Genomic DNA, 144179 nt, shown 5'->3' with positions numbered 1-144179 from the left:
GTGGAATACCGGAAAATGGAAAATAATTCCACGCCATTGATGTCGCTAAGTTTTTAATGACAGGTACAAAACATTAGGTACTAAAACGGAACAAAAGTGATAGTTTAGATACTAAACATATAATTTACCCTTAAATAATTGTTAATTTATATATGCATGAATGTTTTGAAGTAGTTAAGATGAAAGTTATACTTTTCCATAGGGGGAAACCAACTTTTGAAGAGTTGTGATTTTGTCACTTAGCTTCTGGCTTCTCCTTACTGGCATATTCAACTAAAACCCCAAAAAGAACCATTTTGATTATATTAATTGTTTAATGTGTTTAATTAAAAACTGGAAATTCCCATACCCTGAAATGTTTGATTTCTGCTAATTCTTGCATGGTTTGATGAGATATCTGTTGTTCAAAGGAGGACAACTTCTTTCTCTTGTTCTTATTCCTCTCATCCATTCCATTAATCGGCTCACCGTTGATCTCGTGTTTCCTTCCATTTTGAAAGTTCTGAGTGTTTCCCTGATCAAAATAAAAATCTTATTTTGTGTTCAATATTTTTGACTTACCTAAATTCAATAATATATTGAATTTTACTTATTCATGTTCGGTTCGATCTGAAATATGAATCTTGAAAGAGCTCACGTACCGATTCAAAATGTGGAATCACTATAGATTGCTGGAAATTGTGGTCAAATTTGGAGCTACCATACTGATAACCTAACACCAAACAAAGCATTTGGGTTCGAAAATTTCTAAAAGTGGTACAGGTGTGACAAATACATGAACCAAACCTGGTAAGAAATTAGAGTTGAAGTGGGATTGGTAAGGAATATCAAAGGCCCCATATCTTATTTGGTTGTCATTGTCCAAGATTTTGGGTTCCATAGAAAAGGCATCTCCATCCCCATTCCTGCAAAAAAAAAAAAGAGTTGAAAAAGAAGCATCAAAATTAGGGTTTTTCTTCAATATACATATAAGTTCTTGACCTGCAAGAAAAAAGTAATTAACTTTGATTTTGTATAACTTGACCTACCATCCTTTTATATTCTTTTTGGCAATTAAAGATAGCCATTCATGATTCATCAATGAACTCCCCGACAAAAGACGAGGTATCTTTCAAGTACTCTTTTTAATGGTTAATTGAATTTTGAGCTAAATTCAGGCCACAGGAAAGCATATAATATATATATCAAATCGAGTTTTCAAGTATTTTGTGAGTTAGTTAGAAATGGACAATTGGTATGTAAATGATTCCTTTTTATAAGGTATTCATATGGAATATATTTGTATTCGACACATTCATATCCAAAACTAATTCTCTAGTTTAAATAACTTTGTATTCTGTAGAATAGATTATTAATACAACTGATTTATTGCATAATATAACTCTGAGTTAGGACAGAACATATACCCTTTGCTTTCCATCTGCAAAAGGACATCCAAATAAGGCATCTGAACTTCATTGTTTCCTGCGACCAAAAAAACCCAGAAAAGTTAACAATGGTATACATATACGTACACATATGCATATAGGGTATAGATTTTAGAATAATGATTATACCAGAGTTGTACAAGCGTGATGAAAATGGCGAAAGATGAGCTTTCCTCATGATCTTCACTGCCCAAAAGACCAGAAGCTGGAAACTCAAAAGCCTTCCCCCCAAAGCCTTCGAGCCTGTACTTCAACTCAGTGAGTCAACTTCATTGAGAAAATCTCATAAATTCACAAACATTATATATACATATAGCATGATCTTTTATGAAGAACACTTCAAATTAAACCAACAAAAAGGCCATAAAATTACAGAAAAGAAAGGAGAAACACCAGAAAACTGAGACAGAACCTCTGACCTCTGTTCTGAGGCGGCCGGCGGCCAAATGAAAAAAAGGGTTAAACCCTTGCTTGGTTTGAGCAAATTTGTGAAAGGGGATTGATTTAAATCAAAGCTATATAGTAAGATTTTCTGAATGGGTTTTTCTAATTCTATTGAGTGTAGGAACTGTTCATTTCCTTTCATAGAGACGAGTGAGGTTGCAGCTTATTTATTGCATGAAAATTATATGAAACGTCTTCTGACTCATCAAAACCCCTTATATTTTATATATTTACAGTAATAGGGTAGCCTTTACTATATGACTTTTGATCCGTTTGATTTCGCTTTCACGTAAAATTTTGACAAATCAGAATTTAATTATCATAATCATGATTAAATTATTTAAAAAAATGTTACAAGTCAAAGTTTAAAGTTTGTGCGATCAGTTTTGGCTAGGGGTGTGCAAAATTACCCGACCCAGGTTATTCGATCCGAATAAAAAAATCGGGTAATTTTTTAAAAAAATATCTGACCGGTCGGGCCGAATCATAAAAATTGATTTTTTTCGGGTACCGGTTACCCATGTACCCGGTTAAGTTTGGTGAAATTTCTATTGGCTTTTGCTTTGAGTTTGGTGAAATTTCATGGCTTGGGTCAAAATGGGTTTCTTTTAATTTGATTGAATTTATAAATATATCCCGTTTTTTTTAGAATTGTATGAGATAGAGCTTTGCTGGTTTAAATTCTTTACAAGTTTGAAGTTTTCCTGTTATCGATTTAACATATCTTGATGGTATTCCTTTATAGGGTTTTGATGTTCCTTTTTGGAAGAAAATCCTGGGGATGAAGCTAACAGGTGGGGTTTCTTTTGTGTTTTTTCCCCCTTGACAATGATCCCATTTGCGTTCAGCCACAGTTAATCCTTACGATTATGATTTTGGGAGCAGGTGGAAAGCTAGATGATATCACTGTGATTCTAGCAATGCTGGGAATTTGGTTATCCCTATTAAGTATGAACTATGTTCCAAAATGCATCTGTTAGGTTTTTGTTTCAATCAGTTTCTGATAAAATTTTAGTGTTGGTTTAATAATTTGTGTCTTTTTTTATTTAATATTTTGAAGAAGAAAAATTCGGGTATTCGGGTGTCCGCAAAATCTGGGTACCCGGAACATCCGGGTCAGGACACGGGCCGAGAAATCACTGACCCAAATGTTTCGGGTATCCAAAAATCCGGGTACCCGAATTTGCACAACCCTAGTTTTGGCCATGGACAGCGTTACTAAAAATTTATGTCGGATTTAGATATATTTTTAAAGTTGACACATATATATATTAATAATATAATTTTTTTTATTGTAAGAAGTAGGCATAAATAAAATTTTAAGATGGATATTATCAATAAAATAAACAACTAATATAAAAAAATTTAGATTATAAGATAGAAAAGTACCTAACCTCAAATCCACATGCATCCATCACTTACATAAAATAATCAAAACTATATGCAATTTTAACTTATTTAGTTTTTTTTTTTTATTATTTACAGAACATTACATAAGAACTATAAAAGGAATATAAAAATTTAGTAAAAATTATGATTTTCATAATAAATAATATGTTTGTGTAAAATTTTAATTAATAATGCAAAGACAAAAGTAGTTGTTTGAAACAATATATATATGATTCAAAAGGAATACTTTAAAGAAAAAGGATTAAAACTCATAAAGGAAACTGGTTTAACTTAGTTTTCAATCCTTATCATTTGCTTAAAATGGAGGAATAATATATAGTTTTATTTTGCTTTAATTGGGAATGTCGTAACCAGTTTTCGCCCGGACACGAATTTTTTATTTGGCGGGGAAAATAATGTGGATACAAAATAATTAAAAAAATGGATTGGGAGTCGCCATCGGCCTTTTGGGTCAGGTAGGTCGAATACCTAAAAATTACCTTTTAAAAGAGTTTTTTAAGAAAACATCAGTTAAAAGATAAACTGATCAACTAATTTGAGTTTAACCAAAAATTCGTTCTTTTTAGAAATAAAAAGGGATTCGTGTTCGATTACGTTTAGGGAATGATTAGCACCCCTACAACGCCCAAAATTGGTGCTTATTAATTATAAATTGTCTCTATTATTGGAAATTTAAAAGTTTAAAAATATATTTATTCCATAATTCTGTTAAGTTTATTAATATAATTTTAAGATAATATATTAATATATATATATTTTATTAAACAAGATATTTATTTATTTAGAAATATCAGAAAATGGCTTCTAGGTGCTTTAAGACAGCTCCTTTCTTAATTTTGAATAAATTTTAATAGAAAAAAAATATAAAAACAGATTTATATATGAAAATATTTATTTTTTTATTTAAAAATATCAGAAAATGGACATCCAGATGTTTTAAGACTGTCCTTTCTTAATATTGATAAATATATATTAAAATATGATTATTTTTCTTAAAAGTAATTTATAAAATTAAATTTATAAATATGATTTTAATAGGAAATAAAATAAAATAAATAAATACTACTTATTATATATTTATATGACTAACTAATAATAACATAATAATTAAAGTAATAATTTAAACTTATTGAAATTGAAATAATAATAATAATATAAATTAAATTGCAATTAAATAGTGACTGAAATAAAAAAAATTAAAACTATAATATCATATTCATAAATAAAATAATAACAGAATTAATTAATGACTAAAATGAAATAAAATATAAATTAGCATGCAAAAAATCGAAATAAAATAAAGAAATAACATTGGTGACCAAAATAAAAAAATGCGTAAAATAGAATGGTTTATGGGTGATTAACCCACTAATTTGTGATTTAAATAAATAAATGGTTAAAGTACATGGATTTTAGCGTGATTTACCCCGCAAATTAAACTAAACTCCTTAGTGACCAAAACGCAGGACGCAGAAAACATAGGAACTTAAACATAATTTAACCTTAAAAACAGTGACCGAAATGTAAAACTCGGTATAAACTAGAGTGACTTAAAAGTAAATAACCCAAAACCTAAGCTACATATATATATATTTTTCTCTATTTGGCTAACCTAGCCACTCTTCTTCATCTTTTCTCTCAGAGAGAGAAGCTCAATCTTCTCCTTCTTCCTCTTTCATAACCGACCGATGGCCATAAAACCCCCACACCTCGCCGCAGGCCACCGTAAATCGGTGGTCAAATACTCTTCCAATCATCCCTTACACAAAACCCGAACCTAAAATTTATCCCTAAAAAATTTTAAATCTCGATTTGGGATTTAAACTACCAAAATCCAGGCCTAACAACTCAAGCTTTATTTCCCAATGCTTTAATCGGCGTTTCTCCGGTAATCTAGACTCCGACGATGAACCCTTGGCACCGGTACAACTCACTCTTCTTTACTATTTTTTTAATTTATTAACCTATTGTTTTTTTATTTCGAAAAAAATAAAATACAAATAAAAGTAAAATACAAATCTGAAAAATAAAAACCTTTGTTGTTTTCTGATTTTTTTCTTTGTATTAATGCTTGATCTCCTGTTTTTTTTACAATCTCTGTGTGTCCTCCCTCCCCTTTACACTGTAATTTTTATGGGTTATATATTAACCCATTTACATGCTTAAAACAAAAGTAATGATTGTTGTTTGTTTGGTGGTAAGCTGTAGGAGGGACAACTGGGTTACTTGCTGAAACGTGGAGGGACAGCTGGTTTAGTGGAAGCTGTTGAAGAGTTGTTCTGGTGGAGGGGATGCTATCGTTGGTTGCTGGAAGGTGCTGGAAATGCACGTGGAGGGGCTGCTGTTGTTGGTTGCTGGATAGGGAAGGTAAAAATGGTGATTACAACTGCCCCTCTTTGCTCGTTGTTGTGGAACATGAATGAAGCAAAGACAAAAAACACCATTTTTAGCTTGAATTGTCCAAACTTTTGAGCTATAAGTTCTTCGTATTATGAAATCTTCTGCTGGGAATGACGATCCACCTCCTTCTGTGATGGATTTGACAAAAGGTTAAACAATATTGATGTTGATATATTTCTCTCTATGACGAGTCGAACAAAAGGTTGAATAAGTTCTTCCCATTATGCACTTCTTCTTCTTCTTCAGATGAGTTCTTCCTATTATGAACTTCTTCTGGAAATGTTGATCCTTAAAAGAGGTGTTGATTCAACTTCATATGTGATGAATTAAGATAAGGTCGAACAAGTTCTTCTCATTATGAACTTCTTCTTCCTCTCAAGATGAGTTCTTCTCATTATGAACTTATTCTTCTTCTTTAGATGAGTTTTTCTCATTATGAATTTCTTCTTCCTTTTTCAGATGAGTTCTTCTCATTATGAACTCTTCCACTGGGGATGACAATTCATCTCCTTCTGTGATGTAATCTAGCAAAAAGTTTGAACAAGTTCTTCTAATTATGAACTTCTTCTTCGTCAGATGAGTTTTTCTCATTATGAACTTCTTCTAGAAATGCTGATCATTGAAGGAGGTGTCATTGATTCAACTTTATATGTGATAAATTAAGGCAAGGTTGAACAAATTCTTCTCATTATGAATTTCTTCTCCTTCTTCTGATGAGTTCTTCTCATTATGAACATTTATGGAAATGTTGATGTTGATCTATCTCATTCTGTGATAAAGTCAAACAAAAGGTTGAACAAGCTCTTCTCATTATGAACTTCTTCTTCCTTCTTCAGATGAGTTCTTCTCATTATGAACTTTCTCTGAAAAAATTGATGCTGATCTATCTCCTTCTGTGATAGAGTCATGCAAAAGGTTGAACAAGCTCTTCTCATTATGAACTTCTTCTTCCTCTCAAGATGAGTTCTTCTCATTATGAACTTTCTCTGGAAAAATTAATAATGATCTATCTCCTTCTGTGATAGAATCATGAAAAAGATTGAACAAGTTCTTCTCATTATGAACTTTTTCTTCATTCTTCAGATGAGTTCTTCTCATTATGAACTCTACCTGGCAATTTTGATCCATCGAGTGATGAATTCAAGCAAAAAGTTGAACAAGTTCTTCTCATTATGAACTTCTTCTTCCTTCTTCAGATGAGTTCTTCTCATTATGAACTCTTCTGGAAATGTTGATCCATCGAGTGATGGATTTGAGCAAAAGGTTGAACAAGCTCTTCTCATTATGAACTTCTTCTTCCTTCTTCAGATGAGTTCTTCTCATTATGAACTTTCTCTGGAAATGTTGATCCATCAAGTGATGGATTTGAATCTTTGCTAAAATCTTTGAAATTCCTGTCAACATTTAACATGGATAAAATGAATGGAAATGCACCTATTTTTGCAAATGCCTAAATATGATACATGAATATTAAGTTCATTTTTATTTGATTTCGAATTGGTGAACTTGGTCTTCCTTCACTTCATCATTTATTGCCAGGATTACCTCTGGAATGTAGCAACTTATGCTATCAAGCTTTCATTTCTGCATAATCATCTGATCAATCTGTATCTTGGTGTCTTCTTTGCTTCATTTAAGTCTCATAAGAAATGTTTCATTTGTGGAACTCTTGCTGTAGTCATAACTATGACTTTGATGCCCCATTTTTGTCTTGGATAAAACCAGCTTTCTTTGTTGGGACTTGTGTAGAAATTCAATAAAGCTTTCATCTTTGAAAAGAAAATCTATCATCTTTAAAAAGAGAATCTATCATCTTTGAAGAGAGAATCTATCATCTTTGAAAAGAGAATATATCATCTTTGAAGAGAGAATCTATCATCTTTGAAGAATGTAGATGTAGATATGTCTGACTCAGCAGGGATTAATTAGGAGAGTAGAGTCTGTTCTAATTTGACTCTTGAAACACATCACAAGGAGGATTTATCCTAATTATTTTCATGTCTTCACATCTAATCAGATCTCGAATAAGGCAACTTGGACCATATCATGTCGAGATGTTTAACAACAACCTGTCGTTCAACATTAGTTGGCTCCACTAGTTTCTTGTTGTTAAAATTTTTGCTTCCCTTCTATGGAAAGAAATCTTCATCATATCTCACTTCTGACCTTGAGGTTGAAGAAGACAAACTTTATCTTGGATCCATAAATGGAAATACTATATGATTGCAACATTGGTTCAGTACCAGAATAACTGGTTCGTAAAACATTTGACAACAGATTCATCATCTCATGTGGTTTCTGCTCAGATGTTTGTAAAGTATTTGACAAACATTCTTCATTTCTTGTGACTTATGCACAAATTTCTGGTCAGTGAAGCTCTTTGCACAGTGTTCAAAGCTTTTGTATGATGTCACAAGACCACTTGAAAACAAAACTCAGTGGGAATACAAATGGAATGCTGGCATGACCAAAAAATTGGTCAAATTCACAAGATATGCTGGTGTCGAGACACTAATTGATCTTGATATCATCTCGGGCAAAGGCAAGTGTAATACTGATCACGTTTTCTTCTGTAATGAGCATTATAGAAAGTAGAAATACTTTAGCTATAGGATCCATGTACAGAAAGATATCTGTGGAATTCTTCTTGCTGGAGATGAAACACACATGATAAAACCCAAAATAGATAAAAATTCAGTTCAGCCTGGCTGGCAATGATAACCCCAGTAACATCGGGAAAGAGCAATATATATGAGATTCTCTCTTCAATGTCATCAAGTAAACAAAACTGATGTGAAAAACAGCTTCGTAACCTCAACAGTATGGTTGAAACTGACTGACAGGAATCTCAGAGAAATATTTTCAATTATCACCGACACACAAAAGGCCAAATTTAGAGTTCGAGGTCTCGAGGAATTGATCCTTGGATCGAATGGTTTACCAGGGGACCATATTTATTCATGCAACCGTGATGTAGCTTAACAAAGAACACACTGTCATGTGAAACATGGTTTAAGAAGATTGGGTATTTGAAACCATACTTGCTGAATAAATATTTATTCAACAACAGGACCCTAATGCAACTGTCTGATGAACGAAGCAATTATGTGTAGTCAGATTGACTGTTATTGTTTCACCATTTTCATTCTTCATATCTTTCTGTCTCATTGGAAATATCTGCTCAAGTCAATGATTTTTAACACATGATGATGTGGGCTTTCAGCATGCCCCAGCATTTGCTTCTACAGATATTCAAAATGCACCAACGTTCCTGATTCTGATTGAAAGAGGCTTTCAGGATGCCCCCAACATTGGTTTCTTGTTAATCTGAGTCTTCAAAATGTCCCACATGGATCTGTCTGAAGTAACCTTCAAAATGCCCCAACATTTGCTGATACAGATATTAAAAGTATGCTCAACATTACTTCTTGCTGAGAAGAGCCTCCAAGAATGCCCAAATATTAATATTGTTGTGAGCCTTCAAAATGCCCCAATATTCTATTTCTGGTTGAAAATGGGCCCTCAAGATGTCCCTCTAGATTTGTCTGATTCACTCTCAATGTCTGCTTGACTGAAATGTCATGATCCCCACGAGGTCCAATTTTGACAATGAACTGTTGTAGGTACTTGTGGCTTTATTCATGCCCCAAATCTGTTTATCTTGAATACTCTCATTCTGGTGTCACTAAACAGTAGTATTGTCAAGTAACTAGAGAAATTCTCTTCATGTTGTCATAAACTTAAGAAGTACTCAATCATTCTGACAAAAACGTCTGAGATATGTGTCTTTTGAATGAGGTGACCATTTTCTGTATCTGGAGGGATTTAGTCAGACAGAGCAATATAAATAGCTTGATAATCTGTTCCAGGCTGACACAGTGGCTTATCATCTTTCAGTGAAGGCCATCTCTGAAATATACTTTTCTGTGGGAGAGAAACCAATTTATGCGAACAGTAATCTGATGAAATAGCAAGACTACATATATAGGCTCTTGAAAATCCACACCCATGCAACATGTTGATTCTGATAACTACTCATCTGATTATGAAGCGATCTTTCAGGATGATTTCATAAATATCGATAGTTCTTCTGATACCGAGGAAATCCTGAATTCTGATTCTGATGAGGAGAATAAACTGTTATACTTGAAAAAAATGGGGTACTCAGAGGCTGAGGCTTCAATAGCCATGGAGAGATGTGGTCCGGATTCATCAATTGCAAAGTTGACAGATTTTATATGTGTTGCTCAAATGGCTAAGGCTGCTGACGCACTTCTTTCAGTAGAAGATAGGAATTCATTATGCAATGACCCCAATTACAAGAAAAGGCTAAACTCGAGCTATGATTTTTGGGAAAGAAATAAGCAGAAGAAGCTTGAAAAGAAGCTTCTTAATGAAGACGATCATGCAGTTCATCTTTCAATTCCAATGATTGGTTCTCGGGTTCCTATCGAACCAGATCAGATAACTCAAAGAACATTTCCAGAAGATGCTATTGGGTCTCCTTATTTCTACTACGAGAACGTGGCGCTTGCTCCAGTTGGTGTTTGGACCAAAATGTCACAGTACTTATACGATGTAGAGCCAGACTTTGTAGATTCAAAGTATTTTTGTACTACTATACGGAAAAGGGCTACATTCATAATCTGCCAATTGAGAACATATTTCCTCTTATTCTGCTTTCTCATTGCACCATACATGATGCTTTTCCATTGACAACAAACTAGTGACCTTTTTGGGATAAAGTTGAACTGTTTACAAACATGTACATGAAGTGCCAAATTGACAGAAAGGATCTATAAGGCTCTTGAAGCTTATGACGATGAGCCACCTTCGAGTGTCCAGAAGTATATTCTTGATGAGTGCTGAAAATGGAATCTGGTATGGTTTGGAAGGAATAAAATTGTTCCACTTGAACCTGATGAGGTGGAAATGCTTCTAGGTTTCCCTAAAAACCATATACGAGGAGCTGCTAGAGACATGTTCTCCGGTGATATCCATGTCCTGTCTTTTTTCTGGGATCAGTGATGCAAAGGTCGCCTTCTACTGTCTTGGCATATATTTGAAAACAGATGTGCAAGAACTGAATGATGATCGGTTGGAGCAATTGATAAGTAGATTTGTCGAATTCGACCTTGTTGTCAGTGGCATCCAGCGTAATAACCTTACTGGAAGAAATAAACATCATCAGGATGAACTAGAAGATTTTTGTTGGTTTATTTTCTTGCAATGACTGCTACGATAGCTGTCTCTTCTGCTGCTCCAATATATCCCACTCTTTTCGAATCATGGAACAGTTTAGTTGACAGTAAAACTGCTCCAATGTCTTATTCTGTGCCATAAGTCCTCAAATTCAAATTCAACAATCTTCTGAAGGACATAATGGATATCATCTTGACAAAGAAAATGATCGGCATAGAAGAAGTAGCAATGATGTATCAAGACTTGAGCCAGCATCACGGTATAACCAGAGTACAGGTAGTGACTTGTTCATGGCTCTATGATGTAATCTTCTAGAAAACATGAATTGATGGTTGGGGAAAATAATATGTCTGGTGATGCTTATTGCCCTCAGCATGAGATAAACGATAATCTTTCTTGATGAGCTACTAATAATGTCATAGGAGAGTGTCACAATTTTAATTCTCCAGACTTTCTGGCTTCTTGGACCACTTGCCTTCAAAAATGTAAAGTGCTTCATTATTCTGGCCTCGTTCATTCTTTTTCTACAACAGAGGTAGAATAAGCAACAATTGATTCAAGGACCTTCCTCATTTGAGACTGTCCTGTTTGAAAATATTTTTTCTCCTTTCTTTATTGAAGAATGAAAGAATTTTGTAAAGTATTACCCCTTTCAGGTTCACAATATAATCATAAACAATGAATTTAATAAATATCAAATAAATCAACTACACTTTTAAATCATTCAAAAATCATAGTCCTATGGCAAGTGTCAAAATTATTGACTGATTTGAGGTGTAGGTTGATTTTGGTAAAGTAGGTTCTTTCAAGTTGGTTCAGTATGTCACTTCGGGCTTCCACTAACTTGAAGAAATGGTTGTTATGCTCATCTTGTAGAGATTCTTCTTGATTCCAGAATCTCAGGAATGTCTTTGGGATGTGCGGTGCTTCATTAAGAGCTTAAGATCGTCTCTAATGTCGGTGTTGCACCATTCAATATTCAAGCCGCCTTTTCAGGTTTTCAACTCAAATCCTCCTTTGGTTCTAAGATGTTATTTAAAAATTTATATCTTGAACCCTCTTTTTATCATTTTTCATATCATGCATTAAAGATTTTAAAAACCGATTTTTGCAAATAAAAAATCAATCTTGAGAGGCGAAATGAATTCTAAAGATATTCTCTTTTACTTAGAAATCCATGTATGATTAAAATGGATTTTTCAGGTACGTAATGTAGGCCATGGCTTATGGTTATGAAAGAAAGGGATAAAAAGGCCCAAATAAGTGTTTAAAGGTAATCAAACCAATGATCAATTCATTCTGATGCCTTCACCTTGCCTTGCTTAACTTGGATCTGCTTTGTTGGGGATTTTTCCATCATCTGGATCCCTTTAGACTGCAAAATTTTGGATTCATTTCCATTTTCTCGTATCTCCAACATTTCCTGCTCTTCTTGTTTGTACTTGACCAACCTTGTAACTTGAGGCTCAATAAGTCACTCATCTTGATTCGATTTTCCTTTTTTTCCTTTTTCTTTTTTTTTTCTTTTTTTCCCTTTTTTTCCTTCTTCTTTCTTTATTGGATGAGTATAATACTTCAATTTCTTTGGGCACCTCCTTTTCCTTTTGCATTTTGGAGATTTTCCATTATTCTTGATTGGATTGATCTTCAAGCACTCTGTATTTGACATACCTTGTAGTTTAAAACTTTCTTGACTTCATGGAAACTTGTCTTCGTAATAAAACTGTATTGACAATCTTTATTCTTGTGAGCCAATATCCTTTATCTTGCCCCCCTAATGTGGAGGGTGATCCTTGGTTAGGGTTGAATCAGAAGAAAAATCATTCAAGCTCAAGTGGGGACAACAAAGGATATATATATATATATATATATATATATAAAAGGATAAATGAAACAATGCCGTTCGTCATCTCATACACAGAAACCTTTGTAAAAAGAGGTTTCTACAGGGGGATGAATATTCAAGATTAATCTTTATTTACATGAAAATGTAATTAATGCATGACATATTTATTCGAATCAATCCATCTTTTTCTTTTTCTTTTATTTGAGTATACCCCAATCACTCGAAATTATATTCGATAAGTTGATCCATAATGCCTCATATCATCTCTTTTTTTACAGGAAGATTCCCAGTAAATATCTGGAGTTGGTGTCTCAAAAACAGGTAGAGACATTTCTTCAAAATCTCAGCTAAATGTAGTGTCGGGATTTGGTTTTTTGTAAGGATCAAGTAATTGGCGTTGGATAGGATATGGAAGATATAATTTTACCACTTTCTAGAGATCTATAATTCTTGAAAAAGAATATTTAATCTACTTGATACTAAAAAAAATTCAAAATTAAAATTTAATTCCTTGCTCATAACCATAAAAGCAACACACATTTATTTATTGCACAAAAGCGGAGAAAAGAAACAAAAAACAAGTTCAAACAAGATGCTGAAAATAGAAAGTACTACAGTGGTAGATAACACTTCCACTTGTTTATGCATCATTACTCCTCTAATGTTGGGTGTGTACTTAGCCCAGGATTTTTATCCTTATTTGCCCCCCATTTCTTGATCATTTCTTGTGTCAAGACTCCCTTGTCGACGAGCGTCTCTATTTCCTTTAACAGTGACCAACAATTCCCTGTTGAATGTCCAGATACCCCCAAGTGAAAATTACAGAAGCTATTTTGATCATAGCAATGGGCATAAGGCTTTGGTGACACCTTCACCAATCTTGGTGTAATATATTGACCTTTAACCAAATGAGGGTACAGGTCTGAGATAGATTCTTGAAACACCTTTAGAGTTTTTCTCACTCGCGAGGCTATCACCTTCTTTGATCGTTCTGAACGACTGAATGCTCTCATGTTATCGAGGGGGTTCTGGGTGCTCATTTCAGCTATAATTGGGGTAGTGTTCCCCAGACTCATTAGATTGCCCCTTGGGACCAAATCTTGAATCTGTCTTGAATTACCATGCTCTCTAATATGTTCTTGATCATCAGACACTATCACATCGAACTCATCATTATCATTCAGAAACTTATTCGCAGCCTTCACAGCGGGATCCTTTAAGGGTTTCTCTCCATGGAGTACAACATTTATCAGGTCCATCAGTTTTGTCATTTGCTCTTTTTAATCATTATGGGATTTTTTTACTTGATCAATCATCTCTTATTGAGTCTTGATAAGTTACTCTTGTAGTTTCTCAATTCTACCAACCCTTGCTAAAATCTCATTCATGGTTCTTATCATTGTTTAGGAAGACCAAGTTAGCTCCACTTTGATTTCAGAAATTCTGTCATGGAATCCTCCACGAATTACTCTCATGTTTTCATGTTTAAATGTATGTAAAATAATTTAAAACCAAATGCAATTATGTAAAAATGAAAATGTAAATACAAACGTAAAAAATGCAAATGTAAATGCAAATGTAAATATGTGAATGTAACAATAAAAATGCAAATTACGCAATACAAAAGCAAACATAAAAGTATAAATGCAAAGATGCAAAATGCAAAGATGCAAAATGCAAATGTATGTATGAAAATGTGTTACTCAAGAAAGATCATCTTAGAACAGATTTCATTGAACACAAAAGTTTCGGTACATCAAACAAAACTTTTACATGTATGGGACATCTTTCAGTCCTAACTTCTCTAAAGCCAAGTTAATTTCCATTCATGCTCAATAGTTGAATTATCAGTCTGCTTCAATTCCTCGTAAAATCAGGTTGGTCTATCAGCTTTTGGGTCATATTGCTTGTTTGGACTGCAACTTCTTCCATGACATTCTCTTTCATCTTCTGTATCAATTCTTGGAGTTGCTTATTTTCCCTTGTAAGAGAACCTTTCTGTCCAAGAAGTTCTTGAACATGATCTTCATATAAGTTGCAGTTCTTTTTCAGCTAGGTGACCCCTGTTATCCACTCTTCTAGGGTACTTCCTAGGCCAACATTTTGAAAGGCTTGACTGATCTTCTAAAAATCTTCATGCATGGTTTTCATTTCTGTGCTCAATTTTTTGTTTTGGTCGTTCAAGTCCTTCAAAAAACATGCTTGAGCTTCATAAAAACCTCCACTACTCTGAATGTCTCGACTGATACTCTTACTGTAGACTGCTTTTGGTATCAATCTGGTAGGATCTTTGTGTAACACTTTTGGTATTAATATAACCGGTTCTCTATGTACAGAACTTCCCTTGATCCTCGTAGTTTCTTCAGGATGTCTTTCCTTGGCCGCATCCTATTTTGTTTGATCATAAAACTTTTTGTCCATTTACGATTTCTTTCCAATATGATGAACAATCTTTCCAGTAAACACCTTTTGGTTATGCCATGATCATGCAATGCAAACAAAAGAAATCAATATGAACATATTAGAGCAATGTAACATGCATGAAAAAATAAGAAAAAATAGAATAGTTAGTACCAACTAATGGAAAAAAATCTATCTATCAAGGTATAAATCTTAACCTCATGCTTTCTAGTTCCATGCTTTGTTTGGAAAATTTAACCTAACCGCATGATTTCTAGTTCGCATGCATTTATTCAGGAAAAAGAAAAGGAAATAAAATAAATTAAAAGCTAGAGCTTATTTCTCCTTTGTGTATACCTACTGACAAAATTTCGGCATGGTTTCAGATTGGGAGAGTTTCTAGGGTTTATTATATGCAGGTTTTCAGTTCTAGGAGTAAAGGTACTCGAAATATCCTTGTTGATGCCCCCTTGGGCTGTCAACCCTCAATCATAGTCCATTACAGACTTAAGCGGATCGAGTTCAATTCGAGTGGACACATTTCTCTATGCTTGACACGAAGAATAAATTCTCATGAAGACATAGAGCATATGAACCCCAAAAGTTACTTGCTAAGTCTGACACGGAGAATAAATTCTCACGAAGACGTCGCTTTCACTCCCACTTAAAAGGGACAAGCTTGATTAGAAAGCTTATGTTATGCAATGCAAGTGTTGTGTGTGAGGAGAAATGTTCAAACCTCTAACAAATAAATAATAAAAATTAATATTTGAAAATAAACCATTAATTAAAATAACATATAAATATTCTGAAAATAATAAGTATATATATAAAAATTTTGAAAAGAAAGAATTAAAAATTAAATATATGAATTTTTAATTTTCTAATTGATAGAGACAATTAATAATTGGTTTTAAAGTTTGACCAATCCCCAGCGGAGTAGCCAAACTGTCGTAACCGGTTTTCGCCCGGGCACAAATTTTTTATTTGGCGGGGAAAATAATGAGAAGAACTCATCTGAAGAAGGAAGAAGAAGTTCATAATGAGAAGAGCTTGTTCAACCTTTTGCTCAAATCCATCACTCGATGGATCAACATTTCCAGAAGAGTTCATAATGAGAAGAACTCATCTGAAGAAGGAAGAAGAAGTTCATAATGAGAAGAACTTGTTCAACTTTTTGCTTGAATTCATCACTCGATGGATCAAAATTGCCAGGTAGAGTTCATAATGAGAAGAACTCATCTGAAGAATGAAGAAAAATTTCATAATGAGAAGAACTTGTTCAATCTTTTTCATGATTCTATCACAGAAGGAGATAGATCATCATTAATTTGTCCAGAGAAAGTTCATAATGAGAAGAACTCATCTTGAGAGTAAGAAGAAGTTCATAATGAGAAGAGCTTGTTCAACCTTTTGCATGACTCTATCACAGAAGGAGATAGATCAGCATCAATTTTTCCAGAGAAAGTTCATAATGAGAAGAACTCATCTGAAGAAGGAAGAAGAAGTTCTTAATGAGAAGAGTTTGTTCAACCTTTTGTTTGACTTTATCACAGAAGGAGATAGATCAACATAAACATTTCCAAAAATGTTCATAATGAGAAGAACTCATCAGAAGAAGGAGAAGAAATTCATAATGAGAAGAATTTGTTCAACCTTGCCTTAATTTATCACATATAAAGTTGAATCAATGACACCTCCTTCAATGATCAACATTTCCAGAAGAAGTTCATAATGAGAAAAACTCATCTGACGAAGAAGAAGTTCATAATTAGAAGAACTTGTTCAAACTTTTTGCTAGATTACATCACAGAAGGAGATGAATTGTCATCCCCAGTGGAAGAGTTCATAATGAGAAGAACTCATCTGAAAAAGGAAGAAGAAATTCATAATGAGAAGAACTCATCTAAAGAAGACGAATAAGTTCATAATGAGAAGAACTCATCTTGATAGGAAGAAGAAGTTCATAATGAGAAGAACTTGTTCGACCTTATCTTAATTCATCACATATGAAGTTGAATCAACACCTCTTTTAAGGATCAGCATTTCCAGAAGAAGTTCATAATGGGAAGAACTCATCTAAAGAAGAAGAAGAAGTGCATAATGGGAAGAACTTATTCAACCTTTTGTTCGACTCGTCATAGAGAGAAATATATCAACATCAATATTGTTTAACCTTTTGTCAAATCCATCACAGAAGGAGGTGGATCGTCATTCCCAGCAGAAGAGTTCATAATACGAAGAACTTGTAGCTCAAAAGTTTGGACAATTCAAGCTAAAAATGGTGCTTTTTGTCTTTGCTCCATTCCTGTTCCACAGCAACGAGCAAAGAGGGGCAGTTGTAATCACCATTTTTACCTTCCCTATCCAGCAACCAACGATTGCAGCCCCTCCACGTGCATTTCCAGCACCTTCCAGCAACTAACGATAGCATCCCCTCCACCACAATAGCTCTCTAACAGCTTCCACTAAACCAGCTGTCCCTCCACGTTTCAGCAAGTAACCCAGCTGTCCCTCCTACAGCTTACCACCAAACAAACAACAATCATTACTTTTGTTTTAAGCATGTAAATGGGTTAATATATAACCCATAAAAATTACAGTGTAAAGGAGAGGGAGGACACACAGAGATTGTAAAAAAAAACCAGGAGATCAAGCATTATTACAAAGAAAAAAATCAGAAAACAACAAAGGTTTTTATTTTTCAAATTTGTATTTTACTTTTATTTGTATTTTATTTTTTTCGAAATAAAAAAACAGTAGGTTAATAAATTAAAAAAAATAGTAAAGAAGAGTGAGTTGTACCGGTGCCAAGGGTTCATCGTCGGAGTCTAGATTGCCGGAGAAACGCCGATTAAAGCATTGGGAAATAAAGCTTGAGTTGTTAGGCCTGGATTTTGGTAGTTTAAATCTCAAATCGGGATTTAAAATTTTTTAGGGATAAATTTTAGGTTCGGGTTTTGTGTAAGGGATGATTGGAAGAGTATTTGGCCACCGATTTACGGTGGCCTGCGGCGAGGTGTGGGGGTTTTATGGCCATCGACCGGTTATGAAAGAGGAAGAAGGAGAAGATTGAGCTTCTCTCTCTGAGAGAAAAGATGAAGAAGAGTGGCTAGGTTAGCCAAATAGAGAAAAATATATATATATATATATAGCTTAGGTTTTGGGTTATTTACTTTTAAGTCACTCTAGTTTATACCGAGTTTTACATTTCGGTCACTGTTTTTAAGGTTAAATTATGTTTAAGTTCCTATGTTTTCTGCGTCCTGCGTTTTGGTCACTAAGGAGTTTAGTTTAATTTGCGGGGTAAATCACGCTAAAATCCATGTACTTTAACCATTTATTTATTTAAATCACAAATTAGTGGGTTAATCACCCATAAACCATTCTAGTTTACGCATTTTTTTATTTTGGTCACCAATGTTATTTCTTTATTTTATTTCGATTTTTTGCATGCTAATTTATATTTTATTTCATTTTAGTCATTAATTAATTCTGTTATTATTTTATTTATGAATATGATATTATAGTTTTAATTTTTTTTATTTCAGTCACTATTTAATTGCAATTTAATTTATATTATTATTATTATTTCAATTTCAATAAGTTTAAATTATTACTTTAATTATTATGTTATTATTAGTTAGTCATATAAATATATAATAAGTAGTATTTATTTATTTATTTTATTTTTTTCTATTAAAATCATATTTATAAATTTAATTTTATAAATTACTTTTAAGAAAAATAATCATATTTTAATATATATTTATCAATATTAAGAAAGGACAGTCTTAAAGCAACTGGATGTCCATTTTCTGATATTTTTAAATAAAAAAAATAAATATTTTAATATATAAATCTATTTTTATATTATTTTCTATTAAACTTTATTCAAAATTAAGAAATGAGCTGTCTTAAAGTACCTAGAAGCCATTTTCTGATATTTCTAAATAAATAAATATCTTGTTTAATAAAATATATATATTAATATATTATCTTAAAATTATATTAATAAACTTAACAGAATTATGGAATAAATATATTTTTAAACTTTTAAATTTCCAATAATAGAGACAATTTATAATTAACAAGTACCAATTTTGGGCGTTGTAGGGGTGCTAATCCTTCCCTAAATGTAACCGACCACGAATCCCTTTTTATTTCTAAAAAGAACGAATTTTTGGTTAAACGCAGATCAGTTGATCAGTTTATCTTTTAACTGATGTTTTCTTAAAAAACTCTTTTAAAAGGTAATTTTTAGGTATTCGACCTACCTGACCCAAAAGGTCGATGGCGACTCCCAAACCATTTTTTTAATTATTTTGTATCCACATTATTTTCCCCGCCAAATAAAAAATTCGTGCCCGGGCGAAAACCGGTTACGATAGGGAACATAATAATTTATTAATATTTAATATCATATATAATTCTAAATTAAAATGACTTCATTCATATTCATAAAATCAGACTTACATATTTCATACCCCTAATTTGGTAAAGAGTGTGTTTATTGTTTTGGGTAATGAATTTGTTGATCAAAAGCAGGGGAATGTGGCAATGATGCAAATCCATTCAAGTTTACCATGTAATTGGGAAATTAAATAATGTTTATAAAATATAAATCCTAATTTTAAGGTGAACTACACCCATAGCCATTGAATTATTAGTTAAATTATATTTTCATTGTTAGACTTCAAAATATTATGTTTTAGTCACTTGACTAATCGAATTTGATAATCAACACACGATCGTTTCCCTAAAAAATTAAATTCTTATATATTTTAGATTTTTTTGTGTTTTCAGTTTTGTATGTTTAACTTAACATTCCTTAGAATTTTATAAATTTATTTTTCTTAATATAAAATTATTTGTCCGTCTATGTTTAAAATCTCGTTCTTTATTGATTTTATCAATGTTTATTTGGCCAGAATTTTAACCTTTTAAAAATATTATTTGAAATGTCAATTAAACTTGTGGTATAATGATAAGAAACATTCATTAGAATGAAAGAGAAAAAATGATTATACTTTAATAAAATTTAAATGGTATTTTTAATTTCTAGAAAGGTTTGGAAAAAGTTTGATAATTATAAATTTTGTTAAAATAATTTTATAATTTTGTTCGAATAATATAGAATATTTGACCAAGTAAGACTCAAAAGTCAACTAATAAGTTTTCTCTTTGTCTTCAATGTACATGTCTTTTTAACGTACGATGAAAACACTTAACAATTAACACGTGTCACAAAATCCTGCAATTTAAGGGGACTAAATTGTTGGATTTCATGCATGTATACATATAATTAATTAATTAAGATTTACTTATTGGATGAGATTCAAAATATAAAAATCAAATGTCAATGAAATTTGTCACTTAGGTATTGTATTTTCTCTAGCAAGTTGATTTTCTTTTAAATGTTTTTTTTGTAATAATCCTTCAAATAGTGAGATAAATTTTCTCTAGGTAAACTATTTGGACTAATCAGTCAAATATTAATATTTTGTTCATCAAATTAATTTTATTTTATCATTTCAATATTTTATTATTAAATAATTAAAAAATTATTAATGGGATAGCTTTTAATTAGCATATAGTATATTTAGTCTTTAATATTTATATATTTTATCAAGTAATTATAATTTTAAATAGTATAATAAATTTAATCTTTTAAATCTAATAATTGTATACTTTGATTTTAGAAACTCTTTCACCGTCCATAAAATGAATCAATGATTTGTAAACATATGTTGTTTTATTTGAAAGAATAGGCAAAACTCTCGATATAATGTTCTCGAGTTTTTTATTTCAAGATATAACGTACTCCCAAGTTTAATTGCTCAAATAGGGCGAATTGCACAGTGTTGGCCGTTGGTCGCCATGCCTTCCGGGCGACCTACGGCGTGGCAGCTTCCCAACGAGCGAATTAACGTCGAATTAACGTGTGCATGGGACATGCAAAAACCCAACCCATAGGTCGCCAAGCCCTCTGGGCGACCTTGTAGGTTGCCATGCACGCCAGGCGACATGGTAGGTTGCCATGCACGCCCCGCGACCTTGTTCTGCGCCCTGCTCCCCGCTGCATGCTCGCCTGCTCCCGCTGCTCCATGCACCTTTATTCGCTACATTATTGCAACATAATTTTCGTTGCTTCATGAAGCATCATTTGTTGTTTCATGCAGCAATTATTGCTACAATCCACGAGAATCAATGGCTCGTGATTCTTCAATTATTGGTGGATGGCAGCCGAGCCTTTAATATATAGGGGGTATGATATGGGGTTAAGTAAGTATAAGAAAGAAAGGGAGAAGAGTGTCGAGAGAAAGGAAAGGAATAAGGGGAAGAGGTTGTGAATTTTTTTGCATTATTTAATTGTAGGAGGACGAGCAGCGAGTCCTTCGTCTTCGGCTACATAAAGTGCCCAAGCCACACCTATTGATAGAAGAAAATTTGCAAGAGGTTGGATTTTAGTATGTAACATTTGTGCGAGATTACAAGTTGGTCACAGGTTTGATCAGTGCGTTGATTGAACGTTGGAGACCAGAAACACACACGTTTCATTTGTCGTATGGCGAATATACGATAACTCTGGAGGATGTGGCAATGCAACTCGGGGTCCAAACTAATGGGATGCCGGTGGTAATGTCACATGAGTTTAATAATGTGGCACAACTTTGCAACTTGTTTCTTGGGAAAGCGCCCGTACCACCAGAGTGTAAAGGGTGGCGTGTGATGTTTTCATGGTTGAAGAATGAATTTCACCTTCAACCAAATAGTACTGTAACACCCCAAACTATGGGTTAGTGACTAAATGGTAAACTTTCAGAATTTGGTGATTAAAGTAGAAGAATGGATTAGTTCAATGATTTATCTGGAAATAAATCCTAAAAGTTGTTAGTAATTATCTAATGAAGTAGAGGACAAAATGGTCATTTGACTAATAAATGAATTAAAAATAGATATGATAAGGATATATATGTTAGAGGGGATAAGGATGAAGAGATATTCTCTTCATCTTCTTCTTCTTCTTCTTCAGGTACGAGAGAAAGAAAGAGCCAAGCTTGCAAAGGTAAGATTCCTTGTTAGCTGATTATTTGTTAATTTTAAGAGTGAGTTTTGATCATTATGTAATACTTAAGCTTATGGAAAGCTTAAGTTGTCCTAAAATCAAAAGATAAAGAAGTTATGAAAGATTAAAGAAAATGAGTTTCTAAAGGTAATTCTGGAAAAGAGTTAGTAAGTGGATTTTGAGAAGGAAGTTGACTTGTCATCAATCTAATTAAGAAATATTGAGTGTTAGAATTAGATTTAAAACATGTTAAAAAACTGGTATGATTCTTGAAGTTAATAAAGAGGAGAGGATATTAAGGTTAAAGAAGAGATAATTGATTATAAACGAGTTTAAACATGTATATGAAAGTTAGGAATATGAAAGGGGATGAAATATGAAGCATTTGAGTGAAGAGTTGATGATTTTCGGGTTCAAAAAGAGGTTCTGGGCAGAGTTCATAGATGCACATTCATAGTGCATCGATGCATCAAGGTTAAAACCCAGAAATGTGTTTGAAAGTGGATCGATGCACAGGTAGTGCATCGATGCACTCTTTTAAAATAGAAACATCAAATGCAATTAGTACATCGATGTATAAGGCATGCATCGATGCATCACAGTAATAATACAACATCGAATGCATTTTATACACCGATGCATCAGTAGTGCATCGATGCATACTTTCATTGAAAGATGAAATTGGCATTTTTCTTAGTCTAAGGAGTGAACCATTAGAGTATATTAGTTATAATACTGATATAGATCTATGAATGATTATGTAGATATAGAACGTGATCCCATTCAGAAACAATTGAAGGATTAGAATCGAATCAAAGCAAAGCTAAGGTGAGTGCAATTTAATTGTACTTATGTTATCGAATAAACATTGGCTTGTGATGAGCAGTGATGGAGTTACTATGGTAAGAAGTGACTCCTAAAATGTTATTTGATTTGTGAATGATATGATGCTTATGTGTGTATGAGTACATGATTACATGTATATGTGATATGTGATATTGAACTATATGAAATTATAATATATGAGAATACATGCCTATGTGACAAGCTATGTGAAAGTGGATTACATATTTATGTGAATATGTGATACGATATGAGATTCATAAATATATGTTTATGAGATATATGTTTACACATACATAGGGTATGTGACAGAAGAGAAGGAACATGAGATTATAAGATCAATGATTACACGTATATGTGATACGTGACAGAAAAGAATAGATATGTGTTTATAAGAGAAATGATATTATATAAGTTATGTGTTACATGAACCATATGATGTTATGTGTGTTTCTTAATGATAATGATAGAGATTATGATAATGATGGTATATGTTTATGTATGCTTTATGTTATATGAAATATTATATGTTTTATATGCCTCACTAAGTCATCGACTTAGCGTGTGATTGTTTCACACGTAGGTTTGGAAAGCAAAAAGAGAAGTAAAGAGGAACAAGACAGGTCAGTTCTCCTTACCGAATGTCAGATCAGAAGAGAGGTGAATAATATGTATTTTTGTATATAAATTTCTAGTTGGCATGTAATCAAAAGAATATATTGTATAAGCTCTGAATAGTTTTGTAAATGTTTTGAATAAGTTAAATGTTATAAAAGTTTTTAAATTACTCACTATTTTATACGAATAAATGTTTGAAAAGTCAATGTGACACTTCAGACTCGTATCCGGGTCGGATACGGGTTGGGGTGTTACATTTAATGGTATCAGAGCTACGGTTTAGCCGATTCTAGGCTAAAAACGAAGTCAAAATTGTTTTAAAAAGTATACATGCCGATATAAAGTAGAGAATTTTCTGATCTGATAGGGTAAGGAGTGTACTGTCTTGTTAATAGAGTTAAATTATTATGTTAAATAAGATATGTGAATACCAGAGAATGATTTATGAAATTTATATATATGTTTATATGATATGATGGATGATATGTGAACATATGCAATATGTTATACAATATGAATTGGATGAGCATATGCACGTGTGATATGTGATAGAAGAAATGATATGAGCATATGAAAATATGAGAGTTTCCAAAGTAAAACACAAGGCTATAGACCTGAAGGTAATAGCATTCACCTGCCCTGGCCAGGCAGGGAGAAGAGTGAAAACCTCAGGGAATGCCTGTATAAGATTAGAGAATAATTCATGATGTTGAATGATATTTCGATGTGTTTACAATGTTATATTTTGTTAACTCATAGAATGAATGTATTGAGATAGTTAAAAGATTTAGGAGCACCTAAGTTCAAAGGTGAATTTGTGGAATGTTCTGTTGTTACAGACATTTGGTTAAAGGATATGAAGAAAATGTTAAACGGTTTTCATTTCTCCAAAGTGGAGAAGTTAAATTGAGTAGTTTCATTACTACGCGGGTAAACTAGAGTATGGTGCACAATGTCACCATAAGAACGTTAAAAGATCAAGTGATGCGGTTATTGTTTGTAAAAGAGTTTAAGAATAAGTGCATCAGTGATACGTTTATAACATGAATGAAATCAGAATTATGAATTCGAAACCAAGGGATAGTACTGTGTATAAGCAAGAGTGTGGATATGATAAGAGTTTGTATTCTAGATGGAAAGCGTTAGCATTGGCTAACAAGAGTATGTGATGAAAATGTAACGGAATTATAATATATTGACAGGTTATGATAACCAAATATGAAGAGGATTTGGATACAGTTGTATAGTTTGATCATAGTAAGGTGTTGTGGTGAAGAAGATAAAGATCTGTATGTTTGAAGGAAATACAAGTACAATAGATGATAAGAATGAGGTTTTGTACAAGTAAAGTTGATTATCAAAGTTATGAAAAGATATAGTTTAGTTATGTTATAAGAAGATTTTGATAATGAAAGGATTAAATACGATAAAGGATTATAAGGATGTGCAGATTATAAGCTTGATTAGAAGTAAGAAAAGTATGTAAGGTTATATGAAGAGATTATGTGTATCGTAATATAGACAATGATGAAAGAATGAGTAAAAGTTTGGATTGTGGCGAATTAATTAGAAAATGAGGAAAGGAATCAATTGATTGATTTTTTGATTTGAGTGATAAGAATTGATGTTAATGTCTACAGGATGAGTAACATTATGTGGAATTTAGAAAGGTCAAAGGAAAAATGCATAATCGAATGAGAAAAAAAAACAGAAATGGATTGATGTTATTGGTTATTGTTTATATGATAAGCAACAAAAGATGAACGTATAAACGAAAAAGATAGTTGGAAACTAAAGGATTGAAAAGTAAGTTTCCGATGATGACAAGAAAGAATAAGTCAAGGAAGCAACATAAGAACATTAGAAGATATGTTCTTATTATGATGTGCAGTGAAAATTCGAGGACGAATTTTCTTATAATGAGGGGAGAGTTGTAATACCCCAAACTATGGGTTAGTGACTAAATGGTAAACTTTCAGAATTTGGTGATTAAAGTAGAAGAATGGATTAATTGAATGATTTATCTGGAAATAAATCCTAAAAGTTGTTAGTAATTATCAAATGAAGTAGAGGACAAAATGGTCATTTGACTAATAAATGAATTAAAAATATATATGATAAGGATATATACGTTAGAGGGGATAAGGGATAAGGATGAAGAGATATTCTCTTCATCTTCTTCTTATTCTTCTTCATGTACGAGAGAAAGAAAGAGCCAAGCTTGCAAAGGTAAGATTCCTTGTTAGTTGATTATTTGTTAATTTTAAGAGTGGGTTTTGATCATTAGGTAATACTTAAGCTTATGGTAAGTTGTCCTAAAATCAAAAGATAAAGAAGTTATGAAAGATTAAAGAAAATGAGTTTCTAAAGGAAATTCTGGAAAAGAGTTAGTAAGTGGATTTTGAGAAGGAATTTGACTTGTCATCAATCTAATTAAGAAATATGGAGTGTTAGAATTAGATTTAAAACATGTTAAAAATCTGGTATGATTCTTGAAGTTAATAAAGATGAGAGGATATTAAGGTTAAAGAAGAGATAATTGATTATAAACGAGATTAAACATGTATATGAAAGTTAAGAATATGAAAGGGGATGAAATATGAAGCATTTGAGTGAAGAGTTGATGATTTTCGGGTTCAAAAAGAGGTTATGGGCAGAGTGCATCGATGCACATTCATAGTACATCGATGCATCAAGGTTAAAACCCAAAAATTTGTTTGAATGTGTATCGATGCACAGGTAGTGCATCGATGCACTCTTTTAAAATAGAAACATCGAATGCAATTAGTGCATCGATGCATAAGGTATGCATCGATGCATCCCAGTAATAATACAACATCGAATGCATTTTATGCACCGATGCATCAGTAGTGCATCGATGCATACTTTCATTGAAAGATGAAATTGGCATTTTTCTTAGTCTAAGGAGTGAACCATTAGAGTATATTAGTTATAATACTGATATAGATCTATGAATGATTATGTAGATATAGAATGTGATCCCATTCAGAAACAATTGAAGGATTAGAATCGAATCAAAGCAAAGCTAAGGTGAGTGCAATTTAATTGTACTTATGTTATCGAATAAACATTGGCTTGTGATGAGCCAGTGATGGAGTTACTATGGTAAGAAGTGACTCCTAAAATGTTATTTGATTTGTGAATGATATGATGCTTATGTGTGTATGAGTACATGATTACATGTATATGTGATATGTGATATTGAACTATATGAAATTATAATATATGAGAATACATGCCTATGTGACAAGCTATGTGAAAGTGGATTACATGTTTATGTGAATATGTGATACGATATGAGATTCATAAATATATGTTTATGAGATATATGTTTACACATACATAGGGTATGTGACAGAAGAGAAGGAACATGAGATTATAAGATCAATAATTACACGTATATGTGATACGTGACAGAAAAGAAGAGATATGTGTTTATAAGAGAAATGATATGATATAAGTTATATGTTACATGAACCATATGATGTTATGTGTGTTTCTTAATGATAATGATAGAGATTATGATAATGATGGTATATGTTTATGTATGATTTATGTTATATGAAATATTATATGTTTTATATGCCTCACTAAGTCATCGACTTAGCGTGTGATTGTTTCACACGTAGGTTTGGAAAGCGAAAAGAGAAGTAAAGAGGAACAAGACAGGTCAGTTCTCCTTACCGAATGTCAGATCAGAAGAGAGGTGAATAATATGTATTTTTATATATAAAGTTCTAGTTGGCATGTAATTAAAAGAATATATTGTATAAGCTCCGAATAGTTTTGTAAATGTTTTGAATAAGTTAAATGTTATAAAAGTTTTTAAATTACTCACTATTTTATACGAATAAATGTTTGAAAAGTCAATGTGACACTTCGGACTCGTATCCGGGTCGGATACGGGTTGGGGGTGTTACAAGTACAGAGCACGAAATTATATATGCAACACGAGCATATATATTACAGTTGATTGGGGGAATTTTGATGCCTAATAAATCCGGTAGTTATATTCACACTCAATATCTTCTTTTTTTAACAAATTTTGAGAATAATAGGCAATATAGTTGGGGTTCGATGATATTGGCGTTCTTGTATCGTTAGATGTGCAAGGCGTCATTAGTCGTGAATCATAATAATACAGTAGAAATCGGTGGATGTCTGTTGCTACTACAATCATGGGCTTGGCATAGACTTCCATTTTTGACACCGATTAGTCGGACTGCGGTTGACTTTCCACTTGTCGGAAGGTAATATGAATCCTCTATTTTAATATAAAATAATAATTAGAAAATATTTATTTTGATTAAAATTATTGAACAAAATGTCACTATTTTTGTTTTTATTGATATACAGATGGAGACATAAAATTGAAGGCACGAGGTTGGTGCACAACAACATTAAAGAGTTCAGGCTGAAGATCGACATTAAGGCCAAAAAAGAGGTATGTATAATCTGTTATTTTTAATTATTATTTAAATTAACTATATTATTTGATTTAAATAAATTTTATTGTTTTTGTAATTTTACAGTTTAATTGGAGACCATACATGAATGAAGAAATACTTGCGTTGATATCGCACGATATTTTAGATGGGTTTCAATATTGGTGTACTGTTACACCATTGATCAATTTTACTTTTGTTGAGATCCAATTTGGGGATAGAGTGTTGAGGCAATTCCACTTCCACCAACCTATTCTGCGGAGTCTATGGGATCATGACCTCCTCAAAAACTTAGATGGTTGTCGTCAGGTGAATTGGGTTGAGACGCATGACGACCTGCACAAATTTGATGGTCGTCGTAAAGAAAATGTTAATTGGGTTGAGAAGCATGCAACCTACATTAATGCTTGGAACAATAGGGCTTCATTCATGCTAACTCTTGACGACATTCAAGAAGACGACTTTAATTTTGAGACTTCGGCTTACCTTGCTTATTTTTGGGATAATGGAAAGCCGTTCCTGACAACAATGGTAGAGAGGAGACAATTTTTGAGGTTTAAGAAAAGATTTAGTAAAGCTGAATACTCTCTATCGAGTGGGAGTGAGAGTTCATCTCAACAACCTAAAGAGAAAATGACCGATGTGGATAATAGCGCACCATAATCGTTCGGCGATGCGGGATCGTTGCATCAAGCAGTTGATGATTCTACTGTCCCGACATACATACCAGAGTTTGTGCAGCCTGAGGCACCCATCTACTCTCCCATGTTTTCGTCGACGTATGACTTTGAACACATGGCAGTTCAAATGCCCCCAATGAATGAGGAGGATGGGTACTATACTCCTGAGAAACCGCAATGGCCACAACGTATCAGACGTCCGCCCAACATTATCATTCAACAACACCCCAATATCGACAACAATTGTAAACTCGTTTGCTATTTGTTACAAATTATATATTGAAATTAGACTAGTTTTTTTAACCTTAACAATGATTTTTAGTATCAAATCATTATTATAATTTCATTACTAGTAATCATTAGTAAATCATTAGTATCAAATAAATCATTATTAATAATAATTAGTAAATCATTAGTATCAAATCATTAAATATTTAAAAATCATTAATAAATTCGACTATGTATAAATTTAAATTCGAGTAGTCCACACTTGTACACTCATTTGCTTTTATTCCATAATTATTAGTAATAATTATTAAATCATTATTATTAAATCATTATTATAAAATCATTACTAAATCATTATTAAATCATTACTATTAAATCATTATTATAATGATTATTATTAAATCATTATTATCATTATTATTAAATCATTATTATAATAATTATTACTAAATCATTATTATAATGATTATTATCAAATCATTATTAAATCATCAAATACTAAAGTCATTATTAAATTATTATTATAATATTATTACTAAATCATTATTAAATCATAATATTAAAATCATTACTAAATCATCAAATCATTAAATATTAAAATCATTATTAAATTATTCTTATGGTTAATTGAAGCACACATCCATTCAAATATGTTCAAGTCCTCGAATTATAAAAGTCATATCAATTAGGTCCCTCTATTTAAAAACTCCGCTCGAATAATTTATCGACAAAAATTACATAAATTCAACTTCAATGTGAAGATATAATAATTTATCACCCTATTAGTATCAAATCATTATTATAATTTCATTATTACTAATAATTACTAAATCATTACTATCAAATCATTAAATATTAACAATAATTTAATTATTACTAATCATTACTACCAAATCATTAAATATTAATAATAATTTAATTATTACTAATCATTACTACTAAATCATTAAATATTAATAATAATTTTATTATTACTAATCATTACTATCAAATCATTAAATATTAATAATAATTTCATTATTACTAATCATTACTAAATAATTATTATAATTTTAAATATAAATTCATTATTAAATCATGATTAGCAAATCATTACTAAATTAAATCATATCATTATTACAAATCAAACAAGTGTTCCATGGATGAGTATTAGTTATGTAACGAAAATAACGTTAATTGAACCACACGTCCATTCAAATATGTTCAAGTCCTCGAATTATAAATCATTACAAAATTAAATCCGGATAAATACATAGAAATATATATATGATTACTAATGATGAGGCATATATCTTGGTAAATTAGGACAATTGTTTTTTGAATGGCCTTTACCCCTACATAATCTGCATCTCTTTGCTTGACCTCTCTCTCTAGCATGGAAATCCATACTGGTATGAATACGAGTGGACTCAGGTCGGCCCTTTGGACTTCTGCGAAGCATTGGATTTGGCAACCATTCATCATGATCCTTTTTGGGTCAATATGATTCATTCGGGATCTGTCTGAACGCATAGCTGTAGACATTTAATATCCTACGTAGGTGAAAGCATTCATCAACATAAGTGTATGCGCTTACACCAACATACATACATGCAGCGACTGCATGAGCACATGGATATTTCCATGCCTGAAAATGACCACAATCACACCATTTGTGTCGTAAATCAACTCTAAATGTTTGTTCTTCTCCTCCGACGTTACGGCGTATGCACGACACGACAAAAGTATGACCAACTCGGTCGAAATTATGAACAATCATTGATGTTGCCAATCGCTCATTTGCTTCTATTGATTCCACCATTGTAGGAGCCAAAATTTTACCTCTATTTATGAGACTCTCAATTTCCTTACCTTTATCCGACCAAACTTTAGCCAATCTAAAGTATGTCTCTTTCACCACATTCACTATTGGGTGTACCTTTTAGTACCGAATTAATGGCCTCGACAAGGTTTGTGGTCATATGTCCGTATCTCCGACCTTCATCGTATACTTGCGACCATTTTTCCCGCGGTATTTTTGAAGCCCATTTCCAAACACGCTGATCATCGTAAAATACCTTTAAATTCTCCAATCTCTTGTCAAAATTTGGTCGACGCAGTTTGTATCCTGTTTCATAATATATTTTGTTAAACTGCAATTAAAAAACCCATGTAAAAAATGCACAAATATTGAAAATAAAACTTACCCATGCTGACTATCTCGCTACGAATGTGTGCGTTATGAAACTGGTCGATACTATTCTTGCCAATATGACGGATACAAAATGTCGGATATGCATACGAAGGTATCCAACGACTTCCTGTTCGTTCAATTACCGCCAAAATACCCGTTCCTCTATCGGATATCAAGCAAACTCCATCTTCACGAACGACATATTGACGTAGATTGGTCAGAAAGAAATCCCAAGCCTCTGTTGTCTCTCCCTCAAAAATGGCGAATGCATCGCTCACCATCTTGAGCAACTGCCATCAAAAGTACATGCCTATATTGACCATACAGCCACGTACCATCTACTTGGATCATACGTTTGCAAAATGGAAATCCTTCAATACATGCCTTGAATGCCCAAAATAATCTATGAAATATTTTCTTCCCTGACAAAAGTTGACCTTCTTCGTCATATGCTGGCATGGTTTGAGACTTCACTATGGTTCCTGGGATAAATCGCTTCATTGCTTGTAGCAAATGTGGTAGCTCATTGTACGATGTATCTCAATCTCCATACGTCAGCTTCATTACCTTCATCTTCGCATTCCATACCTTTTCAACCATCGCCTTCACGTATTCACATATTACATCAGAGTCCAATAGTCGGTGGTCTTGTTCGATGGAGTTTCGCAAACATGTGTGCGGACCATTGTACCTCGTGATGACCCAAACATCGTGCCTTTGATTTTTCGACACTCTGATCTTCCACTTGCACTCTAGGCCATATTTTACACACCTCACGTATAGGGTTTTTTGGTTGGACTTTGCAACATGGACATCAACATGGAATTTGATGCAGTATTCTTTAATCGCCAGCGCAGCTTCATTTTTTCCGCTGAATTACACCCCAACTGAAAATTCACCAGAATTATCAAATAATTTAGTCATTTGGTGCAGAGGTAAATGTGGCATGTCTGGGAATTCAGGTGCCCTCATCGCATCATAATCTATCTCGTACATGTGAGGAGTAGCTTCATACGGTGCCAGAACTTCATCAATTGCACCTCCACCGAAAATATTTTCATCCTCGCCCAAAACGGGTTCTTCAGTTTCTTCATCTTCGCTTGAATAATCATGAATTTCTCCCCATCGATTTTCAGCATCAATAGCAACAGCCAATTCCGGTATGTTTCTCGTCTCATACTCTGCTACTGCAGATGTCCCTCCGACTTCATTTACACTTTCCAATAGTGCCATAAAACTGTTCAGGAACATGTATGTCGGCTCCTCAAACTGACTATATAAAGCCATTTCAGATGGATTTTGAGCCACACCTCTTAATGACCCAGGAACATCACATATGTTACGCATATCAACAAATAACTCAATAACTGCAATATTGGTTGACTCATGTAATCCAACCATGGTTTCAATATCATCTTCTTCTTCAAGTGGAACTGCAGCATATCTGACTGGGTTGGGGCATATCATAAACCTATACCTCAAACCATCAACTACAGCTCGAATTTTTTTTTTCTATCTTATGCTTCATTTCTATAAATGTGATGTCTTTTTTGAACATCATATTTATTGGTTTTTCAGACTGAAAAATTACTCCGACCTCATTTTCCATAATCTGTCTATTATAATGGACAATCGTGAAAAAGTTGTTGCTTATTTTCTCTACAAATAAAAAAATAAATAAATTTAGATTAAAAAATTAGATAAGATAATTTCATAAATCGTTAAATAATTAAATATAATATAATATACTATTATATTATATTAACGATCAAATAAAATTTTTTATTTAACTTGATTGATTGATTACTAATATTACTAATAATGATTTAATAATTATTATTAATCTAATGATTTGATATTTAATGATTTAATAATAATATGATTTAGTCATGATTATTAATAATTATTTATTATAAATATTTAATGATTTAGATTTGATACTAATCATTTAGTAATGATTACTAATAAAAATGATTAGTTTGATAATATTTTTTATTTTTAAAAATATCAAACAAATTTATTAGGCAAAACTGTCGAGATAATGTTCTCGAAATAATTATTTCACGAGATAATGCGTTGGCCGGATTATTTCATTCAATTAATTTTTACTCCTTACTAATTTACACATATAATATAAATTAAATAATTATTTATTATAAATATTTAATGATTTAGATTTGATACTAATCATTTAGTAATGATTACTAATAAAAATGATTAGTTTGATAATATTTTTTATTTTTAAAAATATCAAACAAATTTATTAGGCAAAACTGTCGAGATAATGTTCTCAAAATAATTATTTCACTAGATAATGCGTTGGCCGGATTATTTCATTCAATTAATTTTTACTCCTTACTAATTTACACATATAATATAAATTAAACAAAATATTTTTTTAAAACAACACTAAATATTTTTAAACACAATATTTTTTTAAACGGAAATTATCTCGCACAAATTATTTTATATAATCTAATATAAACTTACTAACTAACTAACTTACACATACACAACAACAAAAAATGGACAACAAAAAATAATAAATTATCCGCGTATTTATGTTTTCTTCCTTTCCTTTCTTGTTTCTTTCTTCGAATCAATCTGCACGTGGGCAAATGTTGTAGAATAATGCCCTGTATGTGTAAACAAAATATTTCTTTAAACAACAATAAATTAAAAAAATTAATTTTATATAATATAATATATTATAATATAACTTAAACTAATAAACTATTTCTTTATTATAATATAACTTAGTTAAAATAACAACCTAACAAACTAATTAAGCACTAATTATTATTTTTATAATATAACTTCAACTTCAACAAACAACCTAAACCCTAAACTAAGAAACTAATTAACTAATTTTTTATATAATATAATATATAACTTAAACTAACAAACTAATATAATATAACTTAAACTAACAAACTAATTAACTAAATTTTAGTTCTACCCTAAACCCTAAACTAACAAATTAATAATTTTATGTAATAAACTAAATTAAACAATAAAAAATTACCTCACGAACGATGTTTGAGCCTTTATCTTCTTTTCTTCTTCTTCTTTTTCTTTCTCTCTGCAAAGTTTCTATATGTGCTTCTGGTTCTGCTTATGCTTCTACCCTAAACTCCATATCCTTTATATAAAGCAAATAAGCGTTGAATCGTGTAACTATTGAGCGTTGAAAGGATGTAATTCAAAAACAATATTTGTTGTATGTAGCAGCTAAATTAACGATGCAATAATGCAGCTAAGGATGCAGAAATCTCCTAGCTATGGCATGCAAGGCATGCAGAGGGTTAAAAGCTTGGTCGCCTGGCGTGCATGGCGACCTACAAGGTCGCCCAGAGGGCATGGCGACCTATGGGTTGGGTTGTGCATGTCCCATGCACACGTTAATTCGCTCGTTGGGAAGCTGTCACGCCGTAGGTCGCCTGGAAGGCATGACGACCTACGACCAACATTGTGCAATTCGCCTTATTTGAGCAATTAATCTTGGGAGTAAGTTATATCGTGAAATAAAAAATTTGAGAACATTATCTCGAGAGTTTTGCCGAAAGAATCAAATGATGGCAGGCCAAGGTACTCGATTTCCCTTTATCTCGCAGACATTTTTACCGTTATGAAAAGAGTTCGAATATTTAATATATATATTTGAAAAATATAGGATGATTATAAGATTTAATCTGTTTATAATTTTTTAACCATCATTAACACACATACATCTTGTAGATCATCTGCTCGAACTCAAAATTTTAAAGGAGAGCAACACTCGTTTTAACCATTGAGGACACTCAATAGGTTATACACTTACTTTTTTTAATTGATGGGTTGAACTGATTGATACATTACATCTGGTTCAACTAATTCATACAATTATGAGTGTAAGATTAACTTATGATCGTTAACTGTAATTATTAACTGATTAATTGTTATATTTTACAGATTGATTAATCGAACTATTAAGATCAAATAATTTTGATTAAACGAACCGTTAAAAATGACAATTAATGATTATAACTATAACTATGAGTTTTAACAAACAATTAACCTTTATCAATTAATCGTTGTTAAGTTATAAATATAATTTTTAAGGAAAATATAAATATAAATATAAATATAATGATTTGACTTTGGTCTTTCCACTTTAGTGTTCTCCACTGTTTTATCCTAACTTTTAACATTATCTTTTAAAATAAAAGTAATGTTTTAATTAGTAATTACTATATAGTATGAGTCTGTACTTTAAAAAAAATATGGAATTTAAATTTAGAATATATATATTTAAATATATGTTTTTGAAAATTTTAACATAATATTTATTGGAGTGATAGTTTTATTATGCTCAAAAGAAGCAATATATATATATAAATAAATATATATATAAATAAATATATAAATAAAGAAATTTGCTATAGGTTACAAATTAACGGTTAATAATTTCTTAATGATTATATTATGATTAACAAAAATTAGTAATTATTATAACTTTTAATCAAATTATTTAAATTAAACAATACGATTAACCGACCACAAATACCTTAAATACAATAAATCATTTTAGCATTTCCTGAAATCTTTTTTATAACTATTTTTACTTTTATTCGACAATACTTTTAGAAGATAGTTTTTTTAACTATCAATATTATATTGCTTATTTTTATAACGTTTATAAATTTTAGAAAATTGATAATACATGCATTTCTTAAATTTTGTACTATATACCCTTTTATTTTTAATATCACTGATTCAATTTTTTTCATTTATATTTTTTATTTCTTAATTTAATGATTTTAAATTTAGTTTAAAACATTTTATACGTATATATTTTAATTTGAGTAAATTATAAGATTAATCACTTTCGTTTAAGTTTTATACACTTTTACTCACTAAATTCAGAAAAACATAATATTTGATTACTTTCACTTTTATTTAATTAAGATGTGGTCATGTTCGTTTTTATTTAATTAAGATGTAGTTACTTATCTTATCGGAAATGACCATTCAGCTCAGTTGGTAGAGCTAATTTCTTACCTCCCCTTACCCCATTACATATGAGAATAAGGGTCAGCTAATTTTTTTTACTTATCTTATCGACTTTTAAATGTTTAGTCACTGAAATTTTGCCTACCATTAGTGAAGAAATTAAATAAAAGTAACCACATTTTAATTAAATAAAAACAAAAATGATAAAATATTATATCTTTAAAATTTAATGAGAAAAAATTTATAAAATTAAAACATAAATGATTAATCACGTAGTTTATCCTTTTAAACTAAAAATTCTCTTAGAAAATGATAACATGTGGCCGAGTTTACATAAAATAATTCTGTCAGCCAATCACATTGCAGAAACCAAATAAAAAAGTGAAGAAAAAGAAAAAAGGAAATTCCCAAGTTAGTTGTACTTTCTGTGTCTCATTTGCTTGCTACCCTCTGTGTATTGGGTTCTCTGTCTCATCTCTTTTATCATATATATATATATATATATATGTGTGTGTGTGTGTGTGCGTTTCTTTGATGTTATTTTGGAGGTGAATGTTGTTATTTTTGTTTTATAAAATGCAGGTAAGTAAGAGGAAAGATCAGCTTTTTCTTTTTTAAATTGGGATATTTGTATGTGGTATTTGAGAGGACCCATGGGTGCACCACCAGCTAGAGCCCGGGCTGATTATGATTATCTCATTAAGCTTCTTTTGATTGACGATAGTGGTAAGTTTTTTTATGGGTAAAAGAATAATTTTTATCGTCACACCATTGAAAAATGAAACATGGGTATTGGGAAAACTCTGATTTTTTTTTTTTTGTGTTTGGGAGGGGGGGGGGGGGTTGATTGAATGTTGCTCAGGTTCCATTGGGAAAGAGACTATATGCAATATGTTTTTTTTTTCCAGAAGTTATGACTTTCAGGCTTTGCTTATATATTTATCGTATATTGCGTTTGCATTTTTGAGATTTTCATTGATTTTATGGTAATGGATTTTCTTCGAATTGATTCTGGGCATTATTATTTGCTACAATTTAATGAAGCGATAAACATATTGGCGAATGCAGATTGGGATCATGATGGAAGGAGCTTTATTATATTGTAACATAGGACACAGGAAGTGTGCCATATTCGTACTGGATATCCTTATACATACATATCCACCATTCTAGTAGTTTAGCAAATGATCGTTACACTGATTGAATACTCGATAAATAACTTGCATCCACTAAATGCAGTCTCAAATCCGACTATGATGATCGAGCCCTGAAAATCATTACACAAACAACGTAAACTTATATAGCTCAGTGAGGATTAGCTAGCGTGTGTATGTATGTGTGTCTCTCAGTAAATCTATTTTTGAGTAATTTTATCGCATGTATCATACACCCGCAGAAATGGGTATCACCGTTTAAAAGTTGGTGACATCTGGGGACGGAGGCAGGCCTTTATGTTGGGGGAACTAATTTCTTAAATTCTGGAAAGGCACAAACTTATAAAACTCCATGGGACGAAAACATATTTTCAATATAAAATACATAGAAAAAATCTAAAATATATGATAATTTTATATTTTTAGGGGCGAAGCCCTCTCAGAATATATTATCTCGTCCTGTTAGCAAGGATGGACACATATTTTATCTTGGGGGCGAACAAAATCTAAAATATACGAGAATTTGAAATTTTCAAGACAACTACGGTCCCCTTGGGTCCATCCCTGGTGACATCTTTTTGTTGATTTGCTTAATTGTACTTTTTGATGTGGAATCTTGATGCCAAAACATGCATGAAAAAATTGGTGGGAAGCTTTGCAATATGATCCTTATCTGATGCAGAGTAGGAAATAGAATTGTTTTTGTTACATTTGACACGTTTTTGTTGAAGAGGCATGCTGTGTAATCTGTATTGCTTGGCTTACAAGTTAAAGAGAATTATGATGTGATCTCATGTTTGGGCTTGAATTTTACGTAGCTTTAAATATTTCCCAACTGATTTTTCTGATTTGAATTTATGCAGGAGTGGGGAAGAGTTGTCTGCTTTTGCGTTTTTCTGATGGTTCATTTACTACTAGTTTCATAACGACCATCGGGTTTGTATTCCTGGAAACTCCTGTCGTTCAAAGTTATTTGCACCATTTGGTTAATTCCAATGAAACTGCAACATTTTAGAGATGGAATGGAGTTCACAATTATTGTAATCTAAGTTTTCATTTATCTGTCCTGGACCTTGACAATCCCTTGGTAATTGGTATTCAGCTTGAAAAATTGTACACACTCTTCAAGATGGTGCTCAATGAACTGTTTACAACAATAGTTTATAATCCTTTCATTCCTTTGCTCAGTACTCCACATTATATTTTGGTTGAGACATCTATTCAGCTGATTCTCTAAGATTCTGATAAGGAACGTTTTCTCTTGTTGACTATTCTATTTTCCTTGACTGCGTTGATTTCAAAATAAGAACGATCGAGCTTGATGGTAAGAGAGTCAAATTGCAAATCTGGGATACAGCTGGTCAAAAGCGATTTCGAACTATTACAACAGGCGTGTTTAAGCTTTTGCTGGTTGCCTTTTTTATTTTCTTTTCAAACTATTACGACAGGACCATAAAGCTTGATGTCTGACTTGGCTGATGAATCATGCTTCTGCAGTTTACTACCGTGGAGCTATGGGGATTTTGGTGGTTTATGATGTTACTGATGAGTCATCTTTCAACAGTAATGTTCCGGTTTTATTAATTCTGCTTTTGGCATGTAGGTGAAATTGTCAATTTGATAAGCCATTGTTGTTGGATGATTTTCATCGTTTTTATGCTCGTCTCCTCCCTCGGGTTAGGCAGTGTAATTGATCGCTGCTTTTGTTGTGATGGGCTGTCATCTCTTTCTGCTGGTATGGAGTTTCTTACAGTGGATCCTACATCTATTGCGAGTCCAACTTCTGTTCATGTACAGATATTAGGAATTGGATTCGCAATATCGAACAACATGCTTCAGACAATGTTAACATGGTACTGGTCGGAAACAAGGCTGACATGGATGAGAGCAAAAGGGTAAGACTTTCCCTTTTGAGTATTTATAGAAATTGCTTTTCTTGTTTGAATTGGTGGTTAGATTCTCAGTCTATTCGGCAACCCCTTATTCCTCGTTCATGAACCAGACACGTTTATCGAGTAATAATCGGAATTAATCTCCTCTTTGCCAGGCTGTGCCAACATCGCTCTTGCTGATGAGTATGGTATCAAGTTTTTCGAAACTGTAGGTCATGTTTTCTTCTGACTGGACCTTTTCATTTTTCAATGCTATTGATCATTTCTTTGGATACTATTGGAACAATGTAATTCAGCAGAGTGCAAAGACGAATTTGAATGTGGAGGAGGTTTTCTTTTCAATAGCCAGCGACATTAAGCAAAGGCTTACAGAATCTGATAATAAGGCTGAGGTATTCTCTCTTCTGAATTTATATTCTCCTTTATCCCTTCGACTGGTTTGTGTTCAAAATGATGGATGTGTTGTTTTTATGGCAATCAAAATCAATAAGGAAGACCCTGGAGCAACCAGTGCTCAAGTTGCTCAAAAGTGGAATTGCTGCGGATAGTAATGAGAATGAAAAGGGTATGCAGAGTCAAAATGGAAGCTTCAGCTTCGCAGTTGCTCTAATGTAAAACTAATTCTTCATGTATTTATCTCCTATTTTCTTTCCAGCTACTAGGATTAGCTCGTTAAAGGCAGTTCCCTTTTTTTTCATTTAATACGTGGAATTTTAAGTCTTTAATCTCCTTAAACTCAAATGACCCTTGTTATGTACTTGTCTTGTGTAGATATATTGTCACACCCCAAAATTTTGGGGCAAAAATAATAAAAATTCATTAATTAAATATTAGGATTTATTTGGTATGTTAATGATAATTTTAGGATAAATTGTAAACCAAGGATGTTTCAGGGACTAACCACGTGATTTCCTGTTCTTACCTAAACTAGAAATATCTCCTTAAGTAAAAATAAAATAATATGCGGTTAAAAAGGCTTGAACTTGTGATTTAAAGGATAACCACTCATGGCTTAGCCATCTAGGTTAGGTACTATTATTGTTCATTATAATACAAATATGTATTCTTTGTTTTGGCTCGGGATATACCCAAAAACAAAAATCAGATACCTCCCCTGGTCGTGAACTAGCTCTCCCCAATCCCCAAATTAAACCAAAGAAATAAAACCTCCCCTCACCCGTATTTTCCGCTCTGATCCAGCCACCTTCGATCAGTAGTGGAGTATATTGAAAACATTTTGATATTTTGATATAACAAATAAAGTATTAATATAAATAAAGTGTTAATGAATTTTAAGATTTTATATTCAATTTCAAAAACAATATTCGATCCAATTAATCGAATATCACATATATTACTCTAAGTTTTCAAATGTCAATTTTACTCCTTACTTAAATGAAAAATTGTGTTTCAATCTTAAAATATTTTTGGAACAATTTTTACAAAGTATTTCGAACCATAATCGAGCCAAAAATGAGTTTTAAATAAGGAGGTACCGATACCCTCTTCAGAGGTATCGATACCCCTCAAACTTCGAATGCAAAAAGGGTATGAATACCTCATAGGGTACCGATACCCCTATGAAAAGAGGTTCGATACCTTTCCCATATGTATCGATACCTCTTATGTTGATTTTGACTCCGAGAAAAACATAATGCCAAATGGGTACCGATACCCCTGAGAGGTACCGATACCTTTGGTCTTATAACAGTCGAAATATTTGAATTTTACACAGGATGTATTGATACCCTTTGAAGATGTACCGATACCCCTACGCTCCCAACAGTTTTTTGAAGTTGAAAAACATACAACAACGATTCTATTAACTTCACCAAGGCTCCCAAAGGATAGAACTCATCTGAGGTGTATTTAAACAAGTTCTTGAAGCCATTGATGATTAAGAATTATCAAGAAAAGCTAGAGACACAAGAGAGAAAGCATCAAACATCAAGTTTGAGCATTTCAAGCCAAATTCCTTTCAATATTTATTTTGCTTTCAAGAACACATTTTGTACTCAATTGTATTTATCTTTGAGTGTTCTTTCCTTGTTCTAGAATTGTGCAAACAATCTACCTTGTGAGTTTTTCTGTAAAGTACGTTTCTCTTTGCGAGAGAGTGTTCTCAAGAATTTGGGGTATAATTCTTGATGGAGTTGTAAGGTTACTCTTTTTCCTCGAAAGAAAGACAAATTAGTGAATTTGTGGAAAATCCTTAGTGTGGATAGCTAAGGTAGTGGACGTAGACTTTGATTGAGAAAGTCGAATCACTCTAAATTGTTGTGCAAATCTTTTCAATTTTCTGTCAAAGCTTCCACCAAAATTTTTAATTACCAGTTCCCCCCTCTTGGTCGATTCATCTGATCGATTAACTCAACAGAGTACACCGTCGTCGCCTTCGGGCTCAGCAGCAATTGGCGACCTCAACCCGACCCTCAAATCGCTCGAATCGGCCACCATCACGCCTTAATCATTAGGGACCTTCTAACCGCCTCAACGTCGATCTCCGCCACCGCTCGTCAGTGTAAGTCACCGTCGCTTCCATTTGGCGCGTCAGGTCACCGCGGTCAGAACCCCAACTGGTCACTCACCGATTGGTCACATCGTTAGCTGGGAAGGAACGGTTGAAGCTTCACCGGGAAAACCCAATTTCTCCCCTCGATTTCTCGTAATTTTCTGTCGTTCCAGCCGTCGGTTAGCCTCACACCAGCCATCGTTGTGCTCCCTAGGTGTTTCCAACAAAAACCCGATCGAGTTCGTCGTCCAAAACCGTCCCGTCACCGATCGTCGATTTTGGTAAGTTTCAAATATTTTTTCGGTTGATTTAAATTGTTTTGGTTGAATATTGGGTTGTTTGTGGATTAATTTTGGTTAGTTGAAGTTGTTGGAGTATTCGACCGCCGTCCCCGATCCCTGCACTATCACTATACGTCGCCACGCACACCCGCGTATACGTAGGGCTCCTATTCAGTCAATAAAATCTTCTAGAATGGTCTGGCCTGTCTGAACCGGCCTGAACCAGTTTGAACATGTGTGATTCAACTCGGACCAAATCGAGTCAACCCAAACTGGTCGGACCCATTAACTTTAATATGAATCGTTGACTTTGACTCGAACCATTAGCCGTTGACCGTTGACTTTAACTTTTGACCAATTTTACTGTTGACTTTGACTAAAAAGTCAAAATTTTTGTAAAGTCATATTTTATGTTTTTCGACGTCCTAAATCCAAATTCGAAGTTCGTTTTGCCAAAATCGAACCTTAAATACTCCAAATTGACCTGTTAAACTAGAATATGCATATAAAATTTAAGTATTTATTTAAGTTATTTAATTAAGTGCATCTAATTTAATTAGAGGGTCAATGACTAAATTATTATGTTGTTTAATTAAGGTACATGTGATTCTCCCGATCGTTCGTTTGACAGGCCCAATTCTTCCCGATCCGCTCTTCTGCTAGAGCCCGTGATTGCTCGTATAGTACTACAACCCTGTTAAATACTAAGTTTAGTGTACTACTCCGATAATAATTTTGTTCTGATACGACTTAGGTTATCATACAGTCGAAGAGCGTAGTGAAGCTGGTGCTCGATAGATTTATCGGACTGATTCTTTTTGTGAGGTGTGTTCCTTGTCTGCTATATATATGTATGTGTGTGTGTTTGAAATATCATGTGCACATGTCTTTTTTTTTTACCTATTTTGCAATATGGCTAGCTGATCTGATTTAATTTCGCATTATTTATCTGTTTCAAGCCTGATATCTGATTTACTGAAGTTTTAAGCCTGCTTGTCTGATTCATGTTCTCTGGTTACTGTTTTTACTGAATTGATATATGCTAGAACCCTGATTTCCTTGCTACTGTTAGTTACTGTTTGAAAACTATTCTTTTCGGGGTACTCTGGGATCTGGTATAAGTCTCTACAGGTTCAGCTCCGATCAAGATGGTAATTCCTAATACAGGTTCAGCACCGATCAAGCTGGTAATTCCTTATGAACCTAAGGTAACCCTTGGGTGGGCTTTTGGGCCCAATAGGCCTAGTGGTAAGACCTTCTGGACACTAAAGTACTCCTTTAGGGTGGCTCATCTACTATGTGCATTGGGTAAGTCCTTATAGGCCTGAGGGCACACCCCTCAAGTGGGCACCTACGCTTTGGCTAGGATAGGACCTTATGGACCCAAAGTGCTCCCTTAGGTTGGCACATACTCCCTTTGGGCCTAGGGTAAGCCCTTATGGATGTAGTTCTGAGGAACTACATATGGTGTACGGTTGGAGGTTGTTTTGTATTTTAAACTACAACTCTACTATCGTTTTCATAACTTTGATAATGAATCGATTTTGAAACTTAACTGTATGTTTTTATTTTGTACTACTGGAACACACTAAGCTCCCTAGCTCACTCCCCTAAACTTTTCTCTTTCAGATACTTTTTGATAGGTGACCCGGACCTGGAACTTGAAGGATCGACACATTCATACAATATTATTTTGTTGTAATATTTTTTTATCTTCTGATTTGCCATTATGATGGGTGACATGTGCCTATTTATTTTGAAATACTTGTCTTACGACGTATATTGCTTTTGCGACTGATGTTAGAATTACATCGATACTAATATGTGAAAGATTTTATTTTGCTCAGACATTTAAAGTTTTATATATTACTCAAATTATAACTTATTATTAATAATTATGTTTTTAAAAGGTGTTTATTTATAATATAGATTTAAATTATTGAAAAATGTTTTGAAAAATTGTATCGTCATATGTTAGATATGACCACGCATAGGCCGGGTCAAGGGGTTACATAGATAATTTGGATTCATGTTACGATACAAAGGTCTTAACCAAAGTATAGTGGTAAAGATTTGAAATGTTGGGATTCAAACCCCAAACCTGATTAATAACACCCCTTAAGGGCAACTATAATCGAGTCAAGCCTAAGAGTTGCTAATCCACTCATGTAATATGTAATTCCATGATCTTATGTCTATGTTGTTTGGAAATGCCATATCCAGCTGAGCCGAGAGAACATTTTTTATGTTTAGAACTCGCAAGTCATGAGCTTCGATGATTTGAACCCTGGGTTAAGATTGGTCTCTGACACTTGGCCTGAAGGGTTGGTGCCCTTGGGTTCGAGGTCACCTGCTTCAACCATATGTATGAAATACAATGTACTAAAGAAAGCAGTGTTACTGAAGATAGTGAACTTGTTTCATGCAGGAGCTTCGACCATATGTATGAAATACAAGTCCCGGCCAACCAACCTCAAACTTAATGACATAAGACCCTGAGGCGATATAGTGTAACCAGTATACCAAACTTTACATAAACGGCCATACAATCCAATGGCCTACATGTTTAGAAGAAGATTTCATCCTTCTCGAGTATAGAATGACCAACTAAGAAATTAATGAATTTAGCACAATACAACTGCATGCCATTAAATAAATGACATAACATGCTAAATTAATGAAAAACTCTCATTTAACACTTTAATTATAATAAATTTTATTTTACTGTTAATTTTATTTCAGAAATTATAACTTTTAAAATATTAAAAAATAAATTGTTATAATATATTTTAAAGAAAATCTGATTTTTAAAAAAATATTACTTAAAAATATTGAAAAATATATGTAAAATGATTTTTTTATTATAATTGAGTGGTCAAATAAAATATTTTTTAATTTAATATGCAACGTCACCTCCTTAACGACATTTAATGTTCGGTATCCATTTTTTAATATAATCAAAAGTTTAATTTCTATTTGTAACTTTTAAAATTTTTAATTACAAATAAAATTAATTTAGCAAAATTTATTGATCATTTAGGAATTTTACCCTATAAAAATATTAATAGTGATGTATATCGGTATATGTCATGTATTTTAGATTTATCCTACCGAATGACGTCTTTCAACATGGATTCTGTAAGCTTTAAGTTTCTAGGCAGAATACGTGGCTGTTTATTGTTGGTTGTATAATTTTACTTGCAGTTCGTTCGTTTTAACGTGAACGTAGGCCAAGAGAGTAAAGGATAGAGTTAAACATGGTTGGTGACTTGATCTGGGAAAATATCGTTTCATATACCTATTTTCACGTCATTTTTCATTTAAATAATAAAATAAGGAATAGTTATTCCGTTCACTTGTAAAATAAAATTTTAAATCACATTAAAAATAATTTGGAGGATAATTAAATAAATGTGTTAAATATTCAAATGTTTATCCTTTTAAGTACTTAATGGGAGGATTTTTTTTTGCTTGGCAAGAACAATTTATTAAATTAAAACAATAGATCAAGTTCAACTTATAAACCTCATTAAAAACTTCTCAAAAAAATTAGAGGAAAAGAGTGCTACATGAGAACAAAAACAAACACGGTGAACAAAAAAAAATTGGAGGATTTTATTTAAAGACAAGATTATAATAAAGTCAACATAATTAATATGTATAATGTGGATAGTATTCAATATGCCGTGGGGGAACGTAAGAGGTTGTGACATTTTAAAAAGAAATATTAATTTTTTAGAATATATTTATATGGTAAATTCCGCAGTTGACAATATGTAAAAGTTTCCTTGCAAGAGCTATAGAAAACGAAGTCACGTATCTGAAATTGTTGCCTATTCTTTCGTCACTGCTTATTTAGATCGAGGGCAAATCAAAACTTTGACGTGAATCTCCTTCCCTTTACCTAAAATCTGTAATTAAGTTCCCAAAGATACCCAGACAAATGTAATTCCCTTTCTCAGAAACCCTAATTAGCTAAAATAAACCATACAACATTTAGTACGTGGAAGCACTGCAACTTTTTGTTTGGTTGGTCACAAAAGAATGGACAAAGCTTGACCTATTTAATCACTACAAATTTTCCACACGATTAAGACCATGTTAGCGTGAGTGGTGGACAAGTTGCTTTTAATTTGATGTTATGTTACATAAATTTAGGAAAGCAAAGCACTTCCAAGTATTGGTCGAAAATTCCCTGACAAATAGACCCCTTTGAGCCTTCTGTGAGCATACAAAGCAGTCTAAACCTTAATTTATAAATAAATGAATCAAATTGACCCTTAAGCAAATGACGGGATTGATTTCACATTACACTATTGTGAAGCTAGAAATGAATTAAGATACAATTAACAAGGAGTGATACATTAATAAATCCTGGATCCGGCCAGTGTGATAGTGAGGGAAACGTTGTGCTCTCCAAATCAAGCATTGAAAGCTTTCGAGTTGGTTCTTTTCACAAATTGATGCAAAGCCACGTCACAGTAAATATGCTTCAGAAAACAATAAAAGAGTAAAAAAAAACATAGTAGATGTTTTCCATGTTCACATATACATACGTTGCTTTCCTTGAAATATAAAATATCTGTAATTATAACGTGGAAAAAATCAAACCCACATTAAGAATTTAATTTTCCATAAATGGATATGAATTTTTCCTGTCATTTCTTCTTATATTTTGGAGTTAAGGGTTTATTCAGTTGTCATTTTTCTAAATTACAATAGTAAAAATAGATTTAAGTTGTAAGTGTCAATTCATATTACTTTATAATATTCTCTCGATTAGAAAATAAATATAATCTTTTTTCCATAAATTTACATCTTTGCTTCTACTCCCTCACAATCTCTGTTGTCACTCCTCTACACAAAAAACCCTAATCCTTTGGAGTTTTTCCTAAACTATCCCAAGACTCTTCAAACAAGTATGGCTGAAAAGAGATTACCACCTTCCTGTCTAAACCATCAACAAAATTATTTTCTCTCTCAACACTGACAAAAGTTTAAACTGTGTTTTTACCCAAGGTTAGACGAAAACAAAACTGTTACAGTCCAATACTTGACCAATAGATGTTACATCATTTTCCCACCTCATTCGCACTGAGTACGATCGACTTCGTCTCATTCGGTTTCGCCTGACTGTTTTAGGGGAATCCACGAGGATTATGACCCACTCGTCACGTGGAGAAGCCTAATGGCAAACCGTAGCAGACAAACAAATAGTCATTTCCAAACCCTCACCCAATTAATTATCATCAACCTCCCACGTGACCTTAGACTCCTAAGCTAGCCCCTTCCTCCTTTTTAGTTGCTCCATTTTCTTCTCTAAACGCACAGCTGCTTCCTTCATCATCAAATTACCACTTCACCATTTTCTTTGTGTTTTTTTTTTAGTTCATTTCACTCAAAGAGAGAGATTTATATACAATCATGGGCGATTCTTCGAAATCTTATATACATATGGTGATACATGCTATATATAATTTGATATATATGCGTGTAATGTTAGATTTTATTACAGTTATGGGTAGTTTAACATGCTTTTTTAATGTTGTTAACAGGTGCAGCATCTGATAGAAACGTGTTTGGTCTTCAACATGACGAAAGAAGAGTGCTTGCAAGCACTTTCCAGGCATGCAAACATCCAACCTATCATCACTTCTACAGGTAATATATATGTGTAATTAATTACTAAGATGATCAGTTGTTTCCATCCTTGTTTATGATCTGATACAACCTTAATTTCATCTAGTATTGAAGAGACAAGATCTTGACTAGGATATTATGAAAGATCTCTTGAACAACTGAATACCATGCAGTGTGGAACGAGCTTGAAAAGGAAAACAAGGAATTCTTCGAAGCCTATTCAGTGTCTAAAAGCAAGAAAGAGCAGCGAATGTCAGAGGAAGAGACAAGTCAAATCATCCAAAAATGGTCTCAGATTCATCTAAAGATACCGACAAATGTGTTTATTGCCACAGTTGTCTATTAACGCTTTAGGAAGAAAATAAATACTAAATAAAGAGTCCTTTCAGATCAACTTCGATGGGGTGGGAAAGGTCCTATTGTTGAAGATATGATTGGTTATCGTTGGTCCCCCTTCTCAAATGTAATCCAAGTTATAATCACATCATAGCAAATACCTACGATGATTAGATAGATCATCATCGTTAAATTAATTTTACAGTTTAAATTTTTTTTAAATTAGTTTTCAAGGAATTGGTATTATTAGATTAAATGACACTAAATAATTCAAAAACATTAAAGTTGATAATAGTATAGATGAATCTTTATGTCTAAGGTTAGTTTTTCTTATTGACGTTGGATTGAAAATTAAATAAAAAAATGTAATGAAAAGTATGATATATTAATTTAAAAGTATTTGATATTGATGTTAAAAAGTATTAAAAAATTAAAATATATATCTTACTTATTATTTTCGAATGTACTGAAAATTAGAATAATTAAATCTAGAAAAATATCACTTTGTAGTTTGTGGCGTTCTCTTTGGATCGAGGTGCAAGTGTTATACCTCTATGTTGAGATGATTTTTTATTCATCGGATCCTTCTACTAGTTACAATATTGAAATGACTCTCAAACTCTTCATTAATCGTTTTATTTGTACATGAGATGTCCTTATTGAGATGCCTTCGCTTAAACCTAGTCAAGATGCTTTACTTTCAATACATAGTTATTCTTATCGAGACGTACGCTTCTGTATATTTATACAAAGTTACATGTAGATATTCTTTACATAATGTAAAATCAACAAAATAATTGTTTCTATGTACGGTTAAGGCCCCCAAACACACGTATTAATCTTTCAAAATTCTCTCAAGAGATGTTTAATATCGGAACACATAAGAGATAAGCAATACAACCTTTCAAATCATAAGGATGGGTCATTTATCATTGCAACCCCATTAGAGTTTTTACTAACATAAAAAACATTTTAGATTTATTTTGTCGATTCATTACGTCACTGTGTAATGCTCTTTTTGGAGAATAAGTGTTACATTTCTAATAAATAATGTTTGTGAGAACCACCTAAATCTCCATCAATAACGACAATAATTGTCGTTCTATGACTTTAAGGGCAAAAGGATGATTTTACTCACTTTCTCAAATAACGACTATAATCCCCTTTCTCCTCCATACATGAGCATCCATATATGTTCTGTGTCTCAAAATACCCCTGAGCATGGTCAGCGATTCTTGGTCTACACTAATAAGGGTGAAGTGTCGTGAATCATGATGAACCACGTCTTTTCAGTTGAACATCAACAAAATTAAAATCTCCTCCATTGGGCCTGCATGTTTTCTTTGATCCAAGTTGACAAAAGGTGTGGTCTTTTTACTCTATTTTTGTACAATGCTGGACCTCTCGAACGAAAAGATGAAGGGGATGGTAAACAAAGTCATGGTCTCTATGTTTTCCTTCCTTCACAATAACCAAGTGATGCAACCAAGTCTTCTTTACTTTTTATTTCTTCTTCATTCACCACTGTTGTCTTCTGTGCAAAATAATGCTACTTCTTTCTTCTCTTCTTCTCATACTTCTTTTACTTTAGCATTTTCGTTTAGGGCATACGTCCTTATCGAAGTTAAATAAAATGTCTCAATTATATTTTAATTTCTCCAATGATGAACATGTTGCTCATTGTTATGTTTATCCACTGGCTAAACCACCATATTTGTTGTTTCCACGAAGTACATCTCCAGTCATTATATTTTTCCTTAATACAAATAGATGTGTGCGGACTTTATAAAATTATTATAATTTTACTATGGAAGATGATCATACCCAAGTGACTCAATTATTATTATTCGTTTAGGACGTTAATCTACTTATCGATATATAATAAAATCTGATCTCATAGCTTTTTGAGTTGTATTTTGTGGACTCAGTCTCAATTTACATTATGTCGTTGAGCTAGTGCTTAAAACATTATGTCGTCGAGTCATTGTTTCAAAGCAACAATGTTGCTAGTAAACATCATTGAAATATAATTTTATAATATTTCAGTTACTATATTAACGTTTAACTCATATGATCGTCATTTTTTTAATTAAAAAAATATAAATTTGAAATATACAAATATTTGAATGATTATTTTGTAATTTTTAATAGTTGGGGACTTAATAGAGTACCGCCATATAATTGAGAGACCATTTATATACTTTATCATAATTTTCCATCAAACGTTGTTTAACTTGAATACTATTTTTTATCAAAATATTGTAAATCGTTTATTCCAATGGCTGACTATTACATGCTTCACATGGAAGCTCAAATTTAATATCTTTGGAGCCTTTTAAACAAATTCCTTTTATTTTTCACCAATAAGATGGTTCATCTTATTGGTGTGTATTAATTTAGTATGAAAAATGGCAGGTGGGTGTGTTATCAGTTATGTAAAGTTTTTTAATGATAATGACTCTAATGGATGTTATTTGATTTTAGTGACCAAATAAAAATACTGTAAGAGTTCAACGACTACCTTTTAGAATTTACCCTAATTGTTTTATAAACAACTATCCGTATGCTTTAAATTCTTTTCGTCTAAAAGACTAAAAGTATTTATTTGAAATAAATAAATCAGAAGTAGATTCTTCAAATAAAAAGTTGTTATTGATTTTTAATTTATTGCCGTCCATCTCTTTCAGCTTTCATTTATCGGATTAATATTAGAAAATTTGTTACCCTAACACCTAATTAAATGATAAAAATAATTTTAATGAAAATAAAGTTCTACTTGATATCGAAATATAGAACTCGTTATTTTAATAATTTATTTTTATTTGATTTATAAAAAATAAAAATATTTTAAAAAAAAATCTATAACACTAGCCGAGAATCGTTAAGCACCACTAAAAACTATTAATATAATTTATAAAAATTAAAAATTTTAAATGACTCAACAAATAATTATAAATTAGTTAAAAATTTAAAGGTAAATTATTTAAAATAAAATATGAATTAAATTATTTTCCATAAATTTTTTTAACAATATTTGGTTTAAAAAACTCTTAAATTAAAAAGTCCTAAATATATTTTAAATAATTTACTTTTAAAATTTTAATTAATTTATAATTATACGTCGAATATTTTAAATTTTTATAATTTAAATTAATAACAGTTTGCAGTATTTACTATTAATAAATTTTAACGATTCTCGTCCAACTTGACTTACTCGTCATTATTTTGAGCGGTTTCAAAACTTGGTGAATGGTAGTTGAGTTTACACGTGAATACGCACGTGCCATATACACTTGCTTACCCTCACCTCCTATTGCCCTACCTACCCTTCTTTTTCCCATTAATTACGTACCTACCCCCTCACACATAGAGGCTATATAAAGCTCACCGTTTCACTCCCAATTCCCACCACTCGAGACGAAAATTGAAGGCTTTAAATCAACGACAGCGAAATGTCTACGTCGCCATCCATCACCCAACTCGAGGTGGAGAACGTTACCTTCCCTCCATCGGTGAAGCCTCCGGGTTCCACCAACACTCTGTTCCTCGGTGGCGCAGGTTAGTGTTTCCCCTCATTCTCTTTTAAAATCCATTCGATCGCCTTTTCCCCCCTTTTTCGTTCTTCTGCTGATGGCTCACGTGCGCCAGGAGTGAGAGGGTTGGATATCGGAGGAAAGTTCATAAAGGTCACCGCGATCGGAGTGTACTTGGAAGATAACGCAGTGAAGTGCCTTGCCGCTAAGTGGAAGGGTAAGAATGCCGCGGAGTTAGCGGAATCCGTCGAGTTTTTTAGAGACATCGTCACAGGTAATTTCCAAAATTATCTCATATATATCCTGTTTGTTTGTTTGTTTCAGTTGAAAAAAAGAAGTGGACTTTGATTAAGAAAATTGTGATAAAAAACTTGGAACAATTATTTTCCTAAAAATGTGAGGGAAAGCACTGTCGAACCTAGGACGATGATGATACTCAAATTAAGAGTCAATCTGCATGGTAGGGGTTAGGGATATATGTTGTATTTCCTCCACAAACTGTATCACCGCTGTCAATCCTACAAGATCACTAACAGGCTCAGGTGATATTTAGAGTATAATCTATACTGTCTGACAGTTTGATATGTTTAGTCTTCCAACCTGCAAATAACTATCATCGCCTTAAGTCGAACACCAACACTGAAGTTTTGTATGTAAGCCACCATGCAAGGCTGAAAGAGGATCTTTCTCCTCTAGATCTCACGAACTCTTTCTCGCTATTGTTCGTCATCTCTTTCAGTCTTTAATCTAGTGTCTGCAACTCTCCGTCCAAACTAGAAGGGTGAACTGTCTAATGCCACCACAATTCTATTGTTGTCATCAACAGTACTATATTGCCATTGTTCATTTTCTAATAAAGTATTTTTTTTATAATTACCTAAAGAAGATCTATGTATTATGTGTTTCTGGCGGATTTTATTTTTCTATTATAATTTGATAATTTCTAGTTAAGATTGTTGGTTGTAGCAGTGTCGGGAAAACTGTTATGATTAGCATCGGAGTTGAAAGTTAAATTATTAGATGAAGTTTGGGATCAAGCATAATACTTTCTTGGCCTGCCCCACCGCTATTCCTATCGTCAATCCTAATGTTTATGATATGCATTTGTACGTGACTTTGAGAAGTTCATATGGGTAACAGTGATCATAGTTATGATCAGTGTCATAACTAATGGTTTTAGAGGATGGATTTGGGTTTTATATTAAGTGAAATTGTTGTGGTCAGTGTCAGAGCTAAGGTCTCAGGATTCGGGTTTATAAGTAAAATTGAGTCGGATCAAGCAAATACCATCCTGTCCTGCCATATTGCTTTCCCTATCTCAATCCTAATGTTTTGGTATGCATTTGTGATTTGTATCTGTAGGCGACTTTGAGAAGTTCATACAGGTAACAATGATCCTGCCATTAACGGGTCAACAGTACTCTGAGAAAGTAGCGGAGAATTGCGTTGCCATCTGGAAATCTCTTGGAATCTACACTGATGCAGAAGCAAAGGCCATTGAAGAATTCCTTGAGGCCTTCAAGAATGAAAACTTCCCACCTGCCGCCTCCATTCTTTTCACAGTATCACCCGGCGGTTCTGTAACAGTAAGTCCAAAAACCTTTTCTAATCATTAAACATTTGTTGCTTTTTTCTTCAATAGAAATGGATGATCGATTATCCTGAATTGCCAAATGATTGGAATTCAAGTAGTATCTTATCGGTTACGTCTTTCCTTTAGCCTAGTTGTCAATTTGGGCATGAAATCTGAGTTCAAATCTGACATGAAACATATTTGAAATACATGTATACATGCTACATAGATAGTTTGAAATTGATGGGTTGAAAAAAAATAAACGATGTCATTCAAATATAGGAGGATCATAACAAAAAGCTTTGGCTCATTTTTTGGTACACTTGAATAAACCTTAACCTTTTAACTTGTAGTCAAATAAGCCCTTAACTTGGTGGAAAAAAAAACAGATTGGATTTTCCAAAGATATGTCAGTGCCGGAAGCAGGGAAAACGTGATAGAGAATAAACAACTAGGAAATTCAGTGCTGGAGTCCATCATTGGTAAGAATGGAGTTTCTCCAGCAGCAAAGCAAAGCTTGGCGTCCAGATTCTCACCATTGTTGAATGAGAGTCTTAACTAGAGTTTCACTGTCTCCTTCGGACCAGCCGATGTTGGCCTTTCTATATATCAATGAAGCAACTTGTATTCTAATTTCCGAGTCGGGTATTCCATTGAATCTTCTCTGGGATATTTTTGTTTGTAGGAAACGTTTCCATACTTTTGAAATAAATGTTTAATGAGTCATGTAATTTGGCATATGCATGAATGTGTGTATTTACTATTTATGCAGTGTTAAAAAAAACTAATTGAATTGGGAAGTTGAATATTACTTCCATTTGTATTAAATCCACCTTTTCTTCCGGAAGGGACAGATTGATATACTGCCTTCCGCTGAGAGTTTCAAGCAAAACTACCCTAAAAGAGTAAACATATGATTTCTCTCTTAGTTGTTGTACTGTCTAAAACTTCGAGTCAAGAGCTTCCTTTGTTGAACTCGCATGCGTTCGATCAATATCCGGACCACATCACTTTATATATTTAACTTATATTTTATATTGTTTATCGATCAATCTAAATCAAGTAATATATAATCTTAATATAAGACGATACTCTCAATCTAATTTATTTCACTCATAAATGTTAAGTTTAAAATCTTAATCTTGTTTAAAAAGATCTAATACCTCATCTTCGGTCTTATTTATTTCAGTCATAAATGTAAGGTTTAAAATCTTAATTTTATTTACGAGAGATCTAGTACCTCGTCTAACTAAAGTTGTTCATAAAAAATACAGCTTACTTAGAAACTGCACTTAACACATTTTACCTTTTTTTTCAAAACATAATTCGTTTTCGCTTGTCAAACTTGTTTTCTTAAATTATTAAATATAAAGTAAATTATTTTCAGAAAACATTGAAAAAAATCTAAAAGCAAACATATATATTTTTATACACAAAATAATTTTATTTAATGCAAATATATAGTTTGGTTCCGAACTTAAATTTAGGATTCAATTTATACTCAATCTTTAGTAAAAAAAAGTATTCAGATTTGATTTTAAAGCTTAATATAATATTTAAAGTTATTTTTATTTAGTTAAATATTCTAATTTAATTTACTAAATCAATTTGATATTTAAAATTTATTTATTTTATTTAAGTTGATATTTATATTAAATTGTTTGTTTGAATCATAAAATAAAACTTACATTTAATTAAAATGTAAATTAAATATTTAATTAGATAAATAAATTTAAATATCAAGTTAAATCTTAAATTTCAAATTTATTATTTAATTTAAAAAGTTATATATAAAATTGTATAAAATAAAATTGAAATATTATAATATATATCTATATTTTTCTTTATTAGTAGATATATATACTTCGCTAATATATTAAAAAGGATCTATTCAGGGATATAATTTTCTAACGAAACATCCAAATGATGTTGTTTTATTATGTAGACGTCGCTGTCCGACATGTGAACTCGAGTTTTGGAAATTGAGGAGCATAGCAGAAGCTAAATAGCTTGTCTAATGACCGACAAAAAAGGGAAGAAAAATCCTCTACGGCCAGGCCACAGGTCTTGCTTAGGACCGAAACAGTTATTCGACACGTCATGTGCTGATCCAAATTTATATACCAAATCTTATGCATCATCTACACTGCTCATTTTAATAAATTGATGTCTAAAACAGAGAAACGATCAAATTATCCTTCGTAATGTATATGCATCTAAAAACAACTATAATAATCATATAAATTAAATTATATCATCTAAAAACAACTATCATAGTCATATAAATTAAATTATATCAGTAGTTAAATAAATAATTATTATTTTTAGATACTACAGAAATATTTAAATTTTTATTATTAAATGATAGTAAACTTTTATGTAGAACAAATTATACCTTGTGATAACCCTAAATTAAGGGGAAAATTATCATAATCTTTTAATTGTATCACTCTTTGGATTTTTTATTTTATTTTGAAAAACAATCTCAATTAATTCACAACGTTTGTTCTTTGATAGTATCTATTGAAAACAAACCAGACATTTAGACGACATTACCTCAATTAATTAATAATTAATTTTACACTTTCTAGATTAATGTAAATGAACTTTGAAACATTTAACACTTGATTTAACCAACAGTGGTGGAGTTAACTATGCTTTAATTAAAATTTGGGTAAATTACACGAGTGGTCACTTTTGTTTTTAATATATGTTCTTTTTTATCATTAATTTTGAAAAATTAATTCTTTAACCATTAAAGTTATCAATATGTCTTATTTTTCATTTAGTCATTAACTCATGTTAGTTTAATGATGTGACATATTAATAAAAAAATTAATTTCAAAATTAACCCTAAACTTTCAAAAGTTCATTTTCACTCTCTCTAAACAAAATAAAAAATCTTCTCTAACATAACACCAACCAAAAACATGTTAGTCATAGTCTCCAACAGTCCTCTGTGTTGTCTTTGGCGAAGAGGAACTCATAACACCATAGTTGTAGGTCTACAATCAAATGAATGGAAGAAAAGTACGTAACGATATTGGATCATTCCATTTTGATTTGAGACAAACGACAGTGTGAAGAGTGCGATAATGAGTAGCGGAGACAGAGCGTAAGTTAAGAACAAATAAGGGCTGACATTAGAGTCGATATGACACACTATGGTGGTTGGGGGGTATAACTGCCGAAGCTCACATTCTAGAGTTTAAATAGTCATAAATGTGACAACTAGGGTGCGACAAGAGCTATTTGTTGAGCTTCTAGAGGGGTGGCATTTGTTATGATTTTTGGTACCCATGACGGTTGACAGTCAAAGTTTGTGATTATCAAGATAGTGTTCATCCTACCTAGAGTTCTTCTTCTTTGTAAGAGACAACATGGAGAATAATTGAAGGTGACATTGACAACAAATTTAGGATAAGGGTTTTGATTAAAGAAAAGAGTTTTTTAGAAAGATAATTTTTAGGGATTTTTAAAGAAAGTAAAAAAAATGAACTTTAAAAGATTATAGATTAAATTTGAAATCAATCATTTTTTTGTTAACATGACACATTATCAAACTAATTATAGTTAATAATTTAATGATCAAGATAAGATAGATCGATAACATAAATGATCACATTGTTACCTTTTTAAAATCGATAATTAAATAAGATAGATAAAAAAAATAAAAGTGATCACCGTGTAATTTATCCAAATTTTAACCACCCATTCCCACGTATCCCTTCCCTCCTAAGAAACGAAAGGCGTACTACAAAGTTCAGACCAGATAATATAGCTCAGCCAAAGAGTGTTCACGCTATTGAATATTATTTATCTATACAAAATTAAAATAATCCAAATTAAAAATGCTCATTAATTAAATTTTAATTATTTTCCCAAAATTCTCCATTTTCCACTTTTTCTGGATTATTTAAGTGTAACTCGACTCTCGCCCTTTCTCTATGAAAAACGTATGAACACAACAATAAGAATCTAATCTAATAACTTAACAATTAAATGGAGAGAAAAAAACGATGAACATTTTCACGTGATTATTCAATTTCTATAAATATAATAACGAAAAAATTCCCCCAACCCAAAGCGCCATTTTGTTTTTTTCATCGTCTTCATATCCTGATTCTCTTAAGAATAGGCCAAAACCATATCACTGATTTGATTCTCAAGCAAGAAACGAGAAACCCATTATGTCTCGTGTTGAAGCCGAATCTGTATCGTCGGCTAATGGAAATTCTTCCCTTTTTTACCCCCACTCGGTGGAGATTATCGCCGGCGAATTATCAGCCTCCTCAACCGGTGATTTGACACTTGGACAGTTATTTAAACACGCCACAGCCGACGGAACTTCGGTCGGTGAAACCAACATTGATGTCACTAAGCTGCTGCCAGTGCCACTTGTTCTTTCCTTCAACAACCTTACGTATAGTGTAAGGGTTCGTCGCAAGTTGCCGCTGTTGGGGTTCTCCGCCGCTGGAGGAGGTGGTTTAACGAAAAAGTTGCTTAATGATATCTCCGGGGAGGCGCGAGACGGCGAGATACTGGCGGTGCTCGGAGCAAGTGGGTCCGGGAAATCTACGCTCATAGACGCTTTAGCTAATAGAATAGCGAAAGGGAGTTTGCAAGGGAACATCACTATTAACGACGATATTTTTTCGTCACGGATGTTGAAAGCGATTTCTGCTTATGTCATGCAGCACGATTTGCTTTTTCCTATGCTTACTGTCGAAGAATCCTTAATGTTCGCTGCTGAGTTTCGGCTTCCTCGGACCTTGTCCAAATCCAATAAGAAAACACGAGTTCAAGCTTTGATCGAACAATTGGGATTACGAAATGCTGCCAAAACTGTTATTGGCGACCAAGGGCATCAAGGGGTTTCAGGTGGCGAACGGCGTCGTGTATCGATAGGAATCGATATAATTCATGACCCCATCGTTTTATTCTTGGATGAGCCTACATCGGGGCTTGATTCAACCAGTGCTTTCATGATAGTGAAGGCTTTGCAAAGGATTGCTCAAAGTGGAAGCATTGTTATAATGTCTGTTCATCAGCCAAGTTATCGAATTCTTGGATCAGTTGACCGATTGATAATTTTGTCTAGAGGGCGAACTGTTTATAGCGGATTAACAACGAATATGTCGTTATATCTCTCTGATTTTGGACATCCGATACCCGAGAACGAGAATAAAATCGAGTTCGCTCTCGATTTAATCTGGGAACTCGAAGAATCTTTGGAAGGGACAAAAAGCTTGGTTGAATTCAACAAGTCATGGCAAAGAAGAAACTCTGAGCCGGATAGGCAAATTTCATCACTAAAAGAAGCAATTAGCATCAGTATTTCTAGAGGCAAACTTGTTTCGGGTGTAACCATTGATGCTGGTTCAACATCCATGGTTCCCACATTTGCAAACTCTGTCTGGAAAGAAATCACAGTTTTATCGATCCGATCGATCCGAAATTCAAGAAGGATGCCGGAGGTGTTCGGTATCCGATTGGCTGCGGTTTTATTGACAGGTCTAATTTTATCATCTATATTTTGGCAACTCGATAACTCACCAAAAGGGGTACAAAAACGACTGGGATACTTTGTTTTTGCAATGTCGACGACGTTTTACACTTGTACCGATGCTTTCGCGGGTTTTCTCCTCGAAAGGTACATTTTCGTGAGAGAAACAGCTTATAATTCTTACAGGAGATTATCTTATGTTATATCAAATGCTTTGGTCGCTTTACCGGGCCTAATTGTCTTAGCTTTTGCCTTTTCGACCACCACATTCTGGACAATAGGCCTCAAAGGCGGATTTTTCGGATTCTTATTCTATTTCTTAATCATATTTGCTTCATTTTGGTCCGGAAGTTCACTTGTCACATTTATCTCCGGTGTTATCCCACATTTGAGGTTAGGCTACCCGATCATCGTTGCCATCTTAGCAATTTTCTTGCTCTTCAGCGGCTTCTTCATCAACCGTGACCAAATCCCCACCTATTGGATTTGGTTCCATTACGTATCCCTCATCAAATATCCTTACGAGGCAGTTTTACGGAACGAATTGGATAATCGGACGGAATGTTTCGTTAGAGGGATTCAGATATTTGACGGCACGCCACTCGAAGCTGTTTCCGACGCCATGAAAGTGAGATTGTTGCAGTCGTTGAGCGATACTTTGGGGACGTCGGAGATTACAAGCTCGACATGCTTGACAACGGGAGTTGATGTTTTGATGAAACAGGGAATTTCAGATTTGAGCAAATGGGATTGCTTCCTCATCACTTTGGCTTGGGGATTATTTTTCAGGGTTTTGTTTTATTTCTCTTTGTTATTTGGAAGCAAAAATAAGAGAACATGAAAAGAATTTCACTTTAATTTCTTCAATTGAAATTGGTATAGTGACTATATTTATATATATTAATGGAAAATAATTGTTTTCTTTATAATTTCTTTTTATTTAACTTCTGAAAAATAGTTTAATTCTCTATGAAACCTTATTTTTAATTTCACGATTTTTTTGTATTTTCCATTACTTATAATTTCATTTTCCAATTAAGAAAATAATTTTATTCATAAACAAACTAAAACTTGAAAAGAACATATAATTTTTTTGAATATTTTTTTTACTAGAATAAAATCATAAGTTGTAATTTACACGATTTTATTCATTTCTCCAATAAGATTGTATAAATAGTGAAGCTGAGTTTTCTTAACTCTTGAAGTAATTATTTTTATTTTTAAGTTGAATATTGGGTGGATAATTTGAAGTTGGCTTTTCTTGCTTGTTAATTAATATGTCTTATTTTGTAAGAAATTTCTCATTTTTTTTAGGTTTATAGAGCATTGAAGTAGTGTTTTGTTTTTATGTATTAACTTCACAAAAACGATTGGAATTTTTTAAATAATGACAACTGGATTTTATTATCACAAATAAAAAAAATGAATCAAAATTACAACGCACCTAATTATATAGAGGAAAATAGGACAACAATCATAGAAAAAATTATACAAAAGCAAAATTACTAAACCCAAAAATACAAAGAAAAATTGAATATTCCCTTAAGAATGGCAGCCGACATCAAAAGAATTCAATAACTTTCGTATAAATATGTAATTTTATTTACGAGTTTTGAAATATTACCATGAATATAAAATCAAAGCCTAAAAAAAGAAAGAAAAAAGAAACCCTCATATACAAGACTTCATATTATGTAAATATAACTATTAATTGTACTGATCTTATTTATAGATTTTCCCTATAGTCTAATTTTTATTATTCTCTTAATGTTTTGAATTAAGTTTTGTTCATGTGTATGTTAATTTTGAAATAGCGTAAATTCTTTTCCTTCTATATGAAATAAATACATGAATTACATGCAAATTTTTTCGACATAATTCATATTATCATTAAACAAAGAATTTAAAATAAAACGAATCTATTTGTTGTTGGTTATTCTTTCAACCAGGGTTTATTGGCATCACACATTTGGGGTTATATTTGAAAGCATGGGAAAGATAGGTAAAAGTGGTGACTAACACCAAATCCAAGATGAGACCAATATTGTTGGAAGCGTAGATGGACTATTGGTAATTTATATAACTCAAACTATTATTGATACGAGGCAAAATACGTTACAACGACGTTACCCCAATATTATAACACTACAACACTAGTTACGGCTAGTTTACAAACACAACCTCGCTATTCTAAGCTTTACTCAATTCTCTCTAATAGCTTTTCTAAGCTTTCACTCATTCATTTTTCTTTCACTTATATTACATTCATATATCACACGCATATTTATAGCAAAAATTAAACCGCCATATATGCTTCTACATTCTTCTTGCCTCCTTGAATTTGCTTGTCGTGGTGGACTTTTCCTTTTCATGTTTGCCTTGGTTTGTATGCTTAATAGTTAAGCATGTTGTCTCATTTTCCATGTGATTGTTTCTACAATAGTCTTCAATTTTCCATAGTATTTATAGCCGTTTTTTTTTTTACTTTCAACTTTCTAAAAATCAAGTTTGATTTCTAACAAATATAAGCAGGAGGAGGCTGCAATGGTGGCATTCTGAGCGGAGCCAAAAACATCATAGCGACCACCACCAACATCACTGATACCTTAATCAAAATTTTCTATATTTTTTTCTTCACTAATATATCCTTATTTATTTACAATTCGGACCAGAAAAAGCTTCTCCGAATAAGCAAAAAATAAAATAAAACAAAATGGTATGTTTCTAATTTTTTTGGGTGAATTCCATGCAATTTTAAAAATAATTGTAACTAATATTTATTTTTCAATTTTTAAGCATCTAATTGCTTGCCTATGTTGATTAGCAACCACCATTATATAGAAAAACCTGATATTTTAGTCATCTTCTTGTATCCAGCTAATCCTAGACTTCTATCTAAAAAATGTTACTAAGCCTTTAAAACATCTTGCAGTTGATTTAATTGATTGAATTGACTTTTCTAGGGTGTTTTGGTTTATAGATATGATTTGAGTTGATACGGACGTTAGATCTTATATTAAGAGACGAACTTTTAAAATTTTAAGAGATGAATTTATAAAATTTTAAAGGAAACAAAAATAAATTATCACTTAAAAATATATACAAAATTCTAAAATATATATTTGTAACATCCTCAATATCGGGTTAGTGACTAAATTGTAAAATTTCAAAATTTGGTGATTTAAAGCGGAAAAGTTGAAAAGTTCAATGATTTATTTGAAAATATTTCCTAAAGGGTTGTTAGTAATTTTTAAAAGAATTAAAGGGCAAAATGGTCATTTGACTTGGAAATGATAATAAAATGATATATATATATATATATATAGGTGGGGATAAGATGAATGAGATATTTTCTCCACTTCTCTTCTTCATCTTCTTTCTTCTTCCTCCTCCACGTGAGAGCTCAAGCAAAGGTAAGATTTCTTCGTTGTTGATTATTAGCTGAAATTTAAGTTGAGTTTTGATCCTTAGATGATAATTAAGCTTAAGGAAAGCTTAATTTGTCTTAAAATCAAAAGATGAAGAAGTTATGAAAGATGAAAGGAAATGGGTTTTTAGGTGGAATTTTGAATAAGAAGGTTTAAATGAATTTGGAGGATGAATTTGACTTGTCATCTATGAGAATAAGAAGTTAGAAGTGTTAGAATTAAGTTTGGATAACATGGAAAATTTGGTATGATTCTTAGCTTTAAGAATTTGGATGAAATATGGGAGATTATAAAGTGTTGGAATGATAGAAATTAGTTAAAGTTGTTATAGATGAATTTAGTTGCATAATAAGGATTTTATACTTGAAAATTCGGGTGAAGTATTGATGATTTTCGGGTGAAAATAAACTATTCTGGACAGGTGCATTGATGCACTATGAATGGGCACCGATGCACTAAGACAATTTTGAAGGTGCATCGATGCATTAAGGGGGTGCATCGATGCATGGATATTTCGAAGCTATTTTGTGTACCGATACACCCATAGTGCATCGATACACTCCTAAAGGAAAAGTGAATTTTTGGTTCATTAAATTAGCCTAAATTAGTAATATCAAGTTATAAGGTTTAGGCTTCTGAAAACCGTCTCGAAATTATGTTTATGTAGATGTTGAGCCTAAACAAGTTCCGGAACAATCAAAGAATTAGGATTGAATCAAAGCAAGGCTAAGGTGAGTGCAATTTAATTTGTACTTATGTATTGAATAAATAGTGGCTTGCGATGAGCCAGTGATGGAGTTACTATGGTAAGAAGTAACTCCTAAAATAATATTTGATTAATGATCGATGTGATGAATTGTATGATTATGGGATATGTGTTATAAGACAATGATCTAAGTGATTACATGTATGTATTATTACATCTTGCTTGTATTATATGTTATGTGACACTGAACTACATGAATATAGGAATATGAAATAAGCTATACGATAGGTGATATGTGAATAACATATAAATGATTTATGTATAAGTTTATATGTTATTCTATGTGCTGTGTGATGTATATATGAACATATGTGAATAAGACATGACATATGTATATGCACAAAGGAGAAATAAAATAATCTATATGAAACAACCTACGTGATTCCATGCAAAGTGATATGAACTATGTGCATATGAATATACAATAAGCGATACATGTGATATGATATGAAACATATGGTAACACATACATGTGGTATGTGATAGAAGAGAAAGAATAAGTGATGTGAATATGTGAAATGTCATAAATGATACCATGTTATGTAATATGAGAGCTAGTGGTATAGTTGGCATGCCAAAAGTCGAGGGTTTACCTATGTTCTAAAGAACATATGGACAAAATTACCTATGTCTTTCGAGACATATGGACAGAATTACCTATGTCTTTCGGGACATATGGACAGTATATCTATGTTCTAAGGAACATATGGACAGTTTACCTAGGTTCTACGGGACCTATGGACAGTTATTGAGGTTCTTTATGACCTCTGGATAGGTCCTTCGGGACATTTATATGAGCTGTGGTGACAGCATAGTGGTGCACAACCTCAATGTACTCGCATACCTTAAGTTCTCAAAACTATACATGGGCTAATACATAGACTTTAAAGAGAGTAAATAAATCAATTGATATGATATGATATGTGTTCTGTTGTGAAATGATATATGTGTTATATATGATGAATCTATGGTAAGTAAAAGGGATTAATGATAGTATTTGCAGATGTATGCCTTTCGTTTATATAAAATGTTATATGGTTATATTATATGTTTTATATGCCTCACTAAGTCAACGACTTAACTTGTGATTGTTTCACGCGTAGGTTCCAAGAAGAGGAAGATTGATAAAAGTAATGCAAGATAGGTCAGTTTCTCATTTCCAAATATCAGATCAAAAAAGAAATGTATAGTATGTATTTTGTAATAAGGAAAGTGGTCGGCATGTAAATAAAGGATTAAATCCGATATGTTCTAATCGGTTTTGAAAAGTCATACAATTGAGTTTTGTAATGTTTTAAATGCATATATGTAATGGATAGATTTTATACGGATGAAAGCTTAGATTTTTACGAAAGTTACTGTAGCAGTACATTGATACACAATTTATATTCGCAATTTTTCACTGTTCATGGTACTGTTCATATCTTATAGTACTGATCACAAATACGTATTTTTTTCTTCAAATTTTTATAATGAAACATAATTTAATAGTATTCATTATATTTTCTTAATATAAGTTTAAATGTTTAGTTATTTTGTAAAGAAATTGTTTTAAAAAGTCAATATGACATCTCGAACTCGTATTCGAGTCAGGTACGGGTTGAGGTGTTACATTTTAATTTAAAATTTTCAGGATGCCTACCTTTATGGATCCCTCTGATGCACCCCTGAATTTAAGGGTGAGATGGTCAAAGATAATTAACTATAAATATAATTGCTATGAAACACTGACAGTGAGGGAAGAGCAAACGTATGCAAACTAGTGGGAGAAAGACTTGCTACAATGAAACATCAAAGAATTGACTAATAAGTTACCAGGAAACAACCATACATATTAAAAATTTATCTTTATTGTTATAAGATTTTTAATTTTTTTTTATCATATGATCCTATGTGAATGTGCCCCATCATCTATTGACCAGTGAGATAAAAATAAAAAATCTGATAATATCAAGGGTAGTTAAAAACTCTTAGAGCTGAATTATAAACTTATGGGTTCAGAGCTAAAAAAATTTGTTACAAAGATATAATTTGATTTAATTTTTTTTTAGAATAATTAAAGATACGATTTTTTTTCATTTAATCAAGGGGTTTAATGACTTAGATTAGACTATTAATGTTATAATGGGCAAAATATACAATATATCCATTTTTCCAACGGCTCAAGACCTCTTTTTATCCTAGATTTGTCCAGTGTGGAATACATCCTAAGGTGGTCAAGACCACCGTGGTCTTGTCTAACGTGCTAAAAGGACTTAACATACTCCAAAGACGATATCTCTTGCCGCCGGCACTAAAACTATCATCGTCAGCCACCGGAGGAAACATGGGTAATGGGTGGTTTCTTCTGTTTTGCCTTCTCTTTAAATCACTTGGCTCCATCTTCTGCCGTATCTTTGTTACCTCAATCAAAGCCTTTTGTTGTTTGACTGAAGAAGAGCTTTGAGACCTACAACTTTTGGTTAATAAAGAAGAATTTGGCTTGGAATTCAGAGAGTAAAGAGAACACAAATAATATTTGTTGCTGTTGAATCGCCTGACGAAGATAAAGGAGAAAGAGAGCTACTTTGATCAGCAACAAAGCCTTGTTCTTGGATGAGTTCACCGCAGAAAACGATGTTGTTTGTATTGTTTTTTTAAAAGGGGTGTTGGGAATGGAAGGAAACTCAAAAAGTTGAGGATCATCAAGTGAAAAATGACGAGAGAGTTCGTTCAAGCTCTTCTGGATTGATGGTATAAGTATTCTTTGTATCCATTTGTTTATTTGAAAATTTTGGTAAGAAGAATGAGGTTTATATGCATGTTTGGTTGTGCTTCTAGAGGAAGCCTTTGAAAGGATGGCTTCTAGAGAGAGGAAAGATGCATTGTAGGCAACAACACTTGGTGGAAGATATAACTAAGATAAAATCAACTCTATCTAGAAAGAAATATATTTTATTCTTCATATCTTTACTATTATAAAAGCAACAACCTCCCTCTCATGACGGTGTGTTGTTTCCATATGGCTTCCGTCAATTCACAGCTAGATTAAGTAAACTCCGTCTTCCTATATGCATATGCATATGCCTATGTAATACTCGATCTTTTGGGCATGCGGCAGCCGATGGCAGATTTATGTTTGTTCACCTGAATTTTTGTTGAATAATTATTTGCTTGACTGATGATGTTTACTCTACAATTTTATTTGTACTCACTTTATATAAAAAATTTATGTTTTTAGTATATGCGTTCATACTCATAAATATATCTGGATTAGTTATTAGACTGGTAACAGCACTATTAATTCTGATTAGCTTACTGCCAAAATCATGATAACAGCCTCCGTGTTCATAAATAATATTGTTATTTGAATCCTGAGAAGCTCCTACACAAATAAAGAATCCTCAAGAGTGCAGGAACGAGTAGTGATTCTCCACCCTTCACTTATTGTTTGCGCTTCTGCTCTTTGGAACCATTCTTCACTTACCGGTAACGACTATGTTATTAGTTTATGTATAAATTAATTAAAATCAGATCTCGTAGATCAAATTACATAATATTAAACTTAATGTGTAGTTTTATAACTCATGGGACTTCAATTTTACATGTTACTTGATTTCGTGATTAATGTATGTTAATATTATAATTTTTATCAAATATGCATATATATTTTAAAAAATCATAATCATTATGTTTTACTTGCACTATGGATCGGATTGGTTTTTAAAGATAAAAGAACAAGGCAATGAATACTAAAGAATAAAAAATTTCGTGATATTTGTTTTTTTTAATTTGAAAAGAATAGCGATATTTAGATATGATCTACAATAACAAATATACGCACATAATGTGTGTTAATAAAATCACTTTACGCGTACGGGAAAAACAGCTTTACACGCGTGAAATACATCCTAACGAAGACTTGTTCATTGAATTAAAAGCATGAGCTCCGCACTTCGAAGGCCTCAACAGACTCCAAAGAAGACATCTCTTGTCTTTAACACCACAGCTGTCATCGGCGTCCGCCACCGCCATATCTCCGGTGGCCACCGGTGGAAACATGGGTAATGGGTGGTTTCTTCTGTTTTGTCTTCTCTTTAAATCACTTAGCTCCATCTTCTGCGGTATCTTTGTTACCCCAATCAAAGCCTTGTGTTGTTTGACCGAAGATGAGCTTTGAGACCTACAACTTTTGGTTGATAAAAAAGTATTTGACTTGAAATTCAGAGAGTAAAGAGAACCCAAATCATATTTATTTCTGTTGAATCGCCTGAACGAGGATAAAGGGGAACGAGGCCTACTTTGATCAGCATCGCCAGCAACAAAGTCTCGTTCTTGGATGAGTTTACCACAGAAAACGATGTCGCTTTTGGTGTTTTTCAAAGGAGTGTTGGGAATGAAAGGAAACTCAAAAAGTTGAGGATCATGACGAGGAGAGTCACAAAGAGGGAGAGTTTCTTCAAGCTCTTCTTGGTTAATGTTATAAAATGCATTTCCCTTTGCATCCATGTTTTGAATTGAACAATGGAATGTATTTGAAAAGTTTGGTAAGACGTTTTGGTTTTTATAGGTGTTTGGTTTGGGCTTCTAGCGGATGAGGTGGTTAATAGTTATGAAATGACACATGCCTTGAGAGGAACGCTTTCTAGATGGTGTGAGGGAACATTAAATTATGTAGAGGGAGAAGACTTACTAGAATCATATTTACTAATGAAACGGGGAAATTTGACTAAGTTACTAGGAAACACGACGCATACACAATAATAGTATTATATTAACTAATACAAATTGGTACAAGGTTTACTTTATCTAGAGACAAGATTTTAATACGACATATATGCTTTACTATTATAAATTTTATAATTGAATGTGTATATTTTATTTTATAATTAATAATACTTCTAATTCATTAGTCGAAAATAGAATATTTATAATTTATTATTTGAAAAATGATATTTAATAACAACAATAGAAATATAATTTAAATGTGAACAGTCAAAATATAATGATACAAATAAGATGAAAATAGATTGAACATGTCGTAACATCACAGCTTGAACATGTCATAACATCATTTGCAGAGTAGTAAATGCATCGTATACTAAAGTGACAATGGAGATCTAACAATTCTTTAATCTCTTTAAGATAAAATCGAAACATCGAGAGATCATTAAGAGAGTTATCCAATTAATAGATGATATTAAAAAAATCACTATCAATAATTACTTATGGGAACTCCAATTTAACCATCAAACGAATGCTAAAACAAATGACACGTGTCTCAAGAACACGAACATTACGGGAACCCAATAATGGAAGAGGTCGACCCTCCAATACCAAACCATGGGCATCACGAGTTAGGAGACCTACGTCACTAACAAATTTTAAATAACAGCAATTTTACTCTCTTTTTGTTGGGATCTTTTTTCAGCTTTTTAATTGGGCTGGATCTAATATTGAGTTTTCCCGATTTGGCCCAATAAAAGAAGCCCATTTTTTTTAAGATCGGTCCAATCGGTTTATCCAGTTCGTAATTTGCAGTTCAAATGTGTTTTTCTCATATCCTTGATTCTTATGATCTTATAGGGATTATGGATTGGTCTATTCGTCAATTCTCGGTTCGAATGGCCGGTTGTCTGATTCTAATAATAATGACTAAAAAGTTAATTTAATAAAAATAAAATATATTGATATTTTTACCTCTTAATTTTTTTTTATTTTTTTCTCTTTTAAATACTATTATTACATATTATATTATGAAAAATTCTACAACGTACGTCGAGCAAGGATGGGTACCGTTAACAATGGGTACCATTAAATTAATTTATAAAATTTTAAATTATAAAATACTAAACGTATAATTATAAATTAGTTAAAAATTTAAATGAAAATTAATTAAAATACAATATTTATTAAACATTAGTTTTTCGGGTAAATTATACTATTAATAACCTAACTATTTGCCCCTTTTACTTTAACCACCAATTTTTTTAATTTTGTCAATCGGATCACATAACTATTTAAATCTTGTCAATCAAATCACTTGCCGTTAAATATTAACAGAGGAGATGACGTGGTAGTCAGTAAAATTTGTATAATTACACATTTAGTCCTAATTACTTATACATTCTATTAATTCAATAAATTTAATCCTCAATCATATGGTGACATGTGTCACTATGTGATTGAATTTTTTTCTTAATATTTTTATTTAATTTAATAAATTTCCCATCAAATCAAATGGTGTCACATGTAACCAATTGAATGAATAGAAAATTAATTGAGTTAATAATCGCTGTTGGTGGGGTTTGAACCCTAGACATGAGGAGAGGAAGTAAAACGACACAACTATTGGGTTACACCATTTAAATGACAAACCTATCACGACATAATATATATAGCTAATGACAATAAAAAAGAGAAAATAACCTAATAAGAACTCCAACATGGAATAATTGAATAATACAATAATATGATATATATACACAAATATTATAACTGATTAATATTTGTATATCTTTTATTTATATTTTAAATCATTTTAATGAAAAATAAAAATAATTTTAATATATTATAATTGAAATACAACGAAGAGCTTCGTTGACTTTAAAATTTTCCTGATAGTTGAAGGTTTATTAATTAGCATTTTAACTTACGCATTGATTTGTTTATATTCCGGTTATAGTAAGAATTTTATATTTTATTATTTATTCATTATATATTTGAAGAAAGTTTGAGGTGAACTTGATTTTATTGAATTATTCTATTTTAATATAGAGTTGTTAAATAAAATTAGAATTCGATTGACGTTATAATATTTTAAAATATAAGATATGATGCGTTTAATTTAATAAAATTAGAATAACGAAGACAATTTATTAATTTAAAATATGTAAAATAATACATTTCAATTATAACATATTAAATTCACTTTTATTTTAATTTTTACATTAAATGTGATTTAAAATATAAATAAAACATATTCATTTATTAATCAATTATAATATTTGTTTATATATATTTTACATTTTTATACTATTTAATTATTTCATGTTTGAGTCCTTATCAGGTCATTTATTACTATTAACTATATTATAAATATATAAATTATGTTATGTATATTAAATAAATTTAGTGGTTCAACTTAGTGGTTAGGATGCTAAGCTTTTTAGCTTGTGTCCCAAGTTCAAACCCCACCAGCAGTGATTATTGATTTAATTTATTTTCCATTCACTCAATTGGTGGCACATAACACCATTTGATTGGATGAAAAATTTATTAAATAAAAAATATTAAAAAAAAGTCTATCACACAATGACACTTTTCACCATCGGATTGATGATTAAATTTATTAAATTAAATAAAAGTTAGAATGAAATTAATAGAATGTGTAAGTAAAGAAGTCTAAATGTGCAATTATACAAATTTTATAACTGCCACGTCATCTCCTCCGTTAATATTTAACGACAAGTGTCTTGATTGACAATGTTTAAATAGTTAGGCGACCCGATTGACACAAATAAAAAATCAGTTGTTAAAGTAAGAGGGATAAATAGTTAGGTGGTCAATTGTATAATCTACCCTAAAAACTAATGTTTTATAGATATTGCATTTTAATTACATTACATTTAGATTTTTAATTAATTTATAATTATATGTTTAGCACTTTATAATTTAATGTTTTATAAATTAATTTAATAGTGCTCATCATTAACGATGCTCATTCATGCTCATCGAGCGTGACAACATCATCTTTATATCATACATCTGTTTAAATTTGAATGAATAATAAATTTATTTATTTTAGTACGAATCAAACTGTTAAAGTGATAATTGTTATTTTTAAATATCTTACGTCTAAGCACAAAAAATTATAAAATATTTGAATTTTCATTGTTAAATGATAAAAAATGTTTAGAATAAATCATTTTAGATTAATAAAAATATTTATTTCATATTTATTTATAATTTATAATTATTTTTAAAAAAAATAATATTTTACTATTAAACTTATAATTAAGTTACTTTGTATAATTTACCTAAATTATATATGATTTTGTCATCTCTCGTAGCCAAGTCTCGTCTTTCCCTGCACAATTAATTTACTTCAATAATTGAAAGAGTTATTATTATTGTTATAGATCATGGCTCGAATACCAACAATTATAAGAATAATTAAATATTATTATCAAATAAAATATTTAAAAATATTTAAAACATTTATTAATTTTTAATCACCGTTAAATAAATCTAAAAAAATCTGTCTTTTTCTAATTCCTATTTGATCCAATCACCTGTGAGGGGAACCTCGACTTGCGCTCCCTACTATTTGATCCCATTCAGCTTAAATCTCCTGCGCCAGTGCCTGACGTAAGCCCTCTATTGCCTTCAAGCTTCCTACGTACCAGAAATTTTAATTAGCTACTTTCTTGATCCCTTTACTTATCATGAAGATTTGATTTCTAGTTGAGTCATGAAATTTTGAGGTATAGCTCGTGTTATCTGCTCTCTGCTATATTTGTTTTCCGTTTTGGGCCCTACTGCTGACCCCTCTCCTCCTCCTCCAGGTCATGTAGCAAGCCTTCTATTGCCTTGAAGTTTCCGACGGACCAAATTAAATAAGGTAGTTTTTGAAACCCTAAACTTAACTTGAAGATTTGATTTCTTCTTTTGAGTTATCTTGTCTCTGCATCTGCATCATTCTAGTATATTTAATTTTCTGTTTCCATTCCTACTGCTCGTTACTGTCTCATCTCATCATACTATCTCTCTTTTTACTTTGTTGAGGAGATTTTTTTTTATAACAGCTATCTGTTTAGTTAAGTGGTAGACATTTTGGTTAAACTGCTATTTCCGGCCGCAGTCTGCTGCTATTGATGTGAAATTTGTTCACATTACTATTGAGGTCTTTGGCAGTGGCCGCACACTGCAATGCCACAGCAATTTGAAACGCTGATCAGAATGCAGAAATTTGTCTCTCTCTTTTCCTTTTCATTTTGTTACAGTTAATAGAAGGTGGTTAAGGAAATAATGATCTATACCGCGATTGACAACTTCTACTTAACAGATGAGCAGCTAAAGAACTCACCGTCAAGTAAAGATGGCATAGATGAAGCAACTGAAACTACACTAAGAATCTATGGCTGTGATCTCATCCAAGAAAGCGGAATATTACTTAAATTGTAACAATTTCTTTACTTTTGCGTTTAATTTTAGTTATATAAGTCATATATTATAAGGATTTTTTTTGGTTACTTTCGATTTCATTAATTTTGTACCTGCAGGCCCCAAGTTGTCATGACCACTGGCCAGGTTCTTTTCCATCGTTTTTATTGCAAGAAATCATTTGCCCGCTTTGATGTCAAGGTTAATCTCTTTTAATAATTTCTTTGGCTGTTTTAAATTGGGAGCAAGAGAAGAATCAGTGTTAGTTATCTATGATTTTGTTTTGTGTATGAAGAATTACACATTTGAGTTGTAATGGTGGTGTTTCTTTCTGCATCAAAATTAGAGGAAAGTCCTAGGAGAGCGAGGCAAGCAATCATAGTTTTCCACAGAATGGAATGTAGAAGAGAACTTAGCAATAGACATTTGGACCTATATTCAAAGGTGAGATTGATACGTTCATTATATGGACAAATTGAGCACTTCCTTTTCAGAACATGTTGTCTAGTCTTTCTTCATAGTGATTATTCCATACTTTCTGTTTGTTATTTGCAGAAATTTTCAGATTTGAAAGCAGAATTGAGCAGAACAGAAAGACACATACTGAAGGAGATGGGTTTCGTTTGCCATGTTGAGCATCCCCATAAGTTCATATCAAACTATCTTGCAACCCTTGGAACACCTCCTGAGTTGAGGCAGGAAGCATGGAATCTCGCAAATGATAGGTACTTTTGCAATGCAATCACCAACCAATCACAATGTTTCTCTTGTTAGTGCATGTTGTGTTTGCTTATTTAGTTATTTTACATAATCAGTATTGACTGCTGTGTTCCGTATTAATTCTATATGCCAAGTGTTTGTATGTAAACCAAAATGGCTCTGCTGTTATGATTAGTTTATATTTGAAGTTATATAGCAACTTCAATTCCCAATTGTAACTCTGTGGAGATAGGTATTGGGATTTGTTCTTACTAGTATGTTACAGTCCTTCCAGTGAACCAAACAATTTCACTCGACAACCATAGAACATTGATTTGAAAATATAATACCAAGCATAATGTTGTGGACCAGATATTTTCTTTAACTGGAATTAGGAAAATGACATTACCAGAAAGGGGGAATTTCAGATATTTACTTGATTGCGCATAACTCTTAAGAAGAGGTTCAACATTTTAGAAATCTTGAAAAAGAAAATCAGGTTTGATTACAAATCAAATGTAGATTATAAAGATTCCATTGATATAATTTTGAATTCCAAGTGGTTATATACTAGTAATTTTCTACCTGTGATTTATGCCAAGTATTGACATAGAAATGGACGTGGATGATGTACTGCTAAATTGTAATTGCTTTGAAATTCTGGTTGCAGGTAACATGTATATATTCTTTTTGTTTCTTTTTTATCTCTAATGGTTTGAATCTTCTGCATTTAAATGTTTTTGTGTGAATTGATTTTTCTAGTTCCGTATTTGGGTAACATGATCTATGAATTGCCTTAAAAAGGTCCTTGCTAGTGTTTACTTTTATAATAGGATTCTTTACATTTAAATGGAAGTTCTAGTGTATCTCATTTTTAGTTTTTGCTGTCAATTACCTGCTCATTGAACCACTAGCATGTTATTACTCTTTCTTTTGGTGGAACTTACTCTCTTTTCCTGTATTTCTGTTTGTCAACTCTATTTAAAGTAGCTTACGTACAACCTTGTGTGTTCGATTCAAGAGTGAGGTCGTGGCATGTGGGGTTGTATATGCTGCTGCTCGAAGGTTCCAAGTACCTCTTCCTGAGAATCCACCATGGTGGAAGGCTTTTGATGCAGAGAAGTCTGGAATTGATGAGGTTTGTAGGGTTCTGGCTCATTTGTACAGCCGTCCCAAGGCTCAATACATTCCTGTCTGTAAGGACGGAAAACCATTTACATTTTCCACCAGGTCTGCAGATTCACAATCTCAGACTACTCCAAAGGTAAATCCGACTTTTAGTTTCTCCCCCCCAAGTTTCACTGGTAGGACGCGCTGCTAAAATATATGTTTTTGAATTTTTTATTATATCTCCAAGCGCATGGTGATATATGCAGAAAGTACTGCTAATGTCTTCTCTAGGTGGTCAGCTGGATCACTAATTTTATGGTTATGTACTAATGGCTACACCTATGGCATGAAAGTAAGGGTAGCATTGAGGAATTCCAGAAGTTTATTATATGATATAGCTACATCCGACATAAATGAGCACTTTAGGGTAATCGAATCAGGTCAAGTGAAATTCTGTTACTGTTTTGCAGGAAGTTCCCCCGAGTCCGCTATCTAATAATATGTCAATGCTTCAGACAACAATGTAGTTGCAACTGACACGGAAACAGAGGGAGCCAAAGAAGTTAAAATTAAAATGGCTTTTGACAAGCTGAAAGAATCCAAGCAGAGTGACGATGAATCCAAGAGCATGCCTACAGAGGGTGATACAAGAGAAGAACACAGGCATAAATCCAAGTCTGAGCATAAGACAGAATCAAGTGGAGAAAATCAAGGACTGGGACAGAGAAAGAGAAAGAGAGAGAGAAGCGAGAGAGTAAAGGCCCGTGATCGTGATAGGGCAGATATTCTGACAGGAAAGAGAGCGATGAGACGGAAAGGGACAGAGATGAACTCAAGGGTCGAGGTCATCGATCGAAGGATAGAACAAAGGATTCAGGTTGTTTGTTTTAATCTTGTAACAGATGGATTCTATATTTCTGATTTTGACTACTACCTCGTATATGATTTGTCTAACCAAACCAGTAACATCTATGATCTTCTATCAGGAGGGCATTTTGAAAAATCAAGGCACCACTCATCACGTGGTATGTTTTTTTTTTTTACCTTTCCACAAAGTTTCAGTTTCACTATAGATTAGTTCACAATCTGAACCTTTTCTCTTTTCAGATCGTGATTATCGTGGCTCATCATATTCGTCAAGGGAGAAGGATCGTCACAGACACCACTCATATGCATAGAACAATCTTCAAGGTGATTCATCTTTGTACATTGTAGCCATAAAGCTGTTGCATCTTTGCACATTCAATTGCAGTCATAGGTTTGTTCTGAGCAGTTGACCATCCGCGTTTGAGTTGGACCATCACCCAATCAATTATCACCACTTATAATGTTACCCTCATACTAATTGTAATTAATTAATTAATACTAATTGAGTTGTAATGAACAATTTTTATTGCCTCTTCCGATCTTCAATAGCCATGTTTTGGGATGAGTAATAATTGAGTTGCCATTGACCTACATTTTTTTAAAGAAAAAAATATTGTACATATAATACTGTCGAATTTTCTACACTGATTTATTTGTAACCCTTTCAATCTTAACTAACATTATTCTATCCTAATTTTCAACTAAATTAATATTTGGTCGGTGATTTTGTAACATCCAATTTAGGGGTTAAATTTAAGAAATTATAAAGTGGTGAATTTAATTAGTATTTTGGAAGGAATTGGAGATTAAATTGTAACATTTCAAGTTGGCAGACCGTTTTAAGAAGTGCATGGAAGTTCAGTGACTAAACTCATGGTTTACCATTTTTATTATGAGTTGAAATAAATCCCCATTCCGTATGTTTTTAGAAATTTTTTCAGATTTTCCCTTTCTGATCAACCAACTTTCAACTTCGATCTACTCGCCGTTGACCTCCGATCGACAAGCCGAAACCACATCGTGTTCGTTGTAACCGAGGAACAAAACCCCTCAAACCTTTCGTCGTGAATCATCGCCGTTCGTCGTGAATTTCAGTCGGAAGTATCGTCGGTAATAACTCGGTTTTAGTTGGTTTTCATAGATTCACGACGATCGGGTCATCCGTTTACGACACCCCACCATCGTGTTCCTTGTGCCATTCTGAGTCCACCTGTGTCCTCCCTTTTCTCCGGCGGCGGCGGCACGTGAGGAGGTGAAGCGGTCAAAGTTTTCGATTCATTGAAATTGAGATCTCTACCGTTCAAAAATTGAACCGAGCTTGTAAGCATCTCGAAATCGCTTAAAATAATTTTTTAGGAATTTTTTCGGGAATTTTTCGATATCAGGGCACTGTTCACGCGCCCCACGCGCCGCCACTGCGCGTGGGGAAGGAAAAATGACCGGTTTGACCGGTTTTGGTACATAGTTGACCGGTTTGACCAGTCATAACTTGACCCGACCCGACCCGTTGACCCGACCCGACTCGACTCGTTGACCGTGACCGGCGTTTTGACCACTGTTGACTAAAACTTTGACTGGCTTTGACTGGGCATTAAACGACCTTTGACTTTGACCGAGTATGCCTATCCTTACATTTTTCGACGTTCCCAATCCAATTCTATCCGCGTTGACCACTGTTGACCAAAACTTTGACTGGCTTTGACTGGGCATTAAACGACCTTTGACTTTGACCGAGTATGCCTATCCTTACATTTTTCGACGTTCCCAATCCAATTCCGCTATCCGTTTTTCGAAATTCGAACCCGAAGGCCTCGAAATCGCCGGTCAAACCCGTTGACTTTGATTTTGACCGAAAATTCTAAATTTCCGAAAAGTCATATTTTATACTTTACGTCCTGAATCCGAATCCGAAGTCCGTTTCGCCAAATTCGAACTCGGTAAGCTATTTTTCACTTATTTATCACCCGATTCGATCCGTTTATCGCAATTAAGCTCCGTTTCTGATATAATTTATGTTGATATGTATCTGAGAAATTATTGGAAGTTGAATTGAAGATCAAAGGCGTTCGAATGGGATTTTTATGGTCGATCAGTATTGCACGGAAATCGAGGTAATACTTTACTACCTCTTTATGCTTTATAGAACATATTGGTATTGATAAATGCATGAATGGAAATGTTTGGTCTCGTATGTATAATTAATGAAGATCTACACTAGATACTAATACGGTAGAAAGTAGGTAACTGAATATGGCTCAGATTACTATTATAAGAAATTGGAGGACAGATGGAATTAAATTACAAGTTCTTGAATTAAGTGATAAAAGAATCAACCATGGATATGTAGATTATAATTTATCTCATTAAAGGTACTTAGATGATAAATTATGAGAATATTTCGATTAGGTAAAATTACGAAATTGCTCTTATGTTGGAAAATGACAAGAATTGTCCCTCGAAGTGGATTAATAAATCTGAAAAGAATTGTTGATCTCCTAAAACTATTGATGTGCATAAGAAATGTTAGTTTTACTTGAAAATTATGGATAATCGATTTTTAACCCCAAGAAGGTTTATACTAGATACTAGAAGTCTTTTAAGGAATCATTTCAAGATCAAAGAATGTTCGATGAAGCAATTAATCATAGGATCTCTATATTATATTATTTTCGTTAAGAGCTAATATCGAAATTATCTGGTTAAGAAATTACGAAAATGCCCTTGAGAAGTAAAATAGTCAGAGTTGACCCTGAAAGAGAAAGCACTTTGAGGATTTGTACTTAACTCGATTAAGTACAAAGTTAATTATTAATATTCTGTCTTTGTAAAGAAAAATTCATAATATTGCGTTTGTAAAATCCGAGAAGGCACTTGACCCGAAAATATCCGAGTTATGAGTAAATACCTGAAGAACAATTTATCGGAGGGTGCTCTTTTATCAAAATTATTCGAACGGACTAGAATAGATGATAAATTGGAATTAAATAATAAGACCGGATGGAGGAAAAAGATTGAAATACCGTGGATGTGTAAAATAACCAAATTACCCCTGTAATGGAAATGACCCAAGAATATCACCAAGCTCAGGAATAATGGGATATCCTTGAGCTCTGTTATGATTGGAATAAAACTGAAAACCAAAATGACCAAAATACCCTTATGGCCTATGTTAAGTAAATGTCTTGGATTAATTAAGGAATCCAAGTAAGCATAGGTATTGGACTACCTTTAAAGGTAATGGAAAACAGTTTAAGTGAGTATATCAACCCTAAAGCTATGTCAATACCTGAATGGCATAGATATTACTGGAACATGTATTTGTCTTCTCAAGTTTGGCTCGATGATAAATTTTCGAAGTATTCAGCTAAGCTCATCTCTAGATCGTATTCAATACTAAGAATTGGACGTTTGTTCGACAAATCAACCACGAAGACCAAATTGAATGGAATGGAAGTACAATATGTATCTGAAATTCAGGAACGTTTGAATTACTCTGGAAAATCCTGAAGTAACTGGAATGGATATGACTGCTAAATGAACTAGGTAACCTCAACGACTGAGGATTTAATAAGTGATTTGGATAAGTCTGAAAACTCTGATGAGTTTACGTAGTGTACAATTACAATGGGTTATGAACAAATTAATCAAGTACGTCAGCATTCCATGATATTGTGGAAACGTGGAAATGAAATAAAGACATTGGAAGATTTATTCAGCGATGATTCCGAAAATGGTCTACAGACAAGAATTTGTGGTATTAAAGAGTAAATACCTTAGAAGGAAAATGAATTGACCAGTCGACATACATTAGATGATTCATGGTTGTAAATTAATTTACTAAACAGACGAGCTGCGAAACTAAAACCTGTTGCCGGATTGGGAAGGATGTCGTTGGATATAGAACGTGATGTCGCCGGAGAGAGTGATAGATGAGATGGAATGAGTTGCGATTTAGGATTTAGTTTATGATTTCATGTTATATACCCAAAATTTCAGTGTTGTGATTTACAGATTCTCGTTGCGATTTACGGATTATCGTTGCGATTTACAGATTTCGTTGCGATTTACGGATTATCGTGCGATTTACGATACGCGTTGCGATATACGGATACGCATTGCGATTTACCCATACGCGTTGCGATTTACGGATACACGTTGCGATTTACGGATACGAGTTGCGATTTATGTGTTCGCGTTGCGATTTTCATATTCGCGTTGCGATTTTTGGAAAATCGCAATGCGAATTTGTACTATCGCATTGCGATTTTCAAGAATCGCGTTGCGATTTTGGAAACTGATTTGCGATTCTGGGGATCGCGTTGCGATTTTGTTGGTCATTTTGGCAAATCCAAAAAAAGTTGGTTAAAATCGTATATTATAACTTTTTTTTGGTCACTGAGGCGATTTTCTCAATTGGAAAATAAATTTAAAAAACCAGAGGCCTATGCTTCTCCTTCCTCCTCTTCTTAGGTTCTTCCTTGCCATCCACCACCACTATCTCTCGCTCTCTTTTTTTTAATTATTAAAAATTTGTTAAAAGAAAAGATAAATTTAGCTTTTTCCCCCTTAAGAATCCTTTAGTCCTTGAACTTTACTTTCTTTTTCAAAGCAGCCCTTTGTTTCACTTCCTTGTTTTATAACTTCAAAAGGAACACAGAACTCTGACGGACCTATTTTAGAGTTATAATTTTAGCCCTTTTTTGGGAGGGTGAAAATGGAATCTTCTTCCACGATATAGACAAGAAACTAATGCCACTTGGCTATTTGTCAGTATGGATAAGCTTGATTTGCTTTAGAAGGCGGCGTCGGTTTCTTCAGCAGATCCTCCTTCCATGTAAAATCTCCTTTTAGTTCAAATATCATTTTATTGGCCAAAGATATAGTTTTCCTTCTGGGTTCTTTTTTGGCGTCGAAATTGTAGCTTTAGCTTGGTGGACTCTTTTTAGTTGGTTCGAAATATTTAAGAGAAGTGCAAATTTGGTTTATATTATAGGGAAGCAAGGATTTTGGGGTTGTTCGAATTGATTTTTGATTCGATTTAAGTAGAAAAATCTCTTTTCATCCTTTGAGTTGGTTCAACTTTTTTTTTTGGGTTGTATATGGTTCTTGTTGAATATCCATAGAGAAGACAGAGTTTGTATTGAAGAGGGGAGTTTTTGAGGTGGTAAGAGTAATGTTGTCTAAAACTGATCCAATGGAATCGATTTCGAATTCGATTCAATTTGTAAAGGAAGCACTTTTACCTCTTGAATTGGGCATTAAGAAAACTGCAAAAGATGTTGAATGTTGTTTCGGGGTGTCAAATAATATAGGAGATAATGTTGAATTGATTGCCCAATCGAATGTTAGTGATAGGAATGGTAAGGTTCAAATCTTTGGTATGAAGAAGAGAAATGGCAGTTTTGGTAGTGGTGTTAATGATGGGCAGTGCCGTGTTGGTAGTGAAGAGAGAAAAAAAGCTCTACCTATGAAAGTTCCCGTCAAGGCCTTTATCGGAATGTTTTCACCGGTAAATGACAAGAACAATGAGAAGGTTGAGGTGGTTAGGAAAGGATTGAAAGAAAAGGATGCGGATAGAGATGAAGGGTCTTGCATGAATTGCTTTCAGTTTGCAATTACTTGGTCGGTGTTGGTTAACAGTTTTGTCCAGGCTATACCAAACTCATTTAACTCCGGTAGGAAAAGAATTCGGAGAATGAGTGACAAAGATAAAGGGCGTAGACATTCATGTACTCATGACATGAAATCAAAGGCTTCAGTTGAGTGTAGGCATAGTGAGGCAAGGACTCATTTTAGTGAAAAGAATGAGGGTTTGGAACATAATGATGGGAAACATGAACCATTCGAATGTTTTATAGGACTTATTCTTGATCAATTGACTCAAAATCTTCAGAAGTTTGATCATCTTCTACAGGAAAGTAAACATATGCATCATAATTGGCCCCAGACTCCATCTCCACCCCCTCGGTTCGAATACTTTAAATCAGTGACAAGTATTTGGGAAGGTAAAAAGGTTGATGTGAATGGTTTTTTAGGAAATTTGAAGTTTGCTAGAGTGGGAGGTGTTCCATCAGGTATGGTTGGAGTTGCATCTCAAGTGAACGAAGAGGGTGATGATGGTGTTAGTACTGGGAGTAGGGTAGAAACAGCTGTTAATTCCCCACAGAACCTGGCCAGTGGGATACTTAGCATTCCTCTATCAAATGTGGAGCGTTTGAAATCCACCTTATCCACTGTCTCACTAACGGAATTGATTGACCTTGTACCACTTTTGGGGCGCTCTTCACAAGATCATCCTGACAAGAAGAAATTATTCTCTGTCCAGGATTTTTTCAGATACACAGAGTCTGAAGGTATCATTTTCTTCTTTTCTTGGTTTGGTTCCTCGAATAGCAACATCAATAAATATTTTAGGTTGTAGACTATACAAGTAGCATAATTCTAACCGTAGTTTTCTTGGTTTGGTTCAAGGAATATCAGCAAAGAAATATATTGTTCTGTTGACTATAAGTAGCGGAAGCCGTAATTCGAATCATAATTTTCTTTAAACTCCGTAGAAACTAGTTAGTTTTGGACTTTGTTTTTGGTTATCACCCTTCCCTGATTCCTAACTAATTTTTTTTATATTATTATTATTAATATTTTTTTTGGGGGGGGGGTGGTTCAAAGACTTTTCATTGATAGGTTTTTATTCTTCCTTCTCATTAATAGACTGGTCAGTTATCAAACTTTATGTTAAATGAGTTCATATCCATTGAGTTCCCATGGCATTAATTTTAGGTTGGGTAATTTACCATGGCCTAATTTGATTATCTATAGTTCAGTAAAATAGCTATGAATTAATTTTACTTGTACATTATTCTTTTAGGGAGAAGGTTCTTTGAAGAATTGGATAGAGATGGTGATGGACAAGTAACCTTAGATGATCTTGAATTTGCTATGAGAAAAAGAAATTGCCACCGAGATATGCTCGGGAATTCATGCGTCGCTCTAGAAAGTCATTTTTCAAAATCATTCAATTGGAAGCAGTTTTTGTCTTTGATGGAACAGAAGGAGCCAACTATTCTTCGAGCCTACACTTCTCTCTGTTTAAGCAAGTCTGGGACCCTCCAAAAAAGTGAAATATTGGCATCACTTAAAAATGCTGGACTTCCTGCAAATGAGGACAATGCTGTTGCTATGATGCGATTTTTGAATGCAGATACTGAAGAATCTATTTCATATGGACACTTCCGCAATTTTATGCTTTTGTTGCCTTCTGATCGCCTACTTCAAGATGATCCTCGGTGAGATTAATATTTCCATCTGAATTATCTATAGGAAGTCTAGTTGGAGCTCAAGGTCTAGTTTTATTTATTATTGGCTTGCCTTTTGTTCAGGCTGCATCGTTTAGAACTTAAAAACTATAGATTGGATCATGGTTACCAAAATTGAGTTTGTAGGTCCGGTTTGTGAAATTGTTTGTTTACTGCAGTACTGCTTTGTGGTTCTTGGTCTGGACACTTTGTTAAAAATGTTATTGTTTCCTATGATCAATGCATATGTTAGTATAAAATTTTGGCACCAGGCCTTAAGGTTATTACAAAAGCTGAACCTTCCTTTTTTCCTTTGCAAACATATAGTTTTGCTTGCACATGCACTCTTTTGCACTAATTTCTGGTGACTAACTTTCGATGATTTCTTTTGTATTACATACAGGAATATCTGGTTTGAAGCTGCAACTGTTGTTGCTGTTGCACCGCCTGTGGAAATACATACTGGAAGTGTTCTTAAATCTGCATTGGCTGGAGGTCTTGCATGCGCACTCTCCACATCTTTACTGCACCCAGTTGATACTATAAAGGCATGTTATTCAGCTTAGTGTTGTTACATAATAATATAAATTTTATATTTTGTATCATTCCCTGTAACGGTATAAGAGCATCCATATTTTTTACATCATTCTACTCTTGTGGACATCTACTAGACTCTGTAACCATCTATCTTTTGCAAAGACGGATATGCATTCTGCATGTTAGTGTTTATTTGTCAGTATGGAGGACGGAGAGCTCATTTGTGTCACTCACTTTCATAACCATTAATGTTCTTTCACATATGGTGGAAATAGTTCCCTTGTGATACTTATGATATATTGGTTTCTCTCGTAGATGGTTTTTATTGAAATTTTTGGTGCTTGCTTTTCTTCAAGATAACCCGCTAATGTTGTTGGACACAACCATTTTAGTTGTTACATATATTTTTTGGAAGCCATTCAAGTACTCCATAATTTGATAATGTTCCTCAATACCTGAGTTTTTCCTGGTTTTATATATATATATATATAGTTCAGGCTTTGGCCAAATTGTGCAAGTTATGAAATGTTTTCAACTTAGTGCACAACTAGTTCTATGAGTCTTCTTGTCGTCTGCTTATTGGGTAATGTTGTTTACTTTGATATTTGTCGTTACTTGATAAAGGCATCTTCTTGCTAGTTCTAAGTTCCCCTCCAGACTCTTCACCAGTCCTTGTTCACGATAAAAAGAGAAATGCTTCTTTTCAGTGCTTCTACTTTCAACACTAAAAAACTTGAGCAAAAGGAGTCAAAGTGTTCATGCTTAAAGATGCATGTCGTCTTACTGAACGGCTCATTTTTCTGTTCATCTTTGGCTATGCCATTCTCTTTTGTGGAATACATCTTGTGACAATCAACAGGGCTTTTACTGATACTTTTTTTTTCTGCTTTTCCCGTTTTTGTTTTATCAGACTCGGGTGCAAGCATCAACCATGACCTTCCCAGAAATTATTTCAAAGCTTCCACAAATTGGAGTACAGGGGTTATATAGGGGTTCAATCCCTGCAATTCTTGGACAGTTTTCAAGGTTCTATATATTTTTGTTGTTTACCTTGTTCTTTTCTTTATTTGGCTTTTGTTTGTGCCATCGTTCTAATTGGCTTTCTTTCTACATTGCAGCCATGGCCTGCGAACTGGAATATTTGAAGCAAGTAAGATTGTACTGATCAATGTTGCTCCAAACCTTCCAGAAATCCAGGTAGTTCTTGTTGCACTATTATTCAATTCCGAATATGTTTATTCAATATAATTTTGAAAAGTAACATCCAACTTGAAGTTCTGTTTACCCATCACTCTGATTTTGAATCCTGTTGTTATTTTGTTGTGTTTTTATGTGCTCAAGATCTTAGCATGCTTGGTATGTGCATCTGAATGTGCTTTGGCTTTGGCTCTCTTTATTTGCATGCAGAAGGAGCTGGTCTTGCACAGCTAATTTACAATTTTCGGAGAGGAATGGTTTTTTAAACGTCTGTTATTGGTATATGAGATATTGAATTAAAACTTGTATTTACATGATATGCAGGTTCAATCCATGGCATCATTCTGCAGCACACTTTTGGGAACAGCAGTGCGGATTCCTTGTGAGGTACTAAAGCAACGTTTGCAGGCTGGCCTTTTTGACAACGTTGGAGAAGCTCTTGTTGGTACTTGGAACCAGGATGGTCTGAAAGGTTTTTTCCGTGGAACCGGGGCCACTCTTTGTCGTGAGGTGCCATTCTATGTTGCTGGGATGGGTCTTTATGCTGAATCCAAAAAGGTATTGATTTTTGTCTTGAAATCGAGTATTTTTATTGCTCTCGGGTAATTCATGGTGAGTGTATGCAATTTTTCATTTCGGTTCTGCATCTTGTTTTAGCTCGCCCAACAAGTTCTCCGACGGGAACTGGAACCATGGGAAACTATTGCTGTGGGAGCTTTATCTGGAGGGTTAGCTGCTGTTGTCACTACACCTTTCGATGTCATGAAACTAGAATGATGACTGCTCCGGGGGGGCACCAATATCGATGTCAGTGGTAGCCTTTTCTATACTCCGTCACGAGGGACCTCTTGGCCTCTTTAAAGGAGCCGCACCCAGGTTTTTCTGGATTGCTCCCTTAGGCGCTATGAACTTTGCCGGCTACGAATTGGCAAGGAAGGCCATGGTAAAAAATGAAGAAGCGGCTATGGATCAACTCTCCCAAAAGAACTTGGCCAAAATCTAAGTAGGCCCCAACTCCTTGGAAGGAAAAGAACATAATCTGGAGATGTCCTCTAGATTTTTTGTTAGTGTCAAAACTAATTGAACGCCGTTTGGAAAATTTTGGGCTCTTCGGTATGGTAGCAGCTTCAAATTTAATTTGTTGACACCACCTTTCTTTTCGGGTTAAAAACTTTGTATTTCGAGTACATTTTGAATACAGTTTCCATCTCTCTTGTACATTAATTTGTAGTAAACGTTCTTTTGTCAGTTGAGGAATAATCGTTGAAGTTGAGCTCTAGTTACAAACAAAGTTCAGTCCAAAGTTCCAGTAAAATATGTGGTTCGGTTGATTAAGTTTGTTTATAATCAGGATTTATTTGATCGGAAATAAGACAGATGAAAGAATGTTGCCCATGGAAATGGATGCAACTTGAATGAAAACGCGTCTTACAATATCCACTTTAGTTCTCAAGTGGATTATTATTGGATCCCAACATTTCCAACAAAAAGATCAACCAAATCAACACAAAATGAGGGTTTTGGTAATCATCATTTGGTGTAAAACGGAAGAAGAAACAAAGTTCAACCGACTGTTTTCTTGACTCATATTACCAAAGATGTCTCAATAGCCTCAGTTGTCGTTCCGGATTTCATCATCAAATTTCTTTTTCAGCTCGGGGTGTTTCTCGAAGTACTCGTCCGCTGTCATGGTGCTAATCTTTTGCTGTTCAAATAAAGGATAATTTAAAAAATAAAATCAACAATTGCAACCACAGTCTACAGTTACAATAAAGAAGCATTCATTAGGGGAGCAGTTTGCGATTACCTTTAGTTCTTGTACCTCAGCAATTTCTTTCTCCAAACGTTCAGACTCTTTCAAAGATTTCTCTTCTTTTCAATTCAACCAACTTGTAAACACAAGTAAATACACATATCACATACAAAAAAAAACCTAAGACAAAGTTAAAAGCGGGTCAAGCATCTCCATAGTAATCACCAAGGCATCAAATTTTGGTTTGTATTGAGGAGTGGCTGTGTCAACAAACTTGGGGATCTCAACACCTTCACAGCATATAAAAGGTGTAAAGAAGATGAAATTCAATGTAGGCAAAAAGAGAACAATGAATACAAAACCCTCAAAATACACACATAAACAATACAGCTCCAAAAAATGATATAATCAAGGCAAAGAAACTACACTATTTAATAAGTTATACCCAACCAATATGCCAAGGAAGCTTTGAAATTGGAGCCTCATTAATATGGTTAATTGCTAGGCGGTGATCAGGGGACATCTTACTGTAAGAAATTTGAAAGTCTTTTGGTTCAGTGATTTGAGCAAACCATTTTCCTTTATAAAAAAAGGCCAGATTGAACTTCATCTTATATCAAACATCCAAAGCACAGAATAATGAGAGTCTCGGTTAATCTGGAGAATCTGATTACCATAGTATTAGTATGAAATGAAAGATCTACGCATGGCATGTTCCAAAAACCATTGCAGCATTTTACAAGAGAATCAAATTTAAGAACTTCCTGAGCAAATTGTATAACAACCATAAATGCATCATCCTTATTTGGCAATTGGTTCTGTCTTAGCTTTTAGATAATCAATGCAAAGTTGGAAATTGTCTAAGAAAGATGAAAGATATCTGCAATCAAAGAACGGCTGTCAAATTCAATTCCCCTTCCCTAGTTTTTCACCCCAAACAATGAAACGAAAGAGTTTAAGCAAAAGTGAATCCAAAGCACAAATTGAGGAAGCTGCAACCATGGGACGACCTCAAATACGAGGCATGTACCCATTTATGCTTTTAAGAACCTACAGCAGATCCAAGCATTAAGAGAACAGAAAATAAACCCAAAACATAACAATCATCAAATAAACTTACTTTCATAAGCCTCTTTGTACATATCTACCAAGCGTGAGACGATTCCTTTTCTATAATATTCTCAATCAATAGGTTCAGGTTCCTGCTTAACAAAATCAGATTATTACCAAGTTAGGATTCACAGTTGTAAGAATATTACCCAAGCACAAAATGAATAATCAACCTAATGACAAAAAAAAGTCTTCAAAAACAATTATCTTTCAATAAAATATATTAAAATTACCAAAAAATCCATCAAAACCCTGAAGATCTAATATAAATTAATCCATTTAATTCAAAAGGCCAAAAAAAGGAATCTGATATTAGAAAAAGAGAACCCTAACCTGGCTGAATTTGGTCTGCAAAGTGGAGTTAACTTCATCAAAAGTGCGACGAATAGTGGCGAACTCTTTGCAAGCCTCATCGGAGACCAAAAGCTTCGCCATCCCTTCCCAATCAATGTTCTTTGACGCTTTGAAAGCCACATCGACTACTTCTTCCCTGTTCCGCTCATTTTTCTCGCACTCTAACGCTTCCCAAAAGCAATTCTTTTTCCTCCAAGTTCTAGGTGATGACTGATAAGAATGGCTGCTGCTTCTCGTTAGCGAGATGAAATGATATTTAAATGAGAAATTTCGACTCTTCGTGATGGACAAAATTGGAATTTGAAGATTTTACCCGACCGGTTCGATCTACTTATTTTGGGCTTTATTCAAATGCCACTAGTCCAACTCGTGATATATGGGGTCTATGTGTCAACCAATTGGATTGTGTTGGACTTTATTCAAATACTTGTTGTCCAACTCATGATTAATCCACGGTTAATTCGGTTTAATTATCGATTTCGAAAATAATATTTACAAGTAAATGTTTACCACATTCTAGTTGAGCAAATATGGTGCTAGAAAAAATGGTAGGCGTGGATATTCCCAGGGAAACAAACCGGTTAATTCGGTTCGATCTGCGAAACAAATACGCTTGTAGCTGATTTCTGTTGGTAAGAATGCTTTCTATCATGTTATGGTGTGTTCTAAAACCTACAAAGCTCATGATACTGATGTTGACAAAATAACCACAATATGAACATTCCTGTCGAAGCATACGGATGCCAAACGCAAAACACAACAAACGTGCTCCCAATGGACAACTCATTATTATCAACAGTTTCGAGTTACAACACATCGTGCAGAACATCTTGGATAAGATAAAAAACCAACTTGTCGCATAGAAACTAACATATGAAAAACAGATAACTGTCTCCCTACCCCTTGGCCTCAAATCGTCGACATATGAAACCAGACGGTTTCTCGTTACCTCTTAAAGTCGCAAGCAGCATTAACAAGTTCAATCAAACATCATACGAAAACAAATCAACAACCAGGATTTCAATCAGTTCTACTTGAATTGAATATCCGATATTTATAGAATGGAGGCAATATTATTCTCCACTAGACGAAGAAGACGAAGAAAATTATCATCCACTGATATCAAAGCTGATACACCTCAGGAAGCTTAAGACCAAAACTTGCAGCTGATTTTCCAAATACTCTTTTCATTTCATCCGACCTATCTACCGCAATGTTGTAAGTGAACAATAATTCCTGCCAAATAAATAACAAAACGCGAAGAAAATCACATTTGTTTCTTCTAGAAAAAGTCTTCCATTTAGAAGTACAAAAATGATGCGCTTGCTGGTAACATGGAAGTATATAAATACCATAGTCCATACAGGAAGGATAAGAGAACAGTAAACCATAACTAATATAATAGAGAAATCAATGACAGCATCTTAAAGCCTTCTATTAATCCTTGGATGAAAAGAAAGCCGTGTATATATCCACGTCTTAGAGAAACCATGCCACATTCCCATCAAATGTATCCAAATGTTGGATATGGTCTTCCAAGAACCATCCCAAGAAAAACTTTTGAAATGATTGAAGATTCCCGTGTTAGGACTGTAATAATGTAAGCATGATAATAACAAATGTAAAATAATCACAAAATAAATATCACCAAGATTTAACGTGGAAAAATCCTTTCGGAAAAAACCACGGACAGAAGAACAGAAAATTCACCATGTCAAAAAAGAGTACAAGAAGATCTCTGTCTCGTGATTTAGGGTTTAATCAACTTACATCTTAACCCTAATCCTAATATCTATTCATAGGGATAAGTTTAGGGTTTATAAAGTAAACTTGCATAGAAAGAAATCTACTCAAATTTATTCTCCTATTCTTCATCAGCGTGCAAAGGGAAAGTAGAGTTCTATACGTATTTAACTTATAATTTAAGTGAGTTTCTTCCTAACCATCTTGGGTTCGATCAAAAAGAATTTGGGTCACACAACTAAGTGGCACAAAGCTCATATCCCACACATACAACCGAGTCCACCTAGCATAGGTCCAACAAGCAACAAACAATGCTAAACTAGTAGATTTAGAATCCTTTTGATTTCTGGTTTTCCAGTTTTAATTTTATTTTGAATCAAGAAGCGATAGGGCATTTCAATACAAGTATAAACATATCTTTCAATAATTTGAAATAAATTAATAAAATGAGTTTCTATTACGTATACACACTTTTAAGAATTCTAAAGAAACGTGAAAAATAGCAACAATCAGAGGGAGTTTAAGCATATCATGGAAGGATAGCAATTACCTTGTGATGATGCACACAGTTAAGTAAATACGTATAATTATTGGGAAGCTGGATCCTTTGGGAAACCAAGGAAGGGTCTGAAAGTTGACTGTTCTTTCTGAATTGTTCAGTTTATACTCGCTAAAATGCTTCTTATACTCTTCTTTTCCAATGCTTTTTCACTGCTTTGAGAAGATCACGATATGCTTTGAATGCTTTCAAAGCTTGCTGAGAACCCATTGTCGAGCCCTTTAATTTTTATTTATTTTTTGTTTGTTGGGGGGGGGGGGTTCACAATGTCAACATTAAGCGATGTTAACACTCTCTCTCAGGCATTTTATCGAACAGTACGAATAAGTTAACAAGTCTGGTTGAGATCTACTCTTCACCAATTTCACTTTTAAAACAAACCCAGAAATTGAAATGGCCTAAACTAAAGATTAACACAAAACATGAAAGAAGAAACCAATAATGAAGTTCCCAAGTGGAGATAAGGAATTACCTCCGTTAGACGAGAGCTTTAAAAAAAATTCTTTACTGCTTTATTATTTATATTTTATTTGAAATTTACGGTTTTTTTTATTTCACCTATGAAAGAATAAAAAGATAAAAAAGCCCATGCCATTTGTTGAAAAAGGCCCAGCCCATTTCGACTTGTCTGGATTCTCTTGTGTTTATGAATTCGAAGATGTCGAACGAAGTAGAAAAACAATAGAAACCAGATCTTTCTTAAATAATAAAGAAAACTCAGTACTTTATATCCATAGAAGAAGTGAAAGAGGAAATCGAGGGAAAATGTCAAGAGAGAAACTCCGAAGAGCCACACTCCCTCCTGTTCAGGAGGTATTCATTTTCTATTTCTATTACTTTTGTGTTTTTATTTTCAAAAAAAAAAATATTTTAGTGAAAAATGGAAATACCCATCATTTATTTCGTTGAAATCTGGGGGGAAGAACAAATTGATAATTTGGAAATATTTTAACATTTATGTATTTTTTCCAATTTGTTTGGTTGCTGAGAAAATAGGGGTGCTGGATGCTGGAGGAATGGAATGTTTCATTAAAAAGAGTGAAATTTGAAACCTTTTGATATTTTTAGCTATTAGTTTGTAGTATTTACATGTTTAAGTTTTTTCTTTGAAAGAAACAACCCTTGCTTTTCAATCAGGAGTAAAATGATAAATTGTAGTTTTATTTAAGTGTGATTGTGCTTTATTTTTATGGTGAATGATAATTTCTTATTGATTTAATTTTTTCTTTTGATATGAAATGCAGAATATTAATAAGTTAGAGAAAGCTATAAATGAGGGTAATTTCTATGGGGCTCAGCAGATGTACAAATCTATAAGTGCACGGTATGACTATCTGCAATTCTCAAATTTATGTTCTTTTAGAGTTTCAAATATCTAGACAGATATTAGTCTCTGTTGCCCGGAAGCATGTAGGGTTGGAAAGCCGTGCCTATTATACATGTCAAGCAAGGGGACTTCACCAGAAAAAAAAATGAAGAGCCTAAGCAACATAGGCATTACCTGTGCTTAGAGTCTTAGATGGGGCTTAATGGCACATATCCCCTTATGGTTGGATTAAAGGCTTGTATGCTTGAGTAGATTATGGGACTCTGCTAGTGGCATTCTTTGTTTTCAACTTTGCTTTGGATTTCTATCTTAGTTGTTAAGGGAGCCAGTAATATGACTTAATGTTTTGTTCCTTTGTTTTCTTTTTACGAATTTTTCAGTTGGGACAAATTTAAGAATGATTACCATGTTTGAACTTTTGTTTACTTCGGAAGACTTGACATTCATTTCAAAACATGCATGTTTTATTTCAGTATGTATCTGCTGAAAGATATTCTGAGGCCTTGGATTTGCTTGAGTCAGGTGCATGCCTCCAGTTGAAGCATGGCCAGGTTATTATTTTCCCTTTCAGTGATATTGTTTCAGAGCTTGTCAGTCAAGTTCTTTTTCCTTTTTCCTTAATGCTTTGTGCAAAAGCATTATGTTGTTGACATAGATTGTTTGAAATTTGGTCCCAGGATGAATTGATGATTGGATAATGGATACTACTGTATTTTGTTTTATTTCCTTGGGACAATCATTTTTTTTATAGGAATAGAAGGCCTCAATAAAACCCCTTTCGTGATTAACGGAACTTAAAAATAGCTCCTTAACCACACAAGGAGGAAAAGAGTGCCTAGATTTCATTAAACTCAAATATAACAAAGTAATACAAACTAATCTCCCTCAAGATACAAAACCAGAAAAACAGCCCTTAACAGAACATATTCAACCAACCAACCTTAGCTAGGACATCCGCCTCTATTTGGCTGTCCTACTAACCCACTAATAAAACCTACATAACACTAAGCTTTTGAATAATGTCTTTAACAATTGAACATAAACACAGGACAAGAGACCACATCCTTAACCCAACCAACTGCCACCTTACTATCACTCTCAATAATCAATCTCTCTTTAAACCTATGACAAATAGATTCATAAAATCTAAACCCTTTAGGATAGCCTTCAATTCCATTAAAGTTGGGGGCCCAACCAACAGGCTCTTTGAAGGAGCCAAGAATCGAACCAGACATGTCTTTCAAAATACCACCTAAACCACTCCCCTTCCAATCACTCGAAGTAGCCGCATCCACATTAAGTTTAATAAACCTTTTGGAGGAGGGACCAAGGAAACATGGTTGAAATCCGATTAGAATGGACGTAGGAATCCACTAAGGAAGGGTCAGCAATAAGATCATCCTTGGAAATAGTAATATGAGTTGCCTTAGCTAGAAACCATGAAGCAAGCCTGCACCTTGCTAGAAAGAAATCTCTCTCTCGATCAAGCTTCCCTCCTTCAAACACTATAAAATTCCTGGTCTTCCAAATTGTCCATAAACAGCTCCAGGTATAATGACCATAAGAGAGTTGGTCTTCAAGTCATTCTAAGCCAATAGGAATCTTTTAGCATCTGCATGAAAACAGACTGAAATTCCAATAGCCCAAGAATTTCATCCAAATTGGCCAAACAACCGAACATAAAAAATAAATGCGATGAAGACTCTTCTTCTAGATTACAAAAAGAGCACAAAGTATCATTTATGCCCTGAACACCTCTTTTAACCAGAGCTGTCTTCACTGCCAACTTCTTTAAGATAACTTGCCAAAGAAAAGTCTCTATTCTTGGAGGCAACAGACCCCTCCAAACATTAGACTTCCAAATTTAGCTTCCTCCGAATCGGGGAACCCGAATAAGATAGTTTGACACATGATTTCACAGTGAAAACCCCTTCTCCGTCCCCTTCCAAAAGTCCATTAGCGGCATCAGATGAAATAGAAAATCAGAGATAACAGCCATCAAATTCGCCCATTGCTCAAATTCCCAGTCATTCAACTCTCTCCTCAGCTGAACGTTCCAATCCAACCCCTAACTGAACTCCCCAAACTGAAATAATCTTCTGCTTTATTCACTGCAATAGAAATAGTCTAGGGAACAATACCATCAAAGGATCCATTGCCCAATTGTCTTGCCAAAACAATGTTCCTCCCATTGCCAATTTTATAGCTATATTTACCTCTGATACTACAGCCCAACGAATCAGCTTTATAATGATTACTCACCCATATCTCTCCACATCCAAGAAAATTTAGGAGAAACTTTACTGTCGAACTGCATCAATGAAGGGTCCAATTTATATTTGATGCAGAGCATTTCCCTCCAAACCGCCTCCCCTCAATAGCAAACCTCCAAGCCCACTTTTCCAAAAGTGCCCTATTCACCACATTTAAATTAGGAACCCCAAGCCTCTTTCAATTTTTGGTTTACAAACGTCGGACCAGCTTACCCAATGGATCTTCTTTTTCCCATCTCCACCACCCCATAAAAAATTTGACATAATAGAATTTAGAGTCTTGTAAACTGAAGCTGGAACCTTGAACATTGACAAAAAGTATATAGGGTGAGCTTAGAACTGATTTAATTAGAGCTAGCCTGCCTGCCAGTGACAGAGAGGAGCTTTCCAGCCCGCTAACCTCTTATTAAAGCTTTGAACCACTGGATCCCATAGAATGTTGGAGTTCCTATGTGGACCTAGAGGGAGTCCCAAATATTCTGAGGGAAAAGAGCCCACTGAACATCCAATCATAGCTGCCCAATCCTTAATTTCCTCTTCCTTTAAGTTCACCCCAAATAATTTACACTTCTTTAAATTCAACTGAAGACCATAAATATCTCAAACACCCGAAGCACCCTCTTTACATTCAAGATCTGTTTTTCGACGCCCCACAGAACATAATAAGTCGCAAATTGCAAATGAGTTAAATTAAAATTCCTCTCCTCTTTTCTAATGACCAAACCCGAAAAAAGCCCCCTGAAAAGCCTTCAGTATTAATAGATTCAAGAGTTCCCCAACTATATTGAACATAATGGAGACAAGGAACAGCCTGCCGAAGACCCCTCGCCATTGGAATTTCCTCGGTAGGGACCCCGTTCACCAAAACTGAAACAGTTGCTGATGTGATACATTTCGAAATCCAACCTATCCATCTAGAACCAAAGCCCATTTCCTTCATTATTCTGAACAAAATAGGCCAGTCAAGAGTATCATAGCCTTCTTTAAATCAGCCTTAAAAACACAACCTTTTAAACCATTCTTCCTCCAAAAGTCAATCCCTTCATTGGCTATAAGAAACAGTCCAGGATTTGCCGACCGAGGATAAAAGCGAATTGACTTGGACTGATCAAATCTGAAATGCAACTCCTAAATCTTCTTGACAGACATTTAGAGAGTATCTTATACAATCCACCAACTAGGCTTATAGATCTAAAATCGTCCGACCACCAATGTTTGAAATCTTAGGAATAAGAGTGATGAATGTGTGATTTACTCCATGTTCCCATTCCTTCCCCAAGTAAAAATTATGAAAGAATTTCATAATATCTACCTTAAGGACTTGCCAAAACCTCTTGAAAAATCCCAGATTAAAGCCATCAGGACCCGGAGCTTTGTTACTACCACAAGAGTTCACAACATCCCAAACTTCCTCCTCAGAAACTCCTGCTCTAAGAACTGATTCTGCTCCCAAATAAATTCTGGGAAAATCTAGATTCAAATCATCAATTTCTAACGTAGTTCGTTCATTATAGATCTTAAAAAAATACTCTTTAACTATGGCCTTAATTGCAGTTGGATCTTTAACTGTTTCCCCTTTGAAATTTAAAGCAAGTAGAGCATTCCTTTTATTCCTAATCGTAGCACAAGAATGGAAGTATTTAGTATTGCGATCCCCATCTACAATCCAATTAGTCGAGTATTGAAACCAGATCTGCTCCTGAATCTTGTGAAGCTTCCACAATTCTGCTCTAAAATTTTTCAACGAATGGAAGTATTTAGTAGAGCATTCCTTGCTTCTGTTGAATCATCCTTTATCAACGAAATTTTCTTCTCTAACTCAGAAATCAAAGCTCCTGGATACTTATCTCTGTTCCAGACCACTTCTTAATTGCATGTTTGGTGTTCCTCATCAGACTAAAAACGCCTGCCTTCTTCTGACTATCCTTACCACTCTGAATAGAAGAACAACCAGATCCTCAAACCCCCTCATCCATCAAATAATTGAATAATCTAAACGATTTTCTACCCCAGTTCCACTCCTTTATTCTCCAAACTATAGCATTATGATCTGACAAAGATCTTGGTAGAAGAGACTGCAAAATGCCCGGAAACAACTCTTGAAAGCGACAACCAAAAACGGTCCAATCTTACAAAAGTGGGATTCTCTTGGTTATTACACCAAGTGAACCTACCCCCATTCATAGTGAGATCAATCAAGCCCGTATGAAGAATGAAATCATTAAAGATCTCCATTGAACTCCTACTTTGACCCCTTCCCATTTTCTCATCTCTTGTAAATAGACATTGAAATCCCCTCCCACACAAACGGGATAATTCTGTCCACTAAGAAAACTGCTTAATTCTTCAAAAAAACCAGATTTCTCCTCCTCCACTGCTGGACCGTAAACATTGATGAAACCACACCTGGAATTATTACTCTGAAATTTACCGAAAGTAGCTATAAATCTCCTGCTAATAAACTGACTCTCCAGCTCAAAAACATTGTCATCCCAACAACACAACAGGGCCCCCCGCTGATCCAACTGAAGGAGATTCCAAAATTCCTTTTAGCTTATTAATTCCACTTCTCCTAAAAAAAGACCTTCTAAATTTCTCAGTCTTAGTTTCTTGCAGCCAAAGAAAAGTAGGATTAAAGTTGGTGACTAAATTCTGAACAACCCTCTTTTTTTCGTTTTTTCCCCAAGCCCCTAACATTCCATGAACATATTACTAACTTTGTCATCTTCATAAAAGGAAATAGGTGCAGACACAACCCTCAATCAACCAAACCTTTATTAATCCCACACGCCTTTCTCTAAAGCTATGATTTTTTCCAAAAAGGCTTCTTTCCCTTCCTTAAAAGACACACCCAAAAGCTTGCTAACCTCCCAAGTTTCTACCGCTTCTTTCAATAGAATCGAAAAAGCTGAGAAGGATGTTGTATCAATGCTCACCTGGTCAAGGGCTTCTCGATACAGGATCCTTTTAGTTGTTCTCATCCTTCTGATCAACAAACCAGAATTGGACTTTAAGCAATCACCTTCTGAAAAGTAACCTTCAATCTCCCTCTCTACGCTCCCACCCCCAGATCCATTGTCAAGATAAGGAAAAAGACTCCCATCATCAATGTTCTCTGCTGATAAACGGAGCTTATTTTTTAGTACTGGAATCACATCTAGCTCCCTCTGCTTAAACTATGGTACCCCCTGTTTCAGACAAGATGTTCAACAAATCCCCATACCAGTATCTTCTTTCCCTCGACCTGTTGTATACCCTTTTGCAACTGCTCAGACTTCTAGTTTCCAGCACATTACTCTCTGTTGTGAACTTTCTTCTAGAGCAATGTAACTGCCTCCCCCTTGAGTTGTTAGTTGAAACCAGTTCCATCGGTCTTAAATTTTCTTCTTCGGGCTCTATTTCTGCACTAAATGACTTCTCTACAATTGGGCTCGTCTCCAATACATTGGACACTCCCCTGTTTTTTCCTGATAAATGAAGGTTTTCAACCAATTCCCCAAACTTATTAATTGTAAATGCTGGCCTAGAAATGAAACCCGAAAGTATTTTGACCCAGACTACCCAGAGTCTTCAGAATGGGCCTGAGATCCATCAGCCGAATAATTTTGACTTCTAATCCCCAAACCTGCATACTCACCAACTTTAAAATTCCCAACAGTCTGACTTTCTGACAAACCACATTTAATATCTTTCCTATCTAAGGAAAGTCTTGCTAGCTGTCTGTCCTCACTAGCTCCTCCAGAAACACGAAACACTCCCTTGTCAATCCAATTGTCCACTGACAGACGATTTTTCCCTGCTGCGCAAGTCTCACCTTCCCCATGAACTGACAACAATCTGTCTTCATCCTTCTCAGACATACTCTCTTCAAAAATATCTCGTCGGAATCCTCCACCGGAAAATTACTGAAAAACGAACTAGAATACTCACTAGCTGATCCAATCTTGATACTTACTTTGAATGATCTTCCATACGATCCAAGAGTAATCACCTCTGGAACATCAAAGGGACTTTCCACCTTCAATAAAATTCTTGCCATTGTGAGGTCTTCTCTTTTCCTTGTACTATCATGAATATCTACCACACTGCCCCATCTACCAGCCAACTTCTCGAAGAAGGTTCATTCCAGCATAACAAGGAACCCCTTTTAATTCTACCATGCAAAAGGCCATTGGTACCCCGGTTTCATTCAGTAAAGTTTCCACTCGCTCAACCACTGTTTTAAAACCTCTTCCTTTTTTGCTCCATAACTCCAGCATCTCCTCATGAGATTTAAGAACTATCACACGAGAATTCCAGACATAGCTCCATCTAGCAATTTGAACATCATAGCCTTCTTTTAATAATGCATTCCGAATGAACTCAACTTGAAAAGAGTATTTGATAATCCCTGTTAACGACCTCTTCACCCAGTTGGCACTTTCTGATGGGATATGCATCTCAGATATATTTTTCTTGACATTCCTCCTCTGGATATCCTCAGACAATAGATCATTGTTCCCCCTTCTATTCCCATTAGACAACAGAGCATCCCTATAAGTTCTATCATCCCTTCTGCTTCTATTAATGTTTTCTCTTTCTCTTGATTTTGAAGATTCTGCATTAATCTGACCAGCAACCTTGTTTGAAGAAGAAAGCACACCCTTGACCTTGAATGTTCATCCTTAAATCTGGCAGGACTAACTGAGATCTTCCTTCCATCAATCACAATCCCGTTAAACTCATCAACAACCCTCTTCAGATCTTCCTCCCTCTTAAATGAACAAAAGCAAAGTGGAAAATCTGTATTTCGGATTTCTAGTTTGGCTTGGAATAAAAACTCTCATAACAGGACCATGGACTAAGAATAATTCCCTAAGCGTACGATGGGAGGCCCTTCTACTAAGATTGTCGATAAACCCGACCACAATCATCGGCTTAGAATTTTGTTTTTTTTAAGATTTGAACAAATATAAGATGACATCAATACAGAAATTGTAATATTTCATGATTAATACACTTTACATGCATGGTTGGCCTTCCTCCTAGTCAAATATGATAGGATGTAAGAATGATGCAAGTTAGTATAGCAAAGGCTAGATATATCAGCAATCTACTGGAGGCCAATACTCTATGAGAAAGACGTTAAGAATGTTGATTTGATAAATTTGATTGGATTTTACATTTTTACTTTATAATTACTTAAAATGATTGTGCTGTTGTGGAAATAGAGGTGATGAAACCTGCATGAGGACCTTGTTGGCTGCTTTTCTTAATTTTTTTTCCTTTACTTCATCGCCGTTGCATGGAAGTCACCAGAGTGAAATTTTTTCAGGTTATTGTGGGGCAGAGCTTGCAGTTTTGTTTGTTGATGCACTTGTCAAAGGGAAAATTCCATATTGCGAAGATATCCTTGGTCAGTACATGCATTGTGTTATAGAGTTATAGTTTGATTTTCTTATCAGCACAAATTATGATAATGGTTTACGAACGCTCCCTTATTCTAATGACTTGGGTGCCTTTGATATGGAAAAATAACATATAGTTGATTATCTTATTTTATATATAGCTGTTTAGTTAATTTGGTTCTGCTATTTCTTTTGTTGTGATTATAACAAAATGTGTATTTTAGACCGTGTCAGGAAAATCTATAATGTGTTTCCGAAGGTGCCACTGCCTAGTAACATGGAAGATGACGATGATGTTCAAGAACTTAATGAAGCTCTTGGGGCTGCAAAAACACGTCTAGAAGGTTGTTCATCATTCATAAGAGCTGCTATAAAGTGAGACATCGTTCCCATATTATTTTGTTGATTAGCTATTTTCTTTCTTCTAATTATTGTGTGCTATGTTTTCATGAGAGAATTTACTAGGCAGATAATGTGGTTTCTCAGTCTGTACCCTTGTCCTATTATCTATAGTGATTGCATTTATTTGATAGATGAATGACAGCCGCCCCCCATTTGCAATATGTGTGAGGCATAAGATTGTACTGTTATGATCTTGAACTTAAAATTTACTAAGATAATATGGAAATGAAAGCCATGAAAACAGAAAGAATAAAGACTCTTTTTATTTGCGTTTAATAATGGTACTACATTTTTCCTTGGAATTTATTATTTGTGTTTTAGGTGGTCTGCAGAGTTTGGTGCTTCCAGGAACGGTGATCCACAACTGCATGTTATGCTGCAGAATACATATATTCCGAATCTACTGAGTTGGTAGGTTTTGAAGTAAAATTGACTTTACTTTTGCTTCAATAACATATTTTTCCTTGTCTCTTGCTTTAACTTAGATGAAGTTTATCTTTTTCTGATTTGAAGGTCCTAATGGCTTGCGGAATACTTGCATTGTACGCTAATGGCCAAGTTAATGTTTTGCAGATAACACACTAATATTATCTGAGGCATTCATCTTGTGTAAATGTGTGCTGTGCTCAACTTTAATAATTAAAATATGTAGTCCAATAAACTTTTAATGTAATAACTTCAGTAAAAGCATGACATGGATCCTTCAGATTAAAGGGTAACAGCCTCTCAGGATGTTATGTATGGGCACTCCTTGCAGAGAGATAAGGCTGGTCTGCCACTTAAGTTCATTCTAATATGTGTGGAAATGCACATGCAAATTGCTCTACCAACCATAAGTTGTTTATGTACTCAATAGAGATATCCGGATTTTTCTTGTTGGTTTGAACTAGTTTATTTACATCTATCGAACCTTTATTTTGCTATGGGTAATTGGAGTTGCGTTTATTTTGGTTTTATTATTTTTTTTATAAGATTTGAAGGCCTCATTAAAAACCTCCTTCTTGATTAATGGAGCTTGAAAACGGCTCCTTAATCAGCGGAAGAAGGAAAAGAGTGCCTTAGATTTTCATTAAAGAAAATACTAATTACAGCCTAGAGATCTCTTCGAATAACCCTTACAACAGCCAACAAACCCACCCTAACAGGAATCAAAGACAAAACTTAGAATGCAAACAACATAAAAATTAGCCTATTCCAGCCTTTGCTAAAGCATCAGCGTCCATATTAGCTGTCCTTGCAACCCAATTAATAATCCCCCCCAAAATTCTAAGATTATCAACTATATTTCTAACAACTGGGCATGTTTATTTTGGTTTTATCATAATGCTTGGGAAATAAAATTAGATGCTTCCAAATTTTTCCTCCATAAAAGCCCTCTTGTACATTGTTTTTCATCACTTTGCATCTTAAAGGTCCATTCATCAGTTAACATGCATGTGGATTTTGGATGCCTACAATTATGTGATTTTCCTTCTTTTTTTGCAGAACATGGCTAAAGTGTCCTATCATTTTGTTAGAGGAAACAACCCAAAGAAGTTTGCATCTACATTAGTAAATTTCATGGGCAAGGTTAATTTCCCCTCTCTCCCCCCCCCCCGGTTTATGAATATGGTTCGAGGCACACAAATCAAAGTCATATTCCCGTATACCTTCTTGTGGAGTTAAAAATTTTCACTGCCTGTTTTCGAAAAGTTGCAATCATCTTCAGATTGCATATGTCGTACTTATGCTGGGAGATTCTACATCTAAGCCTGTTTCTTATTATTCTTCAAAGTAATTTGTCACTTCTAAGACTCCTACCATTCTAAAATCTCAACTAGAGCCATCGAAGCTACTCAAATTTCCTCTTTACTGACGAGTGCTTAAATAATTAAAAGTTTAGGGTTAGAATCTAGGCTTATTTTAGGAATTAGAATATTGGCCATAAAAAAATGCATGGAAGATGGTATGACTCAATCAGTTTCTTGGATTTCTAGTTCCATCTCTATGATCAACAGTTGGCATTACTTTTCCTTTGATACTTATTAATGCAATCAACTGCTATGCTTTTCAACCATGCAGTGTTATCTCGGTGAAGATGATCTAGCCATCGCACAGGCAGTTTCTTATGTAAGCCTGCTGAAAATCTTCTCACTTGCCTGTAATTTACTGTTCCTATTGCCAGTACAGTTGAAAAGGACTTTAATCTTGACCTCGCATCTTAAATTTAGTTTTTCTCAAAGTCAAAATTCTACGGTCCATAAGATATTATGTATTTCATTGTTTCCCTTTTCTAAGTGGTCCTTTGTAATTTATAAACTTAAATTGATTATTAACAAGCCATGTTCCACTTCCAAACTACAAATGGATTTCTTTTCTATGAGACGGTTATAAATTTCCTTCTATGATACGGTATCTAGTTTTTCATTTGTCCTTTTCTTTTCTGAATCTTTATATGGTCCAAACTTTAAAATTTTGATACTGTTACTTTGTTAATAATGTAGCAACAAATTGTATGAATAAAGAAAATGGCATTTACATTATGGTACTTGTCTATGGTTAATCTCCGAGATGCAAATTACCTTATGGATGAATTAAAGAGACTAGTGGAATCTTTGGAGCTTGATTTCCCCGAATCGGATTTGATTCAGTTAATCACTTTTCTCTTGCTAGTGTAAGTATTTTTCCCTCTCTCTTTAATCGATTCATTCTCCATATTTATAGGGAACGGTCCTACCATCCTAGGCACAAGTAGGTGTGGATGCAATGTTGAGTATCATGTAATGTTGATAATACTGCCTGCTTTATCAGAAGTCGTTGTTCTCAACAATTTAGTTTATGGATGATATTAAGTGCATATACTTCCTCCATTTCCATAGTTTATATAGTTGTATTGCATTTCCTTGGCATTGCTGATATCAGGGTATAACCCATGTCCAACGCGTATCCAGACTTTTAATTGAATATACCTCAGATACATGTTCATATCCACTCAGACCCCAGTCCGAGTAACATGGATAAAAGAACCACTAATGTTTCATACTTTGACCTAACTGACAATTATTTCTATTCACTTTTAATTAAAATCACCGTAGTCAGTTTTCGGCTTAGATTTAGGCTACCATATTCTTTCCATGTTAGGTAAATTTAATATTGCCTGATAATTTGTTCTAAAGACTCTTTGGTATGCAGGTTGGAAAGAGATGCCTTGCCTCTTTTTAATATGTTGAGAGTGAATTACAAGTCTAGCATAGACAGAGAACCTGCATTCAACGTGGTGTGCAATCAGTTTTGCATTCAATGCTTTCATATATGTCAAGTCGCCTTTTTTTGTGTATTGTTTTCATAATCTCTTTGGAATATAGTAAAGCTTACATGTATCTGATTCTAACACAAACATGATTGTGCAGTTGCTAGATGAATTGCAGAAAAGTTCTACGGTGTACAGCGTAGAAATCCCCTTCAAGGGATGTTTGGTGACTTATTCAAGGTGATTATCGTCATATCCTTAAAACTTTATGATTTCTGGATCATAATATTCCAGGCATAAAAACCATAGTAAATAAAATCATCTCCGAATATCGAAAGCTTCTTTTAAACTTGTTTTCAGTTATAAATATGTGAACTCTTAGCATTTGATCATCCAAAAACTGGAAACTAAATTAACTTATAGGGACAGGCTTCTTATGCTTTCTAACTTATTGTGTAGATGATGTGAGGAGTAAGAACATGGCTGCAACCTGTGTTTGTCCGAATTTGTTGGAATTTGCCGGTTCCTTGGCAGATCCAGACAGCTCTGATTTTCATGGTCTTTGGTCTGATGAAAAATTCCTTTTTATTGTTTAAAATACTTTTGTAATATGTTTCCCATCGACTGGGTGTGTGATATTTATCCTTAACCAATGAAACCGGTATACTTGAGGATGAATGTTAAGGTATAGCTATGCATTTGATATGGGTATGCTTTCTTTTACAAGTTTTTTTCGTATATTTTTAAGATCATAATCCGTTTTCAGATTCAAATGAGGGTAAATAAACATAAAATTGCCATGTTGAATTACATTGTTTCAGATGGAGTGAATGTTTTAACCACTCTATACAGATTCACATTTCACAATTCTAATCCCCATTGACATCAATGGCTTCAATCTGATTATTAAAACATCCACTTGGCTCTTGAAACTAAGTTTGTTTTCTTTTTCATCACGGTTTAGTGCAATATTCTCTTCGTTTTGATCATGAGATGATTTTCAACCACTTGGCTCTTAGCTTGAGTTTTACCTTTATCATCTCCTTTCACATATGATCCGGAAATGTCAGTTTTCAAGCCAAATCTGTTACCTGAGTCACAAGTTAGTTCAGTTTCAGACATGATAGTTGAAGCAGGAGAACTCTTAATAGTCCCAAGAGATCTGACTTCTGACTAGAGTTTTCTTCTTCAAGCTTCGCATCAGGCTCGATATCCCCAGACTTCTGGTTCCGTTTTGCTGAAAACGCAGTTTTTTCTCCTTTAAGTTTGCAGTTCTTGTTGATGTTCTTGGTGATTGAAGTTTACTATACCTTGCTCTATTGGAGTGCCATTGAGATTAGTTCCAGTTCTAGTCTTAGAACTATTGTGCAAACCAGAATGAAACTTTACACCATTTGGAGTTAATTCCCTGGAATTTCCCTGCCAGTGAAAAAAAACACATTCAACAGCAAGATTGTGATGTTCAAACCAAAAAGAAACTCACTTGCCAATGAAATAAAAAGGAGATCGAAAAAGAGACTAACAGGTTCAAAGAATCCAATCTTTGTTGATGGCAGTCGAAGGCCAGAAGGCTTTGCTTCTCTCGAAACAGTGGATAGTAGATGACAACTTCCCTTTGAGAATCTGCAAACATCTTGATGTGGAAACCTGGCTTCTTTGCTTCCGCTTGGAACAAGTTGCTCACTAGAACAGTTCCCAGTGCCGACATGATCTAAAGAAGCTGAGGATTCAGAAGACCAACAATCAATGGAAGTTAAAAGTGATGTTCTCAGAGAATTCGGTGTGGACTGTAAACTAATTGGCTGAGAAGAATCTATCAGTTTGCTTTTGTGTAGGGTTAAGGATCTTGTAGGGGTCCGAACACCTGAGTCCGAAGCAACCAAATCATTCTTTCTTCTCAGAGAGCATGGGGTTCTAAGAATGGAAGCACTGTGCCCACAACAGATCCTGAAAGATTTTAGAAGCGATGTGGGAATGTGAAGATGATGTTCTGGAGATGGTGTACCACGGTCACCAATACAAGGTTTCTTTGATATGTTTTTCCCTATAATCATCAATCAAACGAAAGTCCAAAAACAATTTTATGTAAGGAAGAAATGAAACATACACACTGTATGACAAAACCAAAACTTTATGACAGTTTTACCAGATACAGCTTTTCTGATTTTATTGTTCACTTTCGTTTGGTTTATGACTGCTGAAGCCCTTTTGGTTGCACCAGGCGAGAAAGGTTGGCCTGGTCATATGCCTTGGACAGCTTAAGGGAAGATGATGGCTCATGTTCTCCGGCTCGAGTACCATGCTTTGTTTTTAACCATAAGTAATGAAGCCATGTCAGTCATATAAGTAAAGGTCGGGTTCATACGACTCAAGAGACATGCATGGAAATTTAACAAATACTATATGAAAACATAAGTGAAGAACGAAACAATACAAGATAAGAGAAAATAAAACAAAAACGATATGGATAGAGAGAATGCAAGACTGCCAAATGTAAAAGGAAATACTGAAAAATTCTTCACTTTTAAGGTCTCCTTAGAAGGCACTATTGATGATATGAGCTTCGAATTGAAACATGGCTAAGGTGCACTATTTGTTTGATACATAGCAATGAAATCTGGACCAGTATTCTGAATTGAACATACATGTGATTTTGAAGGATTGATGGCCTCTTTTGCTGTCTTCCCCACTCCATCTGCTGAAGTTTTTGGCCTTCTGAAGCTGGAAAGGGTTTAACCTGAAATTTGTTAAATGAATGAATCTCAAAAAGGCATAAAAAATGTCTGGTTCCACCCCAATTTTTTTTGAAAAAAAAACTACAGACCCTCGAAGTAGTATCCATCCTTTTTGAAACTGCAAAGAAAAAAGCAGACTTAATAAGCACAAGGCAAAGAAAATTCAAGAACCAATTCATGTTGTAAGACAATCATATGAACTTCAAGTTACTATTTTTAACTAGAAGCATCTATTGTTTGACTCCGTTAAGTTCCCACTGAAGATAGTCCAAAGCAGTAGATACTCACAATGGGAATTTGGAATGCCAGTTTGACTTTGAAGTTTGCTACTGGAATTCAACAAATTGGATTCTTTGCTTGACTTCTGCATTGAAGCTCTCATATCATCAAAAAGATCAATCTCAAGACTTGACAAGGAGTAATCACTATCCAACGTAGAGTCTGATTCAGTAGATTTCCAAAACTCTTGTTCGATTCCCGGAAGTATATGTGTTACAGTTTCAGACTTCCTATATCCATTGTTTACCAAGACAACTCTTCTGGATTCAGTACCCCTAAGCATTGAAACAAGTGGAAAGTAAGTATTAGCTCTGGAAAACTATATGACAAGACGAATATGCTATAACAAGAAACCCGAGATTAGCAAATTGGTTCATGTAGTCACACTTTAGAAGCAGCTTGAATCCCAATATATGTGACTCCTTCCTTTCGAGGCTAAGCTGCTAAGGACTCATTTATACCATGTGTAAGTAAGCATACCTGCACTGGTGAAAAAGGCAGCATCCCAAGCTAAACTTCTCCGGGCAATGCAATCACCGATTCTACTTGCTGTCATGGATTCTGAAGGAAAACTACTTGGTTCATTGTGTCCCTTGTCTCCAGCATTAATATTCGAAGTCTCAAACAACTCTTCAGGATCCAAAACTCCTAAGAACATGAACAGAATTTCGCAACAATAACGAGAAAAATGCCTTCACAATGTTGTTGAAATTACTTGGGAAATTTATCAGTCATTTTGAAAGCTTAAAAAGGAACCTGGACTTGTGAAAAAGGCACTGTCCCAAGCCAAACTCTTGCGAAGATCATACTTGGACTCGAATCCATCAGTCTTTTTTTCTTCTTCCTTTTGCTTTGGTTCATCTTTTGAAGCCTCAATCAGCCTGAATCCATCAATATCAATCTTTTTTCTATCCCTTGAAGCCTCTTCTAAATCAATAATATTCCATCAAGAAATTGATTTAGTCAATGAATGTACAGTAAGAAGGGAAAGAACAATCCAATATTCAGATTAAATCCTAATCTCATTCCTAATTTTAATGGCCTAAAGTTAAATCTTCATAATAACTTGATCAAATTCAATCCTGATACCCTTTTTCTAGTGGAATTGGACTAAAACTTGAAGATCATCAATATATATTTCGTTAAAATATGAAAGCCTACCAACATAAAGATTTTTTCTTTACAGAAAAATAGTAAAACCCCAACCTCTCAAAGCCAATAAAGAAACACAGAATTGAAGAAAGTAAGTTTAACTCTCCTGTTTTTCTCAACATCCAGACAAAGAAATTTATTACAACCCAGAATGAATAACATACCAGGGAATTGAAATTCATAGAAAATATTTTTTTGAATGACATTTTCTTCTTCAAGATCACTCTATTTTTTTCTCTTTGCATTTGAAGGCATATAAAGAAACTAACCGAGAAAGAGAAAAAGACAAAGGGAGGGAAAAGTGAAGAACCTTTTTATAAAAAAAAAAGAAAACGAAGATTTTGACAATTAATTTGTAATTATTACTAATTAATTTGATTAGTGGAGCGCATGTTTTGTGCATGAATTTAGATAAGGTCAGTCTAATTTTGTTGTCTTAAATGGAAATATCATAAAGTCATCAAAACGACCAAGTTTTTATGTTCAAACGCAATTCACACATCTATAATAACTGCTAAAGAAAATACTTTAAAATAAAACTAATTAATTAATTTTTAAAATACGCTAAATTTCGCCGGATGTGGAGGAAAACATTTTATGTAAAAATTATTTTTTATAAAGTTTATTTAATAATAATTATAGATTGAATGTTAAGGACCATAGATGTAAATTAAATTGAACATAACTTTAATTCTTAAATGAGTAATTTATTATTTTAAAATCATATAAAAATAATAATATTAAGGGTAAAGTATAGTAATGGTCATTGAATTTTTCTAAATCTTTCATATAGATCCCCTAACTTTTAAAACTTGCAATAAAATCCTCAACATTTAGTCCATTTGCAATATGGTCCCCCAACATTTAGTCTGTTTGTAATATGGTCCCTGGCCGTTTGACGCAGTTACACTGCCGTTAGTATGTTTGCAATATGATCACTGAACTTTTCATGCTCTTGCATTTAGGTCCCCCAACTTTTAAAACTTGCAACACAATCCTAAATTTTATTCTAAACCCTAAATTCCTTTTTGATCTCAAATTTCCTTTTTCGTTTCTCTCTTCTCATTTCCATCGTGACTTTTCAGTTGGAGATGCATGGGAAATTTTAATCTAACTTTGAATTATGTGGAGGTGTTGACTTGACTAAGTGTCAATTGAGAGAAGATTCGACCAAGGGACTATCGGGACCATCAACGATTCAAGGTGTAATGTTAGATACAAGTCATCTCAGGTGAAGTATAGATGTTCGATGAAATGCTTGTGAGAAAAAATTGGGTTAAAAATGCAGAGCTGACAAATACTACTAAGATGAACTAAGTGTCATTGTTGAAAGTCACCAACAAAGCTAGAATTATTTTGGTGGCATATAATAATTTCTTCGTTTAATCCTTGTGCTTAAAGATTTTCCAACAGGTGATCAAATATAATGAAATCTCAAACAACACACCACCTCTCGTTTGATTTTTTGTTCTTCAATTTTTTGCCATGTAAAATTGTAAACCCAAGCAGTGTTCTATCTTTCAGTTTTTTATTTACAAAAAAAAATGGAGGAATAATTGCTTGAATGCAACACCGATTGTGTTTATTTCTTAGTCTCTCCCCTCACTTGCAAGAAGGTATTTATTTTTTCTTTTAGGCTATCCAGAATTAAGCTTTTCCTCTTTCACACTTTCCCATTTTCAGCTCGCATTGTGTGTTTTTTTGTTGAAATTTTTATGTTTCTGGAACTGCATGTCAATGATCTAGATATTCAGTGTTAGTTTTGAACCAAAACCATCTAATTTTCTTTCTTTCTTCTTAATCAAACTTTAGTACTCCTTATGAAAGATATTCAGTCCATCAGAATATAAGTGAAATAGGGTCCTAGGCTAAATTTTATCAATCTTCTTGTTTGGTTTTTCTTTAAATCATGGAATTGGTTGTGGGTATCGACATAGTGAAATCGCCACGCTCAGTCCGAGAGACTGTTGGTACTAGTTTAATTGGAATTGTATTGATATGACATGTGGTTTTCGGCGTCTTGTGAGCTCGCATTCTTTTTAATAAGTTCATGTTGATTATAGGACTGATATCGTGAACGAATTAATTTTTTACATGTTTTGGAAATTTTACAGTTGAATTGTATTGAATTATAGCTTTAGAAGACAATTATGCATGCACGCAACTCGAAAGGCATCATGACAGGATAATATATTTGGAGCAGCTACTTGACCCTGTCATGATGCCTTTCGAGTTGCGAAAGAGACTGAGAGATGAATGCACTGTTTGAATTTCATTATATTTGATCATCTGTTGGAAAATTTTTAAGCACAATAATTAAACGAAGAAATTATTAAATGCCATTTATACAAAATAATTCCAACTTTGTTGGTGACTTTCAATAATGATACTTAGTTCATCTTAGTAGTATTTGTCAACTTTGCATTTCTAACCCCATTTTTTTCTCACAAACATTTCATCGAACATCTATGCTTCACCTGAGATGACCTGTATCTAACATTACACCTTGAATCGTTGATGGTCTCGATAGTCTCTTGGTCGGGTCTTCTCTCAATGGACCCTTATTCAAGTCAACACCTCCACATAATTCAAAGTTAGATTAGAAATTCCCATGCATCCCCGATTGAAAAGTTACGCTGGAAATGAGAAGAGAGAAGCGTAAAAGGAAATTCGAGATCAAAAAGAAATTTGGGGTTTATAATGAAATTTAGGACTATGTTGTAAGTTTTAAAAGTTGGGGGAGCTAAATGCAAGTGCCTGAAAAGTTCAGTGACCATATTGCAAACATACTAACAGCAGTGTAGCGGTGTCAAACGGTCAGGGAGCATATTGCAAACAGACTAAATGTTGGGGGACTGTATTGCAAGTTTTAAAAGTTGGGGGCCTAAATGAAGCTTTAGAAAAATTCAGTGACAATTACTATATTTTACCCTAATATTAACATAATAATACCAATTATTATCTGAAAGAAAGATTATTTTAATATTTTTAACAAAATTACATCTTTATTAACTAGTTCATTAATTTAATTAAAGATTAATGATAGTATTAATATAAATGGTATAAATTGATAAGTTGTTAATTATTATATTATTTTTATGAAAAAAATTGACTTATCAAGGAACAGTATGAATCAATAAAAAAATTGAGACATCAATTATAGAAATAAGTTTATTATTTTGTATATTGTCAATAAAAGTATTTTCACCGATGAGATTAAAATCATAATATGTGTTTCATTTATTTATTTTAAAATTTAAATTGAAATTCTTATCACTGTTTAAACCATGCTTGTGAAATAAATTTAACAATTACATACATTATAATAATTCATATTTATGTATGAAATCTCACTTTTATAGTTTTCTATTAAATATTATTGATAAATCATAAATTATTTTGCTTGAAATATAAGATAAAAGAAAAAATTTATAAATATTGTTCAAACTTTAATTTGTTAATATTGTTATTGTTATAACATTAGAATGGTCATGATTTAAAATTATAAATAATTTAAATATTTTAACATATATATATATATATATATATAAAACAACATATATATATATATATATAAAACAACCTCTCTTCATTTAATTTTTTTACAATAAATCCCAAACAGTTGATTTAATTTGATTCCTAGTCTCTCTCATTTCGTTTATTTTTGACTTTATTTAAACGAATTTAAGTCTTAATTTAAAAATCAGAAAGAACAAAGAAGAGAAAGAAATAGAAAATGAAAGACATAAGAATACTACAAGAGGAAGCATATTTCCCATAGTCTTTTTTCATTTTTTATTTAAAAATAAAAAATAAAAACTTGAGGACCTTCCCTTATCAAAGAGTTGTCTTCTTTATTTTAACCACCTTTTGAGCAGACTTATGACCGTTCATTGGCAAAAAGTTGAAAGCTTTTAAATAAAATACCACTTTGTATTTATCCCAAACTTATATTTAAAAAAAATGTAGTGTGAATATCTTAAAACAAAGGGGCCATTAAAGAAGATTTTATAATGAATTACGGGTTCCATTCACTGGCATTACTAATTCTCTACTAGACTTTGTGTTGAAGCCGAAGTCTTGTTATCCCCATACATCATGTTTTAGCATTTATAATAAGTGGGTAAATATACCTAACCATTTTGCCACCCATACTAGTTATAGCAATATTTTTCCCATGCTGATCGAAACGCGTATGAGGAACCAAAGGATAAGCAGATGCAGCAGCAAAGTCACATAACGACTGAAAATCGAAAACTCAATACCCGTTGCATCCATTGATGAAGAGGCATGAACAATAGATAGGCAGCCATGATTCTACAATGCAATTCTCCTAGTCCTCAAGGATAGCATCCACGGATAGGTCAAATCATCTAAAAATGCTATTACATTACACTAGTCGGCGCGTAACACCATGCAGCTTATAGCATAATTCAAGAAAGAACAAATCCGAGCTGAAGGGCCGTCGATTGCCTTCTTCAGTCACAAGTCGAATCAAACGCCTACCAGAGCCACACACTTGACACCTGAACCCCAGGGTATGTTCTCCCCTATACCGATTGCAAAAAAGATTCAAGAATAAGATTTAACCACAGAAGGCGATATTATTACAGCTTAACAAAACAGAAGATTTTGTATTATAAAACGTTAGTCATTATGATTGACTGGCAGTTCATTTATCCAACTTCAAACCACCAGAAAACTGAATAAACTATTTTTGTACAATCCCATGATGCATCAATCCTGCAGCTTTATGCACCTTAAAAATGAGATGGATTCAAGATGAACTAATATAAACCATCAACTCTGATGTCACGATTAAACTATTCACAAGAGATAATAATCAAAGCATTTATCCCCTACCCAACTAGCCTGGAGTTATAAACATTGGGCTCCAAAAATGTAAAATAACAGCTGCTCCTACTCCTGCCATTTGAACTTAGTGGTAGCATACATGGTAATACATATTCAGTTATTTCATATCTTACACCTATTAGCTGCCTGTAAATACCAAAACCATTAACCATACTTCTCCACTAAATGAATTTAAGTGCAGGAGGTGAAAAGCAATTCACTGAATCTGCACTCTCATTTTCTCCATAATGGTTGTGCAAAGCCAGATGAGAACTGTCATTGTTCTAACATCAACAAGTTAAAAGCTTTCATACAGATAAGTAATACCTGAAATTTCCAAGAAAATTTTGCAGTGGAAAAACTAAGTTGAATGTTCCTTGCTTCCAGCCACTTCAGGGGGAGACGACTCCATTTCAGTAGTTGTAGAAACAGTTGATTTTTCCTCGCCATTAGTTGTGGGAACAGATGAAGCTTCCTCACCCAAGGTTGTCAGGATAGTTGAAGATTCTTCACCAAAGGTTGTGGGACTGGTTGCAGTTTCATCACCCAAGATTGTGGTAGTTGGAGTTTCCTCAGCCAAAGTCGTCACAATAGCTGGAGTTTCTTCATGCAAGGTTGCAGGAAGTGTTGCAGCATCCTTGTCCAAGGTTGCAGGAATGGTTGTGGTTTCCTCAATCATGGTTGGAGTGGTCTGAGTTTCCTGACCCAAGGTTATGGGAATAGTAGGAGTTTCTTCATTGAAGATTGGAGGAAGAGGAGTTTCTCCACTCGAGGTTGGAGGAATGGCCGGGGTTTCTTCACTGACAATTTCAGGAACGGCTGGTGTGTCTTCGCCTAAGGTTCTGGGAATACTAGGGGTTTCTTCTGCACTCAAGGTTCTGCAAACACTAGGGGTTTCTTCTGCACTCAAGGTTCTGGGAACACTAGGGGTTTCTTCTGCGCTCAAGGTTCTGGGAATACTAGGGGTTTCTTCTGCCAAGAGAATGGCTGGTGGTTCTTCACTCAGGGTTCTGGGAATATTAGGGGTTTCTTCTGCCAAGGGAATGGCAAGAGTTTCTTCACCCAAGGTTCTGGGAATACTAGGGGGTTCTTCTGCCAGGGGAATGGCTGGTGTTTCTTCACACGAGGTTCTTGAAATACTAGAGGTAGCTTCGGCAAGAGGAACATTTGGCGTTTCATCGGTCAAGTTTCTGGGAATACAAGTGGTTTCCTCCGCCAAGGAAATAGCTGGAGTTTCTTCACCTAAGGTTGTGGGAACAACACTAGAAGTTTCCTCTGCCACAGGGTTGGCTAGAGTTTCTTCACCTAAGGTTCTGGGAAAACTAGGGGTTTCTTCGGCCAAGGGAATAGCTGGAGTTTCTTCACCTGAGGTTCTCGGAATACTAGGAATTTCTTCTGTCAAGGTCACAGGATTGGCAGGAGTTTCTTCACCAAAAGCTGTGGGAACGCTTGAAGTTTCTCGACCTTCAGTAACAAAGCCTGAATTTTCCTCACCCAAGCTTACATTAACAGTTGAAGTTTCCTCACGCAAGTTTGTGGTGATAGTTGAAGTTTCTCTGTTCAAGGTTGTGGAGAAGGGATAATCTTCCTCAAATGTTGAAACCGTTGAGGTTTGCTCACTAATAGTTGTGACAACTGTTGAAAATTGTTCGCCTACAGTTGTAGCAACCATCAAAGTTTGGTCACCAATAGTTGTTGCAACATCCATTGTTCCCTCAACTGCAGTTGTAACAATTGGCAATGTTTCTTCATACATGCTTGTGGAGATGGGTAATGTTTCCTCATACATGCTTGTGGAGATGGGTAATGTTTCCTCATACATGCTTGTGGCGATGGGAAATGTCTCCTCATACATGCTTGTGATGATGCCTGACGTTTGATTGCCTAACGAAGTCGGATTGGCCAAACTGCCCTCACCAAAGGATGACTGAAGTTCATCATGGAAAGTTGTAGCAATAGGTAAAGTTTCCTCACCGAGGGTTGAAACCATGAATGAACCTTCCTCACCTAGGCTTGGAGGAAAGTGTGAACTTCCCTCGCCCAGGGATGAGGCAACAAGAGCATGATCCCCACATAGGGATGAAGACATGAGTGGATTCTCTTCTGCTAGGGTTGGAGCATACAATGAAGCTTTGAATGATTCAGATATAGTGTAGCTGAGTTGATAATTTACAGCCACATGCCCAAAGATATTGAACTTTCCAGCACTATTGTAGGCAACTTCAGCATCAGACGATCTTCTAAAAACAACTCTTGCACGGCTGGTTTCCCGATCGACTTCTGTTTCAGATTCCTTTAACGGTCCGAAGTGCTTGAACATCTTATTTAGCTTTGTCTCCGAAGGGACAGAATTAATATCAGTGAAATTCATGACAAGTTCTGCTGGAGCCCTCTCATCAACATAGCCAGGGGGTTTCTGAGTGGTCAAATCGTGATTACCAACAGAATACCGTTTTCGAGATTTACGACCTTTTTGAAGTGGCTTCTCTAATTGAACAGGCACTATTTGATAATGTCCCCTTCCATTTCCATGTAACGGTTGCTCTTCAGAACCATTTTGAACTACTCTGTCGGTCCAGTAAGTATCATTCATGTCCTCAAACTCGAAAGTTTCTGGAGAACCAAAAATAGAATTGGGAGACTTTTTCCTTTTGTCACCTACTTTGTCCCCAGGTTGCTGATCCACAACAATTGAATCTCTGAAATTACAGAAAAAGTTGACAATTGAACTAAAAGAACTTAGCCTTGGATTGCATGCTGCCTCGTGAAGTTGTGATAACAACTCCTCTAGTGATGAGTAATTTGACATATAATTCGTCATCTTTTGCAGTGCATCATCGAAATTCTCAATGGGAGCATCAATTCCATCTGCAGCAGGATTTTCACTGTCTCCATCAATCTTGGGTAACATATCACCACTGGACTTCAGAATCGATGGAGATCCCGTCATTTGACTCGCAGCTCTACGGATACATTCACCAATTTTGAAGGAAGGCTTTGGGAAATGAGGTGGAGTTTGAGAAACTTTGGCAAGAGAAATTGTCTTCCTCTCGTATTGCATCGAGTCCTCGAAGGAATCAACAGCTTTTCTTTTCTTTCCAAATGATGATGAAGAAAGCTTGTTAGCCATCCCGTCAGGCCCATTTTCAGCGTCAGGAGAATCAAATGTCTCACCCATCAATTCAGTCAAGCTTCTTTCCTTTTTACTAGGATACAACCCATCCTTCAGATTATGCTTACGCTTAAGGTAATAGCTTCTCTTAGTTTTTGAAGTTTCCTGGCCACTGGAAATTTGCTCACCATCGGTATCCAAAGTAGTACTATGCTCAGTTACCTCACCAAATGCATTTTCTTTTCAGAATGTGAGGTATTTGTTTCATTTTCACTTAAATCTCCACAGGATTGGAATTCAGGCAACTGATGATAACCTTTTAAACAATAGAAAGCCAACAACTGAGCTTTAGCAATCACAAGGTCAAGTCGATCACCCCCAGCAGCTGGAGACTCTGCTAATGCTTTCATATAGTTAACCAATTTATCAGGTTCGAAAGAACTAGCACTCAAAGACTTATCAGAAACATTTCTTACACTTAATTCTTGCTGAACACCTGCATTCTCAACTTTTTGGAATTTTATTCTGTCAAAAGCATCCTGAGGTATGCAAGAGCAAGCTAGTCCTAACTCTGTCCGTCTAGACACTTCTTCCAAAGAACAATCGACTGCATTCTGGAATGCTTCTGAATTACTCTGCTTCTCAATCTGAGAGAAATGAGGTCGAAATGGCTTCAAAACAGAAGCTTCATTCCAAGCAAATGTCCGATCCCCGAAGTAGGCAACCAGATAAGTATCCTTCTTATGATACTTAACCGCCTTCTCAGAAGCATCTGAAGGATCAAAGATCTGTCCTGGCCACCATGGATGGCTCCTCACCTTTCCCCAGACTAAATCAGAAACAGACAATTCACCTTCCTCTGATGGAAGCTGGTACCTAACTTGATGCACCTTTATTGCACTCGCAGACCTCAGAGCCATTCGTGTAACAGTCTTTTCATCAAAGTTGGTTGGCTGTTCAGGATCAGAATCTTGTTCTTCAACTTCCATTTCTTGCAATTGGTCTAAACCATCATGTTCATCACTAGAAACTTGTTCTTCAACATCCATATCTTGTGCTACCCTTGAATCATCCTTAGAAGCTGCATTCTCAGCTAACAGATCTTCATTTACCAAAGAATATGAGGAATGTACTTGGTTTGAAACATTGTTCAGAGATTTTGAGGCTTCATGATATTCAGAGCCAACACCCGCTGTCTCAATTTCAACAGACTTTCTTCCGCTTTAACATCTTTATCGGCATCAAAACCAACATTTTTTGAATCAGGAACCTGCTTTTCAACTTCCATTGCAGCCCCAAGACTTGAATCAACTTCCTCTGCTCCATCAATTACTGTCGTAGCCTTTATGTTTTGGTCATTTCCTGAGCAAGATAAAACTTATCCAAATCAACATTGTTGTAACCATACGTGTGTGTGTTAGGATCGACTTACACAGTGTAAAACTTCAAAGTTTTACACTTTTTGTGGATCCTTGGATTAACTGAATTTAATGGGTGAGATTAAAACTTTTAAGTTAAGGATAATCCAATTCTCTTTCTTTCCCATAAAAATCTCCTCATTTCCTACTACTAATCTCAACCATCTGTTTTCACTTATCTAACGATCCAAAAAGTGTAAAACTTTCAAGTTTTACAAAGTTCTACAATGTGTCAATGGATCTTGTCTATATATATATATATGTATATATGTATGTATGTATGTATCAACTCTAGCAATTTTACCTGCTGCATGATTTTCAGAGCTACAATGAGGAATATCAACTTCCATATGCCTTTGTTCAGAATCAGCACCTTGCTTGTCAGTTTCCTTGTTTGTGTTAACCTGCAGAAGAGGGGGAAAAAGATTGGCTGGTTTTACACATTAGAGTTATTAAACATTGGCAGAATCAAAATCTTGAAGTACCTTCTCATCCAATCCACTTTCAACAACCGATTCAGTTGATTGATATGAATAAACCGCATCTGCATGGTCATTGTAGAGTATTTTTCAGTGCTACCCACCTACTCTCAAAACTTCATTGCTGTCCTTCAACTTGAAATTTCAAATTATGATCAAAAGAACTAATTTTCATACCTTTAGTCCCAGAATGGAGAACATCTTCTGCAGTAATCTGTGTCTTCACATCTGATGAGTTATCATCTACACCGACATCAGCAGCTTCCTTCTTTGTGTCAGATATAGTTTCACAAGAACCATCCAGAGTATTCAAATTGTCCCCATCAACTGTCAATGCAGCTTCCTCAACAACCTTAGTTTGATCAGTTGAATCTTTGGATATAACGGATGAACATTCGACAGCTTTCTGTTCTCCACGGTTTAAGTCATTACCATCCAAATCACTAACTTTTTGTGCCTCCAAAGTTTGATTTGCATCTACGTCACCTTCATCCCTTCCGTCGGTATTTTCCATATTCTCACCAGCTTCAACCTTAGCACCACTAACCTCATTATAGGCCTCTGCTTCACCACAAGAAACCTCACTCCTAGAACCCAAATCACCAGCTTTGTCACCTTCACTATTTAAGTTGAGCAGATTACCCTCCATACCAACTCCGCCAGAGTCACCAGGACCATGAACCGCTTCATCATTCAAACCACTCCTAATCATACCTCCATCTCCCCCATCAGTAGTACAAATACCATCTACATAAACATGAGAACCCAGAACTTCCACCATTATATCATCTCCATTACTAGGACCCTCTTCCCCTCCTTCCTCCAGCCGAATTTGACCCTCACAAGCCACCGTCTCAATAATAGTTTCGCTAACAGTTAATGAAGATTCTGTAGCAACACTCAGGGAACCGTTTTTCTCTTTAGCCTCATCCATTCAATAACCGACCTGCGTATTTTTCAAAATCATTCGGAAATTAAAATTAAAAGAAAATTAAAAAATGATAAAATACACATTTTTATACCACATAAAATTACAGCGATAAAACAAAAGAGAGAAAGAAATTAAGCTATAAACGCAACTACAGTTCACTGGCAACAGCTAAAAAATATGTAGCATTACTAATAAACCACCCTTCTCTTTAGTTTTATCCATATAAGAACTAATCTGGGTATTTCTCAAAATCAATAAAAAAAAAGATCCAACATTGAAAATTTCCAAAATAAAAAATAAAAATCAATCAACCCAGCAAAAAAACTTAACCTAAGACTAACATAAGCATGAAACTGAGAAATCGCAGGGGAAATGGAAGGAAAAATATATATCAAAAGACGAAATCTTCAGATCATAAATTACGGGGGGAAATGAAAAGGTGGAGATTTTATGTTTACCTTGGATAGATCTCGGAGGGAAACTCAACAAAAGGGGGGCTTCGAGGGTTTGGGGTTTTGGAAGAGAGAAAAGAGAAAGTACTTTCTTCTGTTTTGTTTGGTTTTTCGGCAAACAGAAAAAAGAAATATAGTATATATGATTCCAGTGTTCTCCAAAGAGATCCAAGGACAGTAAACACATATTTCAATACTGTTATCATCGCACGTGGCATGTTTCCATTGGATTTTCTGGGGGCTTGATGACATTTTTTTTACGGGGGATAAAGGCTTTTTTCCTTTTCTGTACATTTGATGAATAAGGAAAAATCAAACTGTAAACAAGTGATACAAGTGATCTAAGATGAAGGGGGTCAACTGTTTCGCATAGTTTTTAAAATAATGATAATAATTATGTATATATTTTTTTGCAATTTATTATTAGTGTATATAAATTATTACTTTTATGTCTAGTGCTGTATTTGGAATCAAATTAAGTCAGAATTTAAAACTAAAGATAAATTCTCTCCTCTATAATATTCAATATTATATTTTACTAAAAAAATATTAAACTTTTCGTTATTTGATTCCATGCACGTCATGGTTCTATTGCTTTGGCTCGAACGCTATACCTCCCATGGTGGGAATCTGGTTTACGGCATCCAACCAAGACCCTTTACACTTCGGCCTACGAGATAGATTGTCCACGATGCTTGGATTGCTTAAATAGTGTTGAGTTAGTTCACTTTTGGTCATTTCAAAAACGATGATGACATCATCCCTTTGATTCGAATGTCGACAAACAACAATGTTTTGCATCGTTTCTTTCACAATAATCGTCTCGATATTGTTCACGGGATCATTAACCACGTTCGTGATGTTTGTTATAGAGCCGCCTTCGATAATATAATGAAACAAGCATTTCATGGTCCAATGGCTATGCCGATATTGTCAAGTTTGGGGTTCAAGGGTTTAATCCTAATGATGTAAGCAGGCATTAGGGCTCAACGGAAGTGCATGAACAATGACATGGAGGAGAATAGTAATAACAAAGAAGTTGATGCAGGTTATAGAACTATTTTCATAACACTCTGAAGGATGAAGTGAGAGACTTCTTTACCAGGTCTTTATACTTAATTTAGCAAAATAATTATAAATGCCTAGATTTTAAAAGAATCTCCAACATCTTAAAATTACTAATCCAGAAACGCCTTAAAAGATAAAAGAGTTAAAAATCACATCAATTTTATCTACCAATTCACTGGTTCATAATTGACAGTTTCATATGATATGAATCAATGTTCAGTTTAATGTCATTTAGACCACAAATTCTTAATTAAACCAATTTGATTACTGTCAATGATTCACTTCAGCATTGGAAGGAAAATAATATGAAAATTTTCCTGCGTTTAATTAATTAAAATTCTTCTTAATTCCAAGATCCAAATAAAAGTTTTTTTCCCAACAAATTTATAGGTTTCAAATCTCATCAATTACAGAAAAAACTTGGCAAAAATAAAATATTAGTTCATTTTCTTTTCCTCAAAAAACAAAACAAATATATGAAAGCTAAATTCCTATGAACCCATATCATTTACAAGAATCAAAATGGTGATGTAGTTAATCTAATCGTTACAGCAAAAGCTAACTAGAGATATTAAGTAAATTTACAGCAAAAGCCACTTCTGATGAGAAATTGTTTTGACAATATGAAAATTACTAACCTGTATCCAAGGGTCATAACGACCTCTTGATGAGGTCATAAAGAGAGATGACGATTTCGGCGCTTATCAACACAATGATGAGCCACTCCAGAAAATCTGATTTCCTATTTTGAAGAATTTCTTGAAGAAACCGAATGTTGTGCTGTAAAAGCAGAAACAAAGGGATATCACACGTTAGAAGCTAACCATGTACGATATCATTTATGACCATTTTCATTGTGTATATCTATGGGACATTTCCGCATCTATGCTTTTCATAAAGACGACATTTCTAAGAGAGCAAATATCATACCTCAACGAACTTCAACTTGAAATCAAGACCTGCAAATCTTTGAGTTAATTCAAATTCATCTCTTACAAATTCCCAGATTATGGCGTATTTGGCATCTTTCCAGGCAATATCTGATCTGTTAAAACCCAGAAAAAATGCATGAGCTCCAAAAGTTATTCCTATTTATATTTTTATCCCATTATGAGATGAATAGAAAAAAGTGATGTGAAATTATTACAAATTCATTGGAAAAAGTAGCCTTAGAGAAAGTTCTATGGTCACGATACATTATGGGGGTTGATTACCTTCTCTGTAATGGGTAAAAAAGTTACCTCTCAAAAAGTCCGAGCTTAAGAATCACGTCAGCAAGATTAGAGTTTGCCTTTCCCACTATCTGAAAAAGTTTCTTGCTGTCCATGGTAAATGTTCCTGTTTTTTCCATCCCACGATTTATGTCGGTAAATTCCGCAACCATCCCATCAACCTAAGGAAAAAAGTTTTGATTGTCATTATCAAGCTAAATGTTCAGAAAGCAGACATGGGAAATCAAGCACTACACACCTGGCGCACATAATAGTCGAGAGCAATACTTTGACCAAGAACACTTCCAATGGTACGGATTCCATCAATATCCAAGAACTGCAACATGATGTAATCCAATCCACCTTGCATCCATGTATTTAGAGCAGGCATCTCTCTCACTTCATACTCTGCTCATAAAATATCAAAAAGAAACAAAACAATTAAACAGAACTCCTTTATTGCATTAGCTTCTGCATTTCTTTGTTCCTTATGAAAGTACAAATCTAATCTCTGATAACAGGGTCTAGTCAGAAAACTGAATGATAAAAACATAGCATCAAATGAATGAGTTATTAAGAAGAAATCCATTGAAAACAACAGTAAAATACGAGGTAGATACCCAAACTATCTCAATTCCCATCAAAACCCATTTAACATATCTGTATGTGTATTCATGTGCATGCATTGAAACATATATATATGAGAAACCACAATGTATCTGGTGAATGCAAGAATGGGACATGCATAAGCAGAAGAGAAAGAAACTGGCAAGAAATACAGATAATATATATATGTATAATCTAAAAAATGGAACTTATGAACTCACCATCCTTTCTCATTTCAGGAAGCAATCCCGATGCATGTTTTTCAACAATTTTCAGATACTGATCCACATCACATTCACGCACATTAAACAACACGATGGAACCATACTGGAACACCACCATGAAACAGCAGTTACTTCCACTTATGAAAACACCAGGACCCTGAAAAAAAAAAGAAAAAACAAATTCAACAACATACTTTATTTGATTACTTATACATCACATTCCATGAAGAGACTGGAGAATACTAAGATGCATAATTTGCATGATAGAGCCATTGCTTTCTAGAAAAAAAAATAGTCAAGAGTATGCAATGCCTCATACAATGATGGTCAAATCTCACATCTATTCAACATTTTCATGTCAAATTAAATAAATGATCTATCCAGAAACATTTTAACAGAAAACTGTTTATAGGATGCAAATCAGATGTTGTATCTGTTCCTCCAGTTGACATTAGGTAATTTAAGCTCTAAATGTAACTCAGACGGCTAAGAGATATATGCCACTTAACACAATTCCCGGGGGAGAGAGGAGAGAGATTGAGAGCAAATAAGCTGCACACAGATAAATGACATTATGACAAATCTCCAAATAAAATCTGCCTTATAGCAAGGGCACACCTCATCTTTACTGTTTAAACTAATGCATGCATGAATAATTAAGAAGTTCCTTATTCTTCCACTTTTCCGATATTTCATAAGAGATGATATTAATAAGCTCTAGGTTTATTACATAATAAAGGCCTTTCAATTTTACTCGCAAAATCCCCAAATATGTCATCCCTATAACAAAAATGGAAAAATCTTTTCATGAAGTTGCAGCTAGGGATGGGTATGGGGCTTGGACCCGACCCTATAGGATCAGATTTAAAAAAATCGGGTTCAGGTCACGCTGAAAAATATCTGGCCCGAGATACTAGTATAATTCTCCCTCATATATTTAGGGATAATTACTATATTATCCCTCTCCATTTTTTCAGTTACCTCCCTATTTTTACAGAATAAAAAAAGGGAGAAATAGGGATAATTATTATAGTGACCTTTCTATATGTATATATTCTATTATCCCCTATTTCTTGAATAAAAAATGAAGAACCTTTTTATTTGTTTAGGTCGGGGAAGGGGGGTTTAATCCCAAAATTCGGGTCGGCAGGTCAGGTGAAAATCACCAAATGTCATGTCGGGTTCAGGTAGAAGCTTTAGATTTTGGGTCAGCCAAAAACCCTATACCCATCTCTAGTAGCAGCGTAGTGAAAACAACAGCATCCTAACCCTCCTGACACCAAATAAATAAGCAGTTAAACACGTTTAAATAAAAATATACAGCAATAATACATATCAGAATAAACTTTGAAGTTCAAGTGTTAAACTCAAGAATAATCTCATTTGAATGTTCATTGATGGTTCATAGGAACCCCCCATCTTTGCCTAATTAGCTTCTCTTTTCCTCTGATTACAACAGTTATGTGGATGATATGTATAAATATTATATAAGAAACAAAACCTCCATCACTTATCAGAAAGAATTTTTTAAGGAAAAGCGATCATCAATTCATCATAAAACATAATTGTAACTGATTAGAGTAATTGATCTTAGCTCTTAATAACCGAATAAATTTGTTACAATTAACTTACAGGGGAACAAGAAAGATCACCAAACTTCAGAACAACATAGTTAGTCATTCGTGACGTCGGCGGTATAATATTCTGCTTGTTCTGCTCCATCAATCCTCTCAAATCCACACTACACCCAAAAGGGGGGAAATCATTTAATTGAAGCTTTGATTAGTCTGATGATTTAAATTAAAGCTCAATAATCAATTGAAAAGAAAAAGCAAAATGAATTAACAAAAACCAGGTAGAAAAAAAATAAGCTCGAACTGGAATAGAACGTTTAGCGCCTTCTTCCACCGCTCCATCATCGCCGACTTCCGGGCAAGAAACCGCGTCGTTCCAATCAACCACCATTTCCGGTTGCTGAGTCGAGAACGATGAAATGCATCTGGAGGTGATACTTCGGCTGGCGTTGATGACGCCGCTGAAAGACCATAAGATGGTGGTGGAGGGTGATGAAGTGGCGACTGAGCGTAGGGTTTTAGAGGTAGCGAAGAAGAAAGCGGAGGGTTGGGATTTAGAGAGAAAGGGAGAGAGGGAGAGGAAGGAAGAGTAAGGCAGCGATTGGGTGCGGGTTGAACGGACGGAGAACGAAGGTAGTTGGCGAATTGAGCGCCACATTGTCTTCGTTTTTTTTAGACGAACTGGTACTTCCTCTGGCTTTGCCATTTTATCATGCGACTGTTACTTTATAAACATATATATTTTTTTCATATTTGGTATATTATTTTCATCAAATTCAATTAAATACAAAAAGTGCATGAATTTGATTTAATAAACTTTTTGATATAATAATAATAGTAATTAAAGGTTTAAAGGATAACCATTAAAATATATTTTTATCAAATTAACTTGAGATAAAAAGATTGAACGTTTTAATTCTTCAAGGCTTAAATATACAAAATGTGATTAATTTATGTTCATTTTTTTAGTTTAGCGTCTAATGTTTGTTTCGTTTCAGTTTGGTGTCTAACGTTTCATTATGTTACTCAAAATGGTCAAGCCGTGACAGACCGTTAGTTTTCTCTATAAAGTGACACGTATTACAATATGATAATTTTAAAAAATTTATATAAAATAAAAAAAATAAAATTATATATTTTTAAAAAAATAAAACACATTAATTTTGAAATAACCCTAAAACTTTAAAAACCTTTTATTTCAACCTCTAAACACACGTCGACTCTCTCCCTTTACCGTCGACGAAGCTCCACCCGACCTCACCCCCCTCCGGCGACCAAAACCCCCCTCCGGACCAAAATCCCTATGAAATCATGATTGATCAATGACCAATCAATTGCAAGTTGACGTTTTATACCCCGCGAGCTATGATGAAAATCGCAATCCCAAACGATTTCGACAACAACTACGACGACTTATAACTAGGATGATGACAAGAACTACGTTGGCGGCGGCGGTCGTGGCCAGAGAGGGCGGCTTAGTGTTAGGATTTTATGAATTTTGAGGCTTTTTTGTAATTTAGGAATAAGGGTAAATATAATAATATTTTTAATATTTTCTTTAAAAATAAATTTCAAAATTACGAAATTGTGACATGTATCACTTAACGAAGGAAACTAACAATTCATCACGGCTTGACCCATTTTGAGTAACAGTATGAAACATTAGGCACCAAACTAAAATGAAATAAACATTAGGAACTAAACTGGAAAAACAAGCATAAGTTGGATACATTTTGTATATTTAAGCCATTCTTTAATATGGTTAATATTGGCATTGTTTTTAATCTTCTATCATGAAAAAGATTTTATTTCTTATTAAGTATTTGCTAATTATGTTTATTAAATTGCGTTTGATGGTTTACTAAATTTAACAAAAACAATATTTCACAGGTGTTGAAAGAGAAAAAAAAAGGAGTGAACTTTAAGCATAACTGCATAAGATATTTAGCATACATCATCCAAAACATCTATCAACAAAATCAGTATGAATGGTAATAGTTCACCAAGCTTGGTATAAGGATGGAAAGGAGAGGGAACGAAAAATTTGTTAACCTAATAGTTAAGCTACAAAGTAGAAAACTGATTATGTATCTTAACCATTTGATTATCAAATTTTTCATTCTCACTTTTTCCATCCTTTGTAACCTAAATCTCTATTCTGGGGCATTAGGGGTGGATAGTCTTTGGTACCATTTATTACAATGCACCATTTTAGATGTGCTTGGCAAGGATCGACTTGACAACTCCTCGAGCTATCGGGTGATAGCACTCACGAGCCTCTTGAGAACACTCGTTTGGCCAAAATCTTCTCTTCCTCTTTCCCGTCGCCTTGTACGAGAGCCCTGTAAAGTGGGCGAAGGTACTTCATCCTCCCAACTTCCTTCAAAGTTTTCTCCACCTCACCATAGAATTTTCTGCACTTGGATAAGATTGCCAGTTGAAGAAAAGCCACTTTTATTTCATAATCCTTTGATTCTGATAGCCTGTAGCGTTCGTCCAAGGCTAAGACCTGCATGAATAATATCGTATACCAGATATTGAATGGACAACAAAATACAATGATTAGTTTCAACCAAGGGAAATTATCGAGTGAAGAGACCAACCAACGAGCTCTGGTTAAACTGACCCACACACTAGACACTACCAAACAAGAAAAAGGAAAAGATATATTCTCTTACAAGATCGAGTAAAATTTAAAGGTTCGGGACAAATCTAAAGGTCTGCATAATATTGGAAATATGGACTGCAAAATCACACCGATAGCACTGACATGAAAGATAGACAGTAATTTAAAAGAAACAGATTCGTAAACCGTGTCGTGGTAAAATCACTGCCTTAGAAACGAATTCTCTCCGATGTGTATAATCGTTGCAGTAGGCGGTCCGTCCCCCGAGGTTAACACGGTCGCTTCAAATTTCGTACACCTAAAACCAGAGTGGACTACTAGTGGTATTGCACTTCTGATAAGAAAGCACACAGAGAACAACTTTAGAAAACACTTGGAGAGTGAATTCTGAATGTTGAGAGTGAGTTGAGAAACTGAATCTACCTCTCTATTTATAGGCTAGATATAAGATTAAAATCGTCCATAAAAAATCGTTCAGGTTCATTGTATCATTATTCAGCTGTTATAACTCCCGAAATTAAATCATTATTCAACTTGTCCTCTTTGTACAAAGTTGGAAATCAGTCCAGATACATCTTAACGTTTTGATTTAATTTAGGAAAAAACTGTTTAATTCCAGACAACTCAAAAATCAACTGTTATTATTTAAATTTAAACAGTCATCAGCAGTCTATAAATATCAGGTGAAATCTTTCACATTTTTTCATTTGTTTCTTTCAAAAAGAGATTCCACAAGAATTTTCTTTAAAAAGATAATATCCGCACGGACGTCCACGACCACGAGCCAAGCCGAACGACGGCGGAGGTGTGTGTGAGTTACCCTTGTTCTCTTTCACTCAACAAGGAAGTGGAGAATTCAAACCTTAAATATCCATTCCCAATAGTGTTTCTAATACTATGTGGGATTGAACATTACTAACACATTAAAATTTCATATCTAAGAACAGCCTCAAGTTAAGTTTACCCGGGAAAATAAAGTGCATTACATCCAAAAACTCTAAAACCTTAGAAAAAGCATAGCATCGCAGAAAACGGTAAAGTTTTATATTTTACAACATAAGCAAATCCGTCCTCTACAAAAGGATATTGTTCCCTCAATGCAGACAAAGAAACTAAGCAACTTGGAAAGTTTCTGGTGGCAGCTAATCGACATCAATATATGTACTTGCAAACCCATAACTGGGTGCATTATTCTTAAGCAAAGAAGCCCAGTTTCACAAAAAGAAAAATAACTAAAATATGTTTTAATCTCGCTACATGTTTTCAGTGATTGAATAAAAAAAAAGATAAGAGGACTAGGTGACATTTAGTCCCTTCCTAATAAATAGGTTAGGCGGCTAATAGCATATGTTGTGCTGCTTGGTTCTTTTCGAACTATATCAGAATGAGTTCCCAAAAAAAAAAAAAAACAGTTCCTCTTGCATAATTGTTCGTTGACATGATATCCTCCATCCAATACCGTGGAGGCAATTCTTACAGTCTTCTCCTTACAAGTCGAATCAATTCATATATGTCACTTCTTATTAATCTTCAATGGATTCAACCCACAACTTTTTTCTTGACATTCTAACCTAATTTTCCTTCCATGCCCACAACAGCACACATCTAGCATAGTCGTTTAATTGCATCAGCCAATTAAAATTTCATCTTTATATGTATCTAAGGAAGTACACAGGATCGCTTTAAGAGAAGAAATGGTCGCTTTAAGAGAAAACAAGAATTACCTGAGAAGCCTCGAGAACTCTAGGCAGATTCTCTAAGTAGATCTCCCATTCCTGCCCTTTCCAATCTGCAACTTCATCTTCCCTCGGAATCCTCCCATGTTCGAATTCATTTGCCAATGACAAAATTTTAGTGTATAGATCAGATACTGGTTCGTGTGCATCTGGTGGGATACCAGTTCCCTCAGTCCACAACACCAGGTCTATATCTTTCTCTATTCCAGGGACTTCAACTTTAAGGAATTCAAGAAATGTCTTGGTGTCAATTGATCGGAACTTGAATTCATCAATATAATCCAGGATAAAGCAATCAAAGGCTGGTCTTCCAATCCAAGCATTCCAGTAAAAACACATAATAATGCACCAACATTATTTACAAACAAAGTGAAGCCTTTAAAAGAAAAAGGCTTCAAGATACCTGACGTTCAATGAGCCACAGGAACTGAAAACCTTTCTCGTATGGAATTTCAGAATATATCGCATCAGGATCAACTCCTTCCTGACAGTTTTTGAGCTTGGTGAATTCCAAATTATCCTTAAATTTCTCCGCTTCCTCCTTTAAACCCTTCCACCAATTCCAGTGTTCAGTATAGCTCTGTCTTCACCCAGCACAGCCTCAACAATTCTCCTTTCTGCATATGTTGTAAATCCCTATGACCACAAAAGAATCAAAGCGAAATTACCTAATTTTCAAAGGTCAAAAGACATCACAAAATCGACAAATCCCGGCTTATCAAACCATATATCATTCTATTGATCAATAAAACACAAACCATTCTTTACAGCAAAGCACATGCACATGCAATATGAAAGCAGAGATAGACGGAGGGGGACTGGCGGAGTCGTCCTTTTAAAATTTCAAATTATCATATTATTTAGATATTTTGCTTGTATTTTCTATTGATAACTATTTCGTCTACCTAAAATGTTCGCTTTTATAAGTTCGACTTAAACATAATCCTGCACACTTTCAAAAAGGAATAGTATAAATAACAGAGTATTACCTCATTCAACCAGAAGTGCTCGTTGTTCCGATTAGTGATAAATTTCCCGGCCCAACTATGAGCCAGCTCATGAGCCACCACCTGCGCCCCACTGGCGTCTCCTTTAATCACAGTTGGAGTTAAAAACACAATCCTCGGGTTCTCCATTCCGCCATATGGGAAACTTGGCGGCAGAACAAGCAAATTGAATATCTCCTAAGGATATTTTCTAAACAACTTCTCACCTTGCGTGATCATCTCCTCCGTTCCGGCGAACTCCTTTGCCGCAGCATCCAAAACGCTATCCACCGCCTCAGCATAAATCCTATTCCTCGGCCCCACTTCCCTGGACCCTAGCTCCCCAACTGCAAAAGCGAACAAATAAGGCTGGATCGGCTGGTTCATGCGAAACTCCTCGAGTACCCTCGTTTCGGAACTCCATAACGAATTAAATCCTGAGGAACGTTAAGCAGAGCGGTGTAACGGATTCGGTTGGCGGAGGTGTCTTGGCATGGGAAAATGAAGCGGGCATGGATGGACTGGCATTGAGTGTAGACGAAAGGGTGTTTCTTGTTAAAAGTTTGGGGCGGACAGAGCCATTGGAGGGCGGTAGAGGAAGGGGAAGTCGAGAAAACGATGAAAAGGAATTGAAACGGCGGTCGTTCGGGAGGGAAATGGAAAGCTTGGTTCCTTTGATCCGGTCAGGGGAAGAGGAAAGAGAGAAAGGGAGTGGGAAAAGTTTGTAGGGGCTGAGCACTTGGTGGATGGTAAGAGAGCGGGTGTCGAAGGAAATTTGACCGGCGTAAGAGAAAGAGAGGATGAAGAAAGCGACGCCGTGAATGGTTTATTTCCCTGTTATTATTCTCATTGATGTGTTGTAATATGAAAGTTGTTTTCATTGTGGTTTATCCATTTGGATCAACTTAACTGCTTCAATGTTATCTATCTTCACTATTATTATTTTTTCCCTAAACTTCTATTCACCATGGAAGTTTTCGTATATTTTACATGGCTCTGTTTCAAATACTCTGTATAGTTCGATATTTTTACATATGTTTATTTTTACATTCAGGACCGGTACAATGAGTTTTAATGTCCTGAGTAAAATAATAATTTTATGTCTCTATACTTGTATCATATAATAGACAAAACATAAATAATTTTTTTAAAACAAAAATGTAATAAAATTATAGTCAAACAATATTAACACTAATATAAACCAAAACCTACAATGCTACAAATATAACCTAAAACGATGTCTTCGTGTATTTTTTTAAGCAAAAACCTCTATTATTTTACGATAATCAATACTTTGTAAAAATTGACTTTCAATGCTTAAAATTGCTAATCCGTTAAATCTATCTTGAATCATCGTGCTTCGAAGATATGATTTCAAGAGCTTCAATTTTAAAAAATTTCTTTCCGCGTAAGTAACCAGTACCGTATTAGGCTAATGCCCCTTCAAACATACTGGCCTAGGCTAAGTCCCATCTGCCACATATATATTGGGTTCTTCTATTGTCTCAGACTATACCATCGTAAGTTATCTCATTTGAGGGAGTACATCGTGCTCTATTAGAGCTGAGTTTGCACCAACCCGAACTAGATGTTATCCATTTTATCATATTGTAATTTATTAGATAAACGTATCCATTTGTTTTCATATTATATAATAAGTATGGTTTAGGATGGATTTGTTTCTTAAGCAATACAGATCAATTCTAAATATTTTGGACTAATGGATTCTCTCTGGGCGTACGTTAGCAGGACTAATGGATCTCCCAGATTGCTCCGTCGTTGCTGATTTTCTTTCATCTTCTTGCGTTTCTAGTTATTTCTGGTTTGGTATCGGTGGGTTCTATGGATGCTACAGCTTCAAATTTGGATTGGAGGAAGCTGTTTGGGGGAATGCCTAATCAATCCCTAAATTACTTCCTGCCTGAGATTACGGAGGGTATCTCTATTGTTAAACCTCCAACCGCCGTGATTGAAGAAGGAATTACAGAGTGGAGTCATGCAGTGGTGGATAAATTCATCGGAGCGGCCCCCAATTTTGGTTCAATACAAAGAATAGTTGAAATACTTTGGGGGAAGACTTCGACGGTTAAGGTAAGTTTGGCTGGCCCTAATCTCTATGTGTTTTTCCTTTTCGAATGCGTCTATTAGAGACTGGGTGCTTGACAACGGGCCTTGGCATGTTCAAAATAAACCACTGTTGTTGAGGAAGTGGGAGCCAAACCTACAAAAGCTTGATTTAGACCTTAGAAGTATTCCTATTTGGGTGCAAATGTATAACGTGCCTTTAGAGCTCTACTCCAGGGTTGGACTCAGTTATATTGCGAGTGTTGTGGGTCGTCCTCTCTACATGGACTCCATTACTGCAACTAAGGAAAGACTTGAATATGCTAAAGTCTGAATGGAAATAGGGATTGATGCAGTAATTCCTGAGGCTATAAATGTTGCTTTAAGTGATGGTTCTGTTGTTAGGATTCGTGTGTATGTGCCTTGGTTGCCTAAGATCTGCTCTCACTGTAGGATTTTTGGGCACCATCTTAGTGCTTGTACTGAGAATCAAGCTCCTTTGAAGTGTAAGGAAACTCAAGTGTGGAGGAGGAAAGTTGTTAATGACTCCTCTGTAATCAATGATAAGGAGAAATAGTTGGAGAGCACTGAGGGGTCTGATTTGGGTCAGGTTATTTCTTCTGGTTGCCCTGCTGCAGCTATCACTGAGGGAAGTACTAAGGGACTGGAGCTGCAGGTAGGCACTGCGGAGGAGCTGACTGTGGAGGCCTTGCAAGAATGCAGTGAAGATATTTCCAAAGAAATGGTTGATCCTGTTAAGGTTGATGTTAAAGGGGTAGAGCAGATAGCTAATGCTGGTGTGGTGAGGATGGATAAACCAAAAACATCCCTTAATCAACATGGTGGTGAGTTTCCCTCCTTACAGGACTCAATGAACAAGAAGAAGTATAAGGGGAGGAAGAAAGATAATTCTGGTTCTACCAGTAAATTGGAATAATTGACTGAAGTGGGAGGGTTAGAAGGCACTAGGAAGCCTAGAGCTGCTGCTTTGGGTCTTACCTTACTTCTTAATGAGATCAAAGCTAAGAAAATGATATGATTGAGAAGGTTGTTGGAAGTGGAGCTCTTCCTAACCATGCTTCATGATTTACTCTTTTTGGAATGTAAGGGGTATCAACAATACCCTTAAGCAAGGAAAGGTGGTGAAGAGGTTAGAGAATATTGGAGTTGATGTGGCTTGTTTTATGGAAACCAGAGTCAGAAGCACAAATAAGTCTAAGTTGTTTTCAGGCATTACTGATGAGTGGCATAGTGCTGTAAATTATGAGTACATTGATAGTGGCAGATTATGGATCCTGTGGAAGAGAAGTTTGTCATTTTCAGTGTTAAGGAGCTGTGATCAAGCCCTTTCCATTATAGGAGATGTGGCTGGTCACAGGGTTGTTATTACTGCAGTATATGGGAGTAATAACAGCCAGCAGAGGAGAGATCTTTGGGAGCATTTGAGAACTTTGGAGAGTGAGATTGGTTCTATTCCTTGGGTGATTGGAGGTGACTTTAATGTCATTGTTAAGGCCCAGGAAAGCTCTGATTATTTTGTTTTAGGTTCACATGTCTCACTTGACATGGAGGAGTTTCAAGGGTGCATAGATGACTTGGAGTTGCAAGACCACCCTTTTGTGGGGCCTACTTTTACATGGTCAAATAAGCAGGAGGGGTCATACCTGGCCAGGAAATTGGATAGGATCATGATTAATGCTCAGTGGTTGCTGGAATTTCCAGATTCTTTTACAGAATATAAGGCTCCTGGTGTATCAGACCATTGCCTTGGAATTCTTTGGACACAGAAGGGTATTCAGGCTAACAGGCCAAAGCCCTTCAAGTTCTTCAATTGTTAGACTGCAAATGTGAATTATTTGAGCAGTGTGAGGGATTCTTGGTTGGGCAATAGTGGGGGTAATGCTTTGCAAGTGTTGTTTAGCAAGTTGAAGAGACTGAAACCAGTATTAAAGGAGTTGAACAAGCAGCATTATTCTGACATTTCTGCTAGGGTAATAGCTAAGAGGGCTGAACTGGAGCATGTTCAGATTTCTAACCTAGCTAGGGCAAATCAGTGTGGAATTGCAGAGGAAAGAAGAATCCAGTCTGATCTGGTTAGTCTAGAAATTGCTGAATTGGAATTTTATAGGCAGAAAGCCAAGTTGCACTGGTTGCAGGAAGGTGACCTAAATACAAAATTCTTCCATCAGAAAGTGGAGGCTCACAAGAAGAAGAACTTACTTGTTTGTAGAACTTACTGCAGATATAGTTCACTCATACTGCAGATACTGAAATTCTCTAACGAGAATCAATTTATCATCCTTTACAAACATATGAGTATCATGATAATTAGATCTGGCAACAAATCAAAACAGATACTGAAAAAGTTGTAGATAATTATAACTGTTACTGTTAGAATCAGCCGTGTATAAGTATTGTTTGTTTATGAATCTTTTACAATAAGGATAAGTCTTAGGAGTTTATTTATAAACCATTGTAATCTCCTAAATTCAATAATGAGATTTCTCTTTCATTACCTCTTTTATTCTTTCCTTCTTCTTCAGTCGATTTCTTTAGATTATAAAAGTTACAAAAAAAAAGTAAGTTCTACAAAAGGGTTCTCTAATTCACATTAGTTATCAAATAAGTTACTGTTAGAATCAGCCGTGTATAAGTATTGTTTGTTTATGAATCTTTTGATGGAATGGCTGCAGTTTTGTTAGAGTTTTATAGCAAACTTATTGGAGTAGCTGACCCCTTGGTTCAAGGATGTCAGATTGAAGGGTTGAGGGACCTTCTGAATTATTCTTTGCCTGCTGGAGCTGACAGAGTCCTTGTGGGGGAGATTACAGACATGGAAATTAAAGAAGCCTTGCTCAGACAAGGAAAAGATAAAAGCCCTGGGCCTAATGGATATACCTCCTGGTTTTTCAAGACTACTTGGGGAATTATTGGTAATGACTTCCTAAGTGCTGTGAGGTATTTCTTTCATTCTTCTTACCTCTTACCAGCTTTTAATGCAATAACCATTGCCCTTGTGCCAAAATCATTGAATGCTTGTAAGGCAAGTGAATTTAGGCCCATATCCTGCTGCTCTGTTGTCTATAAGACTATTACTAGAATCTTGGTCACGAGACTTGCCCAGTACTTCCCTGACATGATCTCAGCTAGTCAGTCAGCTTTTGTAAAGGGCAGAAGCATTACTGATAACACTTTATTAGCTCAGGAGATTGTTAAAGGATACTCTAGGAAAAATCTTTCCCCTAGGTGTGCAATCAAGATTGATCTGTATAAAGCATTTGATTCGATTAATTGGGGTTTTATGCTTAATGTTCTTGAAGCTATTGGTCTGCCTGCTTTATTTTGTGATTGGATTAAAGCTTGTGTAACAACCCCAAGCTACTAATTGCTTTGAATAGTAGCTTAATGGGGTATTTCAGAGGTGCAAGGGGGTTAGGCAAGGTGACCCACTGTCTCCTTACTTTTTTGTTATGGTCATGAATGTGCTTTCCTGTTTGCTAGACGCTGCAGCTAGAAATGGAATTTTCAAATACCATCATAGGTGCAAAAGAATTTCTCTCACCCATCTATGCTTTACTGATGACTTGTTGCTGTTTTGTTATGGATCTATGGATTCTGTGTTGGGTGTTGTAAGTGTCCTAGATAAATTTTATGAGATGTATGGACTAAGGTTAAATGCTTCTAAGACTGAGATTTATAGTTGTGGATTGAATGGTGGTGATTTAGAGCAGATTCAGTGTGCAACTGGCTTCCGTATTGGCCAACTCCGTATTAGGTATCTAGGGGTGCCCCTTATAACTCGTAAGCTCACGGGGAAAGATTGTATTGCACTTGTGGTGAGAATTAAGGAGAAGTTGAGGCAATGGTCAAGTAGGAAATTAAGTTTTGGTGGAATGCTGCAGCTAATTAAAATAATCTTGTTCAGTATCTTTAGCTACTGGAGCAGGCAACTTGTCCTACCAAAAGGAGTGATTCGGGACATTGAAAAGTTATGCATGCGCTTCTTTTTGAAAGGTAATGACGTCTCAGCTAGGGGGGCTAGGGTTGGTTGGAATCAAATTTGTTCACCTAGATTTGAAGGAGGCTTAAGGCTATTGAGTCTGGCTGATTGGAACAAGACCTGTTGTTTGTTGCTAGTTAAGAACATTCTTGCTGATGCGGGCTCTTTGTGGATCGCCTGGATTAAGGCCTATTGTTTGAAGCATGAGGACTATTAGAGTGTGGGGAATAAATCCCATTTCAACTGGATACTTAGGAAATTGATTAAATTGCGTGAAGAGGCCATGGTTCTGTTCCCAGATCCTGTAAGCTGGACACAGGTCAGGGGTCGATGGGTGTGGGATAGAATCCGGGAAAGAAAGAATAGAGTGGAATGTCATCGTCTTATCTGGTTTCCTGCTCATGTCCCAAAATTTTCTCTGATCACATGGATTGCAATCCTTGATTGGCTGCCTACCAAGGACAGACTTGCTCGGTTTGGAGTGGTGACTGACCTTGCTTGTGGGTTGTGTGGGACTGGTTTAGAGTCCAGGAACCATTTATTCTTGGAATGCTCTTACTCGAGAGCAGTCTGGGATTCTGTTTTGCACGTTTGTAGGCTGCATCATCAAGGATTAAGCTGGGATGATCTTATTTGCTGGATGACTAGCAATTGGAAGGGTAAGTCGCTGCTAGTTCATGTTCTGAAACTAGCATGGACTGGATTTGTCTATTTCTTTTGGGAAGAACATAACTATCTTGTTTTTAGGGGATTGTCGCGTTCGACAGATGCTATTGTAAATATTATAAAACTGGTTGTTAGAATTAAGTTGTACATGCATGATATGAATAGATTGGATAAGGTAAATATACAACTTTGTAGTGATTGGGGACTCATATAACAATTTGTAATATGTACTTTGTAGCAGCTTGCTGCTTTCTTGTGGATGAATAGATTGAATTATCCAAAAAAAGTATGGTTTAGGATAATAATAAGTTATTATTACCTTTCATAAGTTTTAAACTGACTGTATTTTAAAATTTTATTTTAAACTAGGGTTATTTTAATATACTTGTTTAGGTCATTTTGGATTTAAACCGGTTTCAGGTTAAATCACTTTTTAATTAAATGCTTAAATTTAAATTAATTTTGAGTTGAATCAATTTAGGTATTGATTGAACAAGTTTAAGATATTATTTTAATATTTAATTATTTATTTTATATAAAAAAGTTCCCAATCATAAAATATATATTATTAAGATGATATATAAAATTAATATAATTAAACCCAACCATTAAAATATCAATAGTGAAAACGAGTATAATTTTTTTTGAGAGTGTATACAGTTTGTGTTTTCGTTTTTTTATATAAATTCTAAAATCTATTCCTAATCATACTTGGATGAAATGACAAAAGATAATTCTAAGAGAAAGAAGAAGAACACTCATAATAGATCTAGAACTTATAACTTAAAAGAATATAAAAAAATTAAAAATGAACAACTTCATCAATCGATCAAAAATATTTGCTAAGATTATAAAGTTTGTTAACTCACACTTATCCTTTTCTATTGTTATTTAGTACTTCTATTATATGTTATGGTCTTCAAGGAATATATCAGTTAAGAAAGATGCTTATACCTGATTATTATAAACCGAAAGTAACATTATCTTTATTTGTTATTCTTTTCTTTTTGGGTTATTGTTTAAAATATATCAGTTAAGAAATATGATATCAAATGTATTATTATTTTTATTTTTAAAAATTTTAAATATATTTATAAGTATATTTAATATTATTTACAAAATTATTTTTTACCAATAACATATTAAATAATATTTTTTGTTTCATACTCTTACTCAATAGTTAGAGGGAAAGTTGGTAATTAGTTATGAGAACCATTTGATGTTCATTTTCAAATAAATAAATAAAATTTTAAACACACATAATATTTAATTTTTATATCCATATTTACATATTTTTAAATACCAATACTATTAAATATGAATTGTTTAAAAAATAAAAAATGTGAAAACTTATTTTTATTTAGTAGGGGTCAACCCTTGTTTAACAAATAAAGCAATTTATACAAATGAATGAATTGGAGATATTATTGGAATTTATTGTTTCCCGGAATCTTATCAAAGAATATAGAATCCTAAAATGAAAACAGCCAAGGAGGGAATAATTATATTAGTCGTATCTCCCTGCGAAGCTTATGATTTGGATGAAGAAACCAAGGGTTTATTCATTTTCGGATTTAAAAATTTCTCCCGTCTTGAGTTTACTTCTAAGATTCCTCCACAAATTGGAATTTTGCAAGTTTAGATCGTCGGCTGGATAGGATCTGGCAAATTTGGACATGATATGAGAAAAGCCTACAACACCACATCAAAGTAAAAAAAAAGTCAAATTTTATATATAATAAATTACTACCAAAATAAAATATAAATACTAATTTAAACCAAGATCAAACATAAAAATAATATATTGATTCAACAAGATATATATGTCTGTCTGTATTAAAATTTATCTCAACTATGGTGTAAACAGAAGAAAACATTTTATGAAACATCTTTATGATAACTTTATCAATAAATAAATAAGAGTAAAATGATAAGGATTTGTACATGAATCATAAATTTTATATTCAATCTTTTTATTTATTTATTTATTATTTTAAAGATTATATAAAAATAAAATAATTATTATAATAATATTTATTACCTTTCTTACATGCTCTTAACTTCTAGGAACCAGAACTAACATTATTATCTAATAGCAGCCAAGGCAAACAATAATCGATACTAGCTTTATATCGATTTTCCAGTAAAAAAATTGCAAGCAAGCAACTACTCTCCACAAATGGCAGTGTTGAAGAAACAGAGACCAAGGAATGTAAGAATCGAAGTGAAGACAGCAAACGAAGGATATATATATATGCAGTTATTAACATGACAAATTAGCAATCGTTTCACTCCTTACCTTGACCTTCGGTGCCGTTTGCGTCCTCGTCATTCGCATCCGTGCTGTTATTTTCTGAAGCCTTTGTATATTTCTGCCGGACTTCGGTATTCTGACCCTCACTAGAGGACTTCCCATCATTTGGCCCATCGGGGTTACTGATCTTTGCCTGTTTTGTTCAATAAGTCAAATTAACAATCTAAGTAAATCATACCAGCTTCAACTTCAAAAGTAAATCATTATGAACTTAGTAAGCATGCTTAATAACAAGTACTTTTTTACAGCAATTTAATTTTTTTTTTAAAAAGAGATTTTAATTTCTAACTTTTTAAGTACACTTACTAAATCTCAAACTCTACCAAAGTACAGGGACCATCATCATTTTTGAAGTATAAAATACAGGTTAAATGAAAAGGACAGATATTTCTCTAGATTGATTGTTTCTTGGTTGATATGTTACTCAGGTCCTTTATTTATTTATTTGTCAGTAAACCTGTGTCCAATATAATTTCGGACATGAATATGGAGATTTATCTTTCAAATGTATGATTTTTCTAATAAAAACTGAACATAATTCCATCAGACTCATATTCGTGTGAATTTCGAGCAACATATCTTAATTGTGCCAATTGTTAAGCCTGCACATCAGTTTAATAAAGCAGAATAATCATCTAATAAATCCCACAACTTATAAGAACATAAAAGTGCGAAAATCAACCTTGATCCTGTCACGCCAGTTAAGTACAAGTGGTTGAACAAATAAATCCATCGAGCTGGAGAGTATCTCTTGTTGGAGCTCTTGATCCTTGCGTGGTGGTAAATCAGGCTGAGATGATCTGATTGTTGCGGAAGACGGCTATCGGATAGAGCAAAATCGCAACTGATAATTTGAAAAAATAAATATGAAGATAAAGAAAACACAATTTATGTGGAAAACCCCTAAATAATATTGAGTAAAAACTACGGGCAACGGTAGAATAATGTCACTATAAGAAAATAAGAATTACAACTTCTCTTGATCTACCAAGGAGAAAACAATGATAATTCTCTCTTGATAAAAAGGAGAAAACAACTCTCAAGAAAACTCTCTAAATTCTCTAGTATTGGGAGAAATCTAGAATGATTTGGGATGGTTTTGAAGCTAAATGAGCTAGGGTATTTATTGTTGAAGCTTAAGGACTAATTTATAAATACCCTAAATTACAATGACCAAATGTGATTATCCCATTATCCAAAATTCAACTAAAAATCAATGCTAACTTTCGGTGCCCTTAAAAGTGTTTGACAATTTTAATTTTTTTTATATATAACTTTCCACCGAAAGTTATCTGGATTTTCAACAATCTCACACTTGAAGATTTGATTGGAACAATCATATATTCACACCATTCTTTCTACCTTGTACCTTCATGTTGCTTATATTTCTATCAGGCCATAAGAGGATCGACACCAGGTAAATTTATTAGCATTGATTGCCTTCGTCATGAAATCTGCTATGTTGTCTTTGGTATGGATCTTCCGCATATCTACCGTCCCTTTTTCCACCTTTTCACGAATGAAATGGTATTGAACTCGTATGTGCTTTGTCCTTGAATGAAATATTGGATTCCTTGCTAGATGCAAGGCGCTTTGACTGTCACAAAACAGAGAGACATACTCTTGATTGTGCCCAAGATCCTCCAATAGCATCTTCAACCAAATTGATTCTTTACTGGCTTGTGTCGCTGCTACATATTCTGCTTCTGTTGTTGACGTAGCCACAACTGACCATTGATTAGTAAGTTTGATCCTCCGTAACATAATACAACATTTGAGGTCCCTTTGATGTATCTCAGGATCCTCTTCACTGTATTCCAATGCTCTTTGCCTGGATTCGCCATGTACCGACTAACCACTCCCACTGCTTGCGCAATGTCTGGTCTTGTGCATATCATAGGGAACATTAAACTTCCCACTGCCGATGCATACGACACTCGAGACATCTTCATCCTCTCTTCTTCACTGCTAGGACTCATACTAGAGGATAATTTGAAGTTAATAGGAAGAGGAGTAGAAATTGGCTTACAATCTTGCATGTTGAATTGTGACAAGATCTTCTTCAAGTAATTCTTTTGTGAAAGCCAAATCTTCCTATTACTTCTGTCTCGGTGAATTTGCATCCCTAGAATCTTTTTTTTTTATCCCAAGTCCTTCATTTCAAATTCCCTAGCCATTTGTGCCTTTAATTCTTCAATATGATCTTTGTTTGGTCCTGCAACCAACATGTCATCCACATACAACAGTAATATAACAAAATCGTTATCACTAGACCTCTTGAAATAAGCACAAGGGTTTGCATTAAGTTTGTTGTATCCAAGACACATAATGAAGGAATCAAATCTCTTATACCAACACCTCGACGCCTGCTTTAGACCTTACAGAGATTTGTTCAACCTGCAAACCAAGTTCTTTTATTCTTCTTCAAAACCTTCAGGCTGGAGCATATAAATCTCTTCTTCAAGATTCCATGAAGAAAAGTTGTTTTAACATCTAGCTGCTCTAGATGTAAGTTCAATGTAGCACACATTGCCAAACTACTCGAATTGTTGTTAGTAGAACCACAGGAGAAAATATTTCATTGAAAACAATACCTTCTTTTTGAGCATATCCTTTGACCATCAGTCTTGCATGATACCTCTCCACTTGATTGTCACCATTTCGTTTTCTTTTGAAGACCCATTTATTACCAATTGACTTCCTTCCTTGTGGTAGTGTCACAAGGTCTCATGTATTATTTTTATGAATGACTTTGATTTCTTCTTGCATCGCCATCATCCACAGTAAAACATCTGAGTTGTTTATTACCTCCTGGTATGTTGATGGCTCACCATCCTTTGTTAAAAGGCATTATGCAATATTACCTTCTATAACATAATCTGAGTGCCAATTAGGACGTCTTCTCACACGATCTGATTGACGAGTTGTTGGAGCTTCATAACTCTCTGGTTCTTGTTCATCATATGTTGGTTCTGCTTCAGAAGAATCTCTTGTTCAACCTCATTTTCCACATATATCTGTGTAGTCTTTGACTTTTCAGTGCTATCATCATCTTCTTTTCTTTGTAGCTTATCTTCTATAAAGATAACATCCCTGCTGATGATCACTTTGCGGGCAGTGAGATCCCACAAGCGATACCCTTTTACACCATCAGCATACCCAAGAATTTGTATTTCTTGGATTTTGGATCCAGCTTTGAAATTTCTTAGGAGTTGTACATCACGTACACTATACTTCCAAATACATAGAGGTTTGAATAATCAGCTGGTTTACCATTCCATATCTCCATTGGTGTCTTTAGCTCTATTGCAGTTGATGGAGCTCGATTCACCAAATAACAGGCGGTATTAACTGCTTCTGCCCAAAATGATTTTCTAGGCTTGCATCCCTCAACATTGCTTTTGTTCTTTCTAACAAGGTTCTGTTCATCCGCTCTGCCACTCCATTTTGTTGAGGAGTGTTCTCCACTGTGAACTGTCTTTTGATGCCTTCTTTCATGCAAAAGTCATCAAATTCTTCGCTTGTGTATTCTCCTCCATTATCTATTCTGAAACACTTGATCTTATTTCCAAAATCAAGTTCCACCCGCGCTTTGAAGTTTTTGAAATTTGAAAACACATCTGACTTCTTTTTAATAGGGTACACCCAACATCTCCTGGAGTAGTCATCAATAAATTAGACAATATTTTGCTCCACCTAGGGATGTAACTGGTGCTTGCCATACATCAGAGTGAACCAATTCTAGAACACTTTTGCCTCTAGAATTTGATGTGTTGAATTTCAACCAGTGCTGCTTACTTGTTATGCAATGCTCACACAAAGTAAGTGATATCTTTGTTAAGCCTGGAAGTAGTTTTTGCTCCACAAGGACTTTCATTACTTGTTCTGACATGTGTCCAACTTTCTGATGCCATAGCATTGCAGAATCTGAACTACATGAGGCAACAGAGGTTTCTGCTTCTAGCAAGGTCTCTCCCTTCAGCATGTACAAGTTTACTGCCATCTTTTCGCCTTTAATCGCCACAAGCGCTCCACGGAACACCTTCATGATTTCTCTCTGTGTTTCAATCTTGCTTGCATTATTATCCAACAATCCGTAGGATAATAAATTTTTCTTCAGGCCTTTCACGTGCCGCACATCTCAAACAACTTTAATTGTTCCATCATACATCTTCAACTTGATGGTTCCAACGCCAACGATCTCTAAGGCACGATCATTGTAACTATACACAGATCCTCCTGAGACAGGTTCATAATGATGGAACCATTCTCTTCTTGAGGTCATGTGATATGTTGCTCCCGAATCAATGAGTCATATATCTTCAAATCGTTTTCTATCTTCCACGGTGGTTGACGCTTCACAACATAAAGCATCTTAATCATCTGAAGTGCTTGCGGTATTGCCTTGTGGATTGAGTTTTTATTTATACTCCAACAATCCTTCTTCAAGTGATCATTTTTTCCACAGTTGTAACACTTTAAATTCTTCTTGCTCCTCGACTTCGATCTACCATGTTTGTCACTGCTGCTTTGGTCACGTTCTGTTGATCTCCCTCTCATCGTTGTCAACGCTTCTTTTTGTTGCATATTTACTTGTCTGGCTTCCTTGTTCTTACGCCGATTTTCTTCTTGTAGAACAACAGCTTAAACATCATCGAAGACTAGACTGGTGACATTAATGTTTGTCAAGTTGATGATGAGTTGATTATACGAATCTGGTAGACTTTGAAGTAGAAGTTCATCACTTTCTTGTTCTCTTATTTTACAGCTTAATGATGTAAGCTGAGAAAATAAAGTGTTCAGTGTATTTAAGTGTTCCATCACTGAAGTAGATTCTTGTAACATCCTCAATACCGGGTTAGTGATCAAATTGTAAAGTTTCAGAATTTGGTGACTAGTGTAGAACAATTGATTAGTTCAATGATTTATTTGGAAATAAATCATAAAAGTTGTTAGTAATTATTAGATTAAGTAAAGGGCAAAATGGTCATTTGACATGAAAGATTTTTTATTTTCCCTTATAAGATAAGGAAACCACGTGGGAAGAGAGAAAAGAAGTTCCAGAGTTCTCTTCATCTTTCTTCTTCCTTCACGCGTGAAAACCAAGAGCCAAATGTGAGTTTTCTGATTATTGGGTTTTTGGTTAAATTTAAGATTGGTTTTTGATTATTATATGATAACTAAGCTTAAGAAAGCTTAAGTTATCTTAAAATCAAAGTATGATGGAGTTATGAGGGATTAAAGATTCGAGGTTCTTAGAAGAAATCTTGAAATATAGTTCATAACTTGAATTGGAAGTTAAATTTGACTTGTCATCAATCTAATTAAGAGATATGAAGTAATAAAATTGGATTTGGAACATGTTAGAAATTGAGTATGATTCTTGAATTTCATAAAAATGATAAGATTTTGAAGTTAAAGATGGCTTATATGGATATAAATTGGTTTAAGCATGTGTGTATGAATTAAGAACATGAAAGGGGATGAAAGATGAAGTATTTGAGTTGATTTGAGTGGATTTTCGGGCTTAAAAATGAATTCTGGGCTATGTGCATCGATGCACATTCAATGTGCACCGATGCATCAAGGGTAAATTTCCAGAAATTGTTCAGTGTGTATCAATGCACAGGAAGTGCATCGATGCTGTATCATCCCAAATTATGGATTAGTGACCAAATTGTAAAGTTTCAGAATTTGATGACTAAAGTAGAAGAATGAAATAGTTCAATGATTATTGGATATATATGATGAAGGTTATTTAGTAATTATTAAAGGAATTAAAGGGTAAAATGGTCATTTGATCATTTTAGAAAAAAAATGGAATTATATACACGTGGAAAGGGAGAGAATTCTCCAGAATTCTCTTCTCCTTTCTTCTTCTTCTTCTTCACGTGGAAGCCAAGAGCAAAGGTAAGTTTGATTTAGCTTTTGATTTCTTGAAAGTTTTAAGTTGGATTTGAATCTTTGAGGGTTATATAATCTTAAGGAAAGCTTATATAAGTTTAAAACACCAAAGAGATAGAATTAGAAAGGAATTTCTATTAAGGGTTTATAAATGAACTTTTGTTATAGAAAGGTTTTTGAAGTTCTAAAGTTGGATTTGACTTGCCATCAGCTTAATTAAGAAGTATTAAGTGTTAGAATTGGATTTGAAACATGTGGAAAATAGGGTATGATTCTTGAAATTCCTAAAGAGGAGAGGATATTAAGGTTAAAGATGAGATAAATGAATATTAATGAGTTTAATTATGTATATGAAAGTTAGGAATATGAAAGGGGTGGAAATATGAAGGATTTAACCCAAAAAGAAGGATTTTTCGGGTTCAAAAAGAGGTTATGGGCAGAGTGCATCGATGCATATTCATAGTGCACCGATGCATCAATGTTAAAACCCAGAAATTGTTTGAAGGTGCATCGATGCATTGGTAGTGCATCGATGCACTCTTTTAAAATAAATACATCGAATGCAATTTGTGCATCGATGCATAAGTAGTGCATCGATGCATCCCATTAATAAGGAAACATCGAATGCAATTAGTGCATTGATGCATAAGGCATGCATCGATGCATCCCAGTAATAATACAACATCGAATACATTTTATGCACCGATGCATCAGTAGTGCATCGATGCATACCTTCATTAAAAGATGAAATTGACTTTTCTCTTGGTCTAAAGAGTGAACCATTAGAGTATATTAGTTATAATACTAATATAGATCTATGTATGATGATGTAGATGTAGAACGTGATCCCGTTCTGGATCAATTGAAGGATTATAATCGAATCAAAGCAAAGCTAAGGTGAGTGCACATTCTCTAGTATATGAGGTTCAAGGGAAAATAAGACTTGTGATAAGTCTATTTCCAATAGGGAAAAACATGAATTCATAGAAGTATGTATTTGTTATGATTTATATGTGTGCATGGGTATATGTGTTATTGATATGAATATGGTAAGTAAAAGGGATTAATGGTGATGATAAGAATAATAATAAGGATAATGAAGTGATAGGTATATGTGAATATAGTATTGATATGTTTTGTATGTATTGTAAGATGATATGTCTATGTGTAACATGATAAGATGACAATGAGTTACATGTCATATGAACACATGAGAAATGTTATGAGCCATATGAAAGAGAAAGTATATGTGATACATGAGGGTGAATACTATGTGACATATGAATATGAATTCATATGAAAAGTGACATGAATTACATGAAAGAAACTACGTGACTACATGTATATGTGAATGAAACCATGAGCTTATATGAATATATGATATAGTTACATGAATATGTAAAAGGATATAAAAGATAATGCCCATGTTATGTGTCATGAGAGCTAGGGGTATAGTTGGCATGCCAAGAGTCGAGGGTCTATGTGGTCCTTCGGGATATATATGTATTCTTTGGAACATGTGTGAAGTCTGGTGAGACACATACTTGATCCCTAGTATATGTATATGATTCTTACGGAGTGATATATGGTCCTTCGAGATATATATGTATTCTTTGGAACATGTGTGAAGTCTGGTGAGACACATACTTGATCCCTAGTATATGTATATGATTCTTAAGGAGTGATATGTGGTCCTTCGGGACATTATTATATGGCACTACGGTGCAATTCTACGCGGCACTCCGGTGCAATTCTACGTGGCACTTCGGTGCAATTATATGAGCTGTGGTGACAACATTAGTGCACAACCTCTATGTACTCGCATATATTTAGTTCTCACATGAGTATCATGGGCTATTAAATAGATAATATTAATAAAGTGATAGGATAATATGTTTTTTCCCTTGTGGAATTTCATGTGTGATATTGATTGTACAAATGGTAACTTATAAGACTATATGATGAAAGGAATCAATGATAGTG

General features: G+C 34.1%; 9 protein-coding genes, 3 long non-coding RNA genes and 5 pseudogenes across 15 annotated transcripts in view; 8 read left to right on the top strand and 9 right to left on the bottom strand.

Moving 5' to 3' along the window:
* LOC120162552 (transcription factor bHLH111-like) overlaps nucleotides 1–1648 on the bottom strand; it is a 2429-nt gene extending 781 nt beyond the window's left edge. The window contains exons 1-6 of the mRNA XM_039172695.1: nucleotides 1557–1648; nucleotides 1407–1464; nucleotides 787–905; nucleotides 642–712; nucleotides 350–514; nucleotides 193–273 (exon numbers count right to left, since the gene is read on the bottom strand). Of these exons, the coding sequence (XP_039028626.1) occupies nucleotides 193–273; nucleotides 350–514; nucleotides 642–712; nucleotides 787–905; nucleotides 1407–1464; nucleotides 1557–1605 (543 nt within the window). The 5' untranslated portion in view covers nucleotides 1606–1648. The remainder of the gene's footprint in view (nucleotides 1–192; nucleotides 274–349; nucleotides 515–641; nucleotides 713–786; nucleotides 906–1406; nucleotides 1465–1556) is intronic.
* A 34970-nt stretch (nucleotides 1649–36618) lies between these two features.
* LOC120161598 lies at nucleotides 36619–38293 on the top strand. The gene is made up of 3 exons (XR_005519489.1): nucleotides 36619–36659; nucleotides 36781–36924; nucleotides 38216–38293. It is a non-coding gene; the product is annotated as an uncharacterized LOC120161598 (long non-coding RNA).
* A 9076-nt stretch (nucleotides 38294–47369) lies between these two features.
* Nucleotides 47370–48038, top strand: LOC120161597. The gene is made up of 3 exons (XM_039171820.1): nucleotides 47370–47494; nucleotides 47593–47698; nucleotides 47851–48038. The coding sequence occupies exons 1-3, from the start codon at nucleotides 47462–47464 to the stop codon at nucleotides 48021–48023; spliced, it is 312 nt and encodes a 103-aa protein (XP_039027751.1). The 5' UTR covers nucleotides 47370–47461; the 3' UTR covers nucleotides 48024–48038.
* A 3392-nt stretch (nucleotides 48039–51430) lies between these two features.
* On the top strand, nucleotides 51431–54258 carry LOC120161809 (chalcone--flavonone isomerase-like). Its single transcript, XM_039172020.1, is given in 7 exon segments — nucleotides 51431–51571; nucleotides 51662–51820; nucleotides 52909–53132; nucleotides 53509–53548; nucleotides 53551–53715; nucleotides 54049–54053; nucleotides 54247–54258. Coding segments are annotated over 5 exon segments (660 nt in total). The 5' UTR covers nucleotides 51431–51465; the 3' UTR covers nucleotides 53682–53715; nucleotides 54049–54053; nucleotides 54247–54258.
* A 3011-nt stretch (nucleotides 54259–57269) lies between these two features.
* LOC120161735 (ABC transporter G family member 6-like) lies at nucleotides 57270–59466 on the top strand. Its single transcript, XM_039171950.1, has one exon. It carries the CDS (start codon nucleotides 57310–57312, stop codon nucleotides 59464–59466), a length of 2157 nt encoding a protein of 718 aa, XP_039027881.1. The 5' UTR covers nucleotides 57270–57309.
* An 11640-nt stretch (nucleotides 59467–71106) lies between these two features.
* LOC120161672 lies at nucleotides 71107–74951 on the top strand (annotated as a pseudogene).
* On the bottom strand, nucleotides 71433–71959 carry LOC120161673. The gene is made up of 2 exons (XR_005519495.1): nucleotides 71802–71959; nucleotides 71433–71465 (listed from the first exon to the last, which is right to left on the bottom strand). It is a non-coding gene; the product is annotated as an uncharacterized LOC120161673 (long non-coding RNA).
* Nucleotides 74952–79221: 4270 nt separating the features above from the next.
* On the top strand, nucleotides 79222–84867 carry LOC120161815 (annotated as a pseudogene).
* A 179-nt stretch (nucleotides 84868–85046) lies between these two features.
* On the bottom strand, nucleotides 85047–87183 carry LOC120161572 (annotated as a pseudogene).
* Nucleotides 87184–87779: 596 nt separating this feature from the next.
* Nucleotides 87780–89641, bottom strand: LOC120161573 (annotated as a pseudogene).
* A 219-nt stretch (nucleotides 89642–89860) lies between these two features.
* On the top strand, nucleotides 89861–102483 carry LOC120161574. 2 transcript variants are annotated; one of them, XR_005519488.1, is made up of 11 exons: nucleotides 89861–90000; nucleotides 90432–90511; nucleotides 90988–91065; nucleotides 98102–98182; nucleotides 98399–98549; nucleotides 98898–98987; nucleotides 100062–100145; nucleotides 100638–101227; nucleotides 101732–101832; nucleotides 101966–102045; nucleotides 102265–102483. It is a non-coding gene; the product is annotated as an uncharacterized LOC120161574 (long non-coding RNA). The 2 variants fall into 2 exon arrangements; XR_005519487.1 differs by having other exon boundaries at nucleotides 100638–101229; nucleotides 101748–101832.
* A 425-nt stretch (nucleotides 102484–102908) lies between these two features.
* On the bottom strand, nucleotides 102909–105762 carry LOC120161533 (the record flags this gene model as incomplete). The annotated part of the gene is made up of 8 exons (XM_039171748.1): nucleotides 102909–103042; nucleotides 103116–103224; nucleotides 103329–103849; nucleotides 104410–104542; nucleotides 104630–104658; nucleotides 104829–105094; nucleotides 105281–105467; nucleotides 105576–105762. Coding segments are annotated over 8 exons (1566 nt in total), but the record flags the coding sequence as incomplete, so codon positions are not given.
* A 4453-nt stretch (nucleotides 105763–110215) lies between these two features.
* Nucleotides 110216–115083, bottom strand: LOC120161554. The gene is given in 4 exon segments (XM_039171780.1): nucleotides 110216–110521; nucleotides 111153–111946; nucleotides 112040–114177; nucleotides 114180–115083. Coding segments are annotated over 3 exon segments (3705 nt in total). The 5' UTR covers nucleotides 114987–115083; the 3' UTR covers nucleotides 110216–110521; nucleotides 111153–111186.
* LOC120161555 lies at nucleotides 115047–117355 on the bottom strand. Of its 2 annotated transcripts, none has more exons than XM_039171781.1 (6): nucleotides 117224–117355; nucleotides 116477–116780; nucleotides 116012–116380; nucleotides 115841–115899; nucleotides 115660–115759; nucleotides 115047–115299 (listed from the first exon to the last, which is right to left on the bottom strand). In XM_039171781.1, exons 2-6 carry the CDS (start codon nucleotides 116766–116768, stop codon nucleotides 115088–115090), a joined length of 1032 nt encoding a protein of 343 aa, XP_039027712.1. In that variant the 5' UTR covers nucleotides 116769–116780; nucleotides 117224–117355; the 3' UTR covers nucleotides 115047–115087. The 2 variants fall into 2 exon arrangements, with proteins under 2 accessions (XP_039027712.1, XP_039027713.1); XM_039171782.1 differs by having other exon boundaries at nucleotides 115047–115302; nucleotides 115666–115759.
* A 1409-nt stretch (nucleotides 117356–118764) lies between these two features.
* LOC120162003 lies at nucleotides 118765–122587 on the bottom strand. Of its 2 annotated transcripts, none has more exons than XM_039172199.1 (7): nucleotides 122179–122587; nucleotides 121959–122067; nucleotides 120324–120483; nucleotides 119756–119904; nucleotides 119527–119678; nucleotides 119216–119330; nucleotides 118765–119065 (listed from the first exon to the last, which is right to left on the bottom strand). In XM_039172199.1, the coding sequence occupies exons 1-7, from the start codon at nucleotides 122556–122558 to the stop codon at nucleotides 118937–118939; spliced, it is 1194 nt and encodes a 397-aa protein (XP_039028130.1). In that variant the 5' UTR covers nucleotides 122559–122587; the 3' UTR covers nucleotides 118765–118936. The 2 variants fall into 2 exon arrangements, 1 of the variants encoding a protein (XP_039028130.1); XR_005519521.1 differs by having other exon boundaries at nucleotides 118924–119065; nucleotides 119216–119325.
* Nucleotides 122588–123832: 1245 nt separating this feature from the next.
* On the bottom strand, nucleotides 123833–128068 carry LOC120161596 (annotated as a pseudogene).
* Nucleotides 128069–133595: 5527 nt separating this feature from the next.
* Nucleotides 133596–134245, top strand: LOC120161531. Its single transcript, XM_039171747.1, has 2 exons — nucleotides 133596–133971; nucleotides 134217–134245. Exons 1-2 carry the CDS (start codon nucleotides 133596–133598, stop codon nucleotides 134243–134245), a joined length of 405 nt encoding a protein of 134 aa, XP_039027678.1.
* Nucleotides 134246–144179: the final 9934 nt, after the last annotated feature.

The sequence above is a fragment of the Hibiscus syriacus genome, unplaced genomic scaffold (assembly GCF_006381635.1).
Source record: "Hibiscus syriacus cultivar Baekdansim isolate YM2019G1 unplaced genomic scaffold, ASM638163v2 tig00111402_pilon, whole genome shotgun sequence".
NCBI lineage: Eukaryota > Viridiplantae > Streptophyta > Magnoliopsida > Malvales > Malvaceae > Hibiscus > Hibiscus syriacus.
Note: the sequence above shows the minus strand (reverse complement) of the source record. Positions and strands in the feature narration are given on the sequence as shown.

Coding starts and splice junctions, on each gene's coding strand:
- LOC120161597 (XM_039171820.1), top strand. CDS start 47,462: ATGGGCGATTCTTCGAAATCTTATATACATATG. Junction 47,495..47,592: donor CGAAATCTTATATACATATG/GTGATACATGCT, acceptor TGTTGTTAACAG/GTGCAGCATCTGATAGAAAC. Junction 47,699..47,850: donor ACCTATCATCACTTCTACAG/GTAATATATATG, acceptor AATACCATGCAG/TGTGGAACGAGCTTGAAAAG.
- LOC120161735 (XM_039171950.1), top strand. CDS start 57,310: ATGTCTCGTGTTGAAGCCGAATCTGTATCGTCGGCTAATGGAAATTCT.
- LOC120161555 (XM_039171781.1), bottom strand. CDS start 116,768: ATGGATGAGGCTAAAGAGAAAAACGGTTCCCTGAGTGTTGCTACAGAA. Junction 116,381..116,476: donor TGGCGGAGTTGGTATGGAGG/GTAATCTGCTCA, acceptor CCTATAATGAGG/TTAGTGGTGCTAAGGTTGAA. Junction 115,300..115,659: donor CTCTGAAAATCATGCAGCAG/GTAAAATTGCTA, acceptor TATCTTGCTCAG/GAAATGACCAAAACATAAAG.
- LOC120162003 (XM_039172199.1), bottom strand. CDS start 122,558: ATGTGGCGCTCAATTCGCCAACTACCTTCGTTCTCCGTCCGTTCAACC. Junction 120,484..121,958: donor GTGATCTTTCTTGTTCCCCT/GTAAGTTAATTG, acceptor TTTTTTTTTCAG/GGTCCTGGTGTTTTCATAAG. Junction 119,066..119,215: donor TCAAGTTGAAGTTCGTTGAG/GTATGATATTTG, acceptor CTGCTTTTACAG/CACAACATTCGGTTTCTTCA.
- LOC120161531 (XM_039171747.1), top strand. CDS start 133,596: ATGGTTCTGTTCCCAGATCCTGTAAGCTGGACACAGGTCAGGGGTCGA. Junction 133,972..134,216: donor GATGACTAGCAATTGGAAGG/GTAAGTCGCTGC, acceptor TGTACTTTGTAG/CAGCTTGCTGCTTTCTTGTG.